Source organism: Chrysemys picta, chromosome 3, assembly GCF_011386835.1.
Source record: "Chrysemys picta bellii isolate R12L10 chromosome 3, ASM1138683v2, whole genome shotgun sequence".
In the NCBI taxonomy this organism is placed as follows: domain Eukaryota; kingdom Metazoa; phylum Chordata; order Testudines; family Emydidae; genus Chrysemys; species Chrysemys picta.
Genome location: NC_088793.1, coordinates 4340966 through 4470302, shown reverse-complemented (window position 1 = coordinate 4470302; position 129337 = coordinate 4340966). Strand labels below are relative to the sequence as shown.

The 129337-nt window shown below is 49.1% G+C and overlaps 1 protein-coding gene and 1 long non-coding RNA gene across 3 annotated transcripts; both read left to right on the top strand.

Annotated features, from left to right (window-relative positions):
* Window positions 1–8029: 8029 nt before the first annotated feature.
* On the top strand, window positions 8030–50875 carry LOC135982120 (ethanolaminephosphotransferase 1-like). Of its 2 annotated transcripts, none has more exons than XM_065587362.1 (10): window positions 8030–8352; window positions 25656–25724; window positions 26050–26158; window positions 33773–33847; window positions 34431–34693; window positions 36121–36229; window positions 37633–37681; window positions 39034–39214; window positions 40834–41016; window positions 44208–44273. In XM_065587362.1, the coding sequence occupies exons 2-10, from the start codon at window positions 25695–25697 to the stop codon at window positions 44271–44273; spliced, it is 1065 nt and encodes a 354-aa protein (XP_065443434.1). In that variant the 5' UTR covers window positions 8030–8352; window positions 25656–25694. The 2 variants fall into 2 exon arrangements, with proteins under 2 accessions (XP_065443434.1, XP_065443433.1); XM_065587361.1 differs by having other exon boundaries at window positions 8074–8352; window positions 44208–50875.
* A 2390-nt stretch (window positions 50876–53265) lies between these two features.
* LOC135982118 (uncharacterized) lies at window positions 53266–60616 on the top strand. Its single transcript, XR_010599302.1, has 4 exons — window positions 53266–53622; window positions 55446–55605; window positions 57342–57399; window positions 60485–60616. It is a non-coding gene; the product is annotated as an uncharacterized LOC135982118 (long non-coding RNA).
* Window positions 60617–129337: the final 68721 nt, after the last annotated feature.

The following is a 129337-nucleotide window of genomic DNA, read 5'->3' as shown; positions in this document are numbered from 1 at the left end:
CTGACATAGCGCTTTCCACACCGGCACTTAGGTTGGTGTAACTTCTGTCGCGGCTGGTGGGGTGACTTTTTCACACCCCTGAGCGACTTACGTTATACTGAAGTAAGTGCTAGTGTGTAGGAGCCCTTACTCCAGTTGTCACAGCTAAATACAAGGGGGAGCAGATTGTTTAGCATAAGTAGTTAACACATTTCAAGGGACCATTCAAGGTGGAGTGGCCCATTAACATTCATAGGGAAGAAAGAATGTGGAGCAGCTGAGGGGGGTTTCACCCCCATAGTTGCTATGGGGCATTTAGTGCACTGGCTGAGATACAGCACATTATGATAGGTATGTGTAGGACCCATGGATCTTGAAAGGAGTGTTGTGGGCAGTGTTGATCATTGTAGCAGTGGCGGGATGTCTGCAGGTTTTGTAAAAAGAACAGGAGTACTTGTGGCACCTTAGAGACTAACAAATTTATTAGAGCATAAACTTTCGTGGGCTACAGCCCACTTCTTCGGATGCATGCAATGAAGTGGGCTGTAGCCCATGAAAGCTTATGCTCAAATAAATGTGTTAGTCTCTAAGGTGCCACAAGTACTCCTGTTCTTTTTGCAGATACAGACTAACACGGCTGCTACTCTGAAACCTGCAGGTTTTGTATCTGTTGCTCTGGCAGGGTCTGGTGCTGCTTTGAGTTTGTGTGCCCTGGTCTCTGGGGAGTTTGCTTCTGATAATGAGGTTGGGGGGTGCTTTGAAGGCCAGAAGAGGGGTTTCAGGAAAGATTTCTTTCAGGATGAGGTCCCCATCGAGTGTGAGTTGTAATTGTTTGATACCCCGTATGGGTTCCAGTATGGGGTGGTAGGTGACATCTAGGGGTGTGCGGTTGGAGGGGTTTTATTTCTGCATTGAAGCAGATTCTCTCTGGGTATTTGGGTGACTTGTTACATGATGCAATCTACTTCTCTGGTGGAGTGTCCTTGTTTGGTGAAGGCAGTTTTGAGTGTGTTAAGGTGTGTATCCAGGACTTTCTCCTCAGAACATATGCTATAGCCAGGAACTCAGATACCACAGATAAGATTTCTTGGTGTGTTTGGGGTAGTGACTGGATCTATGAAGGTAGGTGTAGTGATCTGTGGGTTTCTTGTATATGGTTGTCTGTAGGGTTCCATTGTTGAAGCTGATCGTGAGGTCCAGGAAGTTGATGCTGGTGTGGGAGTGTTTCAGAGAGAGTTTAATGGATGGGTGATGGTGGTTGAAGTAGTGGTGGAAATCTGTGAGGGAGTTTCTGTCCAGAGGATGAAAATATCGTCTATGTATCTCAGGTACACCTCTACCTCGATATAACATGACCCGATATAACACAAATTTGGATATAACGCGGTAAAGCAGTGCTCCGGGTGGGGCAGGGCTGCGCGTTCTGGTGGATCAAAGCAAGTTCGATATAACGCGGTTTCACCTATAACACAGTAAGATTTTTTTGGCTCCCGAGGACAGCGTCATATCGGGGTAGAGGTACTGGTTTTGTGGTGTTAAGTATCGGGGGTAGCCTTGTTAGTCTGTATCTACAAAAACAACAAGGAGTCTGGTGGCACCTTAAAGACTAACAGATTTATTTGGGCATAAGCTTTCGTGGGTAAAAACCTCACTTCTTCAGATGGTTTTGTGGTGCATTTATCCAAAAATTCTTCTTCAAGGTGGCCCATGTTGCAACGCATTTAAACACCATTCCTTAGGTACTTTCTTTAAAATAGATTGGGGATGGGGGGGGAGATGGAGAAGGCAGGTGGTTTGGCCAGTGACTGCTGCCCAGGTCATCAGGGCTAAACTGCGTCACTGACAGACATGCTGGAGACACTATAACTTTCCAGTCTGTTGCCTTCCTTCCCCTCTCGCCCACCAAAATAACCTCCCTGCACGCAGTGTTCTCCGCTGTGAGATCACACACACGAGGGACTATGCTGTGTTACTTGTGTTGGAGCAGAACTGGTAAGTTCTTCCCTGGTGAACCTGAGATGCAGATCATATTAAGTGGTAAACTTACTTTTTGATGGCACAAAAAGTGTCCAGACAAAGGGGAAACAAGGCCAAGTTAATAAGTACCAACATTAAAAGCACAAGTACTAAGTTGCTTCCAACTCATCACTTCCATGTGTACATAGAGCAAATGGGGCTTGTTTGCCTTGGCGTGGCTCTGCTAGCTGGTTTATTTTAGCTGTAAATTGGATTTACAGGCACTTGTCAAATGCAGCTGCATCCTTTAGATTTATCCCAATCTTAAACTAAAATGTTTTCTCCTTAGTCATTTGTCCTTTGTCCAAAAACAATCTGGTAGAATGTTATTTGGAATAGACTCTAACTATGGCCTAAGGGTTTCTGTCTGGGATCAGCATTCCCTGGGGCATGTATCGCAAATCTTTTTTTTTTTTTTTTTTAAGATACAAACATCAACAGTTGGGGGTTTGATTGTAACTATTTATAAACTACTCTTCGTGCAATGATAGTGATTTACAGTATCACAAAAGTGGGCTGAAAGGGTAGGGTGCTACCCAGGGGCTCAGAAGACCTGGGTTCAGCTCCCAGATCCACCACAGATGTCCTGTGCGACGGTGTGAAAGCCCCGTCCCTTCTGTGTGCCTCAGTTCCCCACCTGTAAAATGGAGACCCTGGTACTGCCCTGCCTCACTGAGGTGTTGTGGTAATTGCGTTCAAGTTGGAGAGTCGCTCAGGTGCTGTGGTGATGGAGTGGATAGGAGTATCTAAAATAAGATGGATGAGCACTGTCCTTGCTTTACAGATGGGGGACCTGTGGCACAGAAACTGACTAACTTGTCCCAGGTTATGCAGCCAGCCGATGGCAGAAATGGAAGTAAACCCCTGATTGTCAGTCACATAGCACAACAAGCTGATATTCTAGCATTATAGCTTTGAATAAACCTATCCTATCCTAATCCCATATCAATGACTGTGCGTTATAAAACCACGCAGTAAGACGTGATCCTACCCTAACAGAATAAAGCAAATGTGGGGAAGCGCCTGGAAACCTCACGGAACCCTCCCTATACATCAGGCTTTAAAAATATTTCAGACTTCATTTGTTTATTACTGTCCTCCTTGTCTGCTCTTAGCTCCTTTTCTGAAATGACCTTGTCTATTCAGCCACTAAGCCATTGTACAGAAGGGACTTCCTTTGCCCACCCCTTCTACCCAGGTAGTCTTGTTATACGGACTGTTGCACAACTAGGAATGACTTGATGTGGGATCCTTTAGCTTTGGTGCTTTGCACTAAAACTGCCTGTATTTTCCTTTAGAATCTGGTCTCTGAATACATAATCTGGAAACCTACTCTGTCAAAGAAACTGCATCTTCCAAAAACTGTTTAAAAAAAACCCCAAACAGGTAACATACAGCCCGGTTTTCAAAGACAGTCTCTGATTTTGGGTGTCCAACTTCAGACATTTAGGGTCTGATTTCAGGGGACACTAAGCACCACAGCTCCATTTGAAGCAACGGGGAACTGCAGATGATCACCACCTTTGAAAACCGGCCTGCAGATGTTTACCACTTTTGAAAACCAGGCTATAATTTGGCACTACTAAAACACAGCTGCTTGTAAACTTATTTTAACCCAGGTGCTAAAATGATGTAACTTTGTTTTAATCTCCACTTTGTAACAAGGTTCCATTGGGGCTTCTTTACTAACATTTATAATGCTCTGCCTTCACTAATAAATGTCCAACATGCAATTATGGAGGTACACTTCTATGAAAGAGTTAATGCCTTCAACAGACTGCATTCTCCAGTTCCTGTTTAGAGGAGAAGGAAATAAATTCACAAAGTTTAGTATATCTCAAATGGGTTTTGGGAATGAACTGGTGACCAGTAATAAGTGGAAAATTGTTTCTCTGAGGCACCATTGTTTTACCTCTGAATACTGGTTTTCTCCTTCAGTGGGAAGTGGCACAGAGCAGTGTTGCAAATATACTCAGTTGTAAGGAAAAATTCAGTTCTTGCTGAGAGAAAGTTGGCTTTGAGGTGAGGATTTTTTTCATAAGTAAAGGTATTAATGGTACCGCTAACCTTCTCCCGGTGGTGCAGGTTTGTGAAGTTAGGGGACATCATATTAAGATTAGATGTAAATGGGGAAGGAATAGCTTGGGCCGAACTACTTCACATTATTGGCAATATAATCACTCGTCTTGTGATTATCAGAATACATTATCTGAGGCCTGGTCTACACTGCACGGTTAGGTCGACATAAGGCAGCTTATGTTGGCCTAACTACGTCAACGCACACACGACAGCCTTGCTCCCACAGATGTAAGTGCCCTACTCCACTGACATAAATCCACCTCCCCCAGAGGTGCAGGGCTTATGTCGGTGTAGTTAGGGGGACGCAGTGTCTGTGTAGACCCTGTTCATCTGCTGTTGGCTGTCTTGTCAAGTTCAGGGCTCTGCTGGAGCCATGAAATTGACAAAGTCTGGCTCCCCAACTAGGCTGCTACTGGGTGTCCCTCCAAGCCAGGCTGCCCTCTGGGATCCCAGCTCCATGCTCCAGTGGGAGCCCCACTGCCCTGAGGCTCCTGTTTAAAACACACACACACACAGCCCAGTTTTCAAAGACCGTCTCTAATTCTGGGTGTCCAACTTCAGACACTTAGGGTCTGATCTCTGGGGATACTAAGTGCCACAGCTCCATTTGAAGCCACGGGGAGCTGCAGTTGCTTACCACCTTTGAAAACCAGGATTCCTTCCCTCCCCCTTGTTCCCAGTGGGGAGCTGCATGGAGCCCCTTGTGCTGACCTTCTTCAGTTGGTGGAATCGCTCTGGTGAGGATGTGCACCACCGATAGAATGAGGGTAGTGTGGACACAAGTCACTGCCATAATTACTGTGGTGATTGTAAATCGACCTAACATAGATTGATTTAAGGCGGTAGTGTAGACATGCCCTGAGAGTGACTCGTTACTGAATTCCTTCAGAACAGCATTGGTTTTCTAGACATGGAAGCCATCCGTAGAATCTGGACTATAAATCTCTATATTTTCCTACTTAAATATATAATCAGCTCCTCCTGAGGTGTCCCTGTTGTGTGATGAAATGAAGTTTTAGTGCTGTATGAGCCCTTCACTTCTCATTGTGAGCTAAAACCAGCAATGAGTTAGGAATTCTGTGCAGAGCTTGTTCTTGGCTGCTGAAACGCTGTCCATTGTCCTGTTGGCATGTGGTAAGTCAGTGAATGTGAGTTTTAGAGCATTTCATAAAAGGAAAAACACTACATCACTTGGGGAAGTGGTTCAGCTTTTGCTCAGGTGATTGTGAGCTGAGTTGACTCCTGGGATTTTGAGAAATTTAGTTGTCTTCCTGTGTCAAGTTGGAAGAATAACTTCTGATGCTGTTTGTAACATAAGTAGCCCAGATGGGGTAATTTTTTAAAAAAACAACTTGAGGCCAATAATTCTTTGACTTTTATTGTGCAAGTAATGAATATTGATAGGTGCTGACAAATTTAAATGCACACTGACTTGCCTTGAAATGTTGAATTCTTCATCTTTAAAAACTTCTCACTTCCTCTCTGAAGAAACTTTAAAATTGTAGGCTACGAATAAAAGTGTTGATTTTAAGAAGTGTGCATTACCTTGAAACTGGCCCAATGGTCCCTAGTTCATTTGGTGGCATGGTCTGTGTCTGTGCATTCCAATTTAGGTTGTAAGCCCTTCAGGGAGGGATAGTCTTCCTTAAAATTGTAAGTGATCCCATTGCAGGCATTACTGTATATTGTAGAAGTCTCACTTAAGCTAAAATGATAGCAGATACTCTTAAACTGATTTTAAGAATGTTCAACCAAGGGAGTTGCACCAATTTCAATTGGTTTCTAAATTGATTTAGTTTAATCAGTACAGTGTTTGTGTCTAGACGAGGCCTTAGTGTCTCAGTCTCATTCCTGCTCAGAGTAATGGCCTGATCACCAGAGATCCTCACTGGCACATCCAGCAGGCCTGCAAAACTGAGCCAAGTGGTAAAAAGCTCTTACCCCGGGGCTTGGATACTATAGTACCTCAGAAGTCCTAAAATAGACTCCTTGCCTTCCCTGCCACCACTGTCCTATAAGAATTTGCTGTATGTATGGGCAGGTGTACCTGATTTGCAAACTATTAACCCCATCTTGTTAAATCTGGTTTGAAAAAAAGAAATTGTACCTACAGAGTTGTCCACAACATTTGCACTAACTTGTTGAGGGTTGGGGCAAGATTTTTTTTCTTCAAAAAGGCATTAACTTGGCAGAGCAAGCAATGGTAAGTCAAAAGGTGGTGGCAGCCATACCACAATTAAATGCTGTAAGCACTCTGCTTTGTCCTGTATGGACAGGCTCATTCTCGGAATTTTTCTTCTTGTGATAGAGAGAGAGACCACTCCAGAGTCTTTTACTGTAGCATTTTTGGGAAATCTACCAACAGTGACAGCACTAGCGTAGAAACAGGTACTTTGTACCAAGGAGTTGTATAAAATTGCTCTGAGTAGGGCTAGAGGACAGTGCTGTGTCTACGCTATCACTACCGTACCACCAGTAGGGCTGTGCTGGGGGTAGATATCCCCCCAAATGCTAGAGTATCAAAGGCCCTGTTGTTCTATTTATTTTTGGTTTGCTGCTGGAAGGAAAGTGAAATGGTTGTGGTAAGTTTCACCATGGTGTGTGCAATGTCCACATTGCGGTGGAGTGTCAAGGAGAGACCGACTCAGAATGGGCAGTTTTCAATATGAAAAGCGATTCTGTAAAAATGTCACTGAATTACATTTTTGTTCTGATTTATAGTTTAATGTGATACAAATTTGATTTTCTTTTTTAACTGCTGATCCTGGAAACACAGCCTGGGATCTTAGAGTCCCGCTGGTTCTTCCTGTTCATGAATACCTGTAATAAAAGGTGGCTGGGCCAAATTATGTTCTCATTGACCCCTTTGCAGCTCCTCTGCCTTTTGTGGGTTTGCACAGGGGTCACGGATTGGAACTTAGTCAATTCTGATGCGCAAGAAGAAGCTGAATTATATTCCTTCTCTTAGCTGTGTTGGGCCTGCAGGACTCACAGGAGTGTAAAGCAGTGAAAACTTGAATTGCTAAGATCAGTCAAGATGATGGAATATATGCAGGACGCAAACCTGTTCAACCAAACGTTGAGTTTTAGCCTTGAACTCCACTTGAAAGTAGTAGTTTCCCAATCCCTTTTTAGTTCCATGTAGACTTTCAAAGATAATGTTGTTCCTGTAAATTGGATCAGTGGTTCTCAATCAGGGGTACGCACACTCTATGGGTACGCAGGGTCTTCCAGGGGTACATCGACTCATCTAGAGATTTGCCTAGTTTTACAACAGGCTACACAAAAAGCACTAGCGAAGTCAGTACAAACTGAAATTTCATGCAGTGATTTGTTTGTTGAAATGTAAATACAATATTTATATTGCAGTTGATTTATTTTATAATTATGCTAATTGGTAAAAATGAGAAAGTGACCAATTTTTTTAGTAGTAGTGTGCTGTGACACTTTTTGTATTTTTGTGTCTGATTTTGTAAGCAAATAGTTTTTAAGTGAGGTGAAACTTGGGGTCCACAAGACAAATCAGACTCCTGAAAAAGGGTCAGAGCCACTACGTTAGATTATTAGTGAAGCTACTATAACTTAAGAGTACAAGTGTATGAATTGTGGAACAGGAGTGAGTTGGTGCTTTTACCAAAGTGAGGCCTTCCCATTGTTTCTTAATGTAAGAACAATCTGTAGTCCGTAAAACTGTCCTTGCTCTAGTATATGAAATATGTATTTCTGTATAGGTAGAACTAGGGTCAGCTAGTTTGTGACATTATATTTCTATGCCACTTGTGTGCAACAATTATAAATGAGAGTTTTGATGTTGTTTCACTGGTGCTTCACATTGTGGGCCCAATCTACAGCTTCACTGCTCGTGGGAGGACTACATTCAGTTAAGATGCCTGCAGAATCAGTATGCTGCTCATAGCATTTCACGCTGTCTGATGTGAACCCTACTACTGCTGCACAAAACACGCCTCCCCTCTCTGACACACAATGGCAAAACGTAATTGGTTGGTGCGTATGAGATGCAGTAACTCTGTTTTCAGTCAGGGCGAGTCTCAGTGGATAGTTTGAAGGATAAGTTAATGGGTATTGTGACTTTTGCACTGCATTCCCAGCTCTCAGTTTGCTCCTGCAGTGTTGTAGGTGGAGGGAAGGGGAGACATGCTGGGACAATTTGTTCTGGTTCTGTGTTTTGTTAATGTCAGGGGGTGATTCCAACACTGCAGTTTAGTTCCATCACGTGCGCACGCTTTCTGTAGGAGATCTGCTCGTGCATTTGGGGAGGTAGGACTGAAAGGGCATTGCTTTTCTTTTTTAGATAATGATCTTATGGCTTCATTAATATAAATGGTAAATACTTCTTAATGGGTTGGGTGAGCGGCACCTTTTTTTGTAGTTAGTTGCCTTTGTGATGACTACTGCTAACCGTCAGTGAGGTTCTTTAAACCGTAGGGAGCATGTCCTTAGCTAAGCAGAGGAGAGACTGATGCGTGTTCTAGAAATTACACAGATAATTAAAATATGGATGTCTGCCAAGCCAAGTGAAATGTAGATGGTACTGGTCCCATTCTGAGTCCCTTTCTAAAAATAAATCTGCACTTTTGAGGTCTCTCCTATAAACAGTGTTGCCCATTTCAAGTAGTGAAACAACCCCCTCCCCCCCATACGCACTTTTAAAGGTGAAATGTAGATGTTTCTTAAAGTTTATTTTTCCAAATGAAGAATTACATGAGTAGACAATTACAAGTTCATCTTAAAACAAAATAGTCCTCACTCCCTGCTTCATTTGCCTCCCAGCTTTCTACAATAATTGTGTTTGGTGTTGTCCTCTCTTACAACAGGAATGTGGATCTTGGCAGGTTGAAAACTTCTTTCTCCATTTACTCCTAAAATGCTTTAGATGAAGTTTATCCATGTAGCCTGCTAATGGCTTAATCTCTTTAAAAGTTTTGGATTCACCATTTAAGCTTAAACCTCACTTCTAAAAGTAGTAAATTGATTGTGCCCAGATATTAAAACTTAGAACGGTAGATAGCTTTAAAAAATAAAAACACCTCCACCTGGGGGATTGTTTTGTTCAGCCATATCTGGGGCTGGCTTCACAAAATCTAGTCGTGCCTGGGGAAACGCCTCTTGTGGCTGTCATGTTTTGGTTTTTTAAATACTTTTAGTAGCCAGGTATCAATACTGCAGCTGGAAAAACATTCTGCTTCTCTTGGTTCCTGATGTAATTTCAGTTGATTGGGGTATTCATCTCCTGTCCTGAACTATTGTGTAGTACGGCTGTGCGCTGTCAGGCAGATGCCACTTGCTGCTTCATAGGTGGGCTGCATTTCAGTCGTGAGTGCAGTGATTATACCAACTACAGGAATCTAAAAGTGCCTCTCTAATCTCTCTGGTAGTTATTAGGTTTTGTGACTGTTTTGAGTATGAATGTGCAGAGGGATCCACTGGCATGAAAGGTGCTATATTAAAACAGAATCACGATTACCAAGATTCGTACGCTTTGAGTGCGAGTTTGCTATGTGGGTGAGCTACTTGCCTCATATTTTACCCACCATTCACTTGCCCTGCCCTTCAAAGACGCTGGTGAACCATTATCATAACTGGTGCTACCCATAATCTACAGGGCAGTACTTTGAAAGAGCAGGACTCTGAGGCGTGTAATTACGTTTGTTGCCTATTATTTTTTTGCACCTGGGCTCGGTGGCGTTGGAGGTCCCGCTAACTTGCAGCAGGAGTGAAGTGACGGAATAGCAAGATTTTAACAAGAGAAGAAGCTGGCATCTGAATCCTTTGGGCCTTAACAATTCTAAGAAAAAAATGGTGCTGGGTTGAAACCTGCCACTCTGCATTTGCTTCACTGGTTATCAGGAGACACTGGAGCCAAGGAAGGCGCTGCTTGAGACAGGCTGGCCAGATTACCTAATTGGATTACTTTTGCCAGTTAAGAATTATGTGCTAAACTGTAAGACGAAACGGTCTACTCTGGGACTGCAAAAGAAACGGGGTTTAAATCTACGTGCCAGAAGAGCATGCTGTGTACTGTAGCTTTGTTCCAGATGTACCCTCCCAAGGGCCCGCTTTCACTCAGAGTAGCTTGCCGCCTGGAGTTAAGGTTACTTATAAACCATGAATTGAGGAGTCTGCTCCCTAGAGGTCCATCCGACCTTATGAATGGGGATAGCCTTTAAGTCTTCATCCTGGTGGAGATGTCAATTTACCAGAGTGATATCTCAGGGCTTGGAAATGTGATCTCCAAAAAGCAACTTGACACACGCAGCCTGCCCAGGAGGCCTGATGAGGAGAGTTCTTCCGGCCAAGAAAGATCGGATGAGGGCTCCTTCAAGCCATGGTTACTCACTCAACTAGACACATTGTGTGCAAGTCGCTTACCTGGATCATCTGGGTATGTCTCACGTAATCAATTCCCTGCCATTGCCAGGGTCTTGAGCATTGCTGCACCTTGGTCCCTCCTAATATCTGCCTGTGGCACATAATAATTTAGCCCCCTGTAGGCTATTATACTTCGGTCTAACTTTGCTTGTTGGGTTTAGTGTGCGGGTGCTGGTTGCCATTAGTGGCCTGTGATCTACGGGAGGTCAGGCGAGATGAACTGGTGGTCCCTTCTGACCTTAAATTCGATGACTCTAAGTAGCTTATCACATATGTTAGGGCGGTTGGGCAACGTGCCCACGAGTTAGCCTCTGCATGGCTGTAAATTTCCCACAGTGAGGAGAAGGAAGTCCTGTGGCAAAACACAGGCCTGGAATCCAGGAGTTCTGGGTTCTGTTCCCAGCTTGCTAAGAACAGGACTGACTTCCTGCGTGACTTAGAGCAGGTTTGCTTATCACTGCTAGTTTCCCTGTCTGGAAAATGGAGCCCCACCACTAGGGCTTTGAGATTTCATTGAAGCGTATAAAGCACTTTGGGATCCTTTGGATAAAAGGTGGCAGAGAAGTGTATATAGATCAAGCTGTCTAGAAAAAAATTTCTACCTAGGGTGCTTCTCTTTTTATCCCAAACTGTTTAGTTGCTTTCTAATTCCAAGTGATTATGGGGATAATGAGACAGAGATTCAAACAATCTCCTTTTCCCCCCGTCCCTTGCCATCAGTTTAAATCTCATTATCGCTTAAACCACTTGGAATTCCGTGCGTTAAAATTGCAGTAAGCTGGGTGCTGAAATTCCTAGTGGTATAAGGAGATGAAGTTTAAGATTCTCATGCTGTGGCACAGCTTTGCCAGTGGGCTGGGGTGGTGGTTGATAGTTATGGGCTTGGGGAAGTAAATACAGTATATGGGTTTGCCAAAAGCCGCAGCTGTATCCATTGCAGAATGCAGAATAATCTGTGGTTGGGGTATGCAGCAACAATATTAAAGAAAAAAAATAGAAAATGGGATATCAAAATCTCTGAATAAAGGACTGGAGTCAGCTCTTATTTTAACCTTCTTTACACAGAAATAAATTCTAATAGACAAGGTAGATGGATTTTCTCCCACCCGTTTGAGACGGATCGGTTTCCAGTCTAATATTAAGGCCCTTTCTGCCTTCTCAACTTCCTGTTCTGTTAATCCTGGGATTTGCTCTGTCTCTTACAAGAGGCTTATGTAGGTTTGATTTGCGCCTCTTGTCACAAACTACCTTATTTGGGTGCACAAGCACGTTATCCCGAAACAAGTTTGCCTGGGCATGCCAGCATCTAATGAAAGAAAATAATTCTATTAGTTTTAGCTGGCACTTGCAGGCCATGGCATGACTTTACATTAACATATGCTCTGACAAATTCTACATCTCTTCATAGACCGGTTAGTGTAAGACTTCTTCTGAGACTCATCACTATGCAGAGCGCTGGGAGCAGGGAAGAGACTGTATTATTTCGAAGCCATATCTACACTTTGGTGTCTTGTCTTGTCTCTGCCTCAGTTACTTCTAGTGATTTCCTGTTATCTTCTTGTCCTTCATAACCTCCTCTTGTGTGTTCCTAGACTGTGTTCTTTCCTTGTGGAATATATTTTAATCAGGGGGTGAAAATAAACATCTTCTCCTGGTCAATAACTTGTGGGCTAGAGGTTCCAGGCTGTCTTGTTTTGATGTCTGTAGCTGCCTTCTCTTTCCCTTGTTCCCCTCTATTTCTAAAAAGAAGGTAAATGGACATGCCTGTCGCCTTCATTTGGAAATGCAGTAAAAAAGATCATGTAGAGAGGATGGCTTTTAGAAAGTGATTTTTCTTTGGTTGTAGTTGGGGAGGGGAGCTTTCCTTCAGGAGGGGGTAATTGCCAGATGTGCTTGGTGTGTCCTGGGAGCACTTCACCGGGACGAAGCACATGGAATTATGGACTGAACAATGAAATGACAGCCAAGTCACACACTCTTCAGCACTAAATAAGTCAGTTTAGGCATTTATAGCCTCTGAATTTTTTCTTGGGATTGTATCAGAACGTCACCCGGGAGGAAGGACTTTAGACAGGATAATCTTTGTACCTTCGTGCTGGATAATAGTTCTGTTATGAGGTAGACAGCAGATAACAACTTGCAGCATTATTTAGAATTAGATAGTCTGGTTTATTGATTGTAAAGGAAGTGTTTCCAGAGGATTTGAAAATTCCACTGGCCCCAAGGGAGTAGGGATTTTTCTAAAGAGAATACTAGCAACTTCTGCAGAACCTAAGCTTTAATTAAAGTTAAGTGCACTTGAGGACCAGGTCTTCTCATGTTCAAGCACTATCCTGCCCTGATTAAAGAAGTGAGCATTGAGTGCTTTCACTGTGCTTGATTCATTTCTGGAGCTGTGCAGATTTCAACTCCAAAAGCAATGAGTCAGACCTTGGATATCTGGGTTTCAGGAAATTCATGACATCCCCGTCTTCAGGTAGCCTCTGTTAGAAGCTGATGGGGTAAAGCCAGGCGGAAGCCATGGTGTCTGACCACAGCACAGGTTCTCGCCATCTTCAATCAGACACAATTATTTCTCTTCATAAATCCTGCAGCCTCATAAAACTTCTTTCCCATGTGCCTGGGGTGAGTAGATGGGTCTTGTTTAGACAGACATGGAAAACAATAGTTCTTGATCATGATGGTGGACGCGGGAGAGTGGCTTTTGTGCCTTTGCTTGTGTGGGACATTATTGGTGCCTGTTAAGTGAGAATTTCTGCTCCATTTATAATTTCTGTTTCTCCGCTAACTTTGGTATTGGCACACTTGGCTTTTTACAGTGCATTGCAGCAATAATAGCCTAAGGAAATGAAAGGGTTTGGTTCTTATACACTGTAGACCCATGAGGAACTAATTATAAATGTAGCCCATCTATACCGGCTGCCTTCACACAGGTTTCCTTGTTGCATGTCTGGCTGAATACTAATACTGCACAGTACCTTATTTATATTAACCCAGGCCAAGATTTTCAAGACCTACTAGTTTCTTGAGTGTGCAATTTGAGACATCTTTGAGGCACCTTTAAGGGGCCTAATTTTCAGGGAGAGGGTGCTGTAATTTTCAGGGAGAGGGTGCATTAAGGATTGCTAGTCAACTTTGAAAATTGTGTCCCTCTGCCTAGGGAATTACCCTGCAGTAAATGGCAGATCTTTTACTAAGAGGATAGAAGCTACCCAGTGAATTGCTATTTAATGTATAAATTTTATAACCTCTGCATGGTTGTAATGAATCCACTGCCCAGTTGGCTGGAGCTCAGGGTCCTAACTATTGGGTGCTATATGACATTTTCTCGGTTTCCTCTGTTCTTTAGGTCTGAAATACAAAGGTTAGATCTGACAATGTTCATTGTTCTGAGACAGATTATAGGTGTGGTGTTTTTTGTTGGGGTTTTTTGGACAACTGGTACAACTTATACAACTTATACCAAGTATACCCATATCCTCCCCCTCCCATTTTTTGCAATTTCATATTTCTCTTTGTAGATATAAAAACAACAAGGAGTCTGGTGGCACCTTAAAGACTAACAGATTTATTTGGGCATAAGCTTTCGTGAGTAAAAACCTCACTTCTTCGGATGCATAGAGTGAAAGTTACAGATGCAGGCATTATATACTGACACATGGAGAGCAGGGAGTTATATCTTTGTAGATATGACAGTCTCTAATACATCAACCAGAAGAACAATCCAGTCTTGTACAAGTCCTGTCACTGAAGGAGTAACTTTGTTTTAGTGTGTAAAGCATGTCTGTGGTCTTAACAGATCTAAGACTGCTCTGTTTAGACTATATTCTTTTTGGGACAGGGCTGTGCCCATATTTTAACTTACAGCTCCTAGCACATCATCAGCACTCAACTACTTGTATACTAATAACTAATCTACTAAATGCTCAACATCTTGGCCTCCAGTCTTAGTCCTGGGAGAATTCTGCACTACCGCGCGTGCGTATATTTAATGAGCCCCGAGGTTTTTTAATTTTTTGTGCAGAAAAAAGCTTCTGCCAAAATGTTGCTTGCAGTTCTGTCTTTTCCCACCAGAGAGCACTGTGGCACAAGAACAGCAGTAGCTCCCTGCCAGCCAGGTCAGGAGAAGGTAGGGGTGTGTGTGTGTGTGTGTGTGTGTCCGACCGACAGGGGCTCATAAGGGCTAGTGGGGAGGACAGACTGGGACAGGGGTTGAATAGGAGTGGAGGCACAGAGCCGGGGGGGAGGGAGGTTCAGAGAAACAGGGGGAGGGTTACAGGGAGGGGGGGGGGGAGTGGCTGGGTGAGGGCACAGACACACAGGGGGAGGGGGAGAGGTGCAGAGCTACCTAGGGACAGGGAGTGGCTGGGTGAGGGCACAGACACACAGGGGGAGGGGGAGAGGTGCAGAGCTACATAGGGACAGGGAGTGGCTGGGTGAGGGCACAGACGCAGGGGGAGGGTTACAGGGACGGGGAGTGGCTGGGTGAGGGCACAGACACGCGAGGGGGAGAGGTGCAGAGCTACCTAGGGACAGGGAGTGGCTGGGTGAGGGCACAGACACGCGAGGGGGAGGGGTGCAGAGCTACCTAGGGACAGGGAGTGGCTGGGTGAGGGCACAGACACACGAGGGGGAGAGGTGCAGAGCTACCTAGGGACAGGGAGTGGCTGGGTGAGGGCACAGACACACATGGGGAGGGAGAGGGGTGCAGAGCTACCTAGGGACAGGGAGTGGCTGGGTGAGGGCACAGACACACAATGGGAGGGAGAGGGGTGCAGAGCTACCTAGGGACAGGGAGTGGCTGGCGAGGGCACAGACACACAATGGGGAGGGAGAGGGGTGCAGAGCTACCTAGGGACAGGGAGTGGCTGGGTGAGGGCACAGACACACAATGGGGAGGGAGAGGGGTGCAGAGCTGCATAGGGACAGGGAGTGGCTGGGTGAGGGCACAGACACACACGGGGAGGGGTGCAGAGCTACCTAGGGACAGGGAGTGGCTGGGTGAGGGCACAGACATGCGAGGGGGAGAGGTGCAGAGCTACCTAGGGACAGGGAGTGGCTGGGTGAGGGCACAGACACACAGGGGGAGAGGTGCAGAGCTACATAGGGACAGGGAGTGGCTGGGTGAGGGCACAGACGCAGGGGGAGGGTTACAGGGACGGGGAGTGGCTGGGTGAGGGCACAGACACGCGAGGGGGAGAGGTGCAGAGCTACCTAGGGACAGGGAGTGGCTGGGTGAGGGCACAGACGCAGGGGGAGGGTTACAGGGACGGGGAGTGGCTGGGTGAGGGCACAGACACGCGAGGGGGAGAGGTGCAGAGCTACCTAGGGACAGGGAGTGGCTGGGTGAGGGCACAGACACGCGAGGGGGAGGGGTGCAGAGCTACCTAGGGACAGGGAGTGGCTGGGTGAGGGCACAGACACGCGAGGGGGAGGGGTGCAGAGCTACCTAGGGACAGGGAGTGGCTGGGTGAGGGCACAGACACACAATGGGAGGGAGAGGGGTGCAGAGCTACCTAGGGACAGGGAGTGGCTGGGTGAGGGCACAGACACACAATGGGAGGGAGAGGGGTGCAGAGCTACATAGGGACAGGGAGTGGCTGGGTGAGGGCACAGACACAAGAGGGGGAGAGGTGCAGAGCTGCATAGGGACAGGGAGTGGCTGGGTGAGGGCACAGACACACACTGGGAGGGAGAGGGGTGCAGAGCTACCTAGGGACAGGGAGTGGCTGGGTGAGGGCACAGACACGCGAGGGGGAGGGGTGCAGAGCTACCTAGGGACAGGGAGTGGCTGGGTGAGGGCACAGACACGCGAGGGGGAGGGGTGCAGAGCTACCTAGGGACAGGGAGTGGCTGGGTGAGGGCACAGACACACAATGGGGAGGGAGAGGGGTGCAGAGCTACCTAGGGACAGGGAGTGGCTGGGTGAGGGCACAGACACGCGAGGGGGAGAGGTGCAGAGCTACCTAGGGACAGGGAGTGGCTGGGTGAGGGCACAGACACGCGAGGTAGAGGGGTGCAGAGCTACCTAGGGACAGGGAGTGGCTGGGTGAGGGCACAGACATGCGAGGGGGAGGGGTGCAGAGCTACCTAGGGACAGGGAGTGGCTGGGTGAGGGCACAGACACACAGGGGGAGGGAGAGGGGTGCAGAGCTACCTAGGGACAGGGAGTGGCTGGGTGAGGGCACAGACACGCGAGGGGGAGGGGTGCAGAGCTACCTAGGGACAGGGAGTGGCTGGGTGAGGGCACAGACACACATGGGGAGGGAGAGGGGTGCAGAGCTACCTAGGGACAGGGAGTGGCTGGCGAGGGCACAGACACACAATGGGGAGGGAGAGGGGTGCAGAGCTACCTAGGGACAGGGAGTGGCTGGGTGAGGGCACAGACACACAATGGGGAGGGAGAGGGGTGCAGAGCTACCTAGGGACAGGGAGTGGCTGGGTGAGGGCACAGACACACATGGGGAGGGAGAGGGGTGCAGAGCTACCTAGGGACAGGGAGTGGCTGGCGAGGGCACAGACACACAATGGGGAGGGAGAGGGGTGCAGAGCTACCTAGGGACAGGGAGTGGCTGGGTGAGGGCACAGACACAAGAGGGGGAGAGGTGCAGAGCTGCATAGGGACAGGGAGGGCACAGACACACACTGGGAGGGAGGCAGATGTGCCTGACTGAATGGGAGAGGCTTCAGATCAGCCAGGGTCTGCATGGTGTAAGCTCCCTAATAATCCCTCCCCGTCCCCCCAAAAACCTGTTCCATACTTTGTCCACCCACACCCAACAGCCCTCCAAGTTCACACCCAGGCTCCTTCCCAGCAATTTACTTCCCTCTCCCTCAGCTCCTCCATAACCCCTGACTGCCTGAAGCCTTTGTGCAGCTTCTGAGGGGTGTGGGAAATACGGTTCTGTATTGTAGTTTAAATGAATTACTACTCAGAGCTCTGTATTAATATACCTAGTAAGGAATCTGTTTGTCAAAAAAAACATTTCCTGAGTCTTTTTTTGTTCTCTGTATTGTTACAGACATACTTGCTGACAGGTGTTTTGAAATAATTGACCAAAAATAATTGAAACTGGTGTGATTATATTGTTATTTTGACAAATAAAATATGCAGAATTTTGTAGAATTTTAAAATATTGTGCGTAGAATTTTTAATTTTTTGGGCACAGAATTCCCCCAGGAGTAAATCCCTGTGATTACTATGCTAATGCTACTTGCACGTAAACTCCTCGGGCAGGGCTGTCTCGAAGGGGATGTCTACACGAGAACTGGAGGTGTAATTTCCAGCTCGAGGAGACTTATCCATGCAACCTCTAATCAAGCCAGTGTAGCTGCAGAAGCACACAGCGGAAGAGGCTAGCTGCCCAGAGGATGATCTCATCCGAGATCATTGGCATGTACTCGGGTGGCTAGTCTCTCCTGCTGCACATCCTGCCTCAACTACACTGCTATTCCTAGCGTGCTAGCTCAGACAGAACGAGTGTGGCAAGTTCTCACTCCTCCAGCTCGAGTGTAGACATATACCCTAAGTGTTTGTACAGTGCCTAGCACACTGGGGTCCTGGGTGCTATTACAATACAAATAATAATAATTATTCACTTTGCCTGTGGATGAGACACAATGAACTTCCATTCATGCCTCCACCTGCCAGCCATAATCAGCGGCAAGCAGGATTCTGTGTAGTAACTTGAAACTAATATTCATTGAATCCTAGAACCCCATAGGGCTAGAAGGGACCGCAAAGATCATCTAGTCGAACCCCCTGCCAACGCGCAGGATTTGTTATGTCTAAACCATCCAAGACAGGTGCTATCCAGCCTCCTTTTGAAAACCTCCAGCAAAGAAGCTTCCACAACCTCTACTGGTTTTACTGGTGTAACAGCTAGGAATTTTTTTCTGACATTTAATCTAAATCTGCTATGCTGGAGTTTGAACCCACTGCCTCTTGTCCTGCCCTCTGTGGCAAAAGAGAACAATTTTCTCCATCTTTCTTATGACAGCCTTTCAAATATTTGAAGACCACTATCATGTCTCCCCTTAAACTCCTCTTTTCCAAACTAAACATACCCAGTTCCTTCTGCCTTTGCTTATATGGCTGCATTCCATCCCTTCGATCATCTTTGTCACTCGCCTCTGGGTCCTTTCCAGTTTCTTCACATCCTTTCTATAACAGCGGTCACCAAAATTAGACACAGCACGCCAGCTAAGGCCTAATCCGCATCAACCAGAGTGGTGCTATTACCACCCATAACTTGCATGCGATGCCTCTGTTAATACAACCGTGTATGCTTTTTTTTGCAACAGCATTGTATTGCTGATTGATGTTGAGGTTGTGGTCGACAACTCCCAGATCCGTCTCAGCAGTGCTGCTGCCAAGCCAGTTATCCCCGGTTCTGTCTTTGTGTGTGTCACAGACTCACAGATCGTGCCCACTTCGTCACAGTGTGTTTGGTTTTTCTTCACTAAGTGTATCACCGTACATTTGTCTTTATTGAATTTCATTTTGTTGTCTATAGCCCAGTTCGCCAATTTATCAAGATCCCTCAGAATTTTAGCTCTAGCCTCCAAAGTGTTGGCAACTCCCCATAGCTTTGTGCCATCTTCAAATATGATCAGTCTGCTCTCTAGTCCTACATCCACGGCATTAATAAAGATGTTAAATAACACCAGACCCAGAACAGATCCCTGTGGAACCCCACTTGAGATCTCCCTCCAATCCGACATTGTTCCATTAATAAAAAGAACAGGAGGACTTGTGGCACCTTAGAGACTAACAAATTTATTAGAGCATAAGCTTTCGTGGGCTACAGCCCACTTCTTCGGACACGAAAGCTTATGCTCAAATAAATTTGTTAGTCTCTAAGGTGCCACAAATACTCCTGTTCTTTTTGTGGCTACAGACTAACACGGCTGCTACTCTGAAACCTGTTCCATTAATAGTTACTCTTTGTTTGTGGTTGTTTAACCAATTATGTATCCACTTAATGATAGTTCTGCTGAGCCCGTATTTCTCCAGTTTACCTATCAGAATGTCATGTGGGACTATGTCAAAAGCCTGGCTGAAGTCCAGGTATATTATGTCTGCCACATTTCCCCCATCCACCGAATCAGTTATCCTGTCAGAGAAGTTCTTAGTAGATCCATGCTGGCTAGTGATCACCCCTTCATCCTCCAGGTATTTGCAAATTTAATGATATATATGTTGCTCTAGTAGCTTCCCAGGTATTGAGGTCAGTCTGACTGGTCTGTACTTCCCCAGCCCCTCCTATTCCCTTTTTAAAGATGGGCACCATGTTAGCCCTTCTCCAGTATTCCTTTGACCTCACCTGGACATAAGAACGGCCAGACTGGGTCAGACCAAAGGTCCATCTAGCCCAGTATCCTGTCTTCCGACAGTGGCCAATGGCAGGTGCTTCAGATGGAATGAACAGAACAGGGAATCAAGTGATCCATTCCCAGCTTCTGGCAAACAGAGGATAGGGACACCGTCCCTGCCCAGGCTGGCTAATAGCCATTGACAGACCTATCCTCCATGAATTTATCAAGTTCTTTTTTGAACCCTGTTCTAGTCTTGGCCTTCACAATATCCTCTGGCAAAGAGTTCCACAGGTTGACCATGTGTTGTGTGGAAAAAAAACACTTCCTTTTGTTTATTTTAAACCTGCTGCCTATTCATTTCATTTGGTGACCCCTACTTCTTGTGTTTATGGGAAGGAGTAAGTAATGCTGCTTTATTTACTTTCTCTACACCAGTCATGATTTATAGACCTCTGTCCTATCCCCCCGCCAATCGTCTCTTTTCGAAGCTGAAAAGTCCCAATCTTATTAATCTTTCCTCACATGGCAGCTGTTCCATACCCCTAATAATTTTTGTTGCCCTCTTCTGAACCTTTTCCAATTCCAATATATCTTTTTTGAGTTGGGGCAACCACATCTGCACACAGTATTCAAGATGTGGGTGTACCCTGGATTTATATAGAGTTAATATGCAGTGGTCCCTCTAATTTTTTCCACCCATGTGCGGAATGAATTTTATGTGCACCAATCTGGAAGTGATGTGTGACACAGTGCATTGGGGAGGGCGAGGGGGCTCAGGGCTGGGGCAGAGGGTTGGGGTACAGGGGTGTGAGTGCTCCAGCGGGGGGGGGGGGGGCTCTGGGGTGGGGCCAGAGATGAGGGGCTCAGGGATGGGGCAGAGGGTTGTGTTACCAGATTTGCCCGTTACTTTGGGGTATGCTTCTTTATTCGGGTTACTCTTCTGGGCAGCGGGGTTCTGTAATTCTATCAGTGTACTGCTTGTGTCACGTGTGTTCTCATACGGAGCTCTACTTCTCCCTTCTGCAAGTTCCCTCCCAATGGGGCTATCCTGCAGGATCTAGGTTCCCCAGGGCTGGGTTCTTCCAGCCCCACAATCAGACGAACACACACACGCATTAACCGAGCACGTCTGAGAGGACCAGGTTAATCGGCACTCCCAAGCTGACCCCCCACCCCTTATATGCCCCTGGACTCAGCAGGCTGGCTCGAGCACTTCCAAGCTGCCCCCTTTGTATGCCCCAGGTTCAGCACGTCCCTAGCTCCACTTTCATGTTACGGTTGTTCTGCTAGTAACCCACCTGATGAGCCAACCCTACAAGATTTTTGCGCACTGCAGGGATCTTTGCTTAGGTACGAGGAGTGTTGCTGCAGAGCGAATGGGGAAGCCAAAAAACACCCCGGGGGGGGGGGGAGAGAAGTAAGGGGGAGGGATAGCGCAGTGGTTTGATCATTGGCCTGCTAACCCCAGGGTTGTGAGTTCAATCCTTGAGGGTGCCACTTAGGGATCTGGGGCAAAATCAGTACTTGGTCCTGCTAGTGAAGGCAGGGGGCTGGACTCAATGACCTTTCGGGGTCCCTTCCAGTTCTAGGAGATAGGTATATCTCCATATATCTAACCAGACGAGGGGAGCCAAACAAACAATATTAAATCTAACTTAAATTTGATTACAAAAGTCAGGCTTAGAAAACTATAACTGATCCCACAAGTCAGGGTCAGAAGGCTACACCGAGACAGAGAGAGCTCGGTTCTCACCGCTCCGTGAAGCTGGAATCGATCGGGGTTCCCAGAGGGTGGTGGTAGCTAAGGGTCCGGAGTGCTGGAGACAGTCCAAGCCCCCAGCACGATCAGTCAGGAGAAGATGAAGTCCCAATGGAACTAATGCAGATTTTGGATCCAGGCATCCGAGAATTTACTTGAGCGTGGGTAGGGGTTTTTGTAGGGAAAAAACAATGGTTGAAGGGAGAACACTAGATTTGTTTATGGGTAAACTGATGGCTGAAGGGAGAACACCAAGGTTGTTTTGTTCAGGTTAGACCAGAGGTTCCCAAACTTATTTGGCCTACCGCCCCCTTTTCAGAAAAAAAATTACTCAGCGCCCCCCTTTTCAGAAAAAAAATTACTCAGCGCCCCCCTGGAAATCTACCTTCTGTAAGTGAACAAACAGAAAGATGCAGTGACAAATTTGCGTTCTTTTATGTATCTATATTTCTACCTATGTCCTACAATATAGTAAAGAAAGATGTGTTATTAGAATATCGCCCACGACATCTGGTATACAGCGTTTTTTGCGTAATACGGCAAAAGACAACCAAACTAAAATACTAATGAAACTAATAAACTGGGTTTTGTTCTTTGCTCAGCAATAGATATATGTATTTGATATTAAATTGTCAAATATCAAACTAAATTTATCAAGAAATAATTAATTTAAAAAATAATCAATATGCAATTAAAAATCAGTTAATAGTTTTAATTTAGTTTGCCCTTATTTAAATAATTGTTCCTTATTAACACACGCCTTATTTACCAATTAACACAGATGATTCGATAGATATAAATAAATGTTATAGTTAACAGTTTTTTTATGATTTCATTCCCCTGTTTTCGTTAATATTGTAATAAAAAATATGACAAATAGATTGACTGTACACTTCAAATAGTACTGTACCGACACAAGCCTGCTACGATTTTATTATTAGTAAGCACTAGAGACACAGAAATGTACGGTAGATATGTACAAAAATGTATAAAGATACTCACGTGTAAATTGCTGTTTTATTGAAACAACAATAATACAATTTGCTTTGTATGTGATCCGTAATCCGTAAAGATCGAAGGTATCGAATATGAATAAAAATTTTTAAATACTTATTGCACTATTGTTAACTGCTTTTTACACAATTCAGAAACAATCTAAATTAGATTTCATACATGTCGCCTATTTATAGTATCGTATTGTAAACAAGTCATTACACGCACATATTCCTGCCGATGCATGCTGGACTTCCCGACAATGCGCGACACGCTCGCCTGCCAACACTTGCTTGTTAAGAGCTGTTGGCGGACTTGACACCTGATCGGTTATAATTTGTGAATTTATTTGGAAAATAAAGTAATCACTATAACTTTAACTCTATGTTACACAGCAGATGAAATGTACGAACGGTTTTTCAAAATTTTCTTATATTCTCTTCTTTCTTTATGCTTCCACCGCCCCCTTATTTTTATTCAACACCCCCCAATTGCACCCGAGGTTACTACTGCCCCCCTGGATCGTTCCAGCGCCCCCCAGGGGGCAGTATCGCCCACTTTGGGAACCTCTGGGCTAGACGATGGGAACTGATCATTCCTGGCTATGGGCGGTGTTCCTTGGAGGGAGCTCACAATGCAATTAGGCAGCTTCGGTATTTTGGATACCAATGAAGGGTTTATTATGGCCTGATAACTACTGAGCTGGGTGTGTGCAGGCGTGGGTTCATTCACATCTGGAGCAGAGATCCCCCACGATGCAGTGCTTCCCTGCTTTTCTGGTCCCAGAGTTCTGTGCGGTTCTTGCCTTGGAATCTCTGTTCTCCATTCTGTATGCTAATAGAGATGCCTCCCTGACCCATCTTTGATGCAAACGAGGTTAGGGGAGTTTGCTTAATCCTGTCACCTTATCCCAGGGGTTTAGGTGTCTCCCACGGCCTTCTCATTGCTTTTTGTAAGACTTTTTCTTCTGGTTGGCTTTGGTTTAAGCAGGGGGCTGGGGAGCGGGAGGTCTTTCGTGAGTCAGACAGGTTGGATACTGCACCCTGGTTCCCCAAGAACACAGCTGATAGGTAACAGTTGGGTGCAGGGAATGAGGGGCTCTGGCTGGGGCAGAGGGTTGGGTGCAGGGGTGTGAGGGCTCTGGCTGGGGGTGCGGGCTCTGGGATGGGATTGAGGATGAGGAGTTTGGGGTGCAGGAGGGTGCTCTGGGGCTCTGGTGGGACTCCTCTCCTCTTCCACTCCCCCCCCCCCCCCCCCAGCTCTCTCTCCCCACAGCAGCACCTGGGCTGTGGGAGAGAGGTGCCTCTCCCTGCTGTGGGAGCTCTGGGGCTGCAGGATAGGCGTCCCTGCCCCAGCAGGTCCAGGCTGTGGGAGGGCCGTGCCTGGGGCCGCACTGTGCTGCCCTGATTGTGACTAGGTCTGGGCCACTCCGGGGTCAGGCCAGGCGGCGCTGCCCCAGCTGTGTCTGGGGCCGAGCTGCTCCGGGGTCGGACCATGCCACACTGCCCCGGCCACGTCTGGGGCTGGGCTACTCTGGGGTCGGGCTGCACCACACCGCCACTGCAGGTCCCTGGCGGGTTCCCTGAGCACATGCATGGCACTAAATAGGCTGCTGCGTGGCCACACAGCTTATAGGGAACTTAAGGTGTGTGTGTGTGTGTGTGTGTGTATATGTGTATATATATATATATATACACACACACACACACACACCTTTTCTTAATGATTTCCAACGCTCTGGTCGCTTTTTTGACTGCTGCTGCACATTGAGTGGATGTTTTCAGAGAACTATCTGGGACTCCAAGATCTCTTTCTTGAGTGGTAAGAGCTAATTTAGACCCCATCATTATATATGTATAGTTGGGATTGTTTTCCAATGTGCATTACTTTGCATTTATCATCATTGAACTTCATCTGCAATTTTCTTGCCCAGTCACCCAGTTTTGTAAGATCCTTTTGTAGCTCTTCGCAGTCTGCCTGGGACTTAGCTATCCTGAGTAGTTTTGTATCATCTGCAAATTTTGCCATCTCACTGTTTACCCCTTTTTCCAGATCATTGATGAATATGTTGAATAGGACTGGTCCCAGTACAGACCCCTGGGGGACACCACTATTTACCTCTCTCCATTCTGAAAACTGACCATTTATTCCTAACTTTTGTTTCCTATCTTTTAACCAGTTACCAACCCATGCAAACACCTTCCCTCTTATCCCCTGACAGCTTACTTTTCGTAAGAGCTTTTGGTGAAGGACCTTGTCAAAGGCTTTCTGGAAATCGAAGTACACTATACCCACTGGATCCCCCTTGTCCACGTGTTTGTTGGCCCCTTCAAAGAATTCTAGTAGATTGGTGAGGCATGATTTCCCTTTACAACAACCATGTTGACTCTTCCCCAACAAATCATGTTCATGTGTGTGTCTGATAATTCTGTTCTTTACTGTAGTTTGAACCAATCTACCCGGTACTGAAATACTGGTACTGTCATCCATGAGTTTGCAATGTTACTGCCAGTGGCTTCAAGATTTCTTCAGCTAATTCCTTCAGCACCTTGGGGTGGATAACTTCAGGCCCTGCTGACTTGGTTTCTTTCAGATTAATCAGAAGACCTCTCTGACGTCTTCTTTACTTATTCTGATCTGCATCCCTTCCTCTTTATTGTCTATGCTGCTAGTCGTCCAGTCCCATGTTATTTTGCACGTTATATTCATGGAGTTATTTTGCAAAGGCGTCTTTAGGGGCCGGGGGGGGGGGGGGGTGGTAGTTGAGGTTTTAAATATAAATTCAATGGTCAGACTTTTCCTGAAATAGGACAACTTCTGGGCAGGAGTTCCATGAGCATGGAGACTGCAGTGTTTCTAGCAAATGTGGCAGAGTGCGCTTCAGATTTTCCCATTATCTTTAAAATGTTACTGTTTCCCTGCTCTATAGGCAAGTATGCCATCCTGCTCGTGTATGACATACTGTGACTTATCTGACACGCCGCACTTTGAGAACCCCAGACCCAGGGGATACTTGATCCCTTTGAGATAATTTGGCATTGTGTCTAGTCAGTATGTTTGGCTTTCAGGGAGACCTGCTGGAGCATTCATTTAACCATATTTCTCTTCCTCTCCTTCACAGTACAGTGCGGTGGACAGCAATCCCCTCTCTCTCTACGTTATGCACCCGTTCTGGAATACTATCGTGAAGGTGAGAATTCCTGTGCTGGAAGTGGAAGTGCCAATTTCTGTCATGGCATAATCTCTTAGACAGGACTGCCTTTTGGTTGAAACAAACTCTGCTTTAATTCCATGACAAATGCCAACCTTTGTCCTTCAAGAAGGACAATAACTGTGGGCGCGATTGCATAACCATCTAAAATTTTATGCTGCAGAATCATAAATGTCAAAAGCCTCTATCACTATCTAACACCAATAAGTCATAAACTCCTCTCTGATGTAGTTAAAGCAATGTGTAGTGCCTATTGTGTGCGCTAATGTGATTCTTTGTGTGTATTTTTGCCGCTTTCCCATAGATTTTCCCTACCTGGTTGGCTCCAAATCTGATAACATTTTCTGGCTTCCTGTTGCTTGTCTTCAACTTCTTCCTCATGGCATACTTTGACCCTGATTTTTATGCTTCCGGTAAGACTGCCTTTTTTTTTTTTTTAAACTGTACATTTTAGAGCATGTGAGTAATAAAAGATCTGATACTCCTGTCTTCCTATACCATAGTTTTGCAATTTCATGCGCTGACTGATATGGCTTGCTCATCTACTGCTCTGGAGTGGTCTTTGGTTTTGAAATATCAATGTGGTAAGAAGAGTCAAGGACAGAATCGCTGGGTGATACTGTATTAAAGCAGCCAAAATATGACTCATTCCTTCCAGTTGCTTTGTGAGGAGGAAGAGCCAACGTTTAAAAAAAAAAACAAAAAAAACCCCAACCCCCCAAATGTAAGAGTTCTTTGTACCTTTTTAAGTCAAGCTGACTTCGGGGCGCGCGCACACACACCATTATGCTACTTATAGCCTTGAGGAAGAACAAATAATACATTTGGGTGCCAGTAACAGATGATGTAACCCGCCTTGCTGATAAAATACCAATTTTAGGTTACTGGCCTGCTTGTCTTTGTCCAGTTCATTTATTTTTAGTGCTGTGTGTGAACCAGTGGTACCTGTTTTTTGTTGGATTTAGAGTAATCTCAATTGGATATCAATACACCCAAACATTACATGCTACATGTGTGTACCTTTATTTCCCTCTTCTGATGGATGACTGTTCAGTCTTTTCACAGTCTGTTACAGTCCTCCTTGTCATCATGATAAAGGATGGGCAAGCAGACTTTATATCTGGGCTAGCAAATTTATATGGCAGTCTTGTAAGGCTGTTTTGACGTTAAGGGCTGATCTAACTTACATCGACATAGCTACATCTCTCGGGGTGTGAAAAATCCACACCTCTGGAGAGACGTAGCTATTCTGACTTAACGCCTGATGTAGAGGGGGCCAGGCTGATGAAAGGAAGACTTCTTCCCCTGACCTAGCTACTGCCTCTGCAGGAGGTGGATTAACTACAGCGAGAGGAGAACACTCTCCCATCGCAGTATTGAGCATTTACACTGGAGTGCTGCGCTCTTATGTGTAGACATACCCAACGTTTCTTTTGTCTGCATTTGTTCAAGAGAGAATCTCAAATGATTTGCTTTCCGGAAGTCTTTGTAGTGTACCGCATAATCTCTACGGCGGGGCTTGCCTGTGTCTGTTCGGCATCCCATGTCGGAATGGCTCTTCCTAAACATCCGACTAAAAGTTTTGATGGGGAGAAGGAGTAAGAAAGGAATAGGAAGGTCTTGTAACCAAAAAAAGAGGAAGAAGTTTGGCCTTTTATTCCTTGCCCTAGCACCTTCGTCTTGTCGTAGATCTGGGTGTTGGTGCTAAAGCTGTGCAAATAACGAGGCTTAACAAGTTGGGTTCTTCTGGGCACTTCTGTAACTTTAATAGTGTTCGAAGTCACAGATCTGAAGGCTATGAGAATCTCCCCTTTGAAGGATGTGCAATCTCCCTTGAAGCGTTTGTCTTCCTATCCTGCAACAACCTGATTCTCCATTGCCCTGCACCTGGCTTAAGTAAGTGTAAAATGCTACCATTTTGATTTGGTGGCAGTGTACTAGTGTAAATGACTAGACATGTGCAGGGTAAGAGAATTGGATCCTAAATTAATACTGAACATTACTCTTCTGAGGTCTAATTTGTGTGCCCAGTTACATGCCATCATATAACTCCTTCTCATGGCTAAGCTCTTGTAAAGAACAAAATGTGATGTCTCTTATTGCTGACAGCAAATGTCATGTCTCTTCAGATTTTGTGTTTCACGTGTCTGCTAGCTAGGATCTTGTTGAAACAAGAAATAGCTGTAATGGGTCAATCATCAAAACCCAGCTGGAGATCTGAGAAGTGCAAGTGAAGCTGCCATTCTTAGCAACTGAGGGAATTCTGTGCACTTTGTTCCTTGGCAAATCGGCAGATTTCACTAGCAAGAATACTCTGTGCTGTAGTAATCCTACACTGCACTGGAAAGCTACGAATTAAAAATGAGTAACTCTTTTAAGCTGCAGGAGCAACTCCCTGTATCAACATTTGTCCAATTGCAGGTTCATGTTGGCGTCTTATGAGGGGAAGATGCATTGTGGTGTCCTCCACCTAGGAGAGTGTGTTCTATCAAGCCGCTGACTGCCCAAAAGGGCTTGGGGGCACAAAGGGCTGAACTAGCCTTTCATCTTGAAGACACGTACAATTTTTGGTGTGGTTTGCAAGTGAAATGAGCTCAGGGAATCTCATCCCACTCCACAGAATTCTATTCAAATTGGTTATTCTGTCCCCAGCAGGCAGTCAGCTGAATTTCAGAAAGGTCTGGTACTCCCCCAATAACTTCTCCAACACTGGATTGCTAGAAGGGGGTGGTGCCACACCATGGCACCTTTGGCATGCCGTGCGTCTTTCCTCTGCCCAGTGGATAGTTGTGACCGTAGGGAATAGGTGGTCTGCTTCCAGCACTGCCCTCACTGCTCCCCTTTGTCTAATGGATTTTCGTACCAGACCTTCCTGCTTCTGTCATTGCAGTGCCCTTTCTCTCTCGGACACTGAAGTCATGAAACATGGCAGGCGGCGGGTTTGAGAGGCTCCTTGTCTCGTTCCTCCGTCTTATGATCTGTTTTTCATAGTACCCGTGAATCATACAATCAGATGGAGAAGCCCCATCAGATCGTCCAGTCCTTCTCCCTGCCAGAGCAGGCTTGTCCTCTGCAGGACGTTCTCAAAGTGTTCAGGCCTAAAGTTCCAAAGGATGGGGCTTGCATCGTCTCCCTTGAGAAACTTGTGTATTGCCTGGGCGTGATTTTTGTGACTGGTCTTGTGCCCTGTGCTGGGAGACAGGCAGAACACCCCACAATCCAACCCTCTGGTCTGTAAGAGCAGTAGAAGTAGGTCAGCGTGCGAACCCACAAGGGGAAAGTTTTTTTGAGTTCCAAAGCTTCGGTCTCTGATATATTTTCAGGATTTCATCAAGTGCCATGACCCATGAGGGAGGGAAGAAAGACTGCTTTGAAGCTTCAAGCAATGTGCATATGGCAGAACATGGTCTATTGTAGATGACCAGATACATTGTCTCTGATGCCTGGGCATCAGACCTGCTAATGCTCTCAGCATATGTCCTTCCTGAATGGATTTTTCCTTTAAATTACTCCAGGTTGGCCATAGGCCAGATTGTAGGGAAGGACTTGTAAGTCAGCCCCTGGATCACGTTGTTGAACTTCCCTGAACACCTTTTCACCTTTGTCTGGTTGGTAATGCAGTTCCTATAACGGACTTGCCACTATCAACAAACTGTGCCTCTTATACAAACAAACAAACACGCTCCGCAAAAGAGACGCCAGAGTCCGGTCTCTAAGACCAGAGTGTATAAGTCCACCTCGAGTTTTTAGAAACGAATTAGTCATTTTATTAGTCATTCTTGCCAGAATTGGTATAATTTCCAAAATATCATTGGAGAAAAAAATGGAAAGAACACTTATGACTAATGGCTTGGTATTGCAATTCCCATAAAGCAGATATTAGAGCTGCAGTGTTTTTTCTCATAATATGCGGTAAATGCAAGTTTAAATTGGAGAAAAATATCTGTCAAGTTCGCTATCCACGTTAATATCCTGCTGAAATGAACGTTTAAATGTGGCACATTATAACTTATTCCTGTATCTAATATTTGGCTCCAGTCAAATGGTATTTCCAGGTGTTCGGCCACATACTAATAATACTTGGCACTTGTCTATTGCTTTACATGTTCAGAATCCCTTTTTGGATATTAATCACCCGATTACAGGGACAATGAGAGACAATGGTTGCCACTGAAGATAAATTAGTGCACAGATGGTATCTGAGACTACCACAATTCTCCTCCCCCGTAATGGGAGTGAGAGATGTGAGAACAATTATTGCATAAAGAACAGGAGTACTTGTGGCACCTTAGAGACTAACAAATTTATTAGAGCATAAGCTTTCGTGGGCTACAGCCCACTTCTTCGGATGCATGTGCATATGTAGCCCACGAAAGCTTATGCTCTAATAAATTTGTTAGTCTCTAGGTGCCACAAGTACTCCTGTTCTTTTTGCTGATACAGACTAACACGGCTGCTACTCTGAAACCAGTTATTGCATGTTATCCTTTTAATGGCTTCAACTTCAGGTAAGTATCCTACCCACGTTACAGATGGGAAAACCAAGGCTCAGACTAAGTGACTTGCCCAAGGTAACGCAATAAGTAACTGATCAGAGAGTCCTAATCTCTGCGTGGAGTGTCTGGCGCCCAGTACCACGATCAGTTCCTTGGCCCACGCTACCCCCCGACATTACAATTAGTTGCTGCTTACCCCAAAATAAAATGCTCTATGCGGTAGTTTGAAGATTGCTTCAGGACAAAGTAGCCGTGTGGGGTCTGTGGCCTAGAAAAGCCCCAGATGCTGTGGGTCAGGACTGAGGTGCATTAGCTGAGTTAGAACCTTTTCTGACATGAATGGTAAATTCAGAGCCGTTCTGTCTGTTCAGGATCCAGTGTGCTGCTACCGTCTCACAATCAAGTTGTGTTGCTTAAGAATTCTGGGGGCCACTTCACATTACCTTGGGTTGCTCTGGGATTTTGAAGGGTCCCAGAATCCATAGCTAGCAGCACTATTGAACCACAGAGGTAGCAGGGCCCTAACTTATTATTCAGAGAGTGGTATATTGCTGCAGACAGAAGAATCAGGTGGCTGGGGAGGGTGGTGTGGGTACCCCTACAACCTTATCTCAGATTTCATCTCTCCTGTCCTCGGCCAGAAACCATGCCCTGCAGGTGGAAGGCTGGTTGCCACATCAGCTGTCTACCTAGCACACGTATAAAGCTAATGCCAGCCTGAGTTGGTGGTGTTGGTCAGGATTGAGGTGCACTGGCAGAATGTGCTGTATATGATAAATTTACACTGAGCTTGCTTCTAACTCTGGGTTTTCATCAGTGGCCCTGGTGGAGGTTGGGAATCCCTTGAAGTCTAAATCACCAGAGGGTAAAATTCTGGCCCTATTGAAGGCAATGGCAAAACTTCCACTGACTTTTTCTTACCAAGAATGTTTAGGGGAAATGGGCACATCCTAGCTGGGCATGGTGTGGAAGAACATTGTCCCTGCTCTAGCTGCAGACTCCAGAGAGCATTGTGCTCCCTATGGAGTAAGGCTCCATGTTGCAGGCTTGACTAACTGCTTAACAAGTTCTTGGGGATGAATGACCATAACTGCAACTGCTTGATCGTCTTACTGCCTAGAAAGTGTGTCAGTCTCATGTCCCCAGTTTGGGGTGGGGAGAAAGGATATACTTTAAGTGTAATCTCTGTTCATCCAGCAATTAAACTGTTTACAGGAAGCAGACTTTAAAATGCTCTTGCTATGGTATCCCTAGAAAAAGTGTCAGGCTTGTTTTAGGGCTGCAACTCATGGGGTAAGGTTAAGATTTTGTAATGGGTATTTTTAGTAAAAGTCATGGACAGGTTGCAGGCAATAAACAAAAATTCATGGAAGTCCGTGACCTGTCCTGGCTTTCACTGAATACCGGGGAAAGGGGTTCTAACGGGGACGCCAGCTGCTGCTCCAGCCCTGCCACTGCTCCTGCAGCAAGGACTGACCGCTGCTGCTCCAGCCCAGCACCCGGGGGGGCTGCTCGGGTGGGGGCTGAAGCCAAAGAAGTCATGGAGTTCCGTTAAAGTCACAGAATCTGACCAAATCCTATCCTTACTCAAGGGGTTTGGAAAAGTCCTTTCTGGTCCTCCGCCATCATTTCGGCTGGGGCAAAGATAAAGTGAAAGTAAGGAAAAGCGTGCCTTGGTGTGGAGGATATGGCGTCATTGACAGACAATATATATGTAAGAACGGCCTACCTGCTTTAGTTCCTAGATGTATACATTTATATTTAACCGTATTGTAAATGTATACATCTCGGAACAAAGAATGTCGGCCATACTTCCAGGATGGGAGACTCCTATCCTGGGAAGCAGTGACTCTGGAAAAATATTGGGGGGGTTGTGGTGGATAATCAACTGAACGTGAGCTCCCAGTGTGACGCTGTGGCCAAAAGACCCTGGGATGCATAAACAGGAATCTTGAGTTGCAGCAGAGAGGTTATTTTAGCTCTGTATTTGGCACTGGTGTGACTGCTCCTGGAATCCTGTGTCCAGCTCTGGTGCCCACAGTTCAAGAAGGATGTTGATTAATTCAAGAGGGTTCAGAGAAGAGCCCTGAGAATGATTAAAGGATTGGAAAAGCTGCCTTATAATGATAGACTCACGGAGCTCAATCTATTTGACAAAGAGAAAGTTAAGGGGCAACTTGATTACAGTCTATATGAGTATCTACATGGGGAACAAATATTTTAATAATGGGCTCTTCAGTCTAGCAGAGAAACATCTAACATGATCCAGTGACTGGAAGTTGAAGCTCAGTAAATTCAGACTGCAAATAAGGCCTAAATTCTTAACAGTGAGAGTAATTAACCATTAGAACAGTTTCCCAAGAGCTGTGGTGAATTCTCACTGGCAACTTTTAAGTCAAGCTTGGATCTTTTCCTAAAAACTCTGCTCTAGGAATTATTTTGGGGCAGTTCTCTGACCTGTGTTATGCAGGGAGGTCAGACTAGATGACCACAATGCTCCCTTCTGGCCTTGGAATCTCTGAATCTGTGCGCCCCCACTGTTTTCACACAGTCCCGTCTCAGAATAGAATCACGCTTTGCAGATGTTTTTACTCAATTTTGGCATCAGTAAGTAAGCAGTTGGGAACATCTGTCCTTGCCCACCTCTGTTTCCATGACAGCAAAGCATCCTCGCTTTCAGTGACAGGATCGTGATTACCTGGCACGCAGCTCATGGACTCACCCTCTCCTGGCATCGCTCTCTTAACTCCTGTGACTGCAGCCTGCCACAAAATCAATACATTAAAAATAAAAGTGCCCCCATGTGGAGACAGAATTTCACCTTGCCCACGACGGTTTTCTCACAGCACAAAGATCTGGAACTCTTGCTCTCTCTGTTCTCCAGAAGGGCGAATGGGGTGGGGTGCAGAGGGCAACAAAGCCATCCTAGCAGCAAAATCCAGGATCGTGGTTGTACTGTAACTAGGTACTTTAACTTTCATCCCAGGAAATGCAGATCCATCTAATTACAGTCTAGAATGTATCCTGTGCTCTAAAGTCTTGGGCTTAAAATAGCTCACGAGTAAAAATTTCAAAAGTGCCTAAGTTCCATTGAAAATGTTATTGCATGTTTTAGGGTTCGGGGAAAGGAGGCAGATGCAGTATTTGAGTGTGTGACACTTGTGTGTGCCCAGATCTTTGACAAATTCAGCAAAAAGTGTGATCTCCAGGATCTCCTGGATGCTTCGCAGAAAGAAGCGTAAGAGAATGCTGGTAGGCACTGAGCAGGTGAAGGCTGATTTGATGCATCTCCTTTCGGTGGTACAAGCCCACTGAGAGAATGTAAAGGAGCCTCCTCAGGACAGTGAGATGACCCACAGATTTGGATGGAACCTTGTTCCAATTAATTGCTAAAACAATTCTTGTTGAAAGCATCTCTTGTACCAAAGCATAACCTGCTGGGGGGTGTGTGTGTGTTTGTGTGTGTGTGTGTGTGTGTGTGTGTGTGTGTACGCACACTCAACTCTCCAATCTTCTTTCCAATCTCCACAGCACCTGATCATCAGCATGTTCCAAATCGAGTGTGGGTCATGGTGGGTCTCCTCAACTTCGTAGCATATACACTTGGTAAGACTTAAGATTCTCATGATGTGTCTTGGATTTCTAGTGTGCCTGTCATCATAATGACTTTAATTAGTCAAGTGAACTGTTGTCATAGTTCTGTGTTTCCCAATTCCTTCCCCTCAGCCCTACCACCCCCCCCCCCCCCCCCCAAGAAACAAAACTCTGATTCTAGGCAATTCCTCGGTTCCCTGCCACCCCTTACTCTGGGGTGTTGTGAATGACCTATCTCTGGCTGAGATGTCTCTGGAAACTGACACTTTGTATTGTTTTATCTGTTTTACCCACTTGTTCCAGGGAGGAACATAAAAGTAGATGTCTCTTCCTATCAGAACTGACTTTATGGGGTTACTCGTGAAATATTGAAAGCAGATTTCTGTTAAATATTTAACATAGACTCTTCCTAAGGTTTTTTGTGTTTTTTTTTTTTTTTTTCTTTTTCCAATCTCTGCACCCCCGCGGACAGTGCTGGATACTGAAGCTGGCTGCTGACTTCTCAGCAGAGCCCACGTTCTCTGGCAGCTGCAGAGGAGTCCCTTGCTTTGCCTGGGGAGGTTTAACTTTGCCTCTCTGTGCGCTTCCCTTCCAGATGGTGTTGATGGGAAGCAAGCGCGCCGAACAAACTCCAGCACTCCCTTGGGGGAGCTCTTTGACCATGGCCTGGACAGCTGGGCCTGCATGTTCTTCGTAGTGACCGTTTACTCCACCTTTGGGCGGGGATCCAATGGTGTCAGCGTCTTCGTTCTCTATCTGCTCTTATGGGTGGTTTTGTTTTCCTTCATCCTCTCCCATTGGGAGAAATATAACACAGGGATTCTCTTCCTGCCCTGGGGCTATGACATCAGCCAGGTGGTAAGTAGCCCTTCTGCCTCTTGATTTCAAAATACTCGTTTAGAAAACAGTGGGCAGGCTTTGGTGAATTGCCAGAACTATTTGTGTAGGGGCATGTGCTGCCCTGGCATCTTTCCCATGGTGACATCTGTCCAGTAGTCATAAAGTGCCACCATCACCATACCTAAACCTAACGATATTCTGAGTTCTTCAGGGAGGAGAGCTTTCTGGCAGAGGGCAGAAAGGTTGGTTGCTTGGTTGCAGGGTGCAATAGTTGGAACTATATCATCAGGGCTACTTCATGAAGCTCTGATTCAGCAAAGCAGACTTCTCCCATGATTAAAGTCAAGTTTAATGAATCAAGGAACAAGGGAGGAAGTTATCATGAAACTTTTATTGCATAGTTAGATTGGGACAGATCTGATTTCTCTTTAGCAGAGAAGTGATGTGTGTTGCAAGTATCTTTATGTTGACGTAGGTTTTTGCATTAGCAGGAAATGAAATGTTTTTAAAAATTGGATACTAATAATTGTTGGTTGTCCCAAACTGACTGGGCCTGATTCTGTTGTGGCCCCCGTGTAACAGTACCGACTTAGCAGTACATACTTGTGTGCGATTGAATCGGGTCCAGTGGTTGTAGAAGCACCGATTGTCACGAGTTCAGGTATCTCTACTGAATCGTTGTTGTACAACACTAGAAATTCCCTTGAAAGCTGCCCCTTCCATCAGTAAAATCGTGGTTTCTCTAGTCTTTGCAATCAGTCATCCTCTGGCCCGCGTCTCCAGTTTCTCCTACCCTGGCACTAATCCATAGTGCATTTTCTTGATCGTGCATCAAACAATCCTAAAATACCAGGGATTGGTTTGCTACAGGAGGCAGTTAGACATGGCTCTGGTGGCTGGTGCAACTGTCCTCTGTGGTTGTGCTGGTCAATCCAGTAGTGGGGTGAGGCTATCCCCAGGTGCATGTGCAGACAGAGCTCACAGGGGGTGGGAGGATGAACAGGGCAGAGCATCACAAGCCCCTCTCCTTGCTATCCCCTTTCCGGACTGGCCTTAAAACTCACGGTGACCAAGCAACCTTTGCCTCACTCTGTCCCTTTCCAGACTAGCAGTGAGGCTTCCTTGGTCATGTTGCCGGAAGCAGAGGTTGGGCTGGTTCCTGACATGCAGTCAGCGTAGGAACCTGGGAATGGAGGCATATGTTTGGGGCCCCAAGTGGTTCTGACAGCTGCACTGGGGTACCGTGGTTGCATCTGACCCGGAGATACAGGCTTCCTCTTGTTTTAAAGCTAGAGCTGGGTAGTGAAAATCTGATTGGAAAGCAACGCTCGCAGCTCTCGGAGCCGCCTGGTGAGGAATGGTCACCCCGCCAAAAGCACATTTGGTCTGACCCATCTTTCCAGCTGCTAATGCTTGTCTGCGCTCTCTCTGCATTTCCTTTTCAGACCATTTCAGTTGTCTACATAGTGACAGCGATTGTGGGAGTTGAGGCCTGGTATGCACCTTTCCTGTTTAATTTCTTATATAGAGACCTATTCACTGCAATGATTATTGGTAAGAAGCTCCATGTTGAAGCCTATTTTTAACCACCACCGCTTTACCAATAGCCAGTGTTTCACTTTAAAAATCAGTCAGCATTTGTTTATATTTTTAGCAAAGAGAAACGTAATAAAATATCTCTGTAGAAAACTTGCCTGAACGAGTCTTGGTCTAGACTGAAAGCAACAAAATGCACAGGGTCTGATACTAGTCCCATTGAGGTTTTGGTGGGAACCGTCTAAGTGGCCGTGGGCTGCATCTAACTTCTATAGAATGGAGAAGATGGCAGCCAGCTCCAAACAAAGCTCCAGGCGGGAGGTGGTCCCAGCATGCAATGCTCCATACTAAGCTAAGCAGCGTGGAAGTCATGCATGCCCGGACTTGTTTCCATAGTCTGCACGCTCCTACTAAACATCAAGGGTGGCTGTGGACTGCTCTGTGGTGCAGTCTGGCCACCCCGAGCTAGATAATAGGTCTGTATTTAGATACCTCAGCCTGCGTGGCCTGAGAGACTCTCCTTTGGAACCTAGCCTGTTGCAGCAGATTGGTCTGTAGTTCCCATCACTCTTCTCCACAGAGTACTGTGTCAGAACTGCCTCTTCACGTCAGCCTGGGAGCTGAAATGTGTTAAGGTTGGCTGGCCAGAAAGTCTTGGGTAGCTTTACTGCTGTCTTGTTTTGAATGTATTTGTGGCTCACCCTTTGGGAAGAGAAGTCATTTGGTACCCCTAGCCTTCAAAAGATGCCTTCTGAGGCAGCTTTCCTGCTGGGAGGTCCTGGTCAAACGTCAGCTTTGCCCTATTTAATCTCTTAGCCGCTGGCCACCCTGGCAGCTTTCAAAGTGTGTTGGGGTTTCATGGCCCTCTGGCCCTTCAGGGAGGTCCATGAAACTTGGTCAAATGACTAAAGCTTTTGTTAATGACAGTTCTCATGTCCTAAATGGTGCACATTAAATCTAGGCAGTTTTGTTTGCTTCTATCCTTCTAATAACCTTTCTGTGTCTGAAATATGTCCTCCTTGCATGAAAAAGTGAAACCCTTGATAATGCTTTCTCTGCTGCCCACTGGGTGTCGTCTTGGGAATTATGGTCAGAATGCAGATCAAGATATGTTTTCACTAAAAGAAATAGTTCTTTCCATCAATGCGTTTATTGGCACTTCCCTAACCAAGGCAGTGCTTTTTCTGAAGAGCTGAGTCAAATATACAAATCCCGTTAATGGCCATTACACAAATCCGAGCAGCAGTGGGGTGAGCGTGGGTTTAAGTACGCTTTCAGCTACTGTACTGTTGCAAATGACTGTTTAAAAAAAGATGCATGATGGTTAGCAGCCTGTCCCTGCCAATGCTCATAAAGGAGTTCGGGGATGACGACGGACTCTGAATTACTACGCTGCCTTAACTTAGATCTTTCTCTTTCAGGGTGTGCACTCACAGTGACTGTGCCCATGAGCCTGATTAACTTTTACAAGTAAGTTTTCCAAAAATCATGTGAACTAACTATTCTACAGGGTCTGAGGCACCGCATGTGGTGATCCTGTTCTGCTAGGAGTTAGCCAGGCAGAATGCTGCAGAAAGAAGTAGGTGGAGAGCACGGTGTATTGATGGCCCAGTACTGCCCCGGCTGTAATAGAAGGAGAGCCATGACTTGGCGTAGCTTTCTGTAAATTAGACTCCTTATAAACGTTCCTTACCTTCACTGGCACCTTCCCAGGAGCCCAAAAGGCACTCCTGATTAAGATGGAGAAGGGTTTAAGATGCCGCCCTTGTTAATACAGTAATGTGACTTGCTGTGAGCACAGGTCCCTGCTAGGGTGACCAGATAGCAAGTGTGAAAAATCAGGACGGGGGTGGGGGGTAATAGGAGCCCATATAAGAAAAAGTCCCAAATATCAGGACTGTCCCTATAAAATCAGGACATCTGGTCACCCTAGTCCCTGCGTGCAGGCCAAGCAGCGCAGCTCAAGTGGAAGCAGTGCATTTTGGGACCTCTGGTCTCCGCTGCTGTATTAGCGGCATGTTTGGCTAGAAGAACAGGGCAACCTGGGAAGTGGCCCCTTGTGGGATTGAGTAGGGGTTGGATTCCAAAACACACTCCTCCCCGTCACCCCCCTTTATTTACTTGTATAACAAAATCCTGCACTTCCCCGACGGATTTCCTGATTTGCAGACGTTAACTGGTGACGCTGCTAATGGCTGATTTGAATATTGAACTAGCCATGAGTCGCCCGGTAGACAAAATGAACGTTAAGCACCTGGCGTAAATCTGGGTGATTTGACTCTTGCCTACCCAGACTGAGATTTCACTGATCCGCCTACTCTGGCGATCTGGCCTCTCACTGGCTCTGCAAGAAGGAAGCTGTGCAGGAAACCGTCTTTCTCATCGGAATTGTTTCCCGAGCCCAGACCCAGTGTTGCAGTCTGAACTCCATTTGGGAGCCCCGGTTCTCCCCTTTGTTGCCAGCTCCTTAAAAGGCTGCATCTGGGATTGGCCAGTTATTACTTCAGCGTTGAAATCCATCGTCCACTAATGCAGGGTTACCAAACACCCATCTGAATAAGCAACATGTAACTATCATGGGTGCATTATTCGTGGGGGTGTCTGACCTGAGACTGGCCTCTTGCCCATTTTCTCTCACAATTCCTACTGCTGGGCTCTGCCCAGCATGTGCTGGTCGTACTCCACTTCAGGAAAGGTGCCCAAGGCTAGTTGGGCGCTCACCTGGATTGGAGAGTTCCCAAAGGCAGGCTTGTGCCTGCCTCTGTTAGAAGCTGTGGCTTCCGAGAGTTTGACTTAAGATTTGTGTTCCTTTTGCCTTTCAGGGCCTATAAAAGTAACACTCTGAAGCACAGGTCAGTGTATGAAATCATGCTGCCGTTCTTCTCGCCAGCATTGCTGTTCATTCTGTGCATGACCTGGATCTTCATGTCACCGTCGGACATCCTGGAGGTCCACCCCAGGCTCTTCTACTTCATGGTTGGAACAGCCTTCGCCAACATTTCAGTAAGAGCGCTAGTTCTCTGCTAAAATGCGTGTGGACAGGGGGTGGCTGATTTGAATTAACACAATGGTGAGGGCTAGCGGTTTGTCAGGCTACATTATACGAACTATCCAGTCTGCTCATGAGGTGGAAAGGCAAGTCACAAACCCAGAATGAAAATGCCAAGAATTGTGGATTGTATCTGTTGTCACTAAACCACTTTGCTGCACTGCCATGACTGAAAGGGCAGGCACTGAAGTGGGCAGGAGAGAAACGCTGACTCTTTTAGAGCTGAAAAACGTGTCCTGTAAACCAGATCTGACACTTTCCCCAAACCCAGTATGTGCTTTTTCCACCCCTCCCTGATACTGGCTGACAATTCACATAATTGAGTTCCTGCTCTCTCAGCTTTAACATGGTCACTCGCAAGGTTCTTGGTAAACTTGATTCAGCTGTGTGTTGTCACATCTGCCTACAGACATGAAGCCCCTGCCCTCATCCCCCCCCTAAATCATGAATACTGTTAAGCCATGGAATCCGTGCCTTGCATGACAAAAGGCCAGCCCTGGCGATGATGTTTAGGAAGCTGTAGCGCTTTAATCAGAGATCTGTCACTATCCTCGGACTGTGCCCAGAAGCAGGGCTTCCTGTCTTTCCCACTCGGCAGAGTTTTTTCTACTAACTTTGCAGATAAGATCGGTCAGATTTGACCAGAATTGGCCAATCAATGCAAATAGATCCTTGTGATGGTCTGCTCTTGGTGTGGACTTCTCTGGTTATATGCACAAAAGGAATTCATGTGAAAATGGAAACTTTCTCAGTCTTTGGGAACCTTTAGAGCAGATGATTGTCCATGTTTTAATAATTTATCGCTCTAGAGACGTATGTGGCCCTGTAACGGTGCGAGACTCACCCCTGCGGTGCCTCCTGTCGGTTGTCCTGGGAATAAGCTTAGACTCAGGAGCGCCCTCTGCAGGCTGGTGCCTTGCGGCCGCTGGCCCCCATGTCCCTCCCGGACCCAGTGCCCCTTGTCCTCGGGTGCTGCCCCTTGGCAGTACACCTGCTCTCAGGGTCTCCCCACCCACTATCCCCACCTCGCCTCAGTCTTGGGCTACTGCCAGTCACCATCTAGCCCCCGCTCGCTGGGGCGGACTGCAGTGTAAAAGCCACTCATCACAGGCAAAGGGGGTTTAGACCGGCTGCACCCTTGCACCCTAGTACTTTTCTGGCCTTTGACAAGGCCGCAGCCTAGGGCTTTTCCAGGCGGGAGCTCCCCAACTCCCTTGCCCTATCCCCCAGCCCTGCTCCCCTCAGGTACCCCATTCAGCATTCCAGCAGCCAGGCCCAGAGCCTTCTCCCTCTAGAGACAGAGAGAGACTGACTCTGTTCCTGGCTCACTGCCCTCTTATAAGGGCCAGCTGAGCCCTGATTGGGGCACGGTCACAGCTGAGCCTGGGAACTGCTTGCTCCCAGCCGCAGCCCTCTCCTGGGCTGTTTGAAGCCCTCTAAGGCCGGAGCGGGTGACCACCCCGCTACAGCCTTCATTGCTGTATTCCGAGTGAGTGAGTCATGGGTTGGAGGCTCACGTTGGAAGGAAACCAACGCCCATCTAACAGACCTTTCTCCCGCCTGCCCCCACCAGTGCCAGCTGATCGTGTGTCAGATGAGTAGTACCCGGTGCCAGCCTCTCAACTGGATGCTGCTGCCATTAGCCCTGGTCATCTTTGTGGTGATCTCTGGAGTCGCAGCACACTGGGAAAATCTTCTCCTATACCTACTGACGGCTCTCATTACCCTGGCGCACGTCCACTACGGAGTAGGAGTGGTAAGTGACATCTGCCTTTGGGCTTGGGGTTTCACTGTAGCGGCTCTGCTTGTAGGATTCACTTCGCCCCATTGCTGATCAGTTTTGCAGGGGGTGTCGCATGTAACACCTGGAATACCAGGCAGTTTGAGGCATTTCTAGAAAACATGAAAGGAAGCTAAATAGGTGGCGTCTGAAAGCTCTTATTTTGTACACCAGGAACTGACAGCCCAGCTGCAGCAGAAATTCTTTTAGTCGTTTAAATTCAAGACTGGGTGTAATCCAAACCCTGGATCCACACCCTGTTTCGGATCACAGTTTGCAGCTTAAAACGTAGGAACCCAACACTGGCGAAACATGGATTTAATGCGCCCAAGTTCGGATGTAGTTCTGGTTCTGTCGGTCAGAAAAAGGCCAAGATCAGAATGGGATCCAGAGACCAGGTTGGGCGTATCTCTAATTTTAAATAAATTATTTGGGGACTTAGCTAGGTACCATTCACTTCCTAATACTTCACTTTACTTAGAACTTCTTTTCTAAAGGCCCCCACAGCTGCTGCTGGGTAGCACGTGACTGGACACTCGAATCCGTTTGACACTCTCTCCGGTAGGGGGCACTGCTTGGGAAGACAGCCTTAACGTGTTAACCCAAACAGTGTTTCTGCCCTGCGTACAGATTTATAAACTTTTCCATAGGCGTTAACTGATTTTTTTCATACTGCGCCTTTGAACTATTGCTTTCAGATGCCCCAGGCATAGTGTAACTAGAACGCTGTCTGAAGTGCGGTGGTTGTCTGGCTAAATAAAGAGTGAACAAAATAACTAAAGAACCTGAATTACTGACGTAGAACCTGCCATATTTCCAGCTTCTGAGATGAGTTCCTCTGCTGGGGAGAAGCTGGGAAGGGAGAGCACAGTGGAAGTGTCTCCCCTGTATCCAGATGCCTTCAGGGATCAAGGAAGCACTGTAGCTAACTGTGGGAGACCGGCACTGCGTGAAGGAATTGGCAGGATGCAGAACGTCTAGGCGGTGGGAGTGCTGCTCAGTGGGAAGAGCCCAGTTGGGTTGTCCTAGGTCAACTGGACAGGGAAATGACCACCTCAGCAGCCAGAGTGGGACCCCGAGCACTTGTCGCTTCAGGCCAGCTCAAAAATATATACGCTAGCTCCTTGCAAGACACGGGTTTGACGCAGGACTCAGTGGGTGATGTTCTCGGGCCTGTGACACAGACTGATGGTCATAATGGTCTCCTCTCGCCTTATACTCTCTGAAAAACCCCACCCATTTGGAACCCCTTTGTAAGACACGATGGGGTGAGAGTGAATCTGCAGTTTCTCCTCCGGAGCTGCAGGTGAACAGGCCTTGGGTGACGTGGTTGCTTAGCTGCCACGCTGTATGTGTTGGTCTTTTCCTGCCAGCCATGTGAATCGCTTTAAAAACAACTCTGAAATTTCAGCCAGCCTAATGACTTGACGTAGCTCTCTGCATAATCTCATCAAAAAGCAAATTTCCTGAATGCAGCCTTTAAGTCCGACATGGCTTTTCACTGTCTGTCGGGAGGAAATGAGCCCTTTCTGCCTTGTGAAGGTCACTGCGAGAGGAGGCTTCTCAAGGATAATTAAAAGCGGGTCTCCAAATCTCAGACATACTGTCTCTTGGCACAGTTACATACCGATGTCCTGTTGTACTGTCATCTGGTGGGAGTGGCTAGGCAGGCACTGCTAGCTCAGAGCTATAAGAGGGTGCTATGTAGCTGCTGTCTGACTATCGCGCTCTGGAAGCAAGCCAGCCTCTGCTTGTTGTTTTTGCAGTTCACGTATGGCTAGTATTCAACTGAGCGACTTGTGTATGCCCTTGTTACTTGTTTAGCTAAAGCATGAGCATTGGCTTCACAGCTCGCAACAGGCCAGGCGCATTCAAGAACAAGTGCACGTTCAGAGAGGAAAGGCAGTCGACTTAAAAACTGATCAAAGGAAATGCATATGGTTTACAATGTGCAATTAGCGTGTAGAACTCACTGCCACAAGATACCATTTGGGACCAAGAGTTTAAGATTCCATATAAAAGTGTAATGAGACTATCCAGGTACTTTGGGTAGGGTACAAATCTCTTTGTAAGGTGTAGAAACCTTAATGCTTCAGGGCTAAAACCAGCCACTAACTGGTGAGGCGGGTTAGGGCACAAATTTCCTTTGGAGAAGCCTGCCCAGAACTGATCCCCTTGGGGGTTTCTTGCGCTTGCCTCTGGTCACTGTGCGGCACAATATTGCACTAGTTGGACAGTCAGGAATTGCCATAAGTATTTCTATTCGTCAGAACCTCTTAGAGGGTCAAATGCTGGACCCCACAATGCAAACCCCAGTGGCATGTTGAAGGACAGTCAGTCGTTCCCGGATCTGGTAGAGTGTAGAACTGGTGCAGCTGCTCCACCCCAGGCTGGACTAGTGGGCCCTGTGTCCCAGGGCTTTGGCTTGGTGGGAGCCTGCCGGCATTCTCACAGTCCATGGAGAGAGAGGGGTGCTTCAGAGAAGTACTCCGGTTTGCAGAGTGTCGTGTGTGGCTGGCCTGGCCCTGCACAGCAGGCTCCTGGTGTTCTGAGACAGGTCCCATGCACCCATGTGGGGCCATTCAGCCTTTTTTAGCTGCACGTGTGGCTCGCTTGGTCCATGGTGTGGTGCGTAAGGGGATGTCTGCGCTGCAGTAAAACACCGGCGGCTGGCCCATGTCAGCTGAGCCAGGCTCACGGGGCTTGGCCTGTGGGGCTGTACAATTGCAGTGCAGGTGTTCAGCGTCTCGGAGACCCTCCCCCCTTGTGGGGTCCAAGAGCCCAGGCTACAACGTGAGCCCAGATGTCTACACCACCGTTTTACAGCCCAACCCTGGCAAGCCTGAGTCAGCTGACTGGCCAGCCTGGGGTGTCTTACTGCCGTGTAGATGTATCCTTAGGGGCTTCTGTAAGGGAGTGACTAATAGCCCTGGTGGGGGATGAGCATATCATGGGCAGGGGCTATGCATCCTTCCCATACATACAGCACCCTGCCAATTCACTGCAGTCCTGGGCCCGAATCCTGAGGCGTACTGAACTGCTCCATTCAAGTCCCCTTGATTGTTTGAGGCTGAAGTGGAAGGCATGTTGACTGATGGACTGCTTTCATTTAACTTTTCTCTTTCTCTCTCTCTCTCTCTCTCTCTCTCTCTCTCTCTCTCCCCCAGGTAAGCCAGCTGAGCAAACATTTCAACATCCGGCCTTTCTCGCTAAAGAAGCCCAGTACAGATTGACTAGAAGGGGAAGAAGAGAAAATCAGCCTGCAGTCTGCACAAGTACTGTAAATAACTGCTGGAAATAGCTTGCACTTCAACCATCACCACAGACCTACATCGATCTTCTGGACAGACACTGGGGCAGTGGGGGCTCAACACCAGGGCTACACCCGCGACTGCCATTGAGAAAACACGAACCGCTCTATGGTGAAACCAAGCGAGGGGAGTAGCCTTTCCAATTATTCCTGTATATTAGATTAGCCAGACGTCTTCAAGCCCTAACTCTGTTCGGGTAGAGCTGGCTTGGGAACGTGGATGGCATCGCTCAGAACGCACGGTCACCCAAAATAACCTGGCAGCTGAGTTAGTAGCAGTGGCCTCAACACATCTGTAACGGAGACGTTTGAGCTGCAGGGTCAGTGAGGAACGTCTTTGTCGTACACGAAGGCACATGAGTCACACACGCGGCTGTCTAGTGTTAGACCTTCTCAGATGACCTTTGTCCCTTGATGCTAGTCTAGGGAGCAGATCCCAGCATGCGCGCACACGTGTCCATTCATGCAAAATGTTTGTTTAGAAGCTTCAAATGATATTCCACTAGGACGACTTAGCCAAATCCCTCAATTCCCAAGTGGTTAAGGCAGCTTCCCCTTCTTCTTTCCCCCCCCCCCCCCCCCCCCCCCCCCCCCCCCCCGTCTTTCCAGCTGTGGGTAACTGGGACCATATCTTGACAGTATTTTTCTTGTTAACCATACATTGGCCACATGTGTTCTTTAATCACGAGCCCATGAAGGGAACTTGAGCTCTTAGCAGCAATGGTTGTTTTGGGATGGCGGGTGGCTTATTACTGCCTGCAAGAGCTAAAATAGCACTTGGCCAAATTCTCCCTTCTGATAAATCAGTACAACCTCATTTAATGTCAGAGGGTTGGCTTGCAGGGGGAAGGGGAGTCACATGCTACATGGAGCTTGTCTCATTTCAGACTTGCTCTATGCACTATGATTTGTGTGCACATCCCCGTGAAGGGTGGGACAATCTCTACATACGCTGTCTCACAGCTCCAGAGAACTGCATTGTGGCAAATCCCACAGCTTGGAAAAACACCCGAATAGTTCTTACAGCCGCTGACATGCACATACACTTGTGGATATTTTATTGGGGGAAAAGTAGAGGTGATTTTTTTAAATTACCATGTCATTTAGGTCACACACATCCCATCCAGCTTTCTGTTTCCCATCTGTTAAGCAGTTTGCGTTCAGCGGTTTTCTTTTTTGTAATTCATTTAATTGAGTGGTGGTGAAGACTGAGTGCTGATTTTCTTTTCTGTTCATTGTATTTAATGAAGATTTGTGCTTGAATGAAGAGCGCAGCCTAAACCCAGACTCTGGACAGGCTGCACTCGGAAGTGGGCAAGCACAACGAATGTTCATATATAATGTATTGTGGGAACAAATTCATTCATACCTGGGGAGTAGCTTGGTCATGGTGTATTCCTTCCGTGGGTGAAAAATCTCCTGCTCTAGGAAAACTTAACTGTCATTACTATTTAACGCTTTTCTTTTGTAAATGTAAATCATTGTCATGCAAGTTATACGAAACAGAACGTCCAGAAGCCAGTTCACAGCATTTATTGTAAATAGGTTGGTTTTAATTTGAACTTGAATTCTCACTGGGGTGTCCTGTACAAGATCATAGCTGATGGATAGAGGTACACCCTGCCAGACACAAGGGGGAGAATTTAATTTCAAGCGGGGAAATACCATTACTGCTTCCATCTCTAGGTGTTCCCATCTTGGTTTTCGGCTGTGAGGTGATTGGACTAAACACGTTTTAGTTGTTTTGTTAATGTGTCATGACTGTACATCAGGAACTGGAGGAAGGTGTTAATCTGGGAGAGGAAAAAACCTCTTATTCCCCCCTCAGAGTTGATGAAATAAGTGGAGTACTCTCTCATATATATATATATATATTACTGACATTGTACAGAAAAAGCTTAAATGTACAGAGGAATTGGGCTGTGCTTCAATTTTTGACACTCGTAACTGTTGAATTAAATATATAATTATGGGCAAATTAACTGAAATTGTAGTTGCGCAAGAAACATTAAGAATTTGAAACCAGCTGTTGAAAATGGGACACACAGTTTAACTGTCTGTGGAACGTTTTCCTACTGCACAATCCGCCTTCGTGGCCGTGACACGTTGCTGAGGTTGGGTTTTTCCATTTGCGTGCCGACGGATCATGGAATACTTGGGCCAGTTCCCCTTGACTAGTCACGTTAAGAAATGTCTGGGTCCCAAGCATGAAGCTAAACGTGTTCTGCATTTCCTTTTCTGGCATGTCCCATTTCTCCGCCCCGTCCCCACTCTCCCGGCAGCACGGCTGTGTTCAGACTGGGGTGGCGTTTACATTGTGAGATTCTGTCTGCTCGGTTCCCTAGTCACTGTTCCTCTGGCTGTGGAGTACGTTGAACCATTCCTTTGGGCCGTGCATGGAAACATACCCTGAAAAAAACTCTTGTGTGGAGGCTGGCAGCTAGAGCAGACTTGCAATCTAAATGCCTTCATGCATTTTACTGACATGTTCTTACGGCAGGATCTCTCAAACCCTTTTACACACACAGGCTTATCTCTGGGGAGTCGTGGAATTTGGTGCCTTAACTTATTGCATGTTGGGGCTAGCAAAACCTCTACAATCAAATTATGCTAGAAACCAGTTTTAATGCTGCTCGAGCTCAGGCAGATGAGGGCAGGATGAGCTCTCTAACCTGTCCTATTCTGCTCTCTGGGCACGTTCTGCCGCCCAACACAATAAACAGTTTTCATTTGCGCAGTGTTGATCTGAATTTAGTGACTGACGTGCTTGATGTCATGGATTCTGGGGAATGAAATGTCTGATCAGAAACAGACAAAATTACAGCCTCCCCACCACAAGTGTGTGCGAGGGGGAGCAAATCTTTTGGGTTGGTTTATTTTTAAAGAAAACTGGTGTTTTCTCCTAATTCGGTCTTTAAAAATAAACTCGTTCTCTAGTGAAGGGCTGGATTTGGTCATTGTTCTGGCCTCTGCAATACTGGGTAAGGAGGAGACACGAAGGTGGAAATTCTGCTTCCTCACCCTGGCCTCTTCCTTGTAGCGGGGTGCGTTCCTTTCCGGTGCCGGGCTCTTTGGAAGGAATGATACTCTGACCCAGGAGCGTATGTGCCCATGCTTAGAATTCCCCTTCCGCGTATTTGAGGCACTCTGAGCCCTTGTGCTTCTCTGCCCATGTAAAAGAGCTGCTTGTTTTGTGTCCTTAATTATTGAGACCCTTGAGTGAGCCGCCCCGCTGCTTTTATCATCCTTAAAAATGCTCCCCGGGTGATGCCTCAGTGCTGTCAATTGTACCTCAGCCTGGACTATCGGCAGGCAGAGCCGAGCATTGGGGAAGAACCCCTCTGGGCCGTCAACGTGCCCAAGTCAGGCAGTGTACGTAAGCGGTTGGCTTCAAAACGGACTGTTCCATGTCGTTAAATCTCCACAAGCCGGTTTCCATAACATCGTCCTGCTCCCGTTCCTGTGCTAGAGACTCGCCGGAGCACTGTGAAAATAAGCCAGTGGCTTGCTGAAGACACTTTGACCCCTTGCGTTCCTGCGATTAGGGATCTTTGTGGTTGAAGTGAGTGTTGGAAGCCTTGGGAGTGGACACACATGCCATCGCGTGGCTTCTTCCGCTCAGAAAAACGGTTCGTTACGCGCGCAGCTTCATTTCCATGCTGAGGCTTCCTGAGCGTGTGTAACTTGCACTTCGCCCCCCTGCGGACCTGCAGCCCCTCTCCCCCCATGCAACATCTTCTGCCAACGACCCCCCACCCCCGAGTTCAACCTCGTGACTGTAAAATCCGGCTCATGAGACACGCATTTAGCTGGGGCACATACGTGCAGGTTTAACAGCTCTCTGAAGTCACTGGTATGTTAATGAAAGTAGCCGTTGTGGTCCAAGTTAGCATCCCTCACAAGCATTTCTGTTGCAGTTGGTCCATCGAGTACAAACAATAGGGAAGGCAGGAACTGCAGTGTTGAGATTGTACCTGGCCTTTCCATGCCTGTTGTGCCCTGTCTGGTGAATTTATCGTGCTCGCGGCCTGATCTAGGGTACCGCTGGGGAATCCGCCAATACCGAATCTCATGGATGACTAATGTGTTCATTCAGCTTGGGGTTTTCTTGGTCACTACAGCAAAAATATTCAGATCTTGGGTTTCTAAAGTTAGGCTCCTGGTGTCTTCTATCTGGGCTCCTGGTGTCTTAGCCCACAGTGAGAACGTTCTGGCCTGTTGTGACTTTCCGAAGTGACCGATCAGATTTGTTGTATATAAATAAATGCTGCTTTTTCAGCTGTGGCCCAGCTGAATTTTCCTCCACGCCGAGGGCTGGGCTACACTACTGCGTAAGTTGATGTAACTTACATCGCTCAGGGGTGTGAAAAAGACACCCCCCCCCCCCCATGAGCAACACAAGTGACATTGACTTAAGCGCTGACCACACTGGCGCTAGGTGGGCAGGAGACGCTCTCCCGTCAGCACAGCGGCTCTTCACCAGACGCGCTACAGCGGCGTAGCTGTGCCGACGTAGCCTCTCGTAGTGTCGACTTGCCCTGCAAAGATGCACTCAGCGCTGCCTGCTATGCAAGTAATTTGAACAGCTGGGAAGCTCTTGTGGTTCTAGCTAATGGTGCGTTAACAGTGGCGTAAAAACCCAACCGCTTGGAGTTGGGGGATTTGGTTCGTTTGTAAAGGAGACCTGCTCCTCTTTCCTTGTGCTGCAGCACTGGGATGATGGTAAATCCTCTGCGTGCTGAAAGCCACGGGAGAATCTTTCTCTGTCACAGGTGGTGGTGGTTTTATGTGGTGTGCCACTCACTGGGGGCATCTTGGGTTGGTGGGTTGAGATCAGCTGGGCTGTCTTAGATCTTGTTTGTGCTTTGTTGAAATGCAGGCGAACAGCAAACTGGGCAAGGGTTGTAGTAGCCAAGGGAAGCCTTTGCTAGTACCTTGTTTGCCTTATGTCCCCAGTCTACCTCGCAGCATTGTATTGGAGGTGGCGGCAGGCCAGGGCTGCGGAGACAGCATCTTATGTCTGCTGTCTTGGAAGGTGGTTGCAACAGAAGTTTGTTTAACCTCTTTGCTGCTGAACCAAGTCTTGATTAAATCAGAAAAATCCTACCGTGCAGTTGGACTTGTCAGTGCCGCCTGTTTTCTGTCTTACGGCAGCAGCGAAAAACCTAACAGAAGAGGGAGGCATCACTTAGCAGCACGTTCTTAGCAGACCTGCGTCCCAGAGGAAAGCTGTTTGCTACCTGTAGCTCGGTTAGCCATCATCATGGCGTCTTACGGAACATGCTCCAGGAATAAAGATCTATTAATAGGTAGTGCTAGTTGTTACTAACCAGTTAATTGTTCAGGTGCATTTGGTTTGGAGTGATGGTCTCATTTCCAGATATAAATCTGCCTCGTTCGCTCCATTCTACCAGGACTTATTTGTTATTACTTGACAGCTGGTCAGTCTGGTCCAGGGTGATGTGCTTTTTGGGCAGCAAGAAGTTCCTTCTGACCCAGCATCCCCTGCCAGGGCAGCCTTTAACTGAGTGCAGAGCCCACTAAACGGAACGGTGTGCTTTGGGGGCAGGCGTGCGCAAGGCCCGAGCTGAAAATGCTTGGGAAGGTGACTCTGTAACAATGACGTTGTGGGCTCCATGTTTGTATCTCCCAGGCTTCCAGATCAAACGGGTCTTCTAACTGCCAGCCCTGCTCATTCAACCTGCACCCTGAGAGTCGAGCTGGGCTCTTCCTGGCTCATGTATCAACCCCAGCAATGGAGACTGTGCAGGCCACACCCTACCCTCAGTTACGCCCACACAACGGATGGCAAAGCAGAGCAGAATCCCCCTCGTTTGGGTTCTGCAGGGCTAATGGTGTTGGAGCAGAAAAGGCTCATGCTAGTAGTTGTGGGTGGGATTTTCCAAAGTATCTGACTTGCATTGGGACTGGTCACTTCGGTGCAGGTCTGTTGAGTAAGAAGGGGGCATCTTACTTGACTCTTAGCATACAACTGCCTGTTCCTGCTCCCTTGACTCTTTGCGCTAAGTGGGGAAGGAACTCCCATGACAACACTTCCCCCTCCACCTACAGAAACAAAAGCTTCCGTGGCAAGTAACTGTAACGTGGACCCGTCGTGTTCCCTGAGCCTGGCCCTGTGTGACTGTGGCCTGCTATCACGGCTCTGAGAGCCTCTGCTTGTCACTTCACTGCCGTGAGTGGGTCTGCAAACACATCCTGTCCCATCCCACCCAGGTGAGCCGTAGCCTGGCCGGGACCAGTCACCGCTAAGCAAACTGATTGTACAGAGCTTTATTTAAACAGGAAAATCCAGTATAACTATATATTGTCTTGTCAGTGCAGAGTTCTACCAAACCTGCTTTTCTCATTAGGATCCATGTGTCTCTACTGTTGGGAGCTTAGAGTACTGCAGTGGATTTGAATGCCAATCTGTTAAAGGCTATTGCTGATACATATTTATTGTAAAAAAAATATATATATTGAAAATGAAACTTCAGGAAAGAATAAAATTTTCCAAGCCTTTTAGCGGTTTTCTCATTGTCTGTTTTTGCTGATGGTTTCAGTAGAACGTGTTGTCCAGTTGCCTTTGAGATGGGCAGTCTCCTCCTTTGAACTCTAGAATTGACTTGAGGGTGTTTCGGTCTGTTTGGGTCAGATCACACCCCCTCAATGGGATACGCTTCGTTGGAGCCGGCACATCATCCAACAGCTGGCGGAGGTTCCTAGGTGTACATCTCAGTGCCTGCCGACAGACAGACACAGAGCGAGAGAGAGAGAGAAACAATTCCACAGAGTTCTGCCAAAGATGGAAGAAAGTGTTGCATTCTCCCAACTAATTCTGTTAACGTGCAGCATATACAATCTAATGGGCCCATACAGAAGGTGGGCACCTTATGCATGTCTCCAGCAAGTGCACTGGAATACCACACTTTGGAGAGCCTCAAAGGTGATAAAGGGGTGCAAAGCACTTTCTGAACCCTTGTCCCAGTGCAGTCCAGCTGCTATCAAATCCTGCAGTTCCAAAGTCAATGGCACTCACATTCCCCCAACCTCCCAGAACTTTAGCTGAAGAATTTGAGTCCTGTCCAGCTAGCAGATGTTACATGATCATTAAAGGTTCCCTGAAACACCCATGGACGGTAAAGAAAGTTATCCCTCTAGGGTGGGGGGAGACTGAGGCTAGGTCTACACTACCTGCCTGAATCGGCGGGTAGAAATCGACCTCTCGGGGATCGATTTATCGCGTCCCGTTGGGATGCGACAATCGATCCCCGAATTGACGCTCTTACTCCACCAGCAGAGGTGGGAGTAAGCACCGTCGACGGGAAGCCGCGGAGGTCGATTTTGACGCCGTCCCTACAGCGGGGTAAGTCGGCTGCGATACGTCGAATTCAGCTACGCTATTCGCATAGCTGAATTTGCGTATCTTAAATCGACTCCCCCCTGTAGTGAAGACCTGCCCTGAGCTGCAGAGGTTAAGGGACTTGCCCAAGCCGTCACAGGAAGTCTCTGGCAAGGATGAGAGTAGAATCCAGGAGTCCTGACTTGCCGCACTAGTAACCTTTGACATTCCCTGGGTATGAGGCAAATTCATTCTCTTCTCCTCACACATATTACACTAGTGGAGAATGAATCTGCCACCTGGATTTTCCTTCACCCTCCTTGCAAAGCAGGCTTCACCTCCTCTTTCATGCACCAGTTTGCTGAGTTCCAAACAGGTCCCCCAAACAGCACCAGCAATAACTGGGCTTGCAGTAATGACTTAGTGCCTCAAGCCCAGTCACCTGTAAATGATCCAACAGATGGTAAACTGGGTCTTAGCCCAAAGGCCTTCACTCTACTGCTGCCGTTAGCTGCTTTTTCTACCCCGCTCCCAGCTTGGGATCCTTTCCTCTTCCACCCTCCTGGCCCTGGCCCTCCCCTCTGCCCTGGCTTCCTGTTTGACTAGTCCAGTTTGGGGTTCTGCTCTGATGTTCAGAGTGGCGCGAGCCACCGCTCCCCCACAACTGCCCTCTGCTGAGAGTGGGGCTGTCAGTGAGTTACCCCACAGAGCCCCCTGAATGGGAGCTGGACCTGGCCTGGTCCCTTGGGAGGGGCGCTGATACCCTGCTCCCAGCCTCCCTTGTGGCCAGATTTTCCCAGCCACTGGGATTGAAGCCCGATATTTTAAGCAGAGGTTCGTGGTCGTACGTTAACTAGGTAATTTGTATAATATTGGTGCAGCAGCAAGCAAGCATCCCCAAAAGGCTCACTCGCTGGCTGCCAGGATCAGCCACCAGCCACGGTCACTTCTGCTCCCCCTGAGGGCAGGGGTGGGACGTGGCTCTGAGTCAAGGCGCAGAGGGGCAGCACCTTGCCCGGGGCAGCTGGGGTGTTTTGGTGCAGAAGGTGAATAGGCCTGGACCCGGCCCCATAACCAGCCACCCGCTCTGTGGAAGGAGCAACTGGTGCAAACCAGGGAACAGAGGTGAGCAATGGGTGATGGAAGACCTAGGTTCTGTTCCTAGCGTTGCCAACTGTCTAATGGCACAAACCCAAACGCCCTTGCCTTGCCCCTGCCCCGAGGCCAGGCCCCTTCTCAGAGGCCCCATTCCCAGCTTCCTCGGTCGCTCGCTCTCCCCCACCCTCCCTCACTTACACTGGGCTGGGGTGCAGGAGGGAGTTTGGGTGTGGGAGGGGGCTCAGGGCTGGGGTAGGGGGTGCGTGCTCTGGCTGGGTGGCGCTTACCTCTGGCGGCTCCCAGAAGTGACCGAACGGCTTGTAGGCTCAGGGGCGGCCACGGGGGCTCTGCACACTGCTCCTGCCTGCAGGCACTGCCCCCGCAGCTCCCATTGGCCGCGGTTCCTGGCCAATGGGAGCTGCGGAGTCAGTGCATGGGGCAGGGGTAGCGCGTGGAGCTCCCTGGCTGCCCTTGTGCCTAGGAACCAGAGGGATGTGCCGCTCGCTTCCGGGAGCCGTTCCGAGCCAGAGCAGGTAGGGAGCCTGCCTTAGCCCCCAGGACTTTCAGCGACTTTTAGCCAAGGGCAGCCGCCGAACCCTCCACGAGCCCCAGTTGCGTTATCTGCCTTGTGCTGGCTGCTCTCTGCAGGCTCGAGAAACTGGAGAATGAATCCAAGACTAATCAGGACAAGTTTGAAGAGATCACCTCGAAATGGGGCTCGGCCAAAGAGAAAACCATCCCGCAGGACCTGTGGGACGTGCTCAACCTGCAGCAGCAGCAGTGTGCTCTGCTCATCGAAGAGAAGAACAAGCTCATCAGCGAACTGCAGCAGGTAGATTCCCGGAGCCAGGCGTGCGGGGGGTGTGTGGAGACGGCTGTGGGGCACGGAGGGTCTTGCTGGAGCATGTTAATGTTAGAGGGACACTGTCCAAGAGTAAGTGATCCAGAACTGCCTGTCGCTTCTCTTAGGCCAGGGTACTGTGCTCCCCTACAATAACAAATCCATATACACAGAAAACCTGTTCCATACTTTTCCCAGCTACCAACAACCCTCCAATTCCACACCCAGGCTTCTTCCTAGCAAGTTACTTCCCTCTCCCTCAGCTCCTCCGTTACCCCTAACTTCCCCAAGCCTTTGCACTGCTTCCGAGGGGTGTGGGAAAGATGTGTCTGTATTGTAGTTTAAATGAATTACTCCGAGTTTTGTATTAATATGCCTAGTAAGGAATCCATTTCTCAAAAGACATTTACTGAATCTTTGTTGTTGTCTGTATTGTTACAGACATACTTGCTGACAGGTATTTTGAAATAACTGACCAAAAATAATTGAAACTGGTGTGATTATACTGTATTGTGTTGTTTTGACAAATAAAATATGTAGAATTTTGCAGAGTTTTAAAATATTGTGTGACACTAAACTGGGAGGAGTGGTAGATACACTGGAGGGTAGGGATAGGATACAGAGGGACCTAGACAAATTAGAGGATTGGGCAGAAAAAAACCTGATGAGGTTCAACAAGGACAAGTGCAGAGTCCTGCACTTAGGATGGAAGAATCCCATGCACTGCTACAGACTAGGGACTGAATGGCTAGGAAGCAGTTCTGCAGAAAAGGACCTAGGGGTTACAGTGGATGAGAAGCTGGATATGAGTCAACAGTGTGCCCTTGTTGCCAAGAAGGCTAACGGCATTTTAGGCTGTATAAGTAGGGGCATTGCCAGCAGATCGAGGGACGTGATCATTCCCCTCTATTGGACATTGGTGAGGCCTCATCTGGAGTACTGTGTCCAGTTTTGGGCCCCACACTACAAGAAGGATGTGGAAAAATTGGAAAGGGTCCAGCGGAGGGCAAGAAAAATTATTAGGGGGCTGGAGCACATGACTTATGAGGAGAGGCTGAGGGAACTGGGATTGTTTAGTCTGCAGAAGAGAAGAGTGATGGGGGATTTGATAGCTGCTTTCAACTACCTGAAGGGGGGTTCCAAAGAGGATGGAGCTCGGCTGTTCTCAGTGGTGGCAGATGACAGAACAAGGAGCAATGGTCTCAAGTTGCAGTGGGGGAGGTTTAGGTTGGATATTAGGAAACACTATTTCACTAGGAGGATGGTGAAACACTGGAATGGGTTCCCTAGGGAGGTGGTGGAATCTCCTTCCTTAGAGGTTTTTAAGGTCAGGCTTGACAAAGCCCTGGCTGGGATGATTTAGTTGGGAATTGGTCCTGCTTTGAGCGGGGGGTTGGACTAGATGACCTCCTGAGGTCCCTTCCAACCCTGAGATTCTATGATTCTATTCTAATTTTTTTGTTGCAGGATTGTTATTTTTTGGCACAGAATCCCCCAGGAGTAATCTCCCTGCCAATGCATGATTGTTCCCATAGTTTACTCTTGGGGCTTTCTAGTCCTGTCCCGCTTAGTCCAGACAAGGGTTAAATAGCCCAAGCACTGAGGCTTCCTCCTCCTTGCTAGCAAGTGTAGTAGATCTTCCCATCATCTCTTCTCTCTCCTAACCACTGTTCTGTTCCTCAGTTCTCTTCCCTCGTCACTTTCCATAATGGCTGAAGGGGCAGATGCAGGATATTGATTGTTAGGTTCTCTGGCTTGTGCTGAAGCTCTGCAGAGCAGCGTTTCTCAGTTCAGTGTCTGCTCTTCTCCTGCAGGAGCTGAAAAGCAAAGATGACCAGTATGTTCCCGGCCAATGGGAGCTGCGGAGTCAGTGCTTGGGGCGGGGGCAGCGCGTGGAGCTCCCTGGCCGCTCCTGTGCGTAGGAACCAGAGGGATGTGCCGCTCGCTTCCGGGAGCCGTTCTGAGCCAGAGCAGGTAGGGAGCCTGCCTTAGCCCCCAGGACTTTTAGCGACCTATTAAAATCTCCCGGATTGCTTTCAATAGCCACCGGGAGATGGAGGCCGATTCCGGGAGACTCCCGCCAATCCGGAAGGGTTGGCAACCCTATGACTGTTCCTGGCGCCCGCACTGCCCTGCTGGCTGACTTTAGGCATGGAGTGCCAGTCTCTGTGCCTCAGTTTCCCCATATGTAGAATGGGAATAATGATACTGACGTCCTTTGTGAAGTGCTCTGAGAGCTATGGATGAAAATCCAGGTGCAGCCAGGGGCTGAACCTAGAACTAACTGCAGCTGCTCTGACCAGAGCTGGGGTGGGGGAGTTGCAAACAGATGCCCTCCTCTCCTGCAATCGACTAACTCCGCTCAACTGCGGGGCCCCACTCTGCCCAGGGCTGGCCTGAGGACTGGGGAGGGCCAGTGCAAACAGAGGGTAGAGCCACATGCAAGGGCTCCCTGCCCAGGGCTCCCTGCAATAGGAGACGTGCAGCCCCTGCTGCTTGTCCTGGGAACTGCACTAACACTTCCTGCTTTGCAAAGCTGCCGGGGCTTGTGGCCGTTCAGGTGAGTCTGACTGTGTCTAGTGCAGTCTCCCCGTGGGGTGCTGCTATTTCCTGGGGGAGGTGATGCGCGGGCACCTCGTGTGTTGTATGGTCAGTGACGGGGCAGCGCATGGACAGAAGCTGGCATGGCACGGGGGCCGTGGACGGGCAATGCATGAATAGAGGCTGTGTAGAAGTGCACGGGGGCTGTGGAGGGGCAGTGCACAGTTGGAGGCTGGTGGAGTTGCACGGGGGCGGTGCACAGGTGGAGGCTGGCTGGCGTTGCACGGGGGCGGTGCACAGGTGGAGGCTGGCAGTGGAGGCTGGCTGGAATTGCACGGGGGCGGTGCACAGGTTGAGGGTGGCTGGCAGTGCATGGGGGTGGTGCAGAGTTGGAGGCTGGCTGGCGTTGCACGGGGGCGGTGCACAGGGGCAGGCTGGCTGGCGTTGCATGCGGGCAGTGCACAGGTGCAGGCTGGTTGGCGGTGCACGGGGTGCAGGCTGGCTGGCGTTGCACGGGGTGCGGGCGGGGTGCTTTGCACAGCAGTGCAAGGCTGGACGCTTTGTCTGCACCAGCACAGAATCACGCTCCCTGCTCAAGTGCAAAACCTTGACTTCTGCAGCCGGTGGCTCCGCCCTTTCCCCGGGGAAGGGAGCTGTGGGGCAGGGGCGGGGCTGTAGGTGCAGGCGAAGGAGGGCGAAGGAGGTCGCAGCCCCCCGGGAAGGAGAGCAGCAGACCCCCTGCGCCCAGCTGCAATGCCTGGGGGGCGGCGGGTGCCCCGTGCAGCCAGGCCGGGTGAGGTCGGTCCCCTGGGGGTGGGATGTGACCCCGAACGGAGGTTTGAATCTGTGTTTGCAGGATGCCCGGGGCAGGCTGGCTCGGCTCGGTACTGACCAGGTACCCAGGAGAGGCCACGTCAGGGCCAGACCCCCCCCGCCCCCAGCAAACAGACGCCCCCCCCACGTTGTGGCGATTAGGGCGGGGTGCCTGGGAGGGCGGCAGCCTCCGGTTTGCAGGCGGTGGGTTTTCTGAGGCATTAAACCAACCCCGCAGGGAGTCCCCCAGGTGCGGGGGGGCCATAATTTCAGAGGTTTATTTTCAAACAGGTGTATTGAATTTAAATACAAAAATCCAAATGAAATAAAAATCTGATTTCTTTTTTTACACCTAGATTTTTGTCCACTCTGCCGGTGGGGCTTTGGAAACCAGCCAGGAATGAGTGTGCACATGTAAGTGAAAGAATTGTTATAGTTGTTGATGTTTAAAATAAGTGGGGAAAAGAAAAGAGGGTGGTTGAGGGATCTAAAAAGCCACTGGTCCTTTAATGAAAGGAGACCAGTCTTTATGCAACCTGGACATTAAAGGAGGCTGGAATTCCTGTCTGAAAAATTGGCTGTGGTCTCTCCCGCCCGTTATGGGCGTGACAAGGTGGTGAGCTATTCTCTTTTCTTGGACCAAGTTCTGTTGGAGGAAGGTCCAAGGTTTCGAACTACACACAGCTCTTCTCCAGGTCCGGGGAAAGAAATCGGAGGGTTTGCACTCAGTATGAGTTGGGAGAGATCGCTGAGCACAGGGTTAGACTGGTGCAAAAGGGGTTTCAAGGGGGCCCTTACGATTTTGCAGACAGGTGTCTATTATGAGAGTGGCTTGTAGCCAGGGGGAGTTTGGCTCCTGAAATGAAATTAATAGGCAGCAGGTTTAAAACAAATAAAAGGAAGTTCTTCTTCACGCAGTGCACAGTCAACTTGTGGAACTCCTTACCTGAGGAGGTTGTGAAGGCTAGGACTATAACAGAGTTTAAAAGAGAACTGGATAAATTCATGGTGGTTAAATCCATTAATGGCTATTAGCCAGGATGGGTTAGGAATGGTGTCCCTAGCCTCTGTCTGTCAGAGGATGGAGATGGATGGCAGGAGAGAGATCACTTGATCATTACCTGTTAGGTTCACTCCCTCTGGGGCACCTGGCATTGGCCACTGTCGGTAGACAGGATACTGCGCTAGATGGACCTTTGGTCTGACCCAGTACGGCCTTTCTTATGTTCTTATGTTCCTGGATCGATCCCAGGCTTTGAAATTCAGCAGGGAAGAATTGTGGGGAGAGGAGCTCTGCACAGACCAGGCCTGGGGTTCTGCGTGTTAGGAGCTGTCAGGCCTTGGGCCGGTGGGGTGTGTGGTAGGAGTGCCACCTTTGATTACCGTGATGTGAGACCTGCTGGCGGTGGTGTCTGCTGACGTGCCCCTGGGATTGTGACCAGGGCAAGTGAGAGAAGAGGGGCTGATTCGGAACCATCTGCTTCTGAGCTGCTGGTTCTCTGGGAGCTTTGAGGGGAGTTTGAATCCCATCGCGGGTCTAGGCTGCATGCCCAGGTTTGCTCCTGGACTCTGTCCTGAGTGCCATGGTTAGGGTGACCAGACGTCCCGATTTTATCGGGACTGTCCCGATATTTTCTTTTTTGTCCCGTGTACCGACCGATGTTCGGTCGGGACACTGAACAAAAAAGCACATTTGCCCTCCATTCCGGCGCTCATGCTCCCCCCCACCCCCGCCCCGACTCCACCCCCTCCTTCCCCCATTGGATCCCTCCCCAAATCCCCGCCCTGCCCCCTCCTTTTCCCCAAGCACGCAGCCCGCATTCCCCTCCCTCCCAGGCTTGTGCGCTGCTGATCAGCTGTATGGCGGCTGCGCAAGCGCTGGAGGGAGGCCGCCGGACACCAGCGTGTGGTGCTGCGTGGGATGTGAGGGGGATGGAGGGAGGAAGAAAGGGGGATGGAGGGAGGAGGTTAGGAGGAGGGATGTGTGGAGGTGGGATGGAGGGAGGAGGGTCGGGCATCTACCAGGAGCGCGGGAGGGGAAGGAAAAGTTGCCGCGGCTGCCGGGGGCTAACTGGGCATGGCCCAGGCTGCGTGCAGGCAGCAGCCAGGGCTGGCTCTGGCCCAGGTGGGTGGTGCGGCCCGGGGGCGTGGGCCGCCAGAGACACACGGCGGAGAGGGGGAGCCCCGCGCCTCTCCCGCTCGGCTGCGCTCCAGCGGCGGGATGCGCCGCATGTGTCCAGGGCGGGCCAGGGAGCGGGAGGCTCCGCGGGGCCAGGAAAAGCCCCGGCTCCCACCTGCTGCCCAGCCTGGAGCCCCGGAGAGCTGCTCGGGAGACCGGCTGCCACTGCGGGTTGGCTGCGCCGTGCCGCCCCCGGCTCCCATGCACCGCCGCTGCCCCGCGCCCAGCCCCTGGCTCGGGGGCTCCTGCAGCCGCTTCCAGGGGAGAGACAGCTTTGTTCCCGCCCGGTCCCGCTATGGGGTTCTGCCTCCTTGTGCCCATCCAGCCTGTGCCCTGCCCGGGGCCCCGCTGGAGCCGTACCCCCTTGCCCATCCGGACTCCTGTGCTTCCCAGTGCCTCCTCTCGGTCACCCCGATGACCTCTTTATCCCCAGCCCCCTCTGCATTGGGACCACCTTTTGCCCTGGGGTGGGCAGCGCGCGCTGCTGGGGTGCTATGTACGATCCGGCAGCACGGCTGGGGCCTGCTAATTCCCCCCGCTCCTGCGAAACTCCTTTTTTTTTTTTTTTGCTCCGCCACCATTTTTTTTGCTCCGCCCCCCCCTCCCCCCCCCGCGTCCCGATATTTCATCCCTGTGATCTGGTCACCCTAGCCATGGTGGATGCTATAGTGGATGCTTAAAAGCCCTGATTGCGTGTGTTAAATTTCCGGAGACAGCATGCAGGGCTCAGCGAGGTCTCCTGGCATTGCTTTTAACTCCAGACTACAGACTCCAAGGAGGTCTGTGCACAGATGGTTGCGAAAGGACCATTGAACAATCTCTGGTCCCGAGTGTCTGTTTGGAAACGCTGTGGGTGGACGAAGAGATGAGGCAAAAGATGGCAAGGCTGACTTTCCAGATCCGTACTGCGGCACTGCTGAGCCTGGCTGCCTCTACTAATCCTTTTGCCAATCCATTTTAATCTAGTTCAGTCATTCATGTCGCCCGTGCCTCAGTTTCCCCACTAGCAAAAAACCCCAGGAAGCGAGGGTAGATCGGGTAAAGTTTGCACTTTGCTTTGGAAAAGCTCATTGCCAGGATTCTGAATTTCTGTTCTGTCGCTGAATGCCCAAAGCATGTTCTGTGCTGCCTGCAAAACAAGTTACAGACACGATAGGTGCCCTGGAAAGCGTCATTTCAATTGCCCGTGTTCTCCAGACCGGAGGAGCTCTGTGGCGCTTGACGGCTTGTCGCTTCCACCAACAGAAGTTGGTCCAATAAAAGATATTACTTCCCCCGTCTTGTCTCTCTTTTTAAAATGACTGCCCCTTTCTATTCCAGCAGGACCTTCAGATGTTAACCTAAGAACGGCCAGACTGGGTCGGACCAAAGGTCCATCTAGCCCAGTATCCTGTCTTCTGACTGTGGCCAATGCCAGGTGCCCCAGAGGGAATGAACAGAACAGGGAATCATCCAGTGATCCAGCCCATCACCTATTCCCAGCCTCTAGCAAACAGAGGCTAGGGACACCATCCCTGCCCATCCCGGCTAATAGCCATCGATGGACCTACCCTCCTTGAATCCTGTACAAATATTTCTGAATTTACACAGCTTTTATTCTGTTTTTAGGGTTTTTCTTAGGGGGAGGTGTCCAGCACTTGTCCACTCTTGTGATTTTAATCATGAGTTTCATGATACCCCGGGCACGCAGGGGCGAAAGAAAATGCAGGCCTGTTATTTACCAGGCTGCACGTGGCAATAGGCTATATTGGTAAGGGATGCAAGGAGAGTATGGGTCACGATGCAAACTGCAGACACACACACACAACTAAAATGAATCAATTTAAAGTTTTATTGGGGATAATTACAGGGGTAAGGTTTGATTAGCTAATAGAGTTAATGAAACTTAAAGCACACAATGACTAAAATATCTACTAACAATATTTATAAACAAAGATGCAGCATTTAGTAATAACTGATACTTACGAATACAAACCAACGCATAACGACCGGCACACGTGGACACTCTGTTTGAAACACGGGAGCTGAGAGAGAGGCTTCGAGGTGATCAGGCTCGGTTACGGGTGTACACAGGATACACAGGATTCGTTTTTCTTTCTCCTCTCCCTGACTGCACATGGCAGGCAGCCCATAAAGTACCAACTATGACATCATAGAAGTGTCCTAGGGGACGGGGCCCAAAACCTGTTTGTGTTCGTTTCTGATTGGCACAAGCAAAGTTTACACCAAGTAGGGGAGCAGGTGCCTCAAAGTCTGGCTTCGCCCCCAAAAGGTGAGGAAATGCATATTGCTTTAGGATGCGTGCAACACTGAATGACAAAAGAGGAGGCCAGGGCAATACCGGTAGTAGCACATTTTACAGGATGCAGACAGGAACTCATCTCAACAGCAACAATGGCCTTGATTCTGATCTCCTGACGTCAGCGTGAGAGAGGAATAACGCCGCTGGAGTCACTGCAGCTGTATTGGTGGAAGTTCAGAGGCAGGCCACGACTGAGCCTGGCCTTTGCTTTTGACCCCTGTGGGGTCACGTCTTTTATCGTAGAATCATAGCAACATAGGGTTGGAAGGGACCTGAGAAGTCATCGAGTCCAGCCCCCTGCGTTGTGGCAGGGCCAGGTAACCCTAGACCTGCCCTGACAGGTGTTTGTTAAGCTGTTCTGAAAAACCTCCAATGACGAGGATTCCACAACCTTTCGTGGAAGCCAGTTCCAGAGCTTCACTCCCCTTGGAGTTTGAACACTTTCCCGAATATCTAACCTACATCTCCTTTGCCACAGGTTAAGCCCATGACTTCTTGTCCTACCGCCAATGGACATGGAGAACAATTGATCGCTCTCTTCTTTATAGCAGCCAGTCACGTATTTGAAGGCTGTTATCCATTCCCCCCACCCCCCGAGTCGTCTTTTCTTAGAAATAAACGTCCCTTTTTTTAACCTTTCCTCATAGGTCAGGTTTTCGAAAGCTTTGATCAGTTTTTGTTGCTCTCCTCTGGACTCTCTCCAATTTGTCCACATCCAGGAGCAGCGCCAGGGTTTTTGGCGCCCTAGGCGGGGGTCCTTCCACGCTCCCGGTCGTCGTAGGCAATTCTGCGGCGGGGGGGTCCTTCCGCACTCCCGGTCTTCGGGGCACTTCGGCGGCGGGTCCCGGAGCGAGTGAAGGACCCGCTGCAGAATTGCCGCCGAAGACCCGGAGCGCGGAAGGACCCCCCCACCGCCAAATTGCCGCCAAGGGCAGCAAAATGCCGCCCCCCCAAATCCTGGCGGACATCAGGAATGGTAACATACATAAGCCAGTAAGTGAAAGATTTAAAAGTCACTATCATTGAACAAAAAAACTTCAGAAACAGACTGCAAAGAGAAACAGCAGAACTAAAATTCATTTGCAAATTTAACACCATTAATCTGGGCTTGAATAGGGACTGGGAGTGGCTGGCTCATTACAGAAGCAGCTTTTCCTCTCCTGGAATTGACACCTCCTCATCTATTATTGGGAGTGGACTACATCCACCCTGATTGAATTGCCCCTGTCAACACTGGTTCTCCACTTGCGAAGTAACTCCCTGCTCTCCATGTGTCAGTATATAATGCCTGCATCTGTAACTTTCACTCTATGCATCTGAAGAAGTGAGGTTTTTACCCATGAAAGCTTATGCCCAAATAGATCTGTTAGTCTTTAAGGTGCCACCAGACTCCTTGTTATTCCAGAAGGATGTTCTCAATGAAAGAGAAGTCAGAAAAAAACCTCAAGAATGATTCAAAGGTTAGAAACCTGCCTCTTAGTGAGAGACTCACCGAGCTCAATCTCTTTCGCTTAACGAAGAGAAGGTTACGGGGTGACTCGGTCACCGTCTCTAAGTACCTACATGGGGTGCTGGGTGTTAGGACAGAGATATTCAGGCCTGTCTGCAAAGGCCTATACTTTAAGAATTTAGGTGTATTCTGATCACTTAGCTAGTTATCGAGGTAGAAAAAAAGTGATTTTAATTCTTTTTTTTTTTAGCTGTAAGGGACAGTCTGAGGCTCTGTTCTTAGGCTAAGTGAGGCCTTCGGCTAAGCAGCAGAGGCAGCCCTAAGCTGAGAAGTGACCGGTCCCATCCTCACATCCCAGACTAGTCCCATGGAAATAAGGTGCTATTGGCTGTTAGGAATCCAGTCCTGTCCTGATATTCCTGTCACCTCCAGAGAAAGGGAAGAGCCTAGAAGATGTAAAAGGAAACTTAGTTTAATAGCATCCTGTCTGGCAAGAACTCACTTATCAATAGCTGGGGTGTAAAATTCTTGCTTCTGTATTGTTTTGAATGTTTATTTGCATGGTCTGTTTGGTTCTGTAATTGTTTCTGTCTGCTGTATAATTAATTTTGTTGGGTTTGTTAAGGTGGTGGGATATAATTGGTTAAAGAACCATGTTACCGTATGTTAGAATTAGTTAGTTAAATTTCAGTAACATGATTGGTTAAGGTATAGCTAAGCACAACTCAAGTTTTACTATATAGTCTGCAGTCAATCAGGAAGTAAGGGGGGCCGAATGGGAACAGGGAATGGGGGTGGGGAAACTGGAATCATGTTTTGCTAAGGGGGGAATAGGAACAGTGAATGGGAACAGGGATGGCTCTGTGGTGTCAGAGCTGGGAAGGGGGACACTGAGGAAGGAAACTGGAATCATGCTTGCTGGAAGTTCACCCCAATAAACATCGAATTGTTTGCGCCTTTGGACTTCGGGTATTGTTGCTCTCTGTTCATGCGAGAAGGACCAGGGAAGTGAGAGGGTGAAGGAATAAGCCCCCTAACATCTTGGTGCCGTGACTCGGATGCATCTAATCGGATAGGTGAGTGGCAGCCTGTAAGCCCCGCCCCCCCAACAGTCCGCACAGCTCTGCTTGGAGGGGGTATAGCGAACTCTCGTGATGGTAGTTGCGGGTTCTGCCAAGCCAGGGAAAAGGATTTTTTGGATAAATGGATAAGGAAGAACCAGGGCCCATACCAGGAGCAGCGGTCAGCCTGGGATGAGATTAAAAAGGAAATAGATACAGTGTTAGGGGACCCAGAGGGATGGGGGTGGCTGCGGAGCCCCCCCTCCTTTGGTATCTGGGTAGTGGAAGAAGGTCCCTGCCCATGGGGACTGGACCCTCCTAGTGAAATAGTTTTTCCTGATATCCAACCTGGACCTCCCCCACTGCAACTTGAGACCATTGCTCCTTGTTCTGTCATCTGCCACCACTGAGAACAGCCGAGCTCCATCCTCTTTGGAACCCCCCTTCAGGTAGTTGAAGGCTGCTATCAAATCCCCCCTCATTCTTCTCTTCTGGAGACTAAACAATCCCAGTTCCCTCAGCCTCTCCTCATAAGTCATGTGCTCCAGACCCCTAATCATTTTTGTTGCCCTCCGCTGGACTCTTTCCAATTTTTCCACATCCTTCTTGTAGTGTGGGGCCCAAAACTGGACACAGTATTCCAGATGAGGCCTCACCAATGTCGAATAAAGGGGAACGATCACGTTCCTCGATCTGCTGGCAATGCCCCTACTTATACAGCCCAAAATGCCGTTAGCCTTCTTGGCAACAAGAGCACACTGTTGACTCATATCCAGCTTCTCGTCCACTGTGACCCCTAGGTCCTTTTCTGCAGAACTGCTACCTAGCCATTCGGTCCCTAGTCTGTTGCAGTGCATGGGATTCTTCCGTCCTAAGTGCAGGACTCTGCACTTGTCCTTGTTGAACCTCATCAGGTTTTTTTCGGCCCAATCCTCTAATTTGTCTAGGTCCCTCTGTATCCGATCCCTACCCTCTAGTGTATCTACCACGCCTCCTAGTTTAGTGTCATCTGCAAACTTGCTGAGAGTGCAGTCCACACCATCCTCCAGATCATTAATAAAGATATTAAACAAAACCGGCCCCAGGACTGACCCTTGGGGCACTCCGCTTGAAACCGGCTGCCAACTAGACATGGAGCCATTGATCACTACCCGTTGAGCCCGACGATCTAGCCAGCTTTCTATCCACCTTACAGTCCATTCATCCAGCCCATACTTCTTTAACTTGGCGGCAAGAATACTGTGGGAGACCGTATCAAAAGCTTTGCTAAAGTCAAGGAATAACACATCCACTGCTTTCCCCTCATCCACAGAGCCAGTTATCTCATCATAGAAGGCAATTAGGTTCTTCTTCGAGTGCTTGCTCATATCCATTCCATTAGGTGTGTGCGCGCCGCGTGCACGATCGTCGGAAGATTTTTACCCTAGCAACCCGGCGGGTCGGCTGTGGAGCCCCCTAGAGTGGCGCCTTCATGGCGCTGAATATATACCCCAGCCGACCCGGCGCCCCCTCAGTTCCTTCTTACCGCCCCTGACGGTCGTTGGAACTGTGGAGCGCTGCTTAGCTGTTCTCCACTCTCCCTAGCTTAGTTCGTTATTCGCAGTTATAGTTATAGTTATAGTCCTAGTGTTTATAGCTAAATAGTTCAATAGTTTTAAGAGTTGTCTAGTTGTTATAATAGTTCAGGGGATTAAGGGGGTCGTCTCCCCCTTTCTCCCCCGGCCGCGGGGCCGGGCTCATGCCCAAAGCTCCCGGCTTCAAGCTGTGCGCCTCCTGCGCTAAGCCTATGCCCACGAGCGACCCGCACGATTCCTGTCTGAAGTGCCTGGGAGAGTCCCATCAAACAGATAAGTGCAAGATCTGTAAGGCCTTCAGACCAAGGACCAAGAAGGAGCGGGACTTTCGGCTCCGGCAACTCCTGATGGAGGCGGCACTTAGTCCGGACGCTCCATCTACAAGTCAGGCCCCGGCACCTAGCGCCTCGGTGCGCAGTGCCCCGGCGGCACCGGCCATGACGACCACGCGAGTGGCGTCAGATGAGCCTTCCCGGCACCGGACCTCGTCGGCACCGAAAGCACAGCAAGTGCCTCGGCGCCGGTCATTATCCCCAGGGCATAAGAAAGCCCATAAGACGGGGACCTCCGTGCCGAAGACGCTGGCTCCCCCAGTGCCGGGGGTAGAGCCGCGTACGCCGGTGGAGCACCGGAAACAGGTGCCTCCAGCACCGTCGACTCCGGCGCCGAGGCCGTTGAGTCCGGTGCAGACGGCGTCTCCACCGAGGCAGGCGGTGATACAGTGCCTCCCGTCGACGCCAGAGACCTTCGCGGCGGCGAGAGACTTAATGGCTCTCACGGAGCCGGCACCGCCTCAACCACCGGCACCGACGGCACCGTTGACTCGCCCGGTCCAGTCGAGGGGGAAACCTGCCTTGATGCGCCCTCCATCACAAGGGCTGGAACCTCGGCACCGATCCAGGTCCCGAAGCAGGTCCCCACGCCGCTCGCAGTCCCGGCACCGAATATCGTCTCGGCACCGGTCGTACTCGCGGCCAAGATCTTCTTCGCGGCGCCGCTCTACGTCTCGGCACCGCTATGATCGTCGGCACCGATCAACGTCGAGACGTAGTTCTCGGCACCGCTACGGTCGCCACTCGACGTCGAGAGGCCGCTCCCGGTACCGGGCATACTCCAGGTCCTCGTCGAGGTCCAGATCCGACTCCCGGTACCGACGAGGTCATCGGCACCGGTCGCGGTCCCGGCACCGATCGCCGGCACCGCGTGGAGATAGATCATCTCCAGACCGGCACCGTGCGGCACCGCAGCCCACGGGAATCGTCTCGACGCTCTCGGCACCGCCATGGCCATCGAGATCGGGGTCTCGCTCCTCGGAGGACCTCTCGAGATCGGCATACCCCCCTCAAGGGCAAGCCGAGGAACAGGGCTTGGGCCATTGGCAGAACATAACAGAGGACCATTCTCATGGCCCTTCTCACTGGTCGTTTTGGACCCCGTGGGCGTACCATCAGGCGCAAGGGGCTCCAGTTGCTTCGACCTCTCGCTCCGGTCACTCTGTTAGAAGGGCCCCGGAGTCCACCATCTCTCGGCCTCCGCCAGGGGGCATGGAGGCTTCCGTGTCCGCACCACCTGACGCCCTGGACTCAAGCGCAGGTGATGCTCCGGCCCAGGAGCAGGGAGCCCAGGACCCTCCCTTGGATCCTGTCCCACCGGAGGCATCTTCCTCTTCCTCTCCGGATGAGGCAGTGGCGGGCACATCGTGCACAGGTCCACCTCCAATAGATCTTCGGGCTCACCAAGATCTTCTGCGTCGGATGGCCCGTAATATGGACCTGCAGGCGGAGGAGATAGTGGAGGTGCACGACCCCATCGTGAATATCCTCGGAGCGGATGCCCCATCGAGGGTGGCGTTACCCCTGATCCGCACGATACAAGCCAATGTATCTACGATATGGCAGACTCCTGCCTCTATCCCACCCACAGCGAGAGGGGTGGAAAGGAAATACTTTGTTCCGTCTAAAGACTACGGGTACTTGTATACCCACCCCCAGCCGTGTTCACTGGTGGTGGCATCAGTGAACGCAAGGGAGCGCCACGGTCAGCAGGCCGCAGCGCCCAAATCGAAGGAGGCTAAGCGCCTCGATTTATTCGGCCGTAAAGTTTACTCAGCCGGAGGGTTGCAACTTAGAGCGGCTAATCAACAGGCGCTCTTGAGCCGCTATAGCTTTAACTCCTGGAACTCTATGGGGAAGTTCAAGGAGTTGGTTCCCCAAGAGTCCAGGGAGGAGTTTGGAGCCCTGGTGGAGGAGGGTAAGAAGGTGGCTCGGACCTCCTTACAGGCCTCCTTAGACATAGCGGACTCTGCTGCGAGAACCCTGGCCTCAGGTATCGCTATGCGGAGGATCTCCTGGCTCCAGGTTTCGGGTCTGCCTCAGGAACTGCAGCAAACCCTGCAGGATCTGCCCTTTGAAGGACAAGGGCTGTTTTCAGAAAAGACGGACTCTCGCCTGCAGAGCCTCAAGGACTCCAGGACGATCATGCGTTCCTTGGGGATGCATGTTGTGGGCCCTCAGCGCAGGCCATTTAGACCGCAGCCTCAGCGCTTCTACCCCCCCCCGCCTCGTCAGAGACAGGACTCGACCCGGAGGCGAGGGCGAGGTGGTAGAAGAAGGTGGACCGGCCCTCAACCTGGTCAGAACCAGGGGCCACCTAGACCACCTTCAGGCCCCAGGCAGAACTTTTGAAGGTGCGGTCGAGGACGGCGCCCCAGTCATCCCACAGGATCCAGCCCCATCCTTTCGGGATCGCCTTTCCCATTTCCACCGGACCTGGTCCCTTATAACTTCGGACCGTTGGGTCCTTCGCACGGTGGACAGGGGATATGCTATCCAGTTTTCTTCAATCCCCCCCTCCTCCCCCCCTTCCCCGTCCCTCTTCAGGGACCCTTCTCACGAGCAACTTCTTATACAGGAAGTTTCCACGCTCCTTGCTATGGGGGCCATAGAGGAGGTTCCAGTGGAGTTAAGGGGCAGGGGATTCTATTCCCGTTACTTCCTCATTCCCAAGTCCCAAGGAGGTCTGCGACCCATCTTGGACTTGCGCGGACTCAACAAATTCGTAGTAAAGTTGAAGTTCCGCATGGTCTCTTTGGGGGCCATTATCCCTTCCCTCGATCCTGGAGACTGGTTCGCCGCCCTCGACATGAAAGATGCATACTTTCACTTCCTGCGGTTCGTGGTAAGCAAGGTGCACTACCAATTTGCAGTCCTTCCCTTTGGCCTATCCTCGGCCCCAAGGGTGTTCACGAAATGTATGGCTGTCGTGGCAGCGTACCTTCGTCGGCAAGGGATACAGGTGTTCCCGTACCTAGACGACTGGCTGGTACGCGGTCGCACCAAAGGACAAATCCACTCTAGAACCTACCCAGAGAATAGAATTCATCGGCGCGGTTCTAGACTCCAGACGTGCACAAGCCATCCTGCCAGACAATCGCTTTTGCACCATCACGAGCCTCATTCAAGGACTCAAGGCCTTCCCAACTACCACGGTGAGGTCGTGCCTCACCCTGCTGGGTCACATGGCTTCCTGCACGTACGTAACCAGGCATGCCAGACTTCGGCTTCGCCCACTCCAGACCTGGGTGTCATCAAGATACCGCCCACATCGGGACAGCCTGAACATGGTGGTCACGGTCCCGAACTCGGTCCTGACCTCCCTCACATGGTGGCTAGACCACAAGGTGGTTTCCGAGGGGATGCCGTTTCACGCCCCACAACCCTCTCTACACCTGGTCACAGACGCTTCATCCCTGGGTTGGGGCGCCCATCTCAACGAACACCATACCCAGGGCCTGTGGACTGCACCCCAGATAGCCCTGCACATCAATGTTCGGGAACTGATGGCGGTGCGCCTGGCGTGCCAGGCATTTCTCAATCTCCTACGTGGCCGCTGTGTGTTAGTTCTCATCGACAACACCACCGCCATGTTTTACATCAACAAGCAAGGAGGAGCACGTTCGTCAATGCTATGCCAAGAGGCCATTCGCCTGTGGGACTTCTGCATCGCCCACTCAATCCATCTCACGGCATCGTTCCTCCCTGGAGTCCAGAACACTCTGGCGGACCGACTCAGCAGGTCCTTTCAAACACACGAGTGGTCTATCCGTCCGGACATCATACATTCCGTTTTCCAGAAGTGGGGGTTTCCCCAGATAGACCTGTTTGCATCTCGAGACAACAGGAAGTGCCACGTGTTCTGCTCCCTGCAAGGTCGAGCTCCGGGCTCCCTCTCGGACGCGTTTCTCCTTCCCTGGAAGGACCACCTGTTTTATGCCTTCCCTCCGTTTCCTCTGGTCCACAAGGTACTGCTCAAATTGCTCAGAGACCAGGCACAGGTGATTCTGATCGCCCCAGCGTGGCCGAGACAACATTGGTACACCACGCTGTTGGAGCTCTCGGTTCAGACACCGATCCCGCTTCCATTATGCCCGGACCTCATCTCTCAGGACCACGGCCGCCTGCGTCACCCCGACCTGCAATCACTCCACCTCACGGCGTGGCTGCTCCATGGTTCACCCAGGCAGAGCAGCAGTGCTCGCACTCTGTCCAACAGATTCTGCTGAGCAGTAGGAAGCCCTCAACACGGACCACATACTTGGCCAAGTGGAAGCGGTTCTCCTGTTGGTGCGAACAACGAGCCACGTCCCCGTTGCAGGCACCTATTCCTCTCATTTTGGAATATCTCCTCTCCCTAAAACAGCAAGGGTTGGCGATATCTTCAATTAGAGTTCACCTGGCCGCTATATCGGCCTTTCACCCAGGGGAACTCGCATCCTCGGTATTCTCTAACCCGATGGTCGTTAGATTCCTCAAGGGCTTAGACCGGACGTACCCACAACAACGTCAGCCCGTTCAGACGTGGGACCTCAACCTGGTTCTCTCCAAGCTCACAGGTCCTCCATTCGAGCCACTGGCCACCTGTTCACTTCTGTACCTATCCTGGAAGACAGCCTTCCTCGTAGCCATCACCTCAGCAAGGCGCGTTTCTGAACTCAGGGCGCTTACATCCGAGCCCCCTTACACGGTTTTCCATAAGGATAAAGTGCAGCTTCGTCCACATCCTGCCTTTCTCCCTAAGGTGGTTTCTCCTTTTCATATCAACCAGGATATATTTCTCCCGGTCTTTCATCCTAAACCACATGCTACTCGCCAGGATCAACGTTTGCATTCTCTGGACGTACGCAGGGCCCTGGCCTTCTATATTGACCGCACAAGGCACTTTAGAAAGACGACGCAACTCTTCGTTGCAGTGGCCGACCGAATGAAAGGCTCACCGGTCTCCTCACAACGCCTATCCTCCTGGATTACGTCTTGCATCCGGACTTGCTATGACCTGGCAGGTGTCTCAGCACCGCACCTCACCGCTCACTCCACGAGGGCCCAAGCTTCCTCGACTGCTTTCCTGGCGCAAGTTCCGATCCAGGACATCTGTAGAGCGGCGGTTTGGTCATCAGTCCACACGTTTACAGAACACTATGCACTAGTGCAGCAGTCCAGGGACGATGCTGCCTTCGGATCAGCGGTTTTGCACACAGCAATGTCTCACTCCGACCCCACCACCTAAGTTGGGCTTGGGAGTCACCTAATGGAATGGATATGAGCAAGCACTCGAAGAAGAAAAGACGGTTACTCACCGTTGTAACTGTTGTTCTTCGAGATGTGTTGCTCATATCCATTCCAAACCCGCCCCCCGTCCCCACTGTCGGAGTAGCCGGCAAGAAGGAACTGAGGGGGCGCCGGGTCGGCTGGGGTATATATTCAGCGCCATGAAGGCGCCACTCTAGGGGGCTCCACAGCCGACCCGCCGGGTTGCTAGGGTAAAAATCTTCCGACGATCGTGCACGCGGCGCGCACACACCTAATGGAATGGATATGAGCAACACATCTCGAAGAACAACAGTTACAACGGTGAGTAACCGTCTTTTAGTCAGGCACGACTTCCCCTTCGTGAATCCATGCTGACTGTTCCTGATCACTTTCCTCTCCTCTAAATGTTTCATAATTGATTCCTTGAGGACCTGCTCCATGATTTTTCCAGGGACTGAGGTGAGGCTGACTGGCCTGTAGTTCCCCGGATCCTCCTTCTTCCCTTTTTTAAAGATGGGCACTACATTAGCCTTTTTCCAGTCATCTGGGACCTCCCCCGATCGCCATGAGTTTTCAAAAATAATGGCTAATGGCTCTGCTATCTCACCCGCCAACTCCTTTAGCACCCTCGGATGCAGCGCATCCGGCCCCATGGACTTGTGCACGTCCAGTTTTTCTAAATAGTCCCGAACCACTTCTTTCTCCACAGAGGGTTGGTCACCTTCTCCCCATGCTGTACTGCCCAGTGCAGCAATCTGGGAGCTGACCCCCACTCTTCTCCCAGAGCCAGGCTGAGAACCTGGGGGGAAGGATTCCCAACTGTTCCAACCCGGGGAGTCTACTCTTGGTTCAGCGCTAACTATATCCTTTTCTTCTTTTCCTTCTTCTTTCTCTCAGTTTACTTAATTTGCTGCTGGGAGCCTGTACTTTAAACTGACCTGACCGGCTTCATTGGTTTCCTTCCACCTCTCCCCCTCCTCTCCCCCGGCCTCTCCACACTTTTGTTTTTCTGAAGTTTTAGTGGAGGGGACTTTGGATACTTATGTGAAATGTTTTTGGTGGTTTGTTTGGTTTGGGACAAAGTACGACGGAGGTCTGCTGTAGTCCACTGGAATTTTTGGAGGAACAGATTCATGGGCAACCATGGAGACAAATGTTTTACTGCCCTTTGAACAGTCTCAGGGTAAAGACAGCACGGGTTAAGGCGGCTGTGTGGCAATAATTGTACTTGGTGGCTGAGTTGTTAAAAACAAAGTGCGCTACCTTAAAAAACTAAATGTAGGAGTAAGTTATTTAAAAAAGTAAGTAAAACGTTACAAATACCTTTTGCAAAAATTAATAATACAGGGTTTGGAGGAAAGGAAACATTTGGGAGTTGTGAAAATGGTACAGGTAACAGTTGTGGTGTTACAAGAAGCAAGTTTTTGGTTTAATAATAAAACCCAGTTCTATAAATGTAACTGTATGTGCAACTCTGTGCAATCACATTGGATGGAAGCTTGGTAATTAAATTATACCAGGGGTCAGGAAGAGTGGCTACTACCACCACGATGCTTCTGTCCCCAGAAGCCTTTACAGCTATTCTGAGAAAAAATGGGCCCTTTTCCCACAAAAATGGTCTATAGGGGACTGCTGCAGGCAGCAGGCGGAGAAATAATCTAATCAAATTATTTAACTATTGGGTAATGTGATCAAAATCACTAAAGGAATGTCAGGGGTTTCTATTGGAACTTAACTTGACTGCCCCTGGCTGTCTCTGGTTGTACAAGATGGGAGTGTAATCGGGGTACAGTTGTGTAAAAAAAAAAAAAAAGTAATCACAGTGCAAAAAAATGTTAGGTAAAAATAGTTTTGTGCATGCATAGGAAAAGGAAAAGGGGAGCAATGATGGGAACATTGAGCCTTGGGGGGGCTCTGGGGGATTGGACTGTCGCTTTGGTGGGGGTGCATGAAAACTCTGTGGGCACGGGGGTGGGGGCAGTTACACCTTGTGTAAAATTAATAGGGCTAATATAATGTTATGGAAATTAAACTATTTCCCAGGACATGTGCAGTGTATATTGGAAAAGAGGTGAAAGAAATGCAAACAAAACGTGGTACTTAATTAAAATCCTATTAGGGCTCCAAAAGAAGCCACAATAAATTGTGCTTTCTTTTTCAAATCTCTGTGTGTTTTAAAGCAGGAGATGAAAGTGAAAAGTAATGAGAACTCTGGTGGAAGTGAAATGTGTCCCTTTTAAGACAGTCTCTGAGCTGCTGATCGCTTTGGATCCAGAGGCAAGCCAAGAAAGCCTCTGTGTAAATGCAAATTACCTAACTGATGGGGGAAGAAGAAAACTACCCATAAGTAGCAGCACAAAAAATTTGGAAATAATAAATCCATCTGGTCAGCAAACAAGCTACTAGAAGACTCAGATTATGGCTGAAAAAACAAGTCAAGCCTGAAAATAAGGGGGACAGGTTAACCCTAAGGGGTGTGGGTGGGGGTGTGTGTGTACAAAGCCAAAATCTAAAGCTGTCTCTCAGCTATTACCTGAAAATAAACGTAAAGCTTGGTACAGCAAAAAAACGATTGCAAACCTGGTCTGTTGTACAAGAGGGGAAACTGAGGCACACCACCTCATAAATTTCATAAATGACCAGTGAGTGGGGTAATTCACTAGCCTGACTATAAAACAAAATAAGAACAGCCTAAAGGTAATTCTTCTGTTTTTCCTGCAATTAGCAAGGAAATTTGTAAAAGGAATTGGTATTATTATTAAGCAATAATCTGTCCCCACCAAAGGGGGTAAAAATTGTTTCTTTTGTTTTTCAGACACTCTACAAGCATGCTGGCGCCAGGGAAAGAATAACCCAGACTACAATGAATCTGTGTTTTGCGTTGTTTGTCTGTGGTGTGTGTCTTGTTGCTAGCATGACGTGGGTGGGGGATGGCTTCAAAAGGCTGACGGGTGGAAAATGTGTACGAAAAGGCAAAATGCTCAACGAGGAGGCCAGCACCTGTGTAACAGCTACCATGGTACCCGAAAATAGAACGGCAACTAAAATTCAGCTTGCTAAAAGTTTACCCCAATAAACATCAAATTGTTTGCGCCTTTGAACTTCGGGTATTGTTGCTCTGTTCATGCGAGAAGAACCAGGAAAGTAAAAGGGGAAAAACATAAGCCCCCTAACACTGGGGAGGGGCTGTAGGGAGCTGAGGATCTTGCTCACCTCTGATGCGTGCAGTCCCTTTGTGATGTCAGGACCCGCCTGGTCCTGGCCCTTTATGATGCGTCACTGGAACAAACAGCCTCTCGGGAGAGATCCAGTGGCAGCACCAGCAGGGAGCCCAGAGTCCAGACCGTCCTCCCCAGCACGAGGATGGGGATCACACCGAGCTGGTTCCCTGCCTGCTGGGACAGCCCCTGGGTGCTGTACACCTGCGTCCTTCTGGTCCTGGTCATCTGGATGGCCATGGCGACCCAGCAGAGTTTCTCCAGGAGAAGCAGGATGGTAGGAGGACACCCCCCCCCCCCACAACCCCTCTGCAGCCATCCTACACTCTCAGCAGAGCTTGCCTGGACACAGCCCCATGGAAGGAAGGGAGGGAGGGTGGCCAGAGGCCCCCTGTTCTGACCAGGCCCCATTGGGCTGGCAGGACACATCCACAGAGAGAGACAGGGCCACAGACCGAGCTCGTGGCTCCATTCACTGGTTGTTCCTTACTGCCCCGACCACCCCAGCTAGCGATGATAGAACATTTGCTGTTACCTAATATAAGACATACCTGTGGCTTTTGTCCCTTCTGGGATCACTCCATATATAGTGATCCAGTAAGAAGAGGCTCTGTTCTTGAATCCTCCAGTTTTCATGAACACTTTAAATTCAGCAAAATCACAAAGAACAAAATGTCTGAAAAGAGCATGCAAATACAGACTTGTTTTGCTCAGAGTAAAATGCAGAGCAGCCTCTAATTGGCATTTACAGGTATATTACAAGTTAAAATATTGATTATAAGATCAAATGAATAATTCATTACCTCCAAGCAACAAGTAGGATAGAAAAACCAGGAGTACTTGTGGCACCTTAGAGACTAACAAATTTATTTGAGCATAAGCTTTCGTGGGCTACAGCCCACTTCTTCGGATGCATAGAATGGAACATAATATTGAGGAGATATATATACACATACAGAGACAGGTGGGAGTTGTCTTACCAACTCTGAGAGACCAATTAAGTAAGAGAAAAAACTGGGCTATCTTGATTATCACTTCAAAAGTCCCAGTACAGACCACTGGGGGACACCACTATTTACCTCTCTCCATTCTGAGAAACGGATTATTTATTCCTACCCTTTGTTTTCTATCTTTTAACCAGTTACTGGTCCATGAGAAGACCTTCCCTCTTATCCCCTGGCAACTTACTTTACTTAAGAACTTTTGGGGAGGGATCTTCTTAAAGGCTTTCTGAAAGTTCAGGTCCACGATATCCACTGGATCGCCCTTTTCCACATGCTTCTTCACTGCTGTGACATTACGCCCTATATTCTTCATAGAAATATTGTTCTATGAATATGGCATAACTAAGGTATGTTTTATGCAAGATGGGTCATGTGAGATATCATTGGAAAGGTTCTGCTTTACTGAATGTGATTATCCTATTTGTATGGATGTAACATTTCTGTATCTGAAGTTAGGAATACGGGCTCTGTATCAATTACAAAAGTGCTTGCACCAGGGGAATGCCCACCAAACAGTAGGCAATCAGCCTGGATGGGCCATTAGGACTTTGAAAATACTAAACTTCCTCCTTCCTGAGAAGTTTCCTGGGATGCTGCTTTGACACTGCAGGGTCATGTGATCATGTTACCTGGTACTGGACTGCCCAAAAAGGAAGACTGCTGAAAACACCGGGAGAAACAAAGGAACTAAACTGAGGGGGAGGAGGGCAGGGGCTGAGCCCAGGGGGGAAAGATCTAGCCTGTGAAAGGAATACTTGGATATTTAAGCTGCAATGAGTGCAGTTGACCTTCAAGAAACTTTGCAACCTGCACAAAACAACATTTAGGGTGAGAATGTGCTACTATTAACCAAGTATCAGAAGAAGTGAGGTTCTTACCCACGAAAGCTTATGCTCCCAATACTTCTGTTAGTCTTAAAGGTGCCACAGGACCCTCTGTTGCTTTCTACTATTAACCAGTGAATTTAGCGTATTAAGCTTAGGTTGCGTGTTTTGTTTGATTTGCTCAGTAATCTGCTTTGATCTGTTTGCTATCCCTCATAATCTCTTGAAATTTACCTTTTGTAGTTAATAAACTTGATTTTGGTTTATTCTAAAAACCAGTTTGTGCAATTCATAACTGGCGGGGGGGAGCCATGCATATCTTCCTCCACATTGAGGGAGGGAGAGAATGTCATGAGCTTACGTTGTATAGGGCTATTGGGGCTGGCAGGTGTGGTGGCAGAGTGGGATCTACAAGGCACCATATCCCAATGACTGCTGCTGGGCTGGGCAGAGAACCAGACCCAGCAACAGCACTTCTATTCCTTTGTCAAATGGCATCTCGGCAGCCTCGGGGGGGGGGGGGGGGGGGCTGGATCAATGTTCACATTGGACTCCCTGACCCCATCAGTACCCAGGCTGGGCTGGGGAAGCTAATGATCCAACCAACAGATCAAATTCATTGATGAATCCTGGTCATGTGCCACTTGCGGCACGTTGTGCAGACGCTAAGAAGCAGCAGCAGCAGCCTCAAGTGTTAGATAGCGGCTTTCTCCAGCCTCCGGGTCAGATGCCACCCCTACCTGCAGGACTAGGCTAGTGCTGGCCACCAGAACCAGCACCACTCACCCAAATGGGCCTGAGGATGATCCTAAGGTCGCCATCAAGAGCCCATCAGTGCTCAGCAGCTCCCAGGCCAGTGGGCTGAACTCATGCCAAACTGGGGTTTTTGGGGTATAAAACAGCTGCCGTTTAAGGATGATATAGGGGTTCTATCCACACTTGTTTGGGAGGATTTGCATAACGCATTCATGGCTTCACCCTCAGGAGTAGCATGGCCATCCCAAATGCATGCAGATAAAACCCCTCTCTCATGCATTCCCTAAATATGTATATATAGGAAACACTGCTGTCCAGATGTCGGATTTCTCCCCCAAGCTCTGAATTCGGTGCATGGTATATGTGGTTAGTTGCATACCCTGCAATCCTTAAACCTGCAGAGTTTTAGAAGCTCTCTCCTGCAATGCTTCTAAACTCTGCAGGCTCCTGGTACCAGAAATCCCTGTTCCTCCAACCCCTGGATTATCCCAGTGACCCCTGGTATGGGTTGTGCTGTGTGTCCTATATTGGCTGCATCATAGGAAAGCACAATGCCTATCCATGATGCCTCCTAGTGCAATACTCTCCCACAAGGAAAAATTGCCCCCTAACCCCACGTGGCAATCACCTCTGGCTCATTGTTTTCCCCGTTTTATTGGAATTCTCTTATAACCCTGCTGCTTTCTCTGTGTGTGGCAGGCTTCTCCGAGGAAGACGAGGCACAGGGATGAAAGGAAGAAACCGAAAGGTAAGCAGCCCCTGACCCCACAGCTGCGGTGGCAGACTCGGGCCCCACGCAAAGCAGAGAAATAGGGTCTATTCCCCCTCCTGCCTCCCCTCTTCCTGTGAAGGCACAGTCATGCCCACAGTCGTGCAGAGGCGCTGGCTGGGGCTCCGTTCACAGGCTGCCCCTGAAATCTGGGGCTCTGGGGCACTAGGAAGCAGAGGGTGCCCAAGCAGCTCAACGTCTCCTTTATGTCTCACTTCTGGCAGGTTTTAGACGCTGTGAGGACGAGTTGGAGGAGGCTTGTGCATCCCTAGAGGCATGGTAAGCAATGCCCCCCTCCATAAATCTGATGTGGGTCAGTCCCCTCCTCTCGTGTCATGCAGCTCAACCCGCCCCCGCCCCCAGGGGCAGTAGCCCTAGTAATCCCTCCCCTGCCCCGACCTATAGACCAGGCAAGCAACTATTCTCCTTAGAATCATGCAATTCATTCCCACTCAGCAGAAGTTGCCATCTCTAATCCACCCCCATGCATCATACAATGGGTCATTCCCTCCTTGAGCATCATGCGGCTCATTTAACCTGGGAGGGGGGCGGTAGATTGTGTCGACTGGACTGGACCATCCTCCCCTCCCAAGAGGGCGAGAAAATGTTTGATGGGAGCAGCCCCGTGCACACCAGGGAGGTGAGGTGGAGAGTTCAGGAGGAAGGCTGGCTTTTCTGGTATGGTGAGTAGGATCCGTCAGCACCTGTGTAATGGTCCCACCCCCACCTCCAGTCCCCCAGCATGGGTTCCCAGCGGGATTTGAACCCTGGACCTTCAGCTCTGCAGCATAAAGCACCCCTTAGAGCCTGCACTCAGCTCCCTGCTCTCGCTGTTCCACAGCCTCGGCAAGCTCCTGGAGCATCTCCCCTTGGCTCCCACCCTCAGGATCGCTGAGAGGAGGCTAGAGTACGTGGCCAGACACCTGGATGAAGTTCTGATACCGTAAGGCAACAGCACAGGGGGCACCAGACTGGGGGCTGGGTGGGAGGGGATAGTGCATGGAGAGAGGAGGGAGCAGGGAAAACCAGACACTCCAGGATCCTAAAATAACAGGGGGAAAGTCACTTAGGCTACGTCTACACTACGGGGGGGGATCGATTTCAGATACGCAAATTCAGCTCAGGGACTAGCGTAGCTGAATTCGACGTATCTGATCCGACTTACCCCGTTGTGATGACAGCGGCAAATCGACCGCCGCGGCTCCCCCGTCGACAGCGCTTACTCCTACCTGGGCTGGTGGAGTACGTGCGTCGATTCGGGGATCGATTATCGCGTCCCGACGAGACGCAATAAATCGATCCCCGAGAGATCTATTTCTACCCGCCGATCCGGGCGGGTAGTGAAGACAAGCCTAAAAGGCTTTAGCTTCCAAGGTGAGATCCCAGTGACAGTGAGGTGAGGGATTCTCAGAAATTAAATGCAGAGACCACAAGCTGGGTTGTGAGTAGGATCAAATCCTTCTGTCCGGCAAGATCTCCCAGCAGGCGACTGTCTAGAACCTGCCCCTGCTCCCTGCTGTGTTTGAAAGAAACAGCAATCAGATGACCCCCTGGGACGGGGTGTCCACCCCACACAGGACTGGAAGGGGCTAAGGTGGCCAGGCAGACCCATTAACTCCACAGGTGCCCCTGGAGGAAGAGCCAGGGAGCAGGGAATTGATGGCAAGCAGGCTCAGCTGGGCAGGAATAGGCGGGGCCCCTAAAGCCAGGAAGCTGCCAACAGACAGGGGCTGCTGCTGGGAAAGGGCAGCCCCTCCCTGGGCAGAGGGGGACGTGTTTGGAGCTGGTGCACCCAGAGCAAGGAGGGGAGCCAGGAGTGGCAGGAAGCAGTCCAGGGAAGTAGCAGGGAAGGCTGGGAGAGGAAAGCCCAGAACTGCTGGGTTGAGGGTCCCTGGCCTGGAATCTGCTGTAAAGTTCTTTTTTGACCCCTGTTTATGGTCTTGGCCTTCACAACATGCTCTGGCCAGGGTTACACACACGCTCACATCTTCCTCACCCAGACCAATTTTTGTTAGCTAATCTTTCTATTAAAATAGCACTAGGTCCCCAATCATGCTCAAGGCCCCATTGTGCTAGGCGCTGCACATGTGCGTGTGACGAAGGGGTTATCGTTATAGATCAAATGAGTGCCAGCTCCCCCTCTCAGTCCTTCATTAGCCAGTTGATGTCCTTGTGTCAGAGTGTGGTGTGCCATGCATGTCTAGGCACTGCCCCATTGCACTACAGTTGGAAGGCTGTGCCCAAGCCCCGCCTTTGCTCAGCAGGGCCATGTCCCATCTGTCCCTGTCTGCTCTCTCTCACAGGCCGAGTGTGATGACATCTGCGGCCAGCCAGTTCTCCTCTATGGAATCCATCCCCTCTTCCCTCTGGAGTCACAGCTCCTTTTCCCTGGGAGAAGCCTCCGTGACTCGGTCAGAGCCCCTCTGCCGCACAAGGGAGATCATGCCTGCCGCGGGCTGGGAAGGATCCACTCATCCCATCCAAGCCCAGCCTCTCCCCAGGCCTCCTGCCCACAGCAGACAAGACCGGCGAGAGCAGATCACCCCCCAGAAACCCCACATGGCTCTTCTGCCTCCAGCTCCACAAACAAAACCCCTGAGATCCGACACCAGCCCTCAGCGTGCCCAGGAGATCCAGGAACCATGTGTCTGCCCCTCGGGATCCCTGCCCCAAAAGGCCCACAGGATCATGGCATCCCCTGATGCCATCCTGGCCATGCTTGTGCCCACAGCAGTGGTCAAGCTGCAGGATCACGTGGCTCAGAAATGCTCTGAGATCCAAATGCAGGCGTTTCCTAAGATGGTGAGAGAGTCTCACAGAGATGCTCCCCTCGTGAGAGAGACTGCCCTGCCTGGGCCACTCCGCCCCCCTAGGGAGCCAGGCAAGCCCAGGACAGCGGCATTGCCAATGATGGGACAACAGCCTGCCCACCACATCGAACTCCACATAAGGCGTGAGCATCTCGACATGCGGCGGGGGCTGCTCACCCTGGACCCAGAGCCCCCGGCAAAGCTGCCTCACGCCGTCCCAGCCAGGGGAGCTGGGGTGGAATTCAGTGAGATGGAGACCGATTTCCTGCTCAATGAGGTCAGGGAGAAGTTGGACTGGCACACGCAGCGGAAGAAGCTGCAGCAGGAGTGGGGTTTGCCGGATGCCGTGTGGAAATCCCGGCGGGCTTTCCTACCCCCGGTTCCCAAGCTGTCCTCCCTGAAGGCAAAGCCCGAGGTTGAGGTGGTTCCCATCCTTGAGGAGCTGCTCTTCCTTGGGAGGGACGTTAAAAAGCAGCTGGAGGTCCACATTACAAAGATGCAAGTGCAGGAAAGATCGGAACTGCCCATGAGGATCCAGGATTCCCTGAGGAGGTTCATGTCTCCTTCCCCAGAGGAGAGAGGCCGGCTCTCTCACCCTACGTGCGGGGGCAACGTGACTCCATACCTGTCACCATTTCAGCTGCGTTCCAAGGAGGCTCGGTCTATTCAGTTGCCTCTAAGGGCCCCCAGTCAGAGGTGGCTGGAGGATGTACATGCCCTACCCACCAACAGAAGGCAACAAATGGCCAGGTCTTACTCCTGGAAGCATCCTGGGGCAGCAGCATCGAAAGGGCAAGAAACGTCAGACCAACTATCTGCTGAGCTGCATGGTCTTCGAGACATCACGGCTCCACACGGGTTCGATGGAACTGTGAATTCAAAGCTCTCCAGGGACCAGCCACCAATCAGAGTTTGCAAGAAGTGCGATAAGGTTCGACGGAAGAGACCAGCTGGCTCTGCAGGTGCTGACTTGCCCAGAATTCCACAGCGATGGACTCCAGGAGACTCTACAGCATCATCCAACCTCAACAAGATGCCAGTGGTGTGGCTCCTTCCAGCAGACAGGAGCAAGACGCAGGATGGAATGGGGAAAACGGCCCCCACCAAGCAACCAAAGATGGTGTCCATTGCTATGAGTACAACAGGGCTTTCGCAAGCTGGGGAGAAAGCAACTGGGAGTCCTGACGGTTCTCCTCCAAAGCCAGCAAAGGCCTCCAGAGCTAGGACACCATCCCCTTCAAGGAGCAAAGATCCAGTTCTCAAACGGATCTTAATGTGTCTCAAGAAAACCTTCGCCAAACTTCAAAACAAAGCGAAGTCCCAAATGTCCAAGGACTCTCGTTCAAGAAGACCTGGTACTAAATGTACAAAGCCACCCTTTTGGAAGGCAAGGGCCTCCAAGGGTGTCTTGTAGTAGTATAAAGCCCTACCGTCAACCCTGCCCCTTGGCCCCTTAAGTCCCACCCATGGGGGTATTACTTCCGGGGTCAAGGCGGACACATGACCGGAAGCAAAGTGTGTCATGTGACCCCTATAAAAACTACCCGCTGCCCTCTACCAATCAGGATGGGTTTCGCCCGCATAGGCCTGCCCCGAGAGGAGATTTGACCAATATGGGGGAGTTCCAGGGTGGGGTGACCCATCCGGAAAGGGTTCATGTGACCCCTCTAAGAACTCCTCCCACCGCCTTCTACCAATCACGATGGGTTTCGGTCGCATAGGACCGCCCCGAGAGCAGATTTGACCAATTGGGGATGTTCCAGGGCGGGGTGATCCGTCCGGAAGTGGATAATGCGACCTCTCTAAGAATTCCTCCCACCACCCTCTACCAATCGTGATGGGTTTCGGTCATATAGGACTGCCCCGAGAGCAGATTTGACCAATCTGGGGTGTTCTAGGGCGGGATGACCCATCCGGAAAGGGTTCATGTGACCCCTCTAAGAACTCCTCCCACCGCCTTATACCAATCACGATGGGTTTCGGTCACGTAGGACCGCCCCAAGAGCAGATTTGACCAATCGGGGATGTTCCAGGGCGGGGTGACCTGTCCGGAAGTGGATTATGTGACCTCTCTAAGAACTCCTCCCACCAAATCGTGATGGGTTTCGGTCATATAGGACCGCCCCCCAGAGCAGATTTGACCAATCGGGGGTGTTCTAGGGCGGGATGACCCATCCGGAAAGGGTTCACGTGACCCCTCTAAGAACTCCTCCCACCGCCTTCTATCAATCACGATGGGTTTCGGTCACGTAGGACCGCCCCAAGAGCAGATTTGACCAATCGGGGATGTTCCAGGGCGGGGTGACCCGTTCGGAAGTGGATAATGTGACCTCTCTAAGAACTCCTCCCACCGCCCTCTACCAGTCGCAATGGGTTTCGGTCATATAGGACTGCCCCGAGAGCAGATTTGACCAATCGGGGGTGTTCTAGGACGGGGTAACCCGCCCAGAAGAGGGTCATCTGACCCCTCTAAAAACTCCTCCCAGCGCCCTCTGCCAATCAGAGTGCAGCACCATTACCCCATAGGTCCCACTGCTGGGGCAGAAGAGGCCATCTTTTACCAGGAACGCGTGCTTTAGAAATCGTGGAAACATGGACTCCTTCACCACCCCCGTGAGAACTTCGGACTTTGTTTTAGCCCCGAGGGCCTTTGACCATCCGCAGAGAAAGCGCTACATCAGCGACAGTTCCAAGGAGGAGGAGGGAGCGACCGAGGAGGGCCCTTTGGCCCAGCCGTTGATGGATACGCCGGAACCTGAAACCCAACTGCTTGGGAGACACCCCGATGAGTGTGGTGGCCTCTTGTCGTCCATCCCCCTGGAGGCAGACACAGCTCAGGGGAGTCACCGGAGGACAAGGTGAATGCACAAGACGTCGCTCAGGTAAATGAATTATTAAGAAGTGATGGTTGATGATGGGGTGTAATGGGGTTAGGAATCGGGGGGGGGGCGGGGGGTTTGTGTAAATTTAAAAACAAGCAGTGGGAATTTACACTGTTTCTTTTCTGAAAATCTCTCAACATCTCGACAATGCCTTTCTAGAGGAGCAGGAGGCCCTGGACAGCGTTGCATCAAGCAGCGAAGATGAACTGGGCCCACCTTGGTTCTGCTCAACGCCGATACAAGTTGTTGAAGAGGACTCCGAGGATGACGGCTATGAGGAGTTTAGGAGGAGGCTTGGCATGGAACTAACTGAGCCAGTGCCACGTCGTGAGCGTAAAAAAAGTCCTGCGGACTATTGTACGAGTTGCTGTTTATGCTGTCCTTAATCACTGCCTTAGGGAAAAGCTTTTTGAAGATTGTGACCACTGTGTCATAGATGCGCCAGCCCAACGGCACCATGACTGTGTGACTTGGACTTCAGTGGATATAAACTGCAAGATCCGGGGCCTGTGTGCTGAGCTGTGTTTGGAAATCCTATTAAACACTGTTATTGCCATAGGTTATGCTACGCAATGTCTGTGCCTAACCCAAGAACATTTAGCGCCAGGGGGACCTTGATAAAAAACAAGCCCCAAGACATTCATTGAGATCTGCAAAGGGCCCCCACATGGAATGGTCACTGTAAGAGGCCCTACAGAAAAATGTATTTGAACTAAAAGGAAAAAAAAAAAGAAAAGAAAAGCAGCCCAGTTGTGCAGACAATTTATTCCCCCAGCCCAGCCCACAAAAGGGAATGCTAGGGAGGGGTGAGCCCATCAACCTGCTGACTATTTTGAAACAAAGAGTTAGGATGGTATAAAAACCTCAGGGAGCTTGGAGCCTGTCTCTTCCAACAGAAACGCTCTTGAATTGCTGCTGGACTGCAAGAGGAGGTATGCGCCCTGTTTTCAACTCTGAAAATAGATATTCTATAATGCCATTCTTTGGCCATGCTGTCTTAGTAAATAATGGTGCCTGGCTTTATTGCAGTGTGATCTGTTTAGCATGGAACCAGGAACTTTAAGCTGCATTTCACCACCAGGCTAAGGTAAAAACCATTTTAACTATAGATGTGCTTAATACTGTTAAATTAAAAAAAAAAAAAAAAAAAACCTTCAGGTATTACACAGGTTGTATAGGGATTTGGGAGTAATCCTAACTTAACATGTTTGCTTGTTCTTTAACCTGAAGGCCCAAACACACATGGCAGGGGTGGGGGCGAGGTGGTGGTGGACAGAACAACCATGTGCCTTTTAAATGCATGTGGGTTTATTGAAAAGTATTTTCAATGGATTTTAAAAGCAGTTTGGTTTGTATTTTGCAAAATGAGATGTCTTTTTAAAAATGTTTGTGGGTTTGTTTTTTAAAGTGGTAGAAATAAACTCAAAACCTGTGTTTGTTGTACAGCCTGAAATGGATGATTTTGTTTTAAAGCTGTGACTTTTCAAATAGAAAAACACCCTAATGAATATTTTATTTTTTTAAGTTTACAAGACAGTTTCATGTGTTTTATTATAATGTTGTTTGCTTCACAGTACGGTCAAAACACAAGAGGGTAAACAAGCTCAGAAGAAAAAGGAAAGAGACAGCTGAAAAGGAAAATTCACCAGCATCAATGACTGATGGATGGACGAAGCCCAGTAAATATATTTTGCTTATTTCTTTGGTTGTTTCATGAGGTTTTGTATTTTAAGTAAACCCATAGGTGTGGGTGAGAAAGATGGTAAAGTTCAGTTTAGTAAAATGTCTTTTCTCCCCCCTCATAGGCACGGGCAGCTTTCCTGACAATGCTGTAGTCGAAGCTACAGGGACACCTCCACCAGAACCGCCAAAGAACCAGGAATCTGCTTTGAGACCTTTAACAACGCTAACACAAAACAACACAAGCAGGAGCGCCGCCAGCTTTTCTGCCACCCTAGGCGGCGGAAGGTCCTGCCGCTGAAATACCGCCGCAGTCGCCGCCTCCCAAATTGTAGCGCCCTAGGCGACCACCTAGGTCACCTAATGGATTGCGCCAGCCCTGAGCACAAGGGTGCAGATGAAGCATCAGGGCAGTCCAAACCTTATATACGTCAAACCCAAGGACAAAACAAAAGATTCTGGTAAAGACCAACCACGCAAACAACTCCAGTTCCTCAGCGGCCACCACCACACCAAGCCCTGAGAAAACTGAGCAAAAATACACACATTCACAAACCCGGAGCATGCGCTCTAGGGGTTGTGAATAAAAAACCAAGGACTGACAGACCATTCTCCCAACACCATAAGCTCGTCACAGCTCCCCCGTATTCTAGTATTTGGGAAAAGTATGATGCTTCATTCAGAAAACTGATGAAGATTTGGGGAAAATATGAGGCTTTGTTCAGAATACTGGTGGCTGCTATATCCTCAGGGGTCTAAAAGAAAGGAGAGCTGGAAACCACGTCAAAAATGCAAAAGCTCTGGCGGGTGACTTTTTGAAAAATACTTCCATTTTTCCAAAAGGGGGCTCTGAGCAGGCGTGACTACCCGTGGAAAGGGGCCTGGGTAAAAAAGGGCACCCTCAAAGCTACACATCAGCTCAGGTGTAAACAAAATGGGGGACAGCTCTTGGTGGACAAACAAATGGCGGCCAAAAAGTTCCAGGCCAGGGTCTCAGAGTAAAAATTTTTAAAAAGGCTAAAGAGGTAATGAGGAAAAAAGCAAAAAGAGATGCCCCCTACTGGAGGCTCTCAAACTGGCTTGTCTGAAAATGGGGAGGTGGAACCCGACTCTCACGCAGAGTCTGATTTAGACAATTCCCCAGAGGGCTCTCTAGAAGGTCCCCGTCTGCTCCTGATAACCCTCACGGAGGCCCCTCGATGTCTGACTCTCAAATAGCATCTGATGTAGAAGATGCCGCTGACGGTCCCATAGAGGAACCCCCAAGTAACCCTGAAAACGCAGAGGTGTATATGGAGAGAGTGAGATGTTGGCAACGTGAATTACCTAGATTTGGGGGGTCGGTGTATTGTGAGGAATTTCGTTTTGTCAATCCTGAGGGAATAAATTCAGCTCAGCAGGTTGTTGAAGCCATACACAGGGGAATACAGTTAGTTCTGGATGACGTTAATGGTGATTATGATGATTATGTTCAGTTACGTTTAGAGCCGAAATTTAACTAACCCTTTGTTTTCGGTCAGAAGAACTAGGCATGAGCTGTCTGCTGAGGAGTTCTTAACTCAGGCCTCAAAGCTGCTACAGAGCAATAGAGAGTTGCATCTCGATGGGACGTTGCGCCTCCTTGTGACAGTTGTAAAAAACAGGGGTGGGGGCGCTCGTAGAGTTTTAAATTCTATCCGCGGTAGTCAAATCCTCCATAAAAAGAGACAATGCTTAGTAGACCTGATTTACACCGGTACCAATCTGTGTTTTGCGGCTGGGCTCTTGGCCGTTATGTCCGACCGTAAACCTACGGACGCGGAATTGTTAGCGGGGGCGAGAAAGTTGCAGGAGAAACTGGGGGGTCAGATCAAAAAAAGGTTCTGCTCAATGACGTAGCAACGTTTGAACAGCATTTAGGAGTCAATATACAGGTGGTGCTGTATGCGGCGAAAGGTGGATGGGGCTTTTTTAAAACGGGGAGTCCAGTGTACCCCAAGACTTTTTTCATCCCGTTGCACGATGAGCATTGCTATGGGGTTCTGGATGTGAAAAAGTTCTTCGGTGTGAAAAATTATTGTGAGTTTTGCCACACGCCGTACAGTCACGACCACTCTTGCAGGTATCGTTGCCGCCTCTGTTTGAGCGTAACGTGCTTGGACAGCATGGGCGTGCAGCTGAGGTGTCCTAGCTGTAGACTGTATTGTCGATCCAAAGAGTGTTTAGACGGACACGTCACTGTGCATCGAAAAAACAAGTCGAATGCCTGTCTAAAACTTTGTGTGATAAGAGTCAGTCTTATGTGGACAAGCGGCACAGGTGTAAAGGGAGGCGGTGTAAGCTTGTGAAATCGAGAAAGCTTTTACCAAGTATGTGCATCACAGAAACCTGAGCATTATGTTTATAGTTCAAAACGTATTTTGTCAGGGGGAAAAGAGTCACACGATTAACCTAAACGCAAAAATCCCAGGGATAAATTACAAATCGCTACGCTCGCTCGGCATATGTACCCCGGCAAAGCTGAATTCTTTCTAGAAGCTTTTGAGGATGCTACCAAAAGACCTTATGGCTACCTGGTGGTGGATTTAAATGCTTCCACACCAGAAGCTTATAGAGTAAGAACTGGTGTTTTCCCTCCAGACTGGCTGGTGGTTTATACTTTGAAAAGAACAACAGCCGGGTATAAAAAGAGATGAACTATTGGCAGGCCCCTTTGTAACAGCTGGGGTTTCTGACCGAAAACATGTCTAGCTGTGTAAAGAGAAACCTGGTCCTTTTAAAATGACTTAGCAAATCGTCCCCGCAGCAAAGGAGGGCTAGACTATGTTCGGCCTCTGACGATTTAGTAGCGGCCATCTCAGAAATAGCGCTCAAGCTCCCAACTTCCCTGGGGGTGTAATAGATTTTCTTTAACAGAGCTGCCTAGACATGACTTCTACTGGTACCGTCTTTTACTAACACAAATATGAAAGGGGACACATTCACATTGACACATTTCAATAAATACGTTTTATTAATCGCCTGGTTTAACACGACCTTTTACAGCCACTTGTAAAAATGGACTCCATAAGGGAGTCTGAGCTGGTTCATTCTTCCATTTTGTCCTTTTCCAGATTTTGGTCTTGATATCTGTGTCTCATATCGTGCATCAGCTGTTTTTGCTTCTGTCTATTTACTCCAACGGGGCTACCGATGTGTAAGTTCTCAAAGGCCTCTAGAAAGGCATCGTCGAGCTGTTGAGAGATTTTCAGAAAAGAAAGTAAGCACCCCACTGCTTGTTTTTAGATTTCCACAACCCGCTAGTTCCTAACCCCATTACACCCCATCATCAACTGTCACTTCTTAATCATTCATTTACCTGAGCGACATCTTTTCCATTCACCTTGTCCTCCAGTGAATCCCCCGAGCTGTGTTCGCCTTCCTCCTCAATGGGGGTGGACGAAAAGAGGCCACCACGCTCATCGGGGTGTCTCACAAGCAGTTGGGTTTCGGGTTCCGGCGTATCCATCAACGGCTGGGCCAAAGGTCTCCCCTCGGTCGCTCCCTCCTCCTCCTTGGAACTGTCGCTGATGTAGCGCTTTCTCTACGGATGGTCAAAGGGCCTCGGGGCTAAAACAAAGTCCGAAGTTCTCACGGGGATGGTGAAGGACTCCATGTTTCCACGATTTCTAAAGCACGCGTTCTTGGTAAAAGATGGCCTCTTCTGCCCCGGCGCTGGGACTTATGGGGTGATGTTGCTGCACTCTGATTGGCAGAGTGTGCTGGGAGGAGTTTTTAAAAGGGTCACACGACCCTCTCCTGGGCGGGTCACCCCGCCCTGGAACACCCCCGATTGGTCAAATCTGCTCTCGGGGCGGTCCTGTGCGACCGAAACCCATCACGATTGGTAGAGGGCGGTGGGAGGAGTTCTTAGAGAGGTCACATTATCCACTTCCGGATGGGTCACCCCACCCCGGGACACCCCCGATTGGTCAAATCTGCTCTCGGGGCAGTCCTATGTGGCTGACACCCCTCCTGATTGGTAGAGGGAAGTGGGATGAGTTCTTAGAGGGGTCACATGACACACTTTGCTTCCGGTCATGTGTTTGCCTTGAACCCAGAAGTAATACCCCCCATGGGTGGGACTTCAGGTGACAGGTGGTCGGGGCTTAAGGAGTCAAGGGGTGGGGTTTAAGGGGCCAAGGGGAGGTCTTACAGTTTGATTGACGGTAGGGTCCTTATACTACTTCCGTTTTCCATACTATCGAATCCCACCCTGCCAGCATGCCCACTAACAGAAGGGGCCCACAAATTCCACCATCTCCCTAGCATCCAGCGGGCACCATCAACACAGCTCTGTGTCAAGGCATCAGCCATCCTCCGTGGCCTGCCACGCCCCTGCTAGTCCAGTCCAAACAATGCACCTGGAGGGTGATGGGCTTGAACACACAACTCTCAGTCCTGACGTGCAACTGCCCTCTGCTCTGCCCCTCTCCGCTGAGCTCTGCTGCTGCATCCCGCTCTGCTCTGCTCTGCAGCACCCTTGGCGACTCTAGACCTGCGCAGGGGACAGATCATCTTGCCGAACTGCCTGGCATTTTTTATGATGAGAACGAACCGCAGGACTGTTGCCCTCAAACCCAAGTCACACATACCCCTGATCAGGCTATAATCAATCCAGTCTCAGTTCCACCCGCGTCATTCGCCTTTCTCTCTTGAGTGGAAGAGTTTCTTCCAGTAATTGAAGATTTGTGGTCCATGGATTAACTATGGAGTTAAATTAACTGCAGATAATTTAAATCACCCACTTACATTTTCTGGTCCTCTGAATATCCCGACAGAAACCCGGAGCGGATAGGAATGGCTTTTGCTACATTTCATCCCAGGGTTTATCAGTTTTATTGGTTTTAGACGGTTTGGCATTTTCCTGCCATTAATCAAGTTCCTCTCGAACCCACTGCTCTGCAGATCCATTCATAATGCTCCATGGATGGATACACAGGCGGCATCACACTCGTTAGCCACCCACTTACCTGTGGCAGTTGGAAATGGGGCCCATGACCCTGAGCTCCGGAAATGCAGCCCTTGAGGAGGGAAAGGAGCAGCTCCTCCGCTATTCAGAGGAAAACAATAAAATCTAATAGATACTTAATCTGGTCTGATGTGCTTTGTGCAACAGAGGACAGCAGTGCATGTCCATACACAGTCCCCTGGAGATGTAGGGCTGGGGATCATTGCTTGACATGGCTGACTATGAATGGATTGCAATTAGGACTGGGTGGATTGGGTCTTGTTAGCAGATGTGCCCATTACTTTGGGGTATGCTCATTTATTCGGGTTACTCTTCTGGGGAAGGGGATTCTGTAATTCTATCAGTGTACTGTTTGTGTCATTTGTGTTTTTATATGGAGCTCTACTTCTCCCTTCTGCAAGTCCCCTCCCAATGGAGCTATCCTGCAGGACCTAGGTTCCCCAGGGCTGGGTTTCTCCAGCCCCAGAACCGGATGAACACACCCACACCCACACCTACATTAACAAAGCAAGTCTGAGCGGACCGGGTCAATCAGCACTGTCAAGCTGACCCCTTATATGTCTCTGGACTCACTGGGTTGGATGAAGCAGCACTTTGAAGCTGTCCCCCCTTATATGCCCCTGGCCTCCATGGACTGGGTCAAGCAGCACTTTCAAGCTGTTACCCTTATGTGTCCCAGATTCAGCACGTCCCTATCCCCAATCTCACAACACAATTGCACTGGCAGTAACCTACTTGATGAGCAAACCCCACAGTATTTTGGGCGTTGCAGGGTGTGATGGGTTGGATCACAGAAACCCCCTTGGGAGCTGCCACCTAATATACCAAGACTACCCCTGCTCCTGTTTTCCCTGCCAGCTCAGGACTCCAGCACCCTGTCTTGCTGAGCCAGACTCTCCCGTCTGCTCCAACACAGACCCAGGGTCTGAATCACTTCTCCCAGAGCTGCAAGTTTACCTGAAAACAGCTCACAGAAGTGTGCTTGTCTTTAGCACTCAGACGCCCAACTCCCAATGGAGTCCAAACCCAAATAAATCCGTTTTACCCTGCATAAGGCTTATGCCGGGCAAACTCATAAATTGTTCGCCCTCTATAACACTGATAGAGATATGCACAGTTGTTTGCTCCCCCAGGTATTAATACATACTCTGAGTAAATTACTAAATAAAAAGTGATTTTATTAAATACAGAAAATAGGATTTAAGTGGTTCCAAGTGGTAACAGGCAGAACAAAGTAAGTCACCAAGCAAAATAAAATAAAATGCGCAAATCTATGTCTAATCAAACTCAATACAGATAATCTCACCCTCAGAGATGCTTCAGTAAGCTTTTTCTCAGACTGGACTTCTTCCAGGCCTGGGCGCAATTCTTTCTCCTGGTACAGCTCTTGTTGCAGCTCAAGTGATAGCTAGGGGATTCTTCATGATGGCTTCTCTCCCCTCTGTTCTCTTCCACCCCTTTATATATCTTTTGCATAAGGCGGGAACCCTTTGTCCCTCTGGGTTTCCACCCCCACCCCCACTGGAAAAGCATCAGGTTAAAGATGGATTCCAGTTCAGGTGACATGATCACATGTCACTGCAAGACTTCATTGCTCACTTGCCAGCACACACATATACAGGAAGACTAACAGGTAAACACAGCCATTTGCAGACAATGGTCCTTGTTAATGGGAGTCGTCAAGATTCCAAACCACCATTAATGGCCCATACTTTACATAATTACAACAGGCCCTCAGAGTTATGTTTTATATTTCTAGTTTTAGATACAAGAGTGGTACATTTCTACAAATAGGATGATCACACTCAGTAGATTATGAGCTTTGTAATGATACCTTACAAGAGACCTTTTGCACGAAGCATATCCCAGTTGCATTATATTCACTTATTATCAAATCATTATAAAACTATCCCAGTTACATTATATTCACTTATTATCATATTTTTAGAAAACCATATAGACTGCACAACGTCACACAGGGATCTTTAGCTTAGGTAAAAGAAGCGTTACTGTAGAGTGAATGGGGGAAGCTAAAAACACAAACGAGTAAAGTTCAGCAAGAGAGAGGGAAGCAACCAACTTAACCATAAAAGTTATTTATTGAATTATAGTGATAACTACACAAGGAGGGCTAAACCAACATAACATACATGATTAAAGGTTAATACCTAAGGTAGAAAGGAAAACCGAGAGAGAGAAAGAGGGGGGATCTCACCCACTCCATGAGGCTTGAACTAGTCGGGGTTCCCAGATGATGGTGGTAGCTGAGGGTCCTGAATGCTGGAGACAGGCAGAGCCCCCAGCACGATCAGTCAGGAGAAGATGGAGTTCCAGTGGAACTGATGCATAGTTTGGATCTAAGCATCAGAACCCTGACTGGAGGGTGAGTAGGGATTTTTGTAGAGAAATGACAATGGTTGAAGGGAGAACACTAGATTTGTTTATAGGTAAGCTGATGACTCAAGGGTTTTCTTTAGGCTAGACAATAGGAGCTGATCCCTTTTGGCTATGGGGGGTGTTTTGTTCCAGGGAGCTCACAATGCAACTAGGCTGCTTCAGTATTTGGATATCAATTAAGGATTCATTACTAGAATTGGTCTGATAATTGCTGAGCTGGGTGTGTGCAGACATAGGTTCATTAGCATCTGGAGCAGAGATTCCCAGGATGCAGTGCTTCCCTGCTTTTTCTGCTCCCAGAATTCAGTGTGGTTCTCTGTTCTCCATTCTGTATGTAAACTGAGATGTCTTCCTGTCCCATCGTCCATGCAGATGAGGCGAGGGGAGTTGTCTCTGCTCTCCATTCTGTATGCAATGGAGATGTCTTCATCTTGTCACCCTTGTCAGGAGGGGTCTAGGTGTGTCTCCCAGCGCCCTTCACTGCTCTCTGCAAGTTTTGTCCTCTGATGGGTTTTGGTTTATGCAGAGGATGGGGATGGAGGGCGGGGGAGGCGGGGGGTGTCTTTCATGAGTCAGGCTGGATACTGCACCCTGGTTCCCCAAGAACACAGAGATGTCTGGTATCAGTCTAGGACTGTGGTGGGCAACCTGCAGCCCGCGGGCCGCACACAGCTCGTCAGGGTAATCCAGTGGTGGGTTGCGAGACAATTTTACATTGACCGTCCACAGGCACGGCTGCCCGCAGCGCCCAGTGGCCGTGGTTCACCATTCCTGGCCAATGGGAGCTGCGGGAAGTGGCGGCCAGCACATCCCTGCGGCCTGCGCTGCTTCCCGCGGCTCCCATTGGCCGGGAATGCAGAACTGCAGCCACTGGAAGCTGCGGGTGGCTGTGCCTGCGGATGGTCAATGCCAACACTGTCTCACGGCCTGCCAGCGGGTTACCCTGATGGGCCACAGGTTGCCCACCATTGGTCTAGGAGAAGGACATGCCTGTGGTTAGTGCACTGGGTAGGGACTCAGGAGATCTAGGGTCAGTTCCCAAATCTGCTCCAAACCCGCTGCGTGACCTTGAGCAGCTCATATTGTCTTTCTGTGCTTCCATTCCCCAGCTGTAAAATGGGGATAATGATCCTTCCTTTATGTCCCATTTAGACTGTAAACTCTTCAGACCTGGGATTATCTCTTGCTATGTGTTTGTACAGCTCCTTGCATGGTGGGGCCCAATCTCTGTCACGGCCTCTAGGTGCTACTGTAAGATTAATAATAGGCAGCCACCCCAAACGTTACCTAGAACTGTAAGAAAACCAGCAGCATCTGACTCTGGAGTGCTTAACAGCATGACCGGAAGGGTCCCTTCATGTGGTTATTAGTGACATTTCTGAGGTTTGTTTAAAATAAATGCCAGGATTTGGAGCTATGTGGCTGGGCCATGGGGAATAGGTGTTAGCTCAGCAAGGCCAGGGCAGTTTGGGAGCTCTGGCCTCATTTAGTCTGCACTGGCTTGGCCTAGTAAAAACTTTATGCGCTGTCTAGCCTTGCTCGTTTCAGTGCTGGGATTGGTCAAAAAGGATCATGAAGTTTCCTGTCCAGCTTTGTGAACTGGGAGGAGGAATGTCTCACAGACGCAGAGACTGAGAGCGAACCAGGCAGGCCTTAGCTAAGCAAATGACCCAGGGCCAGGGTTTCACAGGCCGTCGGCATGTCGGGTGCTGAGCACCTTTGAATATCTGGCCCTGGTGGTGGAGGCTGAACCCTTTAAAATCTGCACCGTGTCTCTCTGCGTTGGCGGGACAGTGAAGGAACCTAAGGGGTTCTAAATACGTGTGGCCCCTCCCTCTTGGGAGGAGCTCCCCATAAACGCCTGCAAAACGAACTCATTATCCACCCTCAGAACTCTCCCGTGCCACGATGCCTGCAGAAAACAAGTGAGAACCGCCAAGCTGCTGGTGCACTGATACCACGGCCTGCCACGAAATGATTGTCTGATCATTTCCCTGTACTCCCCAGCTGCCCGTCTCCATCTGTCTGTGGTCTCTTGCCTTATACTGAGATGATAAACGCTGTGGGGAATAACCGTCTTTTTGTTCTGTGTTTGTACAGCACCTAGCGCAGTGGGGCAGGCTCCTAGTGCTGCAGGAATACAAACAACAATAATGATTTAGGATGGAGCGTGGAGGGTATAACTAGGAGGACTGGGGTGAAATTCAGAAAAGGACGATTTACCCTGAGCAGCAGGAAAAATGCCTGGGGAGATGCGGTGCGGGCTATAGGATAGCGGGGAAGTCTCGTTATTTCAGACTTTTAAAACTAGCCTGGACATAAGAACGGCCAGACTGGGTCAGATCAAAGGTCCAGCTAGCCCAGTATCCTGTCTTGTGACAGTGGCCAATGCCAAGTGTCCCAGAGGAAATGAACAGAACAAGTAATCATCAAGTGATCCTCTCCCTGTCGCTCATTCCCAGCTTCTGGCAAACAGAGGCTAGGGACACCATCCCTGTCCATCCTGGTTAATAGCCATTGATGGACCTATCCTCCATGAATATATCTAGTTCTTGTTTGAACCCTGTTCTAGTCTTGGACTTCACAACATCCTCTGGCAAAGAGTTTCACAGGTTGACTGTGCATTGTGTGAAAAAATACTTCCTTTTGTTTGTTTTCAACCTGCTGCCTATTCATTTCATTTCATAACCACTAGTTCTTGTGTTATGAGAAGGAGTAAATAACACTTCCTTATTTACTTTCTCCACATCAATCATGATTTTATGGATCTCTATCATATCCCCTGTAGTTGTCTCTTTTCCAAGCTGAAAAGTCCCAGTCCTATTAATGTCTCCTCATATGGAAGCTGTTCCGTACCCTGAATCATTTTTTTTTCCCTTTTCTGAACCTTTTCCAATTCCAATAGATCTTTTTTGAGGTGGGGCGACCACATCTGCATGCAGTATTCAAGGTGTGGTTGTATCATGGATTTATATAGGGGAATATGATATTTTCTGTCGTTATCTATCCTTTTCCTAATGATTCCCAACATTGTTAGCTTTTTTGACTGCCGCTGCACATTGAGTGGATGTTTTCAGAGAACTATCCACTATGACTCCAAGATCTCTTTCTTGAGTGGTAACAGCTAATTCAAACCCCATCATTTATATGGATAGTTTGGATTAGTCTTTTCCATCTTGTATGGGTCGCGTTCCCTGGAGGCCTCACTCCCCTGAAGGCAAGGGAATCTGACCCCGCTGTTGGGTGTGTCACGGATTGAGTGAGACGTGGCTGATTTTTCACCCTCTGTCTCTTTGTTTAATGGTGGCTCAGGTCCCCTTTGCAGAGGGAGCAGGAGCTGGACATTGGAGTCTCTCCAGGGCAGGGACCGTGTCCCCCTGTAGATGCGAGTTCAGCACGTGGCACAATGGGAGTGTGACCGGGTGTGCCACTCATGGGGTGTTCATTTGACACCTCCTGCTGGTCACTCCGTGGATTAGCTCCAAGGTCAACACCCTTTCCATGGTTGCATGATGTCACACAGTCTGTTCTCTTCAGGCTGCAGCTCCTCTCTTGTTCCGGGAACCACATCCTCCTCTTTGTGACTCAGCCCCCTGCTCAGGTCACTCAGGATTTCCCCCCCTGCTGGAGTACAGTCCTTCAATTCTCTGTCACTCCTGCAGTGACCCTGGCAGTCTTCCTGTTCACTGCCCCACTGGTCTATGCCTCACCCTCGGTGGCTGGTAGGGGAACCGGGGCCTGCCCTCTACTCCGGCTTCCAGTCCAGGGATCCTCAGCTGGGGTGACCAGATTGCAAGAGTGAAATATCAGGACACATTGGGCGAGTGGGGCAGGGGGAGGGGAGAGGACGACAATGACAGACACAGTTGCACAGAGCCATCAGAGGGGGCCCTAGGAAGCCGCGAGAGGGGTTGTACGGCCCCTGCTGCAGCCCGCAACACAAGCCACAGGGCAAGGACACCTATTGAATTCAATGAGAATTTTGCATGTGAATTGATGCACCTAGTTCTGAGATTATAAAGCCAGAAGGGATCCGGTGATCACCTGGTCTCACCGCCTGTATAGCACAGACATAGAACTTTCCCAAAATCATTCCTAGAGGATAGCTTTTAGAAAAACACCATAACCCTTAGTATATTGTTAATTGTTAATTACTCTCACCATGAAAAGGTATGCCTTATGTCCAGTCTGAGTTTGTCTAGCTGCAACTTCCAACCGTTGGCTCACGCTCTGCCTTTCTCTGCTAGACTGAAGTGCCCATTAACAACTCTTTGTTCCCCATGTAGATACTTACAGTCTATAACCAAGTCACTTCTTAACCTTCTTTTTGTTAAGCTAAATAGATTGAGGTCCTTGAGTCGATCACTATAAGGCATGTTTTATAATCCTTTAAATCAGTCTTGTGACTCTTCTCTGAACACTCTCCAATTTATCAATATCCTGCTTAAATTGTGCACACCAGAACTGACACAGTATTCCAGCAGTGGTTGCACCAGTGCCAAATACAGAGATAAAATAACCTCTCTGCTCCTGCTTGAGATTCCCCTATTTAGGCATCTGGTCACCCTATTTCTGTAGGCATTTCCCCAGGTTTTTTTGTAAAAATCAAAACTGAACTGCCCCAGAAATTCTGGCATGTGGAATCATCGTGAAACTCGCATGGCTCCAATCCTGCCGATGAACCTTTAGATCCACTGCACAGACTTCTGCCACTTGAGCTAATGGAGTAAGTGATGGCAGAGGCAGTAGGTTGTCATCCTATATGTGATAGAACAGCTCTATAGGGGGATGAGACACTTTTTTTTGCCAGTGGGTTTCACAGATATCTGCTGACAGAAGAGGAACTGTGAAACTCAGGAATCCTGGGTCTATTCCAGGCTCCTGAATGGAGTGGTCTCTAGTAGTCAAAGACCCTTCTTCCCCGTCCCCTCCAGTCTATGTCTATCCTATTGCTGTCTAACCCACCCTACCTCCTCATCTGATTTCAACTGCCCCCCACTACCGCTCTGGATTCCTTGTTCCAGTTTCCTGGTCCTGTCTCACTCTCCTCTCTCCCAGCCCCCATCCCTCAGATGGGATGTTCGTTCCAGACTGGCAAAATTATAAGGCTTCCCAACATTTCAACACTTCCCATTCTAAATTTTCGGTTGCTTAACTATAGGCTAGCTCTGCCTACAACAAAACATATTCAGAACCTCTGATTAAAGGGATTATAAGTGTAGCAACCTCCATCATAGCTAGTCACCAAAGATTGAACCCGAGCCATCCAGACTTAAAAGCATGAGCTTCTACTACTTGAGTTCAAGATATAACTCCCTTAGCTGGTAGCTATACAGTTATCCTCTAAAAATCCACCAGAGGAGGGCACAAAACACAGGTTGGACAGTGAATTACAAAAGTGCCAAATATTATTATTAGACCTGCAATACTTTTCACAATGAACATCGGCCGGAGGTAAACTGGGAGTTTAAGAAAATTTGGAACAAAATTTTAGAATAACATTCAGTGCTGTGGTTTAAAAGAAAAAAAAACTGTTAAAACTCATAACTTAGCAGTATTCAGTGTTTGAGGAAAAAAAACAAAAAACAAACAACTTTTAGGAGCTCTGGGATACAAGTTAAGAATGTTGAAACAGGAAGATGTTCTGCTTAGTTACCACTTGGGCAAGGCGGCGTGCTATGGAATACACGTGGGCGAGGCGCCGTGCTATGGAATACTTGCAAGATTTCACTGGAATGTTTTACAATATAGAGCAGCGCAATGCTGATTCCATTGATATTGTTGAGCAATTCAGGCTGATTTTATTTCAGCCCACATCTTAATAGTTTTGAATACTATTGTCATAACTATAAAGGGAAGGGTAACAGCTGTCCTGTGTACAGTACTATAAAATCCCTCCTGGCCAGAGACTCCAAAATCCTTTTCCCTGTAAAGGGTTAAGAAGCTCAGGTAACCTGGCTGGCATCTGACCTAAAGGACCAATAAGGGGACAAGATACTTTCAAATCTTGGGGGGGGGAAGGCTTTTGTTTGTGTTCTTTGTTTGTGTGGGCCTTCGCTCTCGGGACTGAGAGGGACCAGACATCAATCCAGGTTCTCCACATCTTTCTAAACAAGTCTCTCCTATTTCAAACTTGTAAGTAAATAGCCAGGCAAGGCGTGTTAATTTTCCTTTGTTTTCTCAACTTGTAAATGTACCTTTTACTAGAGTGTTTATCTTTGTTTGCTGTACTTTGAACCTAAGACTAGAGGGGAGTCCTCTGAGCTCTTTAAGTTTGATTACCCTGTAAGGTTAATTTCCATCCTGATTTTACAGAGATGATTTTTACCTTTTTCTTTAATTAAAAGCCTTCTTTTAAAGAACCTGATTGGTTTTTCCTTGTTTAAGATCCAAGGGGTTTGGATCTTGATTCACCAGGAGTTGGTGGGAGGAAGGAGGGGAATGGTTAATTTCTCCTTGTTTTAGATCCAAGGGGGTTGGATCTGTATTCACTAGGAGTTGGTGGGAGGAAGGAGGGGAATGGTTAATTTCTCCTTGTTTTAGATCCAAGGGGGTTGGATCTGTATTCACCAGGAGTTGGTGGGAGGAAGGAGGGGAATGGTTAATTTCTCCTTGTTTTAGATCTAAGGGGGTTGGATCTGTATTCACCAGGGAATTGGTGAAGGTTTTTCAAGGCTTCCCAGGGAGGGAATCCATTGGAAATGGTGGCAGCGGACCAGGGCTAAGCAGGTAGTTAAGCTTAGAAGTTTTCATGCAGGCCCCTACATTTGTACCCTAAAGTTCAAAGTGGGGATCCAACCTTGACAACTATAGATCACAATTTTCAGCTCAGTTGGTCTGAACAGGCAGAGCTTTAAAATTGCTATGCTCTAAAGTGTATATTAACTACAATTTTATAAACCTGCATGTCAGAGAACTGTGTGCCACTACTACTAGACAGTGGCACAAGGCAATTCAGTGTGAATCACAGAAATGTAGGACTGGAAGGGACATCAACAGGTCATCTAGTCAAACCCCTGCACTGAGGCAGGACTGAGTAATAACAACACTAGACCATCCTTGACAGGTTTTTGTCTAACCTCTTAAAAAACTCCAATGACTGCTATTCCATAACCTCTTTAGGTAATTTGTCCAGTGCTTAACTACCTCTACAGTTAGGAAGTTTTTCCTAATGTCTAACCTAAATCTCCCTTGCTACAATTTAAGCCCATTGCTTCTTTTTCCTGCATGTCCTGAGCGGCACGGGGGTGAGTCCAGGCAGTGGGATTGGGGGGAGGGAGGTCGAGGAAGTCGGTGGGTGTGTGGGGATGGACCAGGGGAAGCAGGGTGGAGGAACTGAGGGGGACAGGACTGGGAGAGTCAGGGGGGCTGAGGGGGATGGGACAGGACTGGGATGGGGGGGAGCAGGGTAGGGGCTGAGGGGAGCATGAATGGGACAGGGTAGAGAGCTGTGTAGAGTGGGACGGGGTGGGGAGAGGGACAGGGTCTGGAGGGGATGAGATGGAGGGGAGCAGGACTGGAATGGGGGGGGGAAGTTGAGGGGGTGGGACAGCAGGGGGAGCGATGGGGGTGGGATGACGGGAGAGGCTGAAGAAGAGATTTGGGGTAGGGCAGGGACTGAGGGCAGTGGGTTTGGGGTGGGAGATACAGGGAGAACTGCGGGGGAGGCTGAGGGAACAGGGTCAGGGCGGGGGCTGAGGGCAGTGGGTTGGGTCTACACTGGCACCTCTCAGCATTGCTGTGCCGGGCGGCAGACCTGCGCCAGCGCTACCCTGGCGATGGAAGAGTCCTCAGTGGAAATGCAGACTTCATGACACAGACCCTCCTCGACACGTCAAACCTGATGCTGCTCTGGGCAGTCTCTAGGCTCTTGTCACTTTCAAACCCATGCAGGGGATCTGGCTCTTTTTCAGTTCTCAGGTTAAGAAAAGCCTCTGCATTTTGTGAGGGCTTCAGCATTCACAATCCTACTTCAAAAAGAACAGGAGTACTTGTGGCACCTTAGAGACTAACAAATTTATTAGAGCATAAGCTTTCGTGGGCTACAGCATCCGAAGAAGTGGGCCGTAGTCCACGAAAGCTTATGCTCTAATAAATTTGTTAGTCTCTAAGGTGCCACAAGTAGTCTGTATCCGCAAAAAGAACAGGAGTAACACGGCTTCTACTCTGAAAACAGTCCTACTTCACAAACTGCTTGACACATTGCTCCCAGGGCATTCATTTTCATTCATTACCAGCAGGTCCATCAGATTAATGAGCAACACAGGGGGAAGGAACACAATGGTGTCAAGGATTTTTAATTTTTCAAACCACTTTGGCCTCAACAGGGATAACAGCAAATCTGGAAAGAGCAGATGGGTGCCAGGAGGGGTTTGGGTATTTATTTATTTATTTGTTTAAGTGAAAATGTTTGGGTCTGAGCAAAGGCTGCAAACTTCCCTTTGGAAGCCTCTGCTGATCTTTTGCCCCAGGGGCTAACGACAGCCTGGAATCCGGGACAGATTTCCACATCCATGCAGGGTGAGATAATCGGGGGGGAGGAGAGGGGAGGGACTGTGGGGGAGGCAGAGGGAACAGGGTCAGGAGGACTGAGGGCAGTGGATTGAGGGTGGGGGCACAGGGGGGACTGCAGGGGAGGCTGAGGGAACAGGGTCAGGGTGGGGGCTCAGGGCAGTGGGTCTGAGGGGAGCCCCCCCAGAGGGACCTCCCAGGGGGCCGGGTGAGCCCAGCAGTGCTTACCTGGAGCGGCTCCCAGAAGCATCCAGCAGGCAGGTCCCTCCCAGTCCCTCTGCCCCTTCCTAGGGTCGGGTCGGGGGAGGGGGGCTGGGGATTTAGAACACCTAACCTGGAGTGAACTAGTGGCAAAAATCAAACAGGCAGGAGATTTCCTGCTAGAAACTGGTAACTTGAAAAGACAAGTCAGCAAAAAGACTACCTCAGAGCCCGTGCAGGCTATCACATTTACAAATAATGGTCCTCACTCCGCCAGGCACCCTCCCAAAATTAATTCCCCTACCTCCCACAACCCTGGCCAGCGCTGACCCAAGCAGACCCTTAGCAACATGATTTGGAAGGAGCTGGTGAATTTAGGGGAGGATATGGGCAAATATGATCACCAGCCCCTCAGCATCCTGATTAATGCTTTGTCTCAGATCATGCGGAAAACAGAGTAAATGCAGGGAGCTCCCCCACAACCCACTGCCCCGGTACGGAGTCCATCCCGTCTATTGTGAATCGGTCCAGCCCCAGTGTTTATCAGATAGAAATCCTGAATGGGAGAAATGGAAAACCCTGGCGGAAATGTTTTCATTCTTCACAGCTCAAAGAATGGAAGGACAAACCACCTGACCCTCAAAACTGTCTTCTCCATCCTGTCGGCCACCCTTCTTGGCCAGCAAGAAGGAAGGGCTTTGAGCCGTTGAAAAATATGCATCGAGTGGGCTGGTCAGTGCCTACCCTGATGTTAAGACAGGAAAAGGCCAGAAAAGTCCTTAACTTATTACGGCCACCCTCACATAGGTCACTGCTTCATGTTCACCCTGTAATATTGGTCCCAGTCTCTCCCAGTATATACGGGGGGAGTGTGGGAAGTTTTTCTCTCTTCTCTGCCCCCTCACAGGTCCCGTACACAAGCCATGACATCCCACCGGTGCACCAGCACCCTGCTGTTCGTAAGTGTCTGAAGTCTGATGTTGTCCAGGCTCTATGCTGTATCTGTGATCCCTCTGAACCTCGGGAGGGGCTTGCCAGCTGGAGCCCAGGAAGGCAACCTGCTGTGCCACATGCATGGATTCTATGGGAATGTGAGCAACCCCCTGGCCCTGCAGCGTCGCTACCAGTTCTACGCTGTTGGCAACTCCTCGGGTTGCCCCTGGGAAAGCGTTGCCAATTGCACGCAGAGTGCCACCGGAGAGTCACTCAAGTTTTGTTATGAAACTAAGACCACCCCAGACTCCATCCCATCCTTCTGTAAGCCGTTGTGGTCTCGAACGGGACGTACACCATCAAACACACCCAGTGACAGCCTCCGGGGTGGCGGAACATGCAGGGTAACCCTGGTTTCCTCCGCTGTTTGGGGAACAACCATGCCCCTACCTGTCATCATTGTCATTGGAACTCAGACACCTCCGTTACCTGGAGAGGAACTGCAGCTGTCTCTGATCACGCCAGCAGGCAAGAATATCACACAATTCGTTGTGAACTGGGAACTGCTGAACTGGACTTTAGCTGGACCTGACTTGATTCAGCAAGGTCCCCCAGACTGGGTAATTCCATTAAAGGGCACACATGGTGACGAGCTCATGCCAGCAATTTGGTTTAAATTCACATTGCACCTGCATGTGCTCCCCTGATTGGAACTAGCCGTAAGGGTTGGGATGAATGGGTAACCTGGGAATAAGTCTCAACGTTCCTTAGATTTATCCAGGAAGAGGGGTCTGTTATTGTCTATATTGGTAAAGCATGTGTGTGTGTAAGGACAAGATGTAATATTGTATTAATTAATGGACATTGGGTCCACCTATGGTGCCTTACGTTAATCGTGGTTTCTATAATGTAACCACCATTGTTAGTTGTGATATTAAGTTTTCTGTGCCTATATGGACTGTACAACATTTAAATGCCTATCCTGAGCTCAACAAGGAGGTTTCCCCCATTTCACTGGGAATGGGTCTCATTGCCATTAAGGTAAAAACACAGGCCATCACTCTTGGTGGGAGACTTTGCTTGGGTGGAGCCCCAGAACAACAGGCTTTTTAAATTTCATGCTTCACCCCATTGTGGTGATCATCAGTGTCCAAATTATACTAGCAATTGGTCTGGTTCTGCTGGTTTGTTGCATAGAAGAACTGATGCGGCGGCTGCAATGGATGGAGGATCAGACCCGGTACCACGGAGGAAGGATGTGATGGGGATACTCGCTCAGCGCAAGCACCCCATCAACGGGGGGACTTGATACCAGACACCTCTGTGTTCTTGGGGAACCAGGGTGCAGTATCCAGCCTGATTCATGAAAGACCCCCGCCCCCCCATCCCCTGCATAAGTCAAAACCCATCAGAGGACAAAACTTGCAGAGAGCAGTGAAGGGCGTTGGAAGACACACCTAGACCCCTCCTGACAAGGGTGACAAGATGAAGACATCTCCATTGCATACAGAATGGAGAGCAGAGACAACTCCCCTCGCCTCATCTGCATGGAAGATGGGACAGGAAGACATCTCAGTTTACGTACAGAATGGAGAACAGAGAACCACACTGAATTCTGGGAGCAGAAAAAGCAGGGAAGCACTGCATCCTGGGAATCTCTGCTCCAGATGCTAATGAACCTATGTCTGCACACACCCAGCTCAGCAATTATCAGACCAATTCTAGTAATGAATCCTTAATTGATATCCAAATACTGAAGCAGCCTAGTTGCATTGTGAGCTCCCTGGAAGAAAACACCACCCATAGCCAAGAGTGATCAGCTCCTATCATCTAACAACATTGTCAATCTTTCCAACCACACACTTAGCCCAGCAGAAGAGTCTGTCCTATCTCGGGGACTCTTTCTGTCCCACCATCCCCATGAACATGATACAGTTCTGTGGTGATCTGGAAGCCTACTTTCGTCGTCTCCGACTCAAGGAATATTTTCAACGCACCACTGAACAGTGCACTGACCCACAGGAACCCTCCTACCAACACTACAAGAAGAAGAACTCTGCGTGGACTCCTCCTGACGGTCGAAATGACAGACTGGACCTCTACATAGAGTGCTTCTGCAGACCTGCACAGGCTGAAATTGTGGACAAACAACATCACTTGTCCCATAACCTCAGCCGTACAGAACGCAATGCCATCCACAGCCTCAGAAACAACTCTGACATTACCATCAAAGGGGCTGACAAAGGAGGTGCTGTAGTCATAATGAACAGGTCAGATTATGAACAGGAGGCTGCCAGGCAACTCTCCAAGACCACATTCTACAGGCCACTATCCTCTGATCCCACTGAGGAATACCAAAAGAAACTACACCATCTGCTCAAGAAATTCCCAGCTACAGTACGGGAACAAATCTACATGGACACACCCCCAGAACCCCGACCAGGGGTATTCTATCTGCTACCCAAGATCCATAAACCCGGAAACCCTAGACGCCCCATCATCTCAGGCATTGGCACTCTGACAGCAGGATTATCTGGCTATTTGGACTCTCTCCTCAGACCCTATGCTACCAGCACTCCCAGCTATCTCCGAGACACCACCGACTTCCTGAGGAAACTACAATGCATTGGTGTTCTTCCTGAAAACACCATCCTGGCCACCATGGATGTAGAAGCACTTTATACCAATATTCCACGTGAGGATGGACGACAAGCTGTCAGGAACAGTATCCCTGATGAGGCCACAGCAAGCCTAGTGGCTGAGCTTTGTGACTTTGTCCTCACCCACAACCACTTCAGATTTGGGGACAACTTATACCTTCAAGTCAGTGGCACTGCTATGGGTACTCGCATGGCCCACAGTATGCCAACATTTTTATGGCTGACTTAGAACAACGCTTCCTCAGCTCTCGTCCCCTAGTGCCCCTCCTCTACTTGCGCTACATTGATGACATCTTCATCATATGGACCCACGGAAAGGAGGCCCTTGAAGAATTCCACCTGGACTTCAACAATTTCCACCCCACCATCAACCTCAGCCTGGACCAGTCCACACAAGAAATCCACTTCCTGGACACTACAGTACAAATAAGTGATGGTCACATAAACACCACCCTATACCGGAAACCTACTGACCGCTATACGTACCTACATGCCTCCAGCTTCCATCCAAGACACATCACACGATCCATTGTCTACAGCCAAGCCCTAAGATACAACCGAATTTGCTCCAACCCCTCAGACAGAGACAAACACCTACAAGATCTTTATCAAGCATTCGTAAAACTACAATACCCACCTGGGGAAGTGAGGAAACAGATTGACAGAGCAAGACGGGTACCCAGAAATCACCTACTACAGGACAGGCCCAACAAGGACAATAACAGAACACCACTGGCCATCACATACAGCCCCCAGCTAAAATCTCTCCCGCGCATTATCCACGATCTACAACCTATCCTGGAAAATGATCCCTCACTCTCACAGACCTTGGGAGGCAGGCCAGTCCTCGCTTACAGACAACTCCCCAACCTGAAGCAAATACTCACCAGCAACTACACACCACACCACAGAAACACCAACCCAGGAACCTATCCCTGTAGCAAACCTCGTTGCCTACTCTGTCCCCATATCTACTCTGGCGACGCCATCAGAGGACCCAACCACATCAGCCACACCATCAAGGGCTCATTCACCTGCATATCCACTAATGTTATATATGCCATCATGTGCCAGCAATGCCCCTCTGCCATGTACATTGGCCAAACCGGACAGTCCCTCCGCAAAAGAATAAATGGACAGAAATCGGACATCAGAAATGGTAACGTACATAAGCCAGTAAGTGAACACTTCAATCTCCCTGGTCATTCTATTACAGATTTAAAAGTCACTATCATTGAACAAAAAAACTTCAGAAACAGACTTCAAAGAGAAACAGCAGAACTAAAATTCATTTGCAAATTCAACACCATTAATCTGGGCTTGAATAGGGACTGGGAGTGGCTGGCTCATTACAGAAGCAGCTTTTCCTCTCCTGGAATTGACACCTCCTCATCCATTATTGGGAGTGGACTACATCCACCCTGATTGAATTGGCCCTGTCAACACTGGTTCTCCACTTGCGAAGTAACTCCCTGCTCTCCATGTGTCAGTATATAATGCCTGCATCTGTAACGTTCACTCTATGCATCCGAAGAAGTGAGGTTTTTACTCACGAAAGCTTATGCCCAAATAAATCTGTTAGTCTTTAAGGTGCCACCAGACTCCTTGTTGTTTTTGTAGATACAGACTAACACGGCTACCCCCTGATACTTACTACCACCACGATGCTTCTGTCCCCAGAAGCCTTTACAGCTATTCTGAGAAAAAATGGGCCCTTTCCCCACAAAAATGGTCTATAGGGGACTGCTGCAGGCAGCAGGCGGAGAAATAATCTAATCAAATTATGTAACTATTGGGTAATGTGATCAAAATCACTAAAGGAATGTCAGGGGTTTCTATTGGAACTTAACTTGACTGCCCCTGGCTGTCTCTGGTTGTACAAGATGGGAGTGTAATCGGGTACAGTTGTGTAAAAAAAAAAAAAAAAGTAATCAGTGCAAAAAATGTTAGGCAAAAATAGTTTTGTGCATGCATAGGAAAAGGAAAAGGGGAGCAATGATGGGAACACTGAGCCTTGGGGGGGCTCTGGGGGATTGGACTGTCGCTTTGGTAGGTTGCATTAAAATTCTGTGGGCACGGGGGTGGGGGCAGTTACACCTTGTGTAAAATTAAAAGGGCTAATATAATGTTATGGAAATTAAACTATTTCCCAGGACATGTGCAGTGTATATTGGAAAAGAGGTAAAAGAAATGCAAACAAAACGTGGTACTTAATTAAAATCCTATTAGGGCTCCAAAAGAAGCCACAATAAATTGTGCTTTCTTTTTCAAATCTCTGTATGTTTTAAAGCAGGAGATGAAAGTGAAAAGTAATGAGAACTCTGGTGGAAGTGAAATGTGTCCCTTTTAAGACAAGCCAAGAAAGCCTCTGTGTAAATGCAAATTACGTAACTGATGGGGGAAGAAGAAAACTACCCATAAGTAGCAGCACAAAAAATTTGGAAATAATAAATCCATCTGGCCAGCAAACAAGCTACTAGAAGCCTCAGATTATGGCCCTCCAGAAGAGGGAGGTGAAAAAACAAGTCAAGCCTGAAAATAAGGGGGACAGGTTAACCCTAAGGGCTGTGGGTGGGTGGGTCGGGGGGGGGGGTGTACAAAGCCAAAATCTAAAGCTGTCTCTCAGCTATTACCTGAAAATAAACGTAAAGCTTGGTACAGCAAAAAAACCATTGCAAACCTGGTCTGTTGTACAAGAGGGGAAACTGAGGCACGCCACCTCATAAATTTCATAAATGACCAGTGAGTGGGGTAATTCACTAGCCTGACTATAAAACAAAATAAGAACAGCCTAAAGGTCATTCTTCTGTTTTTCCTGCAATTAGCAAGGAAATTTGTAAAAGGAATTGGTATTATTATTAAGCAATAATCTGTCCCCACCAAAGGGGGTAAAAATGGTTTCTTTTGTTTTTCAGACACTCTACAAGCATGCTGGCGCCAGGGAAAGAATAACCCAGAATACTATGAATCTGTGTTTTGCGTTGTTTGTCTGTGGTGTGTGTCTTGTTGCTAGCATGACGTGGGTGGGGGATGGCTTCAAAAGGCTGACGGGTGGAAAATGTGTACGAAAAGGCAAAATGCTCAACGAGGAGGCCAGCACCTGTGTAACAGCTACCATGGTACCCGAAAATAGAACGGCAACTAAAATTCAGCTTGCTAAAAGTTTACCCCAATAAACATCAAATTGTTTGCGCCTTTGAACTTTGGGTATTGTTGCTCTGTTCATGCGAGAAGAACCAGGAAAGTAAAAGGGGAAAAACATAAGCCCCCTAACACTGGGGAGGGGCTGTAGGGAGCTGAGGATCTTGCTCACCTCTGATGCGTGCAGTCCCTTTGTGATGTCAGGACCCGCCTGGTCCTGGCCCTTTATGATGCGTCACTGGAACAAACAGCCTCTCGGGAGAGATCCAGTGGCAGCACCAGCAGGGAGCCCAGTGTCCAGACCGTCCTCCCCAGCACGAGGATGGGGATCACGCAGAGCTGGTTCTGGGCCTGCTGAGACAGCCCCTGGGTGCTGTACACCTGCGTCCTTCTGGTCCTGGTCATCTGGATGGCCATGGCGACCCAGCACAGTTTCTCCAGGAGAAACAGGATGGTAGGAGGATACCCCCCCCCCAACCCCCCTGCAGCCATCCTACACTCTCAGCAGAGCTTGCCTGGACACAGCCCCATGGAAGGAAGGGAAGGAGGGTGGCCAGAGGCCCCCTGTTCTGACCAGGCCCCATTGGGCTGGCAGGACACATCCACAGAGAGAGACAGGGCCACAGACCGAGCTCGTGGCTCCATTCATTGGTTGTTCCTTACTGCCCCGACCACCCCAGCTAGTGATGATAGAACATTTGCTGCTACCTAATATAAGACACACCTGTGGCATTTTGTCCCTGCTGGGATCACTCCATATATAGTGATCCAGTAAGAAGAGGCTCTGTTCTTGAATCCTCCAGTTTTCATGAACACTTTAAATTCAGCAAAATCACAAAGAACAAAATGTCTGAAAAGAGCATGCAAATACAGACTTGTTTTGCTCAGAGTAAAATGCAGAGCAGCCTCTAATTGGCATTTACAGGTATATTACAAGTTAAAATATTGATTATAAGATCAAATGAATAATTCATTACCTCCAAGCAACAAGTAGGATAGAAAAACCAGGAGTACTTGTGGCACCTTAGAGACTAACAAATTTATTTGAGCATAAGCTTTCGTGGGCTACAGCCCACTTCTTCGGATGCATAGACTGGAACATAATATTGAGGAGATATATATACACATACAGAGACAGGTGGGAGTTGTCTTACCAACTCTGAGAGGCCAATTAAGTAAGAGAAAAAACTGGGCTATCTTGACTATTACTTCAAAAGTCCCAGTACAGACCACTGGGGGACACCACTATTTACCTCTCTCCATTCTGAGAAATGGATTATTTCTTCCTACCCTTTTAATCCATGAGAGGACCCTCCCTCTTATCCCATGACAGCTTACTTTGCTTAAGAGCCTTTGGGGAGGGACCTTGTCAAAGGCTTTCTGAAAATCCCAGTATGTCAGTGCACTGCAAGGCCTTCAGTGGCTTTTAAACTTTCCCAATGAGACATCGGAGACATGGTCCAGTTAACTTGTGTTCAGGTCTAACAAGAACCTGCTGTGAGAAACTCGTTTTAACAATGATGTCCCTGTGCCAGCACAGGTCACAGGTCAAAATGTGTCACTTCAACAACTATGGCATTGGGAGAGCCAAAATAACCACCACACACCAAAGGAATGTACTGACTATGACCCCCTACTTCAAATGCACTGTGGCCTAGTGGATAGAGCACTAGACGGAACTCAGGAGACTTAAGTGCTAGTCCTGTCTCTGCTACTGTCTTGCTGGGTGACCTTGGGTAAGTCACTGTTCTTCTCTGTGCCTCAGTTTCCCATCTCTAAAAGGGGGCTAATGCTACAGACCTCCTTTGTAAAGTGCTTTCAGATCCACTGACTAAAAGTGTTAGATAAGAGGTAGGGCTCTTTATTATCTCATGATATAGGGTGCTTTTCTTAAAGCTCCCACTGCTGGAGTCAAGTGATTTATCTGAGAATCTCGGCTTTTTATTTGATTTGATTTAATTTCATTTTATTTGTTAGCACATTTTAAGCCCTCATGGTTGCAAAGAGAAGCTGGAAAATGTAAACTGTCTGTGGCAGGCTTCTCCGAGGAAGACGAGGCACAGGGATGAAAGGAAGAAACCGAAAGGTAAGCAGCCCCTGACCCCACAGCTGCGGTGGGAGACTCGGGCCCCACGCAAAGCAGAGAAATAGGGTCTATTCCCCCTCCTGCCTCCCCTCTTCCTGTGAAGGCACAGTCATGCCCACAGTCGTGCAGAGGCGCTGGCTGGGGCTCCGTTCACAGGCTGCCCCTGAAATCTGGGGCTTTGGGGCGCTAGGAAGCAGAGGGTGCCCAAGCAGCTCAACGTCTCCTTTATGTCTCACTTCTGGCAGGTTTTGGACGCTGTGAGGACGAGTTGGAGGAGGCTTGTGCATCCCTAGAAGCATGGTAAGCAATGCCCCCCTCCATAAATCTGCAGTGGGTCAGTCCCCTCCTCTCGTGTCATGCAGCTCAACCCCCCCTGCCCCCCGCCCCCAGGGGCAGTAGCCCTAGTAATCCCTCCCCTGCCCCGACCTATAGACCAGGCAAGCAACTATTCTCCTTAGAATCATGCAATTCATTCCCACTCAGCAGAAGTTGCCATCTCTAATCCACCCCCATGCATCATACAATGGGTCATTCCCTCCTTGAGCATCATGCGGCTCATTTAGCCTGGGAAGGGGGCGGTAGATTGTGTCGACTGGACTGGACCATCCTCCCCTCCCAAGAGGGCGAGAAAATGTTTGATGGGAGCAGCCCCGTGCACACCAGGGAGGTGAGGTGGAGAGTTCAGGAGGAAGGCTGGCTTTTCTGGTACGGTGAGTAGGATCTGGCAGTACCTGTGTAATGGTCCCACCCCCACGTCCACCTCCAGTCCCCCAGCATGGGTTCCCAGCGGGATTTGAACCCTGGACCTTCAGCTCTGCAGCACAAAGCACCCCTTAGAGCCTGCACTCAGCTACCTGCTCTCACTGTTCCACAGCCTCGGCAAGCTCCTGGAGCAGCTCCCCTTGGCTCCCACCCTCAGGATCGCTGAGAGGAGGCTAGAGTACGTGGCCAGACACCTGGATGAAGTTCTGATACCGTAAGGCAACAGCACAGGGGGAACCAGACTGGGGGCTGGGTGGGAGGGGATAGTGCATGGAGAGAGGAGGGAGCAGGAAAACCAGACACTCCAGGATCCTAAAATAACAGGGGAAAAGTCACTAAGAGGCTTCAGCTTCCAAGGTGAGATACCAGTGACAGTGAGGTGAGGGATTCTCAGAAATTAAATGCAGAGACCACAAGCTGGGTTGTGAGTAGGATCAAATCCTTCTGTCCGGCAATATCTCCCAGCAGGCGACTGTCTAGAACCTGCCCCTGCTCCCTGCTGTGTTTGAAAGAAACAGCAATCAGATGACCCCCTGGGACGGGGTGTCCACCCCACACAGGACTGGACGGAGCTAAGGTGGCCAGGCAGACCCATTAACTCCACAGGTGCCCCTGGAGGAAGAGCCAGGGAGCAGGGAATTGATGGCAAGCAGGCTCAGCTGGGCAGGAACAGGCGGGGCCCATAAAGCCAGGAAGCTGGCAACAGACAGGGCTGCTGCTGGGAAAGGGCAGCCCCTCCCTGGGCAGAGGGGGACGTGTTTGGAGCTGGTGCACCCAGAGCAAGGAGGGGAACCAGGAGTGGCAGGAAGCAGTCCAGGGAAGTAGCAGGGAAGGCTGGGAGAGGAACGCCCAGAACTGCTGGGTTGAGGGTCCCTGGCCTGGAATCTGCTGTAAAGTTCTTTTTTGACCCCTGTTTATGGTCTTGGCCTTCACAACATGCCCTGGCAAGGGTTACACACACGCTCACATCTTCCTCACCCAAACCAATTTTTGTTAGCTAATCTTTCTATTAAAATAGCACTAGGTCCCCAATCATGCTCAAGGCCCCATTGTGCTAGGTGCTGCACATGTGCGTGTGACGAAGGGGTTATCGTTATAGATCAAATGAGTGCCAGCTCCCCCTCTCAGTCCTTCGTCAGCCAGTTGATGTCCTTGTGTCAGAGTGTGGTGTGCCATGCATGCCTAGGCACTGCCCCATTGCACTACAGTTGGAAGGCTGTGCCCAAGCCCCGCCTTTGCTCAGCAGGGCCATGTCCCATCTGTCCCTGTCTGCTCTCTCCCACAGGCCGAGTGTGACGACATCTGCGGCCAGCCAGTTCTCCTCTATGGAATCCATCCCCTCTTCCCTCTGGAGTCCCAGCTCCTTTTCCCTGGGAGAAGCCTCCGTGACTCGGTCAGAGCCCCTCTGCCGCACAAGGGAGATCCTGCCTGTCGCGGGCTGGGAAGGATCCACTCATCCCATCCAAGCCCAGCCTCTCCCCAGGCCTCCTGCCCACAGCAGACGAGACCGGGGATAGCAGATCACCCCCCAGAAACCCCACATGGCTCTTCTGCCTCCAGCTCCACAAACAAAACCCCTGAGATCCGACACCAGCCCTCAGCGTGCCCAGGAGATCCAGGAACCATGTGGTTCCTGCACCTTGGGATCCCTGCCTCAAAAGGCCGACAGGATCATGGCAACCCCTGATGCCATCCTGGCCACGCTTGTGCCCACGGCAGTGGTCAAGCTGCAGGATCACTTGACTCAGAAATGCTCGGAGATCCAAATGAAGGCGTTTCCTAAGATGGTGAGAGAGTCTCACAGAAATGCTCCCCTCGTGAGAGAGACTGCCCTGCCTGGGCCACTCTGCCCCCCTAGGGAGCCAGGCAAGCCCAGGACAGCGGCATTGCCAATGATGGGACAACAGCCTGCCCACCCCATCGAACTCCACATAACGCGTGAGCATCTCGTCATGCAGCGGGGGCGGCTCACCCTGGACCCAGAGCCCCCGGCAAAGCTGCCTCACGCCGTCCCAGCCAGGGGAGCTGGGGTGGAGTTCAGTGAGTTGGAGACCGATTTCCTGCTCGATGATGTCAGGGAGAAGTTGGACTGGCACACTGCTGAGCTGCATGGTCTTCAAGACATCACGGCTCCACACGGGTTCATTGGAACTGTGAATTCAAAGCTCTCCAGGGACCAGCCACCAATTAGAGTCTGCAAGAAGTGCGATAAGGTTCGACGGAAGAGACCAGCTGGCTCTGCAGGTGCTGACTTGCCCAGAATTCCACAGCAATGGACTCCAGGAGACTCCTCAGTGTCATCCAACCACAACAAGATGCCAGTGGTGTGGCTCCTTCCAGCAGACGGGAGCAAGATGCAGGATGGAATGGGGAAAATGGCTCCCACCAAGCAACCAAAGATGGTGTCCATTGCTACGAGTACAACAGGGCTTTCGCAAGCTGGGGAGAAAGCAACTGGGAGTCCTGACGGTTCCCCTCCAAAGCCAGCAAAGGCCTCCAGAGCTAGGACACCATCCCCTTCAAGGAGCAAAGATCCAGTTCTCAAACGGATCTTAATGTGTCTCAAGAAAACCTTCTCCAAGCTAAAAAACAAAGCGAAGTCCCAAATGTCCAAGGACTCTCGTTCAAGAAGACCTGATACTAAATTTACAAAGCCACGCTTTTGGAAGGCAAGGGCCTCCAAGGGTATCTTGTAGTAGTATAAAGCCCTACCGTCAACCCTGCCCCTTGACCCCTTAAGTCCCACCCATGGGGGTATTACTTCCGGGGTCAAGGCGGACACATGACCGGAAGCAAAGTGTGTCATGTGACCCCTATAAAAACTACCTGCTGCCCTCTACCAATCAGGATGGGTTTCGCCCGCATAGGCCTGCCCCGAGAGGAGATTTGACCAATATGGGGGAGTTCCAGGGTGGGGTGACCCATCCGGAAAGGGTTCATGGACCCCTCTAAGAACTCCTCCCACCGCCTTCTACCAATCACGATGGGTTTTTGTCGCATAGGACCGCCCCGAGAGCAGATTTGACCAATCGGGGATGTTCCAGGGCGGGGTGTTCCGTCCAGAAGTGGATAATGTGACCTCTCTAAGAACTCCTCCCACCACCCTCTACCAATTGTGATGGGTTTCGGTCATATAGGACTGCCCCGAGAGCAGATTTGACCAATCTGGGGTGTTCTAGGGCGGGATGACCCATCCGGAAAGGGTTCACGTGACCCCTCTAAGAACTCCTCCCACCACCCTCTACCAATCGTGATGGGTTTCGGTCATATAGGACTGCCCCGAGAGCAGATTTGACCAATCGGGGGTGTTCTAGGGCGGGATGACCCATCCGGAAAGGGTTCGTGTGACCCCTCTAAGAACTCCTCCCACCGCCTTCTATCAATCACGATGGGGTTCGGTCGCAAAGGACCGCCCCGAGAGCAGATTTGACCAATCGGGGATGTTCCAGGGCGGGGTGACCCATCCGGAAGTGGATTATGTGACCTCTCTAAGAACTCCTCCCACAACCCTCTACCAATCGTGATGGGTTTCGGTCATATAGGACTGCCCCGAGAGCAGATTTGACCAATCTGGGGTGTTCTAGGGAGGGATGATCCATCCGGAAAGGGTTCACGTGACCCCTCTAAGAACTCCTCCCACCACCTTCTACCAATCGTGATGGGTTTCGGTCATATAGGACCGCCCCGAGAGCAGATTTGACCAATCGGGGGTGTTCTAGGGCGGGATGACCCATCCGGAAAGGGTTCGTGTGACCCCTCTAAGAACTCCTCCCACCGCCTTCTACCAATCACGATGGGTTTTTGTGGCATAGGACCGCCCCGAGAGCAGATTTGACCAATCAGGGATGTTCCAGGGCGGGGTGACCCGTTCAGAAGTGGATAATGTGACCTCTCTAAGAACTCCTCCCACCGCCCTCTACCAATCGTGATGGGTTTCGGTCATATAGGACTGCCCCGAGAGCAGATTTGACCAATCAGGAGTGTTCTAGGGCGGGGTGACCCACCCAGAAGAGGGTCATGTGACCCCTCTAAAAACTCCTCCCAGCGCCCTCTGCCAATCAGAGTGCAGCACCATTACCCCATAAGTCCCACTGCCGGGGCAGAAGAGGCCATCTTTTACCAGGAACGCATGCTTTAGAAATCGTGGAAACATGGAGTCCTTCACCACCCCCGTGAGAACTTCGGATTTTGTTTTAGCCCCGAGGGCCTTTGACCATCCGCGGAGAAAGCGCTACATCAGCGACAGTTCCGAGGAGGAGGAGGGAGCGACTGAGGAGGGCCCTTTGGACCAGCCGTTGATGGATACGCCAGAACCCGAAACCCAATTGCTTGTGAGACACTCCGATGAGTGTGGTGGCCTCTTGTCGTCAACCCCCCTGGAGGAGGAAGGCAAACATAGCTCAGGGGAGTCACCGGAGGACAAGGTGAATGGAAAAGACGTCGCTCAGGTAAATGAATTATTAAGAAGTGATGGTTGATGATGGGGTATAATGGGGTTAGGAACCGGGGGGTGGGGGGTTTGTGTAAATTTAAAAACAAGCAGTGGGAATTTACACCGTTTCTTTTCTGAAAATCTCTCGACAGCTCGACGATGCCTTTCTAGAGGAGCAGGAGGCCCTGCACAGCGTTGCATCAAGCAGCAAAGATGAACTGGGCCCACCTTGGTTTTGCTCAACGCCGATACAAATTGTTGAAGAGGACTCCAAGGATGATGGCTATGAGGAGTTTAGGAGGAGGCTTGGCATGGAACTAACTGAGCCAGTGCCACGTTGTGAGTGTAAAAAAAGTTCTGCGGACTATTGTACGCGTTGCTGTTCATGCTGTCCTTATATGCCCCTGGACTCCATGGACTGGATCATGCTGTCCTTAATCACTGCCATAGGGAAAAGCTTTTTGAAGATTGTGACGACTGTGTCATAGATGCGCCAGCCCAACGGCACCATGACTGTGTGACTTGGACTTCAGTGGATATAAACTGCAAGCTCCGGGGCCTGTGTGCTGAGCTGTGTTTGGAAACACTGTTATTGCCATAGGTTATGCTACGCAATGTCTGTGCCTAACCCAAGAACATTTAGCGCTGGGGGGACCTTGATAAAAAACAAGCCCCAAGACATTCATTGAGATCTGCAAAGGGCCCCCACTTGGAATGGGCACTGTAAGAGGCCCTACAGAAAAATGTATTTGAACTAAAAGAAAAGAAAAGCAGCCCAGTTGTGCAGACAACTTATTCCCCCAGCCCAGACCACAAAAGGGAATGCTAGGGAGGGGTGAGCCCATCAACCTGCTGACTATTTTGAAACAAAGAGTTAGGGTGGTATAAAAACCTCAGGGAGCTTGGAGCCTGTCTCTTCCAACAGAAACGCTCTTGAATTGCTGCTGGACTGCAAGAGGAGGTATGCGCCCTGTTTTGAACTCTGAAAATAGATATTCTATAATGCCATTCTTTGGCCATGCTGTCTTAGTAAATAATGGTGCCTGGCTTTATTGCAGTGTGATCTGTTTAGCATGGAACCAGGAACTTTAAGCTGCATTTCACCACCAGGCCAAGGTAAAAACCATTTTAACTATAGATGTGCTTAATACTGTTAAATTTAAAAAAAAAAAAAAAAACCTTCAGGTATTACACTGGTTGTATAGGGATTTGGGGGTAATCCTAACTTTACATGTTTGCTTGTTCTTTAACCTGAAGCCCCAAACACACATGGCAGGGGTGGGGGCGAGGTGGTGGTGGACAGAACAACCATGTGCCTTTTAAATGCATGTGGGTTTATTGAAAAGTATTTTCAATGGATTTTAAAAGCAATTTGGTTTGTATTTTGCAAAATGAGATGTCTTTAAAAAATGTTTGTGGGTTTTTAAAGCGGTAGAAATAAACTCGAAACCTGTGTTTGTTGTACAGCCTGAAATGGATGATTTTGTTTTAAAGCTGTGACTTTTCAAATAGAAAAACACCCTAACGAATATTTTATTTTTTTAAGTTTACAAGACAGTTTCATGTGTTTTATTATAACGTTGTTTGCTTCACAGTATGGTCAAAACACGAGAGGGTAAACAAGCTCAAAAGAAAAAGGAAAGAGACAGCTGAAAAGGAAAATTCACCAGCATCAATGACTGATGGATGGATGAAGCCCAGTAAATATATTTTGCTTATTTGTTTCATGAGGTTTTGTATTTTAAGTAAATCCATAGGTGTGGGTGAGAAAGATGGTAAAGTTCAGTTTCGTAAAATGTCTTTTCTCCCCCCTCATAGGCACGGGCAGCTTTCCTGACAATGCTGTAGTCGAAGCTACAGGGACACCTCCACCAGAACCGCCAAAGAACCAGGAATCTGCTTTGAGACCTTTAACAACGCTAACACAAAACAGCACAAGCAGGAGCGCCGCCAGCTTTTCTGCCGCCCTAGGCGGCGGAAGGTCCCGCCCCGAAATGCCCCCCCCCCCACAGAGGCAGCGGAAGGTCCCGCCACTGAAATACCGCCGCGGTCGCCGCCCCCCAAATTGTAGCGCCCTAGGCGACCACCTAGGTCGCCTAATGGGTTGCGCCGGCCCTGAGCACAAGGGTGCAGATGAAGCATCAGGGCAGCCCAAACCTCATATACGTCAAACCCAAGGACAAAACAAAAGATTCTGGTAAAGACCAACCACGCAAACACAACTCCAGTTCCTCAGCGGCCACCACCACACCAAGCCCTGAGAAAACTGAGGAAAAACACACACATTCACAAACCCGGAGCACACGCTTTAGGGGTTGTGAATAAAAAACCAAGGACTGACAGACCATTCTCCCAACACCATAAGCTCGTCACAGCTCCCCCATATTCTAGTATTTGGGAAAAGTATGATGCTTCATTCAGAAAACTGATGAAGATTTGGGGAAAATATGAGGCTTTGTTCAGAATACTGGTGGCTGCTATATCCTCAGGGGTCTAAAAGAAAGGAGAGCTGGAAACAACGTCAAAAATGCAAAAGCTCTGGCGGGTGACTTTTTGAAAAATACTTCCAAGGGGGCTCTGAGCAGGCGTGACTAGCCGTGGAAAGGGGCCTGGGTAAAAAGGGCACCCTCAAGGCTACACATCAGCTCAGGTGTAAACAAAATGGGGGACAGCTCTTGGTGGACAAACAAATGGCGGCCAAAAAGTTCCAGGCCAGGGTCTCAGTAAAAATTTTAAAAAAGGCTAAAGAGGTAATGAGGAAAAAAAACAAAAAGAGATGCCCCCTACTGGAGGCTCTCAAACTGGCTTGTCTGAAAATGGGGAGGTGGAACCCGACTCTCACGCAGAGTCTGGTTTAGAAAATTCCCCAGAGGGCTCTCTAGAAGGTCCCCGTCTGCTCCTGATAACCCTCACGGAGGCCCCTCGGAGTCTGACTCTCAAATAGCATCTGCTGTAGAAGATGCCACTGACGGTCCCATAGAGGAACCCCCAAGTAGCCCTGAAAATGCAGAGGTGTATATGGAGAGAGTGAGACGTTGGCAACGTGAATTACCTAGATTTGGGGGGTCGGTGTATTGTGAGGAATTTCGTTTTGTCAATCCTGAGGGAATAAATTCAGCTCAGCAGGTTGTTGAAGCCATACACAGGGGAATACAGTTAGTTCTGGATGACGTTAATGGTGATGATGATGATTATGTTCAGTTACGTTTAGAGCCGAAATTTAACTAACCCTTTGTTTTCAGTCAGAAGAACTAGGGATGAGCTGTCTGCTGAGGATTTCTTAACTCAGGCCTCAAAGCTGCTACAGAGCAATAGAGAGTTGTATCTCGATAGGACGTTGCACCTCGTTGTGACAGTTGTAAAAAACAGGGGTGGGGGGCGCTCGTAGAGTTTTAAATTCTATCCGCGGTAGTCAAATCCTCCATAAAAAGAGACAATGCTTAGTAGACCTGATTTACACCGGTACCAATCTGTGTTTTGCGGCTGGGCTCTTGGCCGTTATGTCCGACCGTAAACCTACGGACGCGGAATTGTAGCGGGGGCGAGAAAGTTGCAGGAGAAACTGGGGGGGTCAGATCAAAAAAAGGTTCTGCTCAGTGACGTAGCAACGTTTGAACAGCATTTAGGAGTCAATATACAGGTGGTGCTGTATGTGGCGAAAGGTGGATGGGGCTTTTTTAAAACGGGGGGCCCAGTGTACCCCAAGACTTTTTTCCATCCTGTTGCACGATGAGCATTACTATGTGGTTCTGGATGTGAAAAAGTTGTTTGGTGTGAAAAATTATTGTGAGTTTTCCCACATGGCGTACAGTCACGACCACTCTTACAGGTATCGTTGCCGCCTCTGTTTGAGCGTAACGTGCTTGGACAGCATGGGCGTGCAGCTGAGGTGTCCTAGCTGTAGACTGTATTGTTGAGCCAGAGAGTGTTTAGACGGACACGTCGACTGTGCATCGAAAAAACAAGTCGAATGCCCGTCTAAAACTTTGTGTGATAAGTGTCAGTCTGATGTGGACAAGCGGCACAGGTGTAAAGGGAGGCGCTGTAAGCAGTGTCAGGGTTTGATCGCTGGTGATGTAGACAGTCACCTGTGTTTTATGGACAGCCTTAGAAAGCCCGAATCGTCAGAAAAGTACCTTTTTTTATGATTTTGAATGCACGCAGGAGACTGGGTTGCACACGCCCAATTACATTTTTGTTATGTCCCTAAAGCCGGGAAAATCCTGGGAATTTAAGGGCGACGAGTGTCTTTCTATGTTTGTTGAGACCTTTATTGGCAAAGAATTCCGGGACTACACGTTCCTAGCGCACAGTTCCAAAGGTTACGATGCGTACTTCATCATTAGACAGTTACTGAAGGAAAAGATGTGCCTAGAACTGATCACTCAGGTTACCTCTTGGGGCCAGATTCACCAAAAGGCTTAAGTGCCTAACTGCTGCTTTAGGCACCTAACTGCCAGAATCAGGCCCCACTGGGATTCCCAACCCCCCGCCCAGCTGCTGCTCACCACTGCAGGGTCCTAAACTCACTTGAAAGTCGTTTACAACAAGAGGGTCCTAGGAGAAGGGTTTAAAACCGTGCCCTACGGCTTTTAAAAATGGATACGAGGTGGAAACACCCCTTTTCTGCAATTCTCGCGGGGCCTAGCAACTGCGGGAAAAGTTACTTTATAAAAAATGTGTTGGATAATGCCAAACAAACACTGTCTGTTATGCTTGAGAATGTTGTGTGGTGTTACAGTTGTTGCCAACCTCTGTATAAAGAACCGCTCTGTAAATATCCCTTTATCAATTTTGTGGAGGGGCTGCCTGATGCTTTTGACGATGACCGTTTGTTTCCTACCAATCAAGTAAATATGATTATCAGAGACGATCTGATGAACTCTGCTTGTGAAATCGAGAAAGCTTTTACCAAGTATGTGCATCACAGAAACCTGAGCATTATGTTTATAGTTCAAAACGTATTTTGTCAGGGGGAAAAGAGTCACAGGATTAACCTAAACGCAAAAACCCCAGGGATAAATTACAAATCGCTACGCTCGCTCGGCAAATGTACCCCTGCAAAGCTGAATTCTTTCTAGAAGCTTTTGAGGATGCTACCAAAAGACCTTATGGCTACCTGGTGGTGGATTTAAATGCTTCCACACCAGAAGCTTATAGAGTAAGAACTGGTGTTTTCCCTCCAGACCGGCTGATGGTTTATACTTTGAAAAGAACAACAGCCGGGTATAAAAAGAGATGAACTATTGGCAGGCCCCTTTGTAACAGCTGGGGTTGCTGACCGAAAACATGTCTAGCTGTGTAAAGAGAAACCTGGTCCTTTTAAAATTACTTAGCAAGTCGTCCCCGCAGCAAAGGAGGGCTAGACTATGTTCGGCCTCTGACGATTTAGTAGCGGCCATCTCAGAAATAGCGCTCAAGCTCCCAACTTCCCTGGGGGTGTAATAGATTTTCTTTAACAGAGCTGCCTAGACATGACTTTTACTGGTACTGTCTTTTACTAACACAAATATGAAAGGGGACACATTCATATTGACACATTTCAATAAATACGTTTTATTAATTGCCTGGTTTAACACGACCTTTTACAGCCGCCTGTAAAAATGGACTCCATAAGGAAGTCTGAGCTGGTTCATTCTTCCATTTTGTCCTTTTCCAGATGTTCGTCTAGATATCTGTGTCTCATATCATGCATCAGCTGTTTTTGCTTATGTCTATTTACTCCCACGGGGCTACCGATGTGTAAGTTCTCAAAGGCCTCTAGAAAGGCATCGTCGAGCTGTTGAGAGATTTTCAGAAAAGAAAGTAAGCACCCCACTGCTTGTTTTTAGATTTACACAACCCGCTGGTTCCTAACCCCATTACACCCCATCATCAACTGTCACTTCTTAATCATTCATTTACCTGAGCGACATCTTTTCCATTCACCTTGTCCTCCGGTGACTCCCCCGAGCTGTGTTCGCCTTCCTCCTCAATAGGGGTGGACGACAAGAGGCCACCACGCTCATCGGGGTGTCTCACAAGCAGTTGGGTTTCGGACCCAGTTGGGTCAACGGCTGGGCCAAAGGGCTCCCCTCGGTCGCTCCCTCCTCCTCCTCAGAACTGTCGCTGATGTAGCGCTTTCTCCACGGATGGTCAAAGGGCCTCGGGGCTAAAACAAAGTCCGAGGTTCTCACGGGGATGGTGAAGGACTCCATGTTTCCACGATTTCTAAAGCACGCGTTCTTGGTAAAAGATGGCCTCTTCTGCCCCGGCACTGGGACTTATGGGGTGATGTTGCTGCACTCTGATTGGCAGAGTGTGCTGGGAGGAGTTTTTAAAGGGGTCACACGACCCTCTTCTGGGCGGGTCACCCCGCCCTGGAACACCCCCCGATTGGTCAAATCTGCTCTCGGGGCGGTCCTGTGCGACCGAAACCCATCACGATTGGTAGAGGGCGGTGGGAGGAGTTCTTAGAGAGGTCACATTATCCACTTCCGGATGGGTCATCCCACCCTGGGACACCCCCGATTGGTCAAATCTGCTCTCGGGGCAGTCCTATGTGGCTGACACCCCTCCTGATTGGTAGAGGGAAGTGGGATGAGTTCTTAGAGGGGTCACATGACACACTTTGCTTCTGGTCATGTGTCTGCCTTGAACCCAGAAGTAATACCCCCCATGGGTGGGACTTCAGGTGACAGGTGGTCGGGGCTTAAGGAGTCAAGGGGTGGCATTTAAGGGGCCAAGGGGAGATGTTACGGTTTCATTGACAGTAGGGTCTTTATACTACTTCCGTTTTCCATACTACTGAATCCCACCCTGCCAGCATGCCCACTAACAGAAGGGGCCCGCAAATTCCACCATCTCCCTAGCATCCAGCGGGCACCATCAACACGGCTCTGTGTCAAGGCATCACCCATCCTCCGTGGCCTGCCACACCCCTGATAGTCCAGTCCAAACAATGCACCTGGAGGGTGATGGGCTTGAACACACAACTCTCAGTCCTGATGTGCAACTGCCCTCTGCTCTGCCCCTCTCCGCTGAGCTCGGCTGCTGCATCCCGCTCTGCTCGGCTCTGCAGCACCCTTGGCGACTCTAGACCTGCACAGGGGACAGATCATCTTGCCGAACTGCCTGGTATTTTTTATTATGAGAACGAACCGCAGGACTGTTGCCCTCAAACCCAAGTCACACATACACCTGATCAGCCTATAATCAATCCAGTCTCAGTTCCACCTGCGTCATTCGCCTTTCTCTCTTGAGTGGAAGAGTTTCTTCCAGTAATTGAAGATTTGTGGTCCATGGATTAACTATGGAGTTAAATTAACTGCAGATAATTTAAATCACCCACTTACATTTTCTGGTCCTCTGAATATCCCGACAGAAACCCGGAGTGGATAGGAATGGCTTTTGCTACATTTCATCCCAGGGTTTATCAGTTTTATTGGTTTTAGACTGTTTGGCATTTTCCTGCCATTAATCAAGTTCCTCTCGAACCCACTGCTCTGCAGATCCATTCATAATGCTCCATGGATGGATACACAGGCGGCATCACACTCGTTAGCCACCCACTTACCTGTGGCAGTTGGAAATGGGGCCCATGACCCTGAGCTCCAGAAATGCAGCCCTTGAGGAGGGAAAGGAGCAGCTCCTCCGCTATTCAGAGGAAAACAATAGAATCTAATAGATACTTAATCTGGTCTGATGTGCTTTGTGCAACAGAGGACAGCAGTGCATGTCCATACACAGTCCCCTGGAGATGTAGGGCTGGGGATCATTGCTTGACATGGCTGACTATGAATGGATTGCAATTAGGACTGGGTGGATTGGGTCTTGTTACCAGATGTGCCCATTACTTTGGGGTATGCTCATTTATTCGGGTTACTCTTCTGGGGAAGGGGATTCTGTAATTCTATCAGTGTACTGTTTGTGTCATTTGTGTTTTTATATGGAGCTCTACTTCTCCCTTCTGCAAGTCCCCTCCCCATGGAGCTATCCTGTAGGACCTAGGTTCCCCAGGGCTGGGTTTCTCCAGCCCCAAAACCGGATGAACACACCCACACCCACACCCACACATACATTAACAAAGCAAGTCTGAGCGGACCGGGTCAATCAGCACTTTCAAGCTGTCCCCCCTTATATGTCTCTGGACTCACTGGGCTGGATGAAGCAGCACTTTCAAGCTGTCCCCCCTTATATGCCCCTGGGCTCCATGGACTGGGTCAAGCAGCACTTTCAAGCTGTTACCCTTATGTGTCCCAGATTCAGCACGTCCCTATCCCCAATCTCCCAACACAATTGCACTGGCAGTAACCTACTTGATGAGCAAACCCCACAGTATTTTGGGCGTTGCAGGGTGTGACGGGTTGGATCACAGAAACCCCCTTGGGAGCTGCCACCTAATATACCAAGACTACCCCTGCTCCTGTTTTCCCTGCCAGCTCAGGACTCCAGCACCCTGTCTTGCTGAGCCAGACACTCCCGTCTGCTCCAACACAGACCCAGGGTCTGAATCACTTGTCCCAGAGCTGCAAGTTTACCTGAAAACAGCTCACAGAAGTGTGCTTGTCTTTAGCACTCAGATGCCCAACTCCCAATGGGGTCTAAACCCAGATAAATCCGTTTTACCCTGCATAAGGCTTATGCAGGGCAAACTCATAAATTGTTCCCCCTCTATAACACTGATAGAGAGATATGCACAGTTGTTTGCTCCCCCAGGTATTAATACATACTCTGAGTAAATTACTAAATAAAAAGTGATTTTATTAAATACAGAAAATAGGATTTAAGTGGTTCCAAGTAGTAACAGACAGAACAAAGTAAGTCACCAAGCAAAATAAAATAAAATGCGCAAATCTATGTCTAATCAAACTGAATACAGATAATCTCACCCTCAGAGATGCTTCAGTAAGCTTTTTCTCAGACTGGACTTCTTCCAGGCCTGGGCACAATTCTTTCTCCTGGTACAGCTCTTGTTGCAGCTCAGGTGATAGCTAGGGGATTCTTCATGATGGCTTCTCTCTTTCTCTGTTCTCTTCCACCCCTTTATATATCTTTTGCATAAGGCGGGAACCCTTTGTCCCTCTGGGTTTCCACCCCCCCTCACTGGAAAAGCACCGGGTTAAAGATGGATTCCAGTTCAGGTGACATGATCACATGTCACTGCAAGACTTCATTGCCCACTTGCCAGCACACACATATACAGGAAGACTAACAGGTAAACACAGCCATCTGCAGACAATTGTCCCAGTTAATGGGAGTCATCAAGATTCCAAACCATCATTAATGGCCCATACTTTACATGATTACAACAGGCCCTCAGACTTATGTTTTATATTTCTAGTTTTAGATACAAGAGTGGTACATTTCTACAAATAGGATGATCACACTCAGTAGATTATGAGCTTTGTAATGATACCTTACAAGAGACCTTTTGCACGAAGCATATCCCAGTTACATTATATTCACTTATCATGTTTTTATAAAACCATATAGACTGCACAACGTCACACAGGGATCTTTCGCTTAGGTAAAAGAAGCGTTGCTGTAGAGTGAATGAGGGAAGCTAAAAACACAAAAGAGTAAAGTTCAGCAAGAGAAAAAGAAGCAACCAATTTAACCATAAAAGTTATTTATTGAATAATAGTGATATCTACACAAGGAGGGCTAAACCAACATAACATACATGATTAAAGGTTAATGCCTAAGGTAAAAAGGAAAACAGAGAGAGAGAAAGGGGGGATCTCACCCACTCCATGAGGCTTGAACTAGTCAGGGTTCCCAGATGATGGTGGTAGCTGAGGGTCCCGAATGCTGGAGACAGGCAGAGCCCCCAGCACGATCAGTCAGGAGAAGATGGAGTTCCAATGGAACTGATGCATAGTTTGGATCTAAGCATCAGAACCCTGACTGGAGGGTGAGTAGGGATTTTTGGAGAGAAATGACAATGGTTGAAGGGAGAACACTAGATTTGTTTATAGGTAAGCTGACTCAAGGGTTTTCTTTAGACTAGACAATAGGAGCTGATCCCTCTTGGCTGTGGGGGGTGTTTTCTTCCAGGGAGCTCACAATGCAACTAGGCTGCTTCAGTATTTGGATATCAATTAAGGATTCATTACTAGAATTGGTCTGATAATTGCTGAGCTGGGTGTGTGCAGATGTAAGCGGGGGAATGGTCCCGCTATTGTGGGGAACTTTCCTGGCTTCTGTACTACCCCGGTGAAGTGGACTAGCGAAAGGATCTGAGTCCCCGCTCCCACTTCCTTTACCCAGAGGCCTCCCTGCCTTTGAGGGCTCCCCTTCCACTCTCCTGTCTGGCTGAGTCCTCGTAACCCCAACAAGGCTGGGCCCAGGATTCCTGGGGGGCTCGACCCCCAACCCTGCTGTGGTCACCTAGGACAGGGGCTAGAGTGTCCCCACTCCGGGGTACTCTCTCTGCACTGGGCACCTCCCTGACCCACTGATTATTCCATACAATTTAAAGCAAATACAAATTGTTTAATTAACAATTAATTTTAAAAAAGAATAAGGAAAAAATGGGAAAGGTTAAAGGAAAACACATCACCCCGCTCTGTGGCAGGGAACATTACAAACAGTGTCTCTGGAACGTCAGGGCAGTTCAGTCTGTTCCTTGTAGGTCCCAGGCCTGCTTCTCAGGCCCTGTCTGTGCTGCAGGGACGCTGTGGGTTGGACACTTGCTCTGGTGGTGGCCACACGCTCTCAGGCTCTAGGTGGCAGGACCCTTCTTCCCAGCGTCGCCCCCGCCCGGTCGGGGTTATGATCCCCCTGCAAGTTTGGCCTGCAAGGCCTCTTGGCTGAGGCGTCTCCCTGTGCTGGGCCCACTGCCCAGGGTCCCCCTCACTCTCCCCAGCTGCTCACCACACTCGGACTGCACACGGCTCTGGACTGCCCCAGCCCCAGCTCCGGACTGCTCCAGCCCCGGCTCCAGCTCCACTCGGCCTCAGCACGGCTGCTGCTGCTCTGCCTTCAGCTCCCTGGGCTGCTTCTCTGGCCTCTCTGGCTCCGGTTGCTGCAACTTTGCCCCCAGCACAGCTCTGCTCTGGGGGCTGCTTCTGTGACTCTGCTCCCAGCTCTGACCTGCTCCCTGGGCTGCTTGTCTGGCCCCTCTGGCTCTGGTTGCTGCAGCTCTGCCCCCAGCACAGCTCTGCTCTGCAGGCTGCTTCTGTGACTCTGCTCCCAGCTCTGACCTGCTTCCTGGGCTGCTTGTCTGGCCCCTCTGGCTCTGGTTGCTACAGCTCTGCTCTCTCTGGGCTGTGCTCTGGCTTTGGGGCTGCAGCTCTGCTCCCAGCAGCTCGGCTCGGGCCCCTGCTCTCTCCTTAGCTCGGCCCCACTCTGTCTGACTCAGGCCATTCCAGTTCACACGGAGGACGGGACCCCCCCGGCCTCCTGACTCTCTGATTAGCCTGCCCGCCCTGTCAATCAGGCTGATCTGGAGCATTGGCCTCTCCCCATTGTTCCTGGGGACAGTCAGTCTCAGGCTCCTGATTTCCCATTGACCCTTCCCCTTTTAGTGCTGGGAGCTAGCAACCCAAACACCCCCACTGAATGTTAGTAAGGGGGCAACAGTCCCCTTACATTCCCCCTTGCTAAAATACTGCCACATCCACAATATTCACATCGGTACATCCAGGCCCCATGGTAACAACATGTACCCATATCATTGTATATCAACAACCCATTAGCAATTATCAAAAGAACATTTAGCATATTTAACATTCCACATCTACTTCTTAATACCATACATAACAATATTCATTAAAACACTACATAGAACCAATAACATAATTATCTTTAAGTCTAACAGGAAGTACGCCCTTATTAGCCCTCTGGGACCTTCTTAAGACTGGCGGTTCGTTACCCATATTTTCTATTTTCCTATCCTCGGGTAATACTGGGTCAGTTTGAAGGATCTGGCCATTCTCGTTAGGGTTTGGGTTTGCCCCACTCTGTGCCCCTCTGTATTCGGTTTGGGGGACTAGAACCATTTCCCAATTGGTTTCAGCCTCCTCAGGGCGTACTGATCTATGCCTCCTATGGTCCCTGTCTGGACTAAGAGTACAATGTTTCAACTGGTCCCTATGTACTACTATCCCAGGATCTCCTCGTTCAGGCTGGTTAGCATACACTGGCAGTTCGGGATTGTTGTGGGTGACCACAGTGGGGGGATTTGGCTTCCATTTGTCCTGTATTTTATTACATCTCCAGCGTCTACGGCTACGAAGTGGTACACAGTCACCAGATCTGATGAGAGCCCCACTGGACTTGCTATCATAAGTCCCTTTCCTACTTTGGGCTCTGTCTTTAGTTGTTCTGAGAGCAACTTTCCAGGCTGTCTTCAGCCTGTCATGGTGACCTTTGACCTGGTCATCATAATTGGTCATTTCATTCTTAGAAAAGACTTCTTGATGCTTCTCTGGCAACGCCCTTATGTTAGCCACATGTGCAGGAATCAGCCCTTGACGTGCCGCTTGAACTGGAACTTGCAGTCTCCCATCACATCTTTCTTGAAGAAAGGTAACTCGTCCTCCCTTCTCCTTCGTCACCTGCAGCTCATTTCCTGGTACACAGCTGTGTTCGTCAAGGATCTTCCCTCTCCAAGGAGGAATAATGGTCTTCCGTTCTCTGCCCACTTTACCATTTCCCATATGCCTTGTGGGGCCCAGGGAAAGACTCTGCCTCTCCTCTCGAGCCAGTACTTTACTCAGCACAGCATTCTTCATAGAGTGCTCGTGACAGTTCATCTTCCTGGTTCCTTCTCCTGGCAGCAGTAGCTCCTTCAGCTCACTAATGATGTTCATCCCTAGAATCCCTGGGACTCCTTCTCCTATATGGCTCCCTTTTGAGGCTTTGTCTTTCAGGATGAAGATGCATTTTCCTGGCAGTGTCTGGCCCATATACTCTATGTCTGCTTCGAGGCACCCCACCACTGGGATTGCCAGTCCATTAACAGCTGTTAGACGTACAAACCGTGTGCTGTGCATGGTCAGGTCCTTGTCCTTCAGATATTTTTGAAAATGCGACTCAGTAATGGTGGTGACTTCTGAGCCAGTATCTAACAAACATCTGGTCTTCACCCCTGCTATACATACTTCAGCAGTTAGACAATCTCCAAATGCTCGCTTACAGAAATCGCTAGATATGCTGGCACTGCCCATGTTCCTCTCAACACTGTATGCAGAGGGATTTTCCACAAAGGACAGGCCTAGGAATCCTTCTGCCACTGCTTGGCCTTCTACTGTAGAGGGACCACTTGCTCCTGGTGCCCCATTGGTTTCGAGTGCCTGGGACTCTGTTCTCCTTCTCAGTGGACATTCTCGGCTAGTATGTCCTGGCCTTTCACAAGTGTAACAAATGTATCTTCCCAGCTCGTCCTTCAGTGGGGCTCTTCGGGATCCCGGTGCCCTTGGATACTTTGGCATACTAATGGGATTCTTTTCTTTCATCAACTCGGTCATCACTTTCAGCATCTCCCCCTGTTGGACCGCCAGTTTTTGGACAGCTTCACTTAAGCTTTCCAATGTTAGCTCTGTTTGGGGCAGGACCTTTTCCCCAGCAGCTGCATTCACTAGGCCCCCACTTCGTGTATGGGGATTAGGCTTGGCCGCCTCTGCCACAGGAACTTCCTCTTCTTCTGACCACATAATGGCAGCCTGCATGAGTTCATGGAACTTCTTACTGGGCTCTTCTTTAAACCTCCTTTTCATTTCACGTCGGAGGGAGTCATCACGGAGCCCCAGCACCAACTGCTCTTTCAGAACCGTATCTGGGTCTGGAACTCGCTGAGGGTCTCGCCGTTCCACTTTGCTCATTCTCTCCTGGAGGTCATATGCGTATGCCCGGACAGTTTCACCAGGCTCCTGCTTTCTCTCAAAAAACTCCTTTAGTCGGGTTCCAATAGGTACCTTGTCTCCATACACTTTTAGGAGGAGTTCAAATACCTTTTCCACATCTTTCTTGTCTGCCACTGCCATGAACTTTACTGTGGCCTTGGCCTGGCCCTTGAGGTGCTCCTCTATGAAGTCCACATGATCTTCTTCAGGTACTCTTAGCACACGCAGAGCCGCCTTCACAGACTTGACCCACTCCTCTACTGTAATGTCTCCTGGTCTAGTCGGGAAGCCACCAAACTCCGTGACCTTCCGCTCC

Coding starts and splice junctions, on each gene's coding strand:
- LOC135982120 (XM_065587362.1), top strand. CDS start 25,695: ATGCACCCGTTCTGGAATACTATCGTGAAG. Junction 37,682..39,033: donor AGCCTGATTAACTTTTACAA/GTAAGTTTTCCA, acceptor TTTGCCTTTCAG/GGCCTATAAAAGTAACACTC. Junction 39,215..40,833: donor CAGCCTTCGCCAACATTTCA/GTAAGAGCGCTA, acceptor TGCCCCCACCAG/TGCCAGCTGATCGTGTGTCA.